Source organism: Tinamus guttatus, unplaced genomic scaffold (assembly GCF_059628265.1).
Source record: "Tinamus guttatus ecotype Peru unplaced genomic scaffold, ASM5962826v1 Tinamus_guttatus_pri_ptg000240l, whole genome shotgun sequence".
In the NCBI taxonomy this organism is placed as follows: domain Eukaryota; kingdom Metazoa; phylum Chordata; class Aves; order Tinamiformes; family Tinamidae; genus Tinamus; species Tinamus guttatus.
Genome location: NW_028288774.1, coordinates 9,425,247 through 9,568,713, shown reverse-complemented (window position 1 = coordinate 9,568,713; position 143,467 = coordinate 9,425,247). Strand labels below are relative to the sequence as shown.

At 39.7% G+C, this 143,467-nt stretch overlaps 2 protein-coding genes across 2 annotated transcripts; one reads left to right on the top strand and one right to left on the bottom strand.

Annotated features, from left to right (window-relative positions):
• Nucleotides 1-8,285: 8,285 nt before the first annotated feature.
• Nucleotides 8,286-66,868, bottom strand: MUC2 (mucin 2, oligomeric mucus/gel-forming). The gene is made up of 56 exons (XM_088525695.1): nucleotides 66,799-66,868; nucleotides 65,071-65,335; nucleotides 63,366-63,480; nucleotides 62,784-62,874; nucleotides 62,267-62,376; nucleotides 61,619-61,835; nucleotides 61,016-61,141; nucleotides 59,821-59,938; nucleotides 59,343-59,481; nucleotides 58,812-58,922; nucleotides 57,771-57,840; nucleotides 55,498-55,635; nucleotides 54,800-54,964; nucleotides 54,107-54,201; nucleotides 53,294-53,420; nucleotides 52,236-52,491; nucleotides 51,272-51,324; nucleotides 50,926-51,026; nucleotides 50,367-50,518; nucleotides 49,811-49,952; nucleotides 49,134-49,244; nucleotides 48,672-48,851; nucleotides 47,430-47,669; nucleotides 46,456-46,612; nucleotides 45,097-45,225; nucleotides 43,309-43,456; nucleotides 42,324-42,367; nucleotides 41,637-41,822; nucleotides 41,069-41,098; nucleotides 40,234-40,713; nucleotides 39,219-39,509; nucleotides 36,838-38,151; nucleotides 34,331-35,860; nucleotides 32,133-33,335; nucleotides 29,626-31,047; nucleotides 27,248-28,540; nucleotides 24,837-26,252; nucleotides 21,595-23,769; nucleotides 20,291-20,958; nucleotides 18,979-19,153; nucleotides 18,126-18,373; nucleotides 16,833-17,016; nucleotides 16,501-16,705; nucleotides 15,739-15,917; nucleotides 15,272-15,341; nucleotides 14,843-14,949; nucleotides 14,656-14,687; nucleotides 14,307-14,484; nucleotides 13,602-13,706; nucleotides 12,975-13,015; nucleotides 12,209-12,331; nucleotides 11,726-11,824; nucleotides 10,903-11,031; nucleotides 10,541-10,580; nucleotides 10,147-10,276; nucleotides 8,286-8,772 (listed from the first exon to the last, which is right to left on the bottom strand). The coding sequence occupies exons 1-56, from the start codon at nucleotides 66,866-66,868 to the stop codon at nucleotides 8,523-8,525; spliced, it is 17,973 nt and encodes a 5,990-aa protein (XP_088381821.1). The 3' UTR covers nucleotides 8,286-8,522.
• Nucleotides 66,869-97,053: 30,185 nt separating this feature from the next.
• Nucleotides 97,054-141,799, top strand: MUC6 (mucin 6, oligomeric mucus/gel-forming). The gene is made up of 28 exons (XM_088525686.1): nucleotides 97,054-97,097; nucleotides 107,724-108,001; nucleotides 113,593-113,833; nucleotides 115,014-115,140; nucleotides 116,243-116,330; nucleotides 116,894-117,003; nucleotides 117,826-118,033; nucleotides 118,694-118,816; nucleotides 119,811-119,931; nucleotides 120,466-120,604; nucleotides 120,755-120,859; nucleotides 121,218-121,290; nucleotides 121,561-121,698; nucleotides 122,563-122,724; nucleotides 123,633-123,727; nucleotides 124,220-124,352; nucleotides 125,353-125,602; nucleotides 126,114-126,166; nucleotides 126,264-126,373; nucleotides 127,110-127,261; nucleotides 127,988-128,129; nucleotides 128,787-128,897; nucleotides 129,274-129,459; nucleotides 129,929-130,168; nucleotides 131,084-131,240; nucleotides 132,057-132,200; nucleotides 132,715-132,777; nucleotides 141,213-141,799. The coding sequence occupies exons 1-28, from the start codon at nucleotides 97,054-97,056 to the stop codon at nucleotides 141,797-141,799; spliced, it is 4,380 nt and encodes a 1,459-aa protein (XP_088381812.1).
• The last annotated feature ends 1,668 nt before the right edge of the window (nucleotides 141,800-143,467 follow it).

The following is a 143,467-nucleotide window of genomic DNA, read 5'->3' as shown; positions in this document are numbered from 1 at the left end:
CAGAGGAAGGCTCTCACCCAGTCCCAGAAAAATTTTGATACCTTTGATTACTACACAGCCCTCTGGAATACACTAAAGGCAGAATAATCCCCTGTGCTAAGTGAGCACAAATATGGCTTCAAGCAAATGCAGATTTCATCCTTGCTACAGCTCAACCACAGTCAATCCACAGACTCACAGGGAAAGGCGCATGCCCTTTTATCTGGTTGGCAGACAATAAGCCAATCCTCAAGGACTCGTGCACTCGTTTTATCAAAATTTCTGGCATGGACAGAGCTAAGTATTCTAAAGCTGGTTCTCTGATTCTTTTCAGCTGTTCCCCCCTGCAACAGGTTTATGAGCTGTTTAGTAAATGGCTTTCAGAAGTGCAGGTGCAAATATCTGCCAGAAGAAGATTTGCTGCTGCCATTGCTCTTAAGAAAAATCCATACTAGTGAGTTAACGCATTGTACAGTACATGAAACATGAGTTCATGTTACCCCTTTCCCACTGTCCGTGCCCCATTAATTCCATTGTCAGTCACACTTCAGGCAGGACACTATTGGAAGGAAAAGTCTGTTCTTGAAGCCCTGCCATTTTGGCTGGCAGACAGAGCAGACAGACTTTATGGCACCAGTGACAGGAGTAGTAGATTTTTGCTACTTTTCCTTTTTATCATGGCTCATTTTTCCCACTCATCTCCATGCACACAGTTATGATGTCAAGCAGTAGAATTCCTAGTAGATAGCTCAGACTATGAGATTATGATACAGCGGGTATTAATGATATAGTGGGTATTAGGATGATAATTAAATCACATACAGCACAATAGTAACACTTTTCAGCAGATTCCTGTGGTAACATTCAGATTAAATTTTCAGTTAATATAACCTTCCCTTTCAGGCCATGGAACAGTATTAGCAGTTGACGTAGGGAAGGGCTGTGGAGCCCAGGACAGAAAACATAGAGTTCTACTGACATTGACACAGAAAGGAAGAGTTTAACTAAGGCTAAAGAAGAAACCCTGAAATTATTAATTTTCTTATATCCAGGCAAAGTCAAGTACAGAACTCTGCATGAGACAGAGCTCATCTTTCAAATTACTGTCCTGTTCTCTTCTCACTCCCACCCAGGAATTCAAGGCACTGGCATCTCTTTCATTGAGAGGTTACGAGAGGAGAAAGAAGAACAGGAATCCAGTAGCCTGATTCCCACACCTAAAACAAAATTCCCTTATTCCAAGTGGGCAGCACAAAAGCAGCAGGAACCACATATGAGCTGCCTCCCAAAGATCCCATTCAGATTGAAGCAATCCCTAGAGACAAAGACATGGTGAGTCTGATGATCGCAACTCCCCCCGCTTTGCCTTCTACACATGCAATGGCTCAGGGAAATGCAAGGGTGGCCAGGAGTGATGAGCTAAAGTATGATTTGCCCCTGCAAGCCACAATTAGTAAATACGGGCCTGGAAGGAAAATGAACAACATAAACTACAGTTAAACAAAGTAGTTAAAGCCCCACTAGTTAAAACATAAACTAGTTAAAACTGTATGTAAATAAAAGAGACAATCCACTGAACCTCGTTTTTCTGCTCCATTCAGCAAAGTAACATCAATCATCTGGGATCCTCCCCTGAGTTAAGCAAGAGCACATCTCTTTCTATTCAGAGAGAAGACAAAATCCTGTTCTCTTGGTCTGCCCTCTAATCATTTTCTTACCTCCACTTGTCTCCTCTGTCATTTTGACAATTCCTTCACCATTCCTTAGGGAGCAGAGTTCCTGTCAGTCACTAATCAGAGCTGCTGCTTCCAGCTTCATAGCAGAGAGTGCTGGCTGCACTCCTCCAATATTCCTGGATGATCTAATCCCCTGAAATCATTTTAGGACTACTAACAGGGGAGGGATATTTGCATTCAAATGAAGTTTTTTTAATATTCAAGTATGGCTACACCAGGGTTTACAGAAGGAAGACACAATAGGTTTTCAGAAATAAACTGACTGACGGGAAGCTTGAGAATATGTTGATCCCCTTATCACTGAATCATTGCTACTGTAGGCACATAAAATAACTATACCCCCTGTGCGACACACTGGGATTAAGAACTCTTCCCTTTATTGGGCCCTCCAGCCTAAGAAGCCTTCATACTCCTGCAGCTGTACTAGCAAAAAGAACAATTCCTCTTGGCTTCTTTACAACCCATTTCATGGATCATTTGCCACTAAAGGGTATGTGACTTTAGTAAATACAATAGGTAAATATTAACTCAGCTTCTTTATCATCACTGACTCACAGGAGATAAACCTGCATGAAGCTAATATAAGATACCAGTGACTCACATCCCATATCATCTGCTACAAACTCAGTAATGAGGCACTGGAAATGGGGATCTCAGAGGGATCAACACAATCCACACTCAGCTGCAGTATTGAAGTTTGGCAGTGGCACTTGTTCTGCACCCTTCACTCAACGGTACTCCCATAGGTACCATAAAGTGTTAAAGCTGCAAAGTTTCTTGTGGAACCCCATCCATAGTCAAAGTACTGATGAGATTCTGTCTGGAAAGATTCTAGTACTTCAATACATTTTGGGCAAAGGAAACAGTACTATTTCTTTCATTTTCTCATGTAAATCCCTGCCTATCTCCCTTACCCCAACAAGCTTTATTACTACTGTCAAAATACCAACTTTGTTTAGTTCATTAAAAAGTAAAGTTAGCCAGGAAAATGTCAATTTTGTGTGTGCTCTCAAGTCCCTCAAGACAGTGATTGATACAATAAAAACATTCAAAATTAACTTGGCAAATTAATGGTTACAATATGATTTTGCACATTGTTCTTGATTTCTGCTGGCCATGTACAACACACACTATATTTTAAGCCCTGACATAAGCCCATAGAATTTAGAATTTACATCACAGATGTATTTGTTCCATCAGGTTTAGATTCAAAAGACTGCTTAAAAGAGCTGGTAATATATGGTGATCTATAAGAGTCAGAAGGAGGGCCTAACTGCCTATTAAAATATATGAAGAATGTCTTCAGTACTTTAATTTTGATGAGATACAGTAGGTTAGTTATTTGCTTACATTTTGCCTTAGAACAAACATAAATCTCCATAACCTCTAATCCGCTAATCTTGCCATAGGGTTTTTTGACCTTTCCTGAACCAATCAAGGGCATCAGCTACTCCTAGTTCACAAGGAATAAATTTAGCTGTTGTTCTCTCTCTCTCTTTTTAAGATCATCCATTTACAAGGAGTAATGACACGCCTGATTGGTGTTTGTGCACACAGGTCTCACTGACCTATTGGCACTTCCTCACGCTAGAAAGACTAGCTGCACAGAAAGGCAAATGATCAGGTGTTTGGGCCTTTGACTTTTTGCTACCTCAAAGATTCTGCTTTAACAAGTCTTCCTGAGAAAACAAACTCTGACTCTTGCTATGTGCAAAGATTAGCATTTGTGTGAGTGACTGAATTAGGCTCTCAGGACTAGTCTTTCTATTTCACTCTCAAAGCAAATGAAAAGACCTGCCAAATACACTGTATGGTGTAACAAGAACAAGTTTCCAGAATGATTCTTACAGGCTTCTCTTTGTTTATATATACAGACACATATGCATCTATACGTATATATACATACTTTTATATAAATACACACAGATATATACAGCACACTAAGAAGCAACGGTTAATTTAAAAGCATTTAGGCCTTCAACCATCTTAAATATGAACCTGTTCCCCAGCATGAAACAGGCATCCTACCAAAATAATTCACATTCAAATGGAAATTCTTATCACTGCAAGATCTACAATTTCCGGGAACTGAAAAATCCCGTGGAATTTGATGGCAGTGGCAGGGGGAGCCTTTCTCTTATGGTGACATGTGGAGAGGAGGTTATCCAAAAGCAGGGAAAAGGAGTGCATAAAGCCTTTCCTACATTTAAAGTGATCTGCCACAGAAACTCATTTTGGCATGGAAGCTTTCCACTAAAGCAGTATCAAAACTCCATGCTGAATTCTCCTATATTTATTTATTTATTTTTAAAATTCAAGTCTTGGAATAAAAAAAAAAAATACAAGTAGTGTTTTTCACTGTTCCGAAGTTTATGACATCCTAAAAAAAATGGAGTTATTTTAGAAAATTGGCTTAGGCAGAAGGATGTTTACCTTGAAGAATTCGTTCTCCTTTAGAACAACCCCTAAAGCTTCTGCTGGGAGATGAAATATATTTAAATAATAGTAGCACTGATAAACAATTTCCTGCATTTCATTTTTTCTGAGACCTAAAGTTTGCAAGAATTTTCTTTCATATGGCTTTTAGAGCTTTTAGTCTATTTCTGCCTCCTCTCTTTCACAGTATATGAGTTTGCTTGTGCTACACAAGTTCAAACAGTGTGGAACAAGCACTGTAACTACATGTTTATTTACATATGGCCTTGCCTTTGCTGATGTTCTTTGATTAGGGCTTAGGTGCAGTTGGCTGTGCGCAGTTCAGTGGAGCATGATCTCATGAAGTGCATTCCAACAGTAAACAGTCAAAATTTTATCTTCCCTTTCCCCTTCTACAGCACAAAATGATAGTTTAATAATATAAAGTTATATCATTAAATAATATAATTATTAGATCACAAGAGCCTACCTTGTATTTTTTGGAGAGGTTCTTTTTTTCCTGCTTCTAAATCCCATTCACCTCACCTCAGACTGCAGCAGTGATATTCCCATGTTGTTAAGAAGCTATTTCCAGTACACTTGTCCAGCATTTCTCGATAAAATCATCTTCATTTTGTTAGAATCTTTTGACTTCCTATTTAGCTTCAGATGAAAACTCGCTGTATTCCCATAGAGTCATACGAACACCATTAAGTTTTTAATGCAGTTCTAGATAACTAGGAAGATATAGTCAGAGCTTCAAATCATGTGGGTGAAGGCTACAGTTAGGAATTAAACCCACACGCTTTCACATACAAGGTACATGCCACAATTGCCACCCTTGTAGCCTGCAGCCTACATCAAGAGAAGCTCAGGGTGCATCTCAGAACCCATAACAGGACTGCTATATCTCTTTCCTTTGCCTTCTTTTTCTTTTTTTTTTTTTTTTTTTGCAGTGCTCTTACTTTGTATGGCAATGACAACCTGTCTGAGCTGCAACCAACAGAATCTCATTTGCCTCAGCTTTTAGCAGTCATCTCCTACAGCTGGTTGAATGCTGTGAGGGGCTTCCTGTAAGACTGCAGCTGCTTGGGAAGGATTTCTGGAGCTTCAGGCCACCTTGGAGGAGCAGGCACTTGAGACTAGAACTTAAAATCACAACTTCCTGCATCCAAGGCAGTATGGATTTTAGCTCCAGCTTGTGTTTGAGATTTATCAGACTTCTAGTGCCTGCCCTTCCCTCTTTTGGGGAAGGCAGCAGTAGGGCCACAATATTTGTCTTTTGCTCACCAGAATGGTCAAGCAAGTTCAAAGACTGCACTGCTCATGGACATGGTCAAATGCTTACCTCTCACAAGACAAAGTATCAAAGTGAGGCCAAACTGAACAGCTCTTGCAGGGCAAGAGCTAGGACCCTAAGCTTTTGGTATCTTCAGATTGATGTCGGCAGAACTCCCACCTGGCTCACGAAAAGGCATCTTCCTATTGCAAGGCAGAGGTTGAACTGCTAAGTAACTGGAGATGAAAAACAAACAAACAAACAAAAACCAACCCAAAGGAAGCTCTTTGCCAAAAATGGAAGTGTCAAGCTGGAGAAAAAGTGTGAGAGGAGAGGAACACAAGAATACAGTTCTTTGGCATAGACCCGTGACAGTGTTTTAGCAGCTCTACCACACAGCTAAGCTTTGCTGGGGGTGTTGCTACTGCTCCCTTCTTGTCAGATCTAGGAGGATAGAGAAACCTATGGAGGATGGAGGAAAATCATGAAGGGAGTCAAGTTCATGCCTTTCCAGCATCCTGGTCAGTGACCCTTGCGGTAGGCCTGGCCTCAGGAGTGCAAATGGGAGAAAAGGCAACAGGTTCAGAAGATTTCACTATCTCCTTTATAGACCCTAAATGTCTGGCACTCCTTGTGAGAGATTTCTTCAGTTGCTCCCTGGGCTTTCCAGGTGAGGCTGAGCTTGTGGTCTGCAGACCCAAAAGTTCCTACTTGAATTTAGAACACCATGTGATCAGGCAGGGCAGGCTGCCATTTTCTTTCAAGAGAGAGTTACAAGGAGGAAGAAGAGTGCTCCTCATTGCCACCGTGACACTCCTTGTTGTGCTACAACTTCTTCAGTTACAACTTCTTTTGTTTCCTAGGACTCTCCAGATGAGGGATGCCTGAACTACATCTCCCTGGGCTGCCAGAAAGCACCAATGCTTACGAAAAAGACGGACTTCACAGTCTCCAAGTCTGGCATAGAGGCAATGCCTAGCACGAAGTAGCAAACCATGTTTTTCTGTAACAGCATTACTAGAAAGTTTCTCTGTAGGTGAATAATGCTTGTAAAAATGTCTAAGTGGAGATAATGGACTCCTCCTAAAGACAGAGATTCTTTTTTATGTAGAGTTATAAAACTTGCAGAGAAGGAATCTCTTTGCTGAGCAACTGTGCTGTCAGATTTGGAAGGAAGGCTCTCTTCCAACATTTGTTTCCCTTCATCTTGAGCATCTTACAGAAATTTCTCTTTGAAAGGCCCTCTGTGGAATTCTCAGCTGTGCATAAGGCTTAGTCTGTTCAATTTTGTCATCCAGTTCCAAGGAAATACAGGTGTGAACTGAACTGCAAACTTCTGAGGTGACCAAGAGCACAGAAAGGGGTGGAGATTTGACATGTACAGTTTGACCTAGAATTGCCAAGCACCTATAACTAAGAGTTCTCTGACTGCAAGCAACATCATGCTGTGCATGCAAGTAAATCCCTGTTAGAACATGCTTACTAAGAGCTTGCTGATGTGGGGAAGCATCAGCACTCATTCTTCTCAGAGGTAAAATTCTTGGCACTGTAGAATCTCGTCTCTGCTGGCAGCCTGCTTTTTGTCTCTGAATTAACTTTTCATTCGTAACCACAGCCCGCCCTACAGTGGCGAAGCCAAAAACTGCAGCTTTATTGACTTTTACAGTGCATCATTTAACTTCCTTATTTAGAGTTAGTTTGCCCTTAACTGTGCAGAAATAGCCAATACAGAAGATAAGAGAGGAACAAAGAACCAAAAAAGGGAGATTTTGTTTTTCAGTACTGCAGAAATGATGTTCTCAAAAAAATAGCCAAACACTGACAGATTTTAAGCTACATGATGTACAACTCAAGGAAAAGTAGACTGTAGTGTCAGTGCACATATTGTTCGATGACAAAGAATCCACACGAGTGTGTCTTCTAAATGCCTCAAGAGAAAGCTTCAGTCACATTTCACAGATGACCTAGAGGTATCCTTAAACACCCAGGCTGAAGCAGGCACCAGGCTTCGCTAGTTCTGGAGCTTGCTTTTTAAAGTGACAAAACTTCCTTCTGGGATCAGCTACTTCTCCTCCACAGATATTAGTTCTCTAATGATAGTATTCTAAAGATGGGACACCTCTTGTGTTTCCTTTTCTCTGCTTCATACTGATGTCTGCCTTCTAAGCTCCAACACTGGCATGGATGATAACATAAGGAAAGGAGGGAGAAAACAGCATAAAGAGCTCTTTTTTCATATAAGGGGAAAAAAAAAAGTCCTGAATCTACAGTGTCTCCTGTGCCACAAATTTTACCACTTTCTTTAGCAAAGATGCTTGTATTTATGTTGGCTGTGGCTCAAACCAGTGTAATGCAACTTTAACACACAGAACGTGTGGACCAGTCTCACTATACTTCATGTATTTTCAAGACAGATGTTCACCTCAGACCTAATCTCCTTCAGCTCTCTTTGCAGGTCAAATAAGTACTTTAGAATGCAATCCAGCTAATCTTTGGGTATCTCCTTTAACAGGAAATCAACAAATAGCGATGTAAAGTGCAGCCCTTGAGACAGTACTAAAACACACACAACCTTGTTAAAATACAATCTGGTGCTGAACCAAGCAATTTGTTTGTGAAATTTTCTTAAAAGTCACTTGTATCACATCAGGATGCGTTATCTATCTTCTGCCTGACTAGCAGAAAGCAGCAATTATCCACCCCACATGTTGGGTCATGCAGACAAGACCTTCATGTATGTTAGGTTTAAAGGAGCCATAGCAGGATACACAAGAGATTTAGCAGCATGTCAGTTGACTTCCTACAGCGTGAAGAACTTGCCTCCTCTTAAAACTGAAGGTCAACAAGACAGCACATGAATAAGCACAAAACCCAAGTTTTTGTAATGTGCTTTTAATCATTCAGAACAAATAAGTTGATTACAAACGGACTCAAAAGACTACATGTGTGGAAAAAAATTGCCCTTTTTCACACAAATAAATTAGAACATTATTAAAATATCAGAGAACACAGATACAGCAACTGGGCAAGGAAAAAGCCTGAACTAGACAAGGAAGATGAGAATGGTGCATAATCCCTTTACTTGAGTGCTGTTAGTTTTTTCTTCTTCATTTTTATGTTAAGCTGATAGCCCTCTTGATACGGTTCAGAGCACTTTCCCTGTCACTTTCTTCTGTGCTTCTGGATTCTCTGGATTCTGAGATTTCACATTCAGTGTCTAGACAACTACAGCTTTCCACGTAAACATACTGATATGTTTGTGTGTTCCCATTGGGGCATTTCAGTTTCACTTCCTTCACACTAGTCTTTTCTTCCCTGCAGCAAGAACAGCTGTGCTCCAGAGAATTGGCCTCCGCAGAATATCTGTTAGCAAGAAGAAAAGGTAACATTATTCTGTGCTAGAAATCAGTACACACTGGAGAGGAAGAAACTGGGTACAGAGGCTTTAAGGAGCATGGAACAGTATGCAGAAGAGCTGCTGCTGAGGCTAATGACTAGTGATGAGCTCATTTGCATTGGTTTAACACACCATGTTTTTAAAATTCATTGCACTGGCTGTGATATTCAGGTAATACAGTTATTATTTAAGTTCAGCTATAAAAAAACAAAACAAAATAGACAAAAAAAAAAAACAATGAGTTCTATGAACTCAGCTTTCTTAGATTCCTTTCACAACTCAAGCACAGAAGGATGTTAAATATACCAAATGTTTAAAGGAAGCAACAGCTCCTACTGATCGTATGTCACAGCAAAGAACCTTTTGCAGCTTTGTGAGCAGGTACCATTCCTAACTTGTAGAACCTTCTGACACCAGGCCGTGAACTATATCGAGCCACCTTTATCTTATATTTGTAGTATATTGTAGTGCACAGGCAACTACAATAGGACTTTGTCTGAGACCATAAAGTATTTCAAAACACTTACAAACTGTCTGGTTAATCAGTGTTCAATCTGAAATTAATGTTCAGTTTTTTCAGATATTTTCTGTGATAGGGTGCAAATGATTATTTCTTTTGGGAGTCAATAACAACCCTGATCTGTCAGTGGGTTTTAATAGCTCTATTCCAGGTACTTTAGCAGTCGCTTTCTGATAGCCACTTCCTTGAAGTCTTTTATTTCAGGGAGAAACATACGATGAAATTTCTCCACTAACACCACCCCAAAGGAAACTGTATTCTCACTTCTTTACTGTAAGAAGCTATGCATGTTTGACTCTTCACTCAAAAGATGTATGTGTATTTCATTTTATATGGTAATAAAATGGAAAGCAGCTTCTCAGCTAATGAGCATCAGGTTTGGCTGCAATTTGGTCTCTCTACCATATGTGAAATAGTCCAAGTTCTGCTATTATTTTCTGCAAATTATTTGTATCCAAGAAAGTACAACATAAAAGACAAACAAACCAGCTCTCAGTGGTAAAAACACATCATCATAGCTGCCTGAATTCCGAGAAAATCTAATACTCTTTTTTTTTGTGCTAGGATGAATCAAGTGCTCAGTCACAGATTTTATTATTTTGTGCCCATGATTTTGGGAGCTGACAGTTCTAGGTCTTCTTCCATTTTATATATATATACACACATGCACACACATATATATAATATTCCATTATATATATGTGATATATAATATATATTATACATATCTATATATTATATAGATATTTATTGTCCCTTTTACATAAACAATCACAGTGCCCACAGAACTCAAAAATCATTGTCTGATTAGTTTACTTACAGAGAGAAGGTCCCACATGTGCCTTCACATTCAGTCAAATCAACTCTTGTCTCAGAATAGCAGCCCTGATAGACGATAAAGTCTTTTCTTTCACGGACAGAGCATGGCGTGGAGCTATCCAGAGGTGTACCTGTGGGGAAAGATGATCAGAAGAAGTCACTGGAAGAATTCCAAAAGCTCCTTGCAGTTTAGCACACTCAAGGTTTCACTAGTTCACTGAAAGAACCATCTTCAGTTTAAACTTTTCCAGAAAGATCAAATACTAAGTGCTTGGAACAACATACAAGTATCTATGTAAGTGCAAGCCGGTCGGCCTCTATAAAGGAATGGGTTGATTTAAGATTAAAGTTACTTCTCTGTATTGTTGTTGATTCACGTTCACTGACATACTTACATGTTTTACAACAACCGTTAGGTAGGAATGTAACAGTTCCCTGAAAAAAAAAACAACGAAGAAACAGAAAAAGGAACATTATTATTGTTTCCCTATAATAATGAACTTTCTAGATCAGTAACTGAGGAGAGCAACTCCTTAATAGCTGGAAATTATGACAGAGTTGATCTGAATAAACTCACAGTTAGTTTATGAACACCATAGGTCTATGCATAGATGCAAAAATAAAACAAAAGAACAAAACAACAGAGAAACTTTCTAGGAAAATGACCAAAGTTTAATGTTACTTTGTTGCTAATTAGATGGTTGAACTAAACTGCAGTAATTCATGCACTGGAGGTGAGTTTTCTATATTTACTTACAGGTTTGCAGCTGTCCTCGTTGAATGCTGGGCAGGTTATTTCAGATGTGGAGGAGATAAGCTGATCATGAATAGTTACACAGCTATAAAGGGTACAGTTGTTGTAAGGATCATTTTGAAACTCTCCAGGCTACAAAGAAGATGCAAAAAAATAATAAAGAAAGCTGAAGGGTTCTCAAGCCAAAATTTCCTGTCCTCTGACATGGACTATCATCTTGTTTCCCAGCTGATTATTTTTGGATTAGCAGAAACTTTGGATACAGCATATTTCATGTATCAAAGGATGCCATATCTGGAGAGGATTTTCGGGGTTTTGCATAGTATTTCCCTTAAAAAGAAAAAACCCTTTGAAGTATGTAGAGTACACACGAGAGATATGAACGATCTCACTTGTGTCACTGGATTTTGACTAGGGAAAGCTAAAACTTCCAATGGTGATCAAGAATAATTCTAAATTTCATTCTGCAAGGCAGTAAAGCCACTCCCATAGACAGGCTTTTTAGCATTTTTTCAGCATGTAGAAATCAAGCAATATAAACAAGCAAAAACCTCTAGACACTGCAAGAAAAACCCTTACTATAGCACTTCTGACTTGTCATTTCAAGAAGAAGCTTTCCAGAAAATCTGATTTCATTAGTTCATCTTTCATGACAGGAAGCTGTAGGTAGGCTTTGCTTAAGGTGGGCCTCTGACCTTTCAGATGCAAACTTACTGAGTCTGATCTCTGCCATTAGTAATTCTTTACACCCGTTCTCTTCGCACTTTCATAAGAGAAAAGGAATGCCATGTTTTACATATCTACCAAATTTGTAAAATGTACTTACACTCAAGACCAGGATGGAACTTTCTGAGGTATGTATAACACACTTAGTCTGCACACATTTTCCACAACATTCACCAGTCACTGGCTGACGTTCATATCCCTATATAGTAAAATTAAATTAAAAATTAAGCACTATGGTATGTGCATTTTTTGAGAAATAAATAAAAACATAATAATCCATGAACTAGTTATACTTTGAAATACTCTATACTTGTGCCTTTCTGCGCTGCAGATTATCAACCCCACAGAAAACATGTAATGGAACAGGCCAAATATGCCTAGTAGTTAAATACCATTTTTTCAAGTGTTCTACAAAAATTCTCCAGGTAACCCCTCCCCATGTGAACCCCTCCCACATTATCAAGCTACACAGAATAGATTGCTCCAAGACAGGCAGTGTCCATGCAGGTGCTGGACTTTGAATTTCTAGATCTGCTTTCCATGTACATCCACTTTTTGGATTTTTTCTCTGTTTGCAACTTACTGGTTCACAGTATGTGTCGCAAGGAACATGTTCACAGGAGATGACATTCAGCTGAGTGGTGATGTTAACTTCATTCGTGCAGTAACAATTCTGACACTTATCAATAAAGACTGAGGAATTGGGCTATAAATTTTAAGACACAAGGATTCATATTTAATGAGATTATATGTATGACAGATTTCTTAATTACCCCAACACCTCTAAACCAAGCAACTGAAAAGGGATCCAACACAAATAGTTTGGGATAGCTATTTGGCTTGCTGCTTTTGCACACTTGTTTAATATTGAATTTAATTTAACATATAATTTTATTGAAGTCCTGTGCAGCAACGATGAATTCAGATTACTAGATGGACAGGTGTCAAATATTTGCAATAAAAAAATCATTGAAACCAAGATAATTTTTCAGGACTTTCAGGCTCTTAGAAATAGTCCTTTGCAAATCTTCTCACACTTGAAAGCACAGTCTTAAAATTGCAATAAAATGCATGCTGATGCCAATTGCAGATTAATTTTGTAAGATTCTAAAATCAAATCCATCTCTTGTATGGACATTTAGAAAAAACAGGTCAATCTCTTTCATATACAGCAACCTTTTTTGAACAAAAAGACAGACTCTGTGAAACTGATAAATCCCTAACATGATTTTGAAATTGTCTTAAATATAAAATATAATAGATGAAAACTTCTTCATAGCATTTGAGCTAAACGATGCTAATTAAACTCAAAAGCATTTTTGCTTCAGATGGTTTAAACAGGAACTTACCAAGAACTCAGCATTCTGATGTACACAAACGCCCTTGGAAACTGTTAAAAGAGAGAAATAAGTCGTTACACAGACAAACAAACATGAAAAAAGAAAAAAGAGAGGAAGAATACTGTTTTCACTCCACTCCAGTCACACCACTGTGTGTATGTTCAAAAGACTGGTTATTTCCCATTTCCAGTAATACATATGACATATAAAAGAAACAAGTATGATTACTGCACATGCAAAAAGGGAGGAAGGTTTGGCCTGATACACACAGTTCAGATCATAACAAAGAACATTCTGTTAATGGGTATGAGTAGCTCCCTGTGTCCATTACACAAATAACACATCTTCCCTCTGCATACTTAAAGGGATATTCTAAAGTAAACTGGGAGCACAATCCCAGTTATTCTGTAATTGTTCTTGCATATACTTAAAACTAGGAAAATTGATCTTGAACCACTGATGCCCTCTGTACCACTCTCTTGAGCTACAGTGCCAGATATGTTCACAGTAACCACCCAGAATCTGAGTGCGTTTGTTACTTCAAGGAAATACTGCATGCAGTCTTCCTAACCTTTGATGCTAAAATATATAAAATACAATGTGTAAATTGTTGTAATATATTTCCAAAGGACTTACCACACCGGTATACAGGACAGCACTGACCATTGGGAATATGAGAATAAACTTCAAATCCCAGATCACACTTGGGTGGTGTAGTTGTGCAAAAGCTTGTATTGCATTCTGAAAAGAGGAATAAGCCAGAAGACACATTATATCATGGCTACAGAAAAATAATCATCTATTAGGGTCCCATCTGAACATTTAGGTTAGTCTTTCTAGTGATAGGTAATGAGCCAGATCCTCCTACCACCCAAAAATACTGCTGATAGAGGACACATTTTTTTCCTAGTGAATCCAGGCATTAGATGGAGGATTGCACTAACTTATGAAGCTTATTCTAGTATGTAATTGCCAAGTGTTAGAAAAGTATCACAATACCTTGCAGAGAAGCAGTGGAAATTGTTACAGGACTCTGTTTTTCTGAGATGACAGGCAACTGCTGCAAAATGGGAATCCTACAGCTACATATAATTCTACAATCTATTTGCATGCTGCTTCAATAAAATGTGACCCTGAGCTCAAGAACTGTAGATTCAGTTTATGTCAAGCCATCGCAATATTGAAAGGAACTTCCCCCAACACTGGACAAACTGATTTAGAAAGCATGAGTGAAAAGACTATTTTGTGACTGTCTACTGTAGGTCTGTAGTGAGAAACTAATTCAGTTCTCTTTACTATTCATAAAGGATAGTGAAATGATATAAACAAGTATAAACTCACTGCAGCTGATAATGGGGCAGCAGAGATCTTCAGAATTGACTTCAGTGACCTGATAGAGGCCTTCTCCATCACAACTGATCTCATCTTGTTCTGCACATTTGTGAGCCTCACACACAATGCCTTTTCCACCTTCCAAGCAAACACAGTCCTTACAGTCTATTGTAAACTCTTCTCCAAACTGCCACCAAAGAAAACAAAGTGATTATATGGTTAGCAATTAAAAAGAAGCACAAACAGGACTGAAATGTGGGGAGATAATTACCGAGGACTGTTCCAGTGAAGGCTACTTATTTGATTCTCCACCCCTCAAACACACACACTTGAAATACAAAAGCAAGTAGCAACATACCTCTCTGGGCACATCATCCAATCCAACACAACCTGTGAAAATATCAAGATAAATTTTTATTACCACTAATGTAACAATAACCATCTCTATGTAGTATGATTAAGGCATACTGTCAGATCTATGCTGTATGAGAGGGCAAAAATACAGAGGAAACAAATATGCATTCAAGTACAGCATTAAAACTCACCACAAGTTGTTACACAAACATCCACACCAGCATCATACAACATAGTTCCGTTAGGGCAGAAACAGCCTTCCACTTCTTCTGTTTCAGTTTGATTTTGCTGCTCTGGACTGCATTAGACAAAATGTTCAGAGGAACACCATTACTGTCACAGGCACACAGTCTGAGATCAAGCAAAATATACTTTAACAGAAAATACAGGGGCAAATGATCTGCAAATCTGTGATTTATGGATTTTCCAGTATTCTTGCTTTGGTAAAGAGTCAAACAACATAAAAGTATAGGTACCCAGGTTTAAGATCAAGAGAGTAGTAATGGTAACTTCTGATAGTCAATTCAAAAGACAACAGGAGGTTGACTTCCCACATCCACCTATAAATTAGATATGACTGAATAGTTATATGAGATGTAATAGCAGTGATTTTTGTTTACCTTGATTTGCAGGTTATCTCTGTAATAGGACCACATGCTCTATATTCCTTGTGCGCAGGGCATGTATAAGCTGAACAGGAAAATAAAAGAAAAGGAAGAGCTCAGTAGGGATATCAACGCCTCATGCACTTATGTCAAGTTCTGAAAGGGGAATGTATCCTACCCTTCTTACTGCACCTGAAAATTAGCATGTCATTAAATACAAGAGTGATCCATTGATGTCTGCAAAATACACAATCGCCTATGTAAAAAAGAAAATGTCTATAGATAAACCATCAATGGATGTATACTTCTGAAGGCTCATTTATCACTGATATGGTAAAAAAAAAAAAAAAAACACCTCTGTAAAATTACTAGAGGGAGGCCTTTGGTGCTTACAAGGCAATATTGACAACAGTTAGGAGAGCTGCTGAAATAGTTTCATATATGATTCCCTAATAGTTCAAGATAAATGCCAAAATACTTACAGCAAACTCCATTGGTATGACTTCTCCATTCAAGGCAGACACCTTGGTCAGCACAGATGGCAGCATAGACCTGCAAACTTGAGCATTCCAGGTCTAACTGGGGAAGTGTGCAACTGTCAAAAACGCATGCTGTGTAGAACTTCTCAGGGTCAACGATTTTATGGCACTTCTCGAACACGCTAGAAATATATATCATCATTAGCTCCTGAATAATTGATGAATTCTTCATTGTGCTTAACGTGTTATAACATGGCAGAAGTGGTACTTAGGGATATCTGAACAAGAACTGAGAGGTTTTCCCAAACAGTGTTTGGCAAGAATGTTACTTTAAAATATGCTGGGAGATATTGTTCCTATCTGCAACATGATCGGGCACCTTTCCATCCAGAAGCTAGATGAATAGTACCAAGTGGAGGCATGCACTATATTGCAAAATAGAGTTCGATTTTTTTGTTCATCTGACACTTGGTTTTAAAAATGAACATCTCTGTCTTCAATGCGTCTCAGTTTTTGAGTGAGCACAGAAAAAGATAAGAGACATAGAAGAATGTGAGAACATCAAGGAAGGCTGATTTGGCAGCCATAAGAAGTTAACTAAATCAGCAAGGAGAATGACATCTTGAAACAACAAAAGAGTTGGAAGCAGCTCTCAAAGTTACAGCATATGGAAGAACAGTTAGGAACACTTTTATGGAGAGATTAACCTCAAAATTTCCAGTAAATTTGAATATCAAGGCTTACAAATAACGAAGAAATATCTACCTTCCTAACAGAAGCTGGCATATTGAAGATTCTTCGCAGGCCTGGCCTGTGGTTGTGCTAGGCCCTTTTGTTGGAAGTATTCCTGGAGAGCACTGTGGTTTAGAAGGATCAACAACTTGCCAATGATCTGCCATGGTTTCACAGTTTTCTGCAATGTTTCCATTCGGTAACATGCAGTCATCTGCTGTGTTGTTATTACAAGTACCTATAATTAATAAGGAGAGAAAAAAAATCATGGATTTGTTCTCTAATTCCACTAATCTTTGTAGCAAGGTAGTAATGCACCTGCTTGTCACTTTTTAAGACCAAAAAAAACATATAGTAAGCCTTACCACACTGTCCTTGCGTGTTGTTGCCAAAAAGACTGTAGGGCATTCTGATAGAAAAGGACAAGCCATTGAAAGTTACATTCATCTTAAGTTCAGGAATATCCACCACCTTATTTATGCCTGACTCATAGACAGACAAACCAAATTTTTTGTAAGGCAAAGCTACTTCCTGTTGGTTTACTGTCACCTAATAGTAAAAGCAAAACAAAACAGAAAATAGACATATATTTAGCTTGCTTTGGAAAATAAATCAATTGTTCATTACTTTTCATTGGTAGGCAAGTAAAGTTCTCATAGGCAAATAAAGGCAAATAATGTTTTTCTTCTGCAGAAAGTGCCTTGTGTTTTCTTTTATGTTACTGCAAACTTAAAACTTCTCAGAGCCAAAGGAAAGGTCGATGAGCCATTGATAAACAAGTTTTTTAAAATGTAAGCCAGCTAAAGCCTAACACTCTACAGATTTATTAGAATGACCATGGCATTGAAGATGCCCTGTAAAAACAAAATATAAAATTATCTTGAATTTCTAGACTTTTAACTTTCTCAGAAAAATACCTAAAGAAAGGGAGTATGTCTGTAAGAAAATTAAATGAAAAAAAAAAGCCAAAAATCTATAGTGTTTATTTAAATACAACAATGATGGATAAACCTAACTAAGAGGCTTACGTTTTGAAATCTGTTAATAATTTACTGCAACGTAGCTTGTAATAATCCTGAACTATTTATGACAAAAACAAACAAACACAAAAAACACAAAAGCCTCAAAACAATTACTTCTCAGCCATTTTAGAAGCCCTAGTGTTTGGACCATCATGTTTACCAATAAAATAAAAGAAAAAAAATCCATCTTTTAAAGAAGATTTAAAAGGAGACAACATTTATAGACAGTAAGGGTATTAAAAAAATACTTAAGGTCAATACTTGCATTGCTCTGTTGAGTTTATGTTGTGTCCTCACATTCAATATTCATTGATTTATTTTGTTATGTTAATATAATTATAAACAAATTTATTTTATACCCTTAACTGGTATCAATACTGTCAGGTTCATACATTCTGGAGAGACAAGGCAATGCAAATATTTGAGTTTAGAGAGGGACGAAATTGTAGAAATTCCTTCAGTATACAGACTGTCATAAAAAGCAGTCTTTCAAAACAGTCCTGTTTTCCAATCCAAGCTGGTATTGGAGGGAAAACATAGATTATTCTTAAAAGCTTTTCCTAATGCTGTGGATATAATTATCAGGGTCATGCTGTATTAATATTTCAACATATAAAAGAGAACATTCTCCCATACCTCTACTTGTAGGGAATTTGGTGTAACTATCGCTATGCGCACTTCCTGAGTCTCATGTCTCACAATGAGTGTTCGTGGACAGGACACTGGATCATGTACATCACAGTGGTAGTTATCAATGTACACGCCAAAGTTGTCAACTGATTTATTAATCTCTTCCACAAGGACATATGTACAATTCCCTTGATAGCTGTAGTAGTGTCCATCAAATGTCATGTAATGCGGGTCTCCCCAGCCTGTGCAGAAACCTATAAAGAGACTCTGTTAGATTAGCTTTTAAAGGCAACATACAGAATCATATCAGACTACAAACTGTGCAGGTGTGGGGTTCATCTCTTCTACTGTAAAAAAAAAACTTTAAAATTTAGATATCCGTTTGGGAGCTTATCTGTAAAAGATGTAAAATGTGTCTGGAACTCATCTATAAAAGACGGAGAAAAAGAGTCACTATCACGGCATGATAAATTCAACTTATTTCTATTACATAATTGAGAATAAGATGAACTGTCTTAGAAATACACCAACAAACAGTCAAGCAAGCACTCACATGTAGGTCTCCAGCCTATAGATATCTGTGTCTGGACATATAAATGCTACTTTGGAAGACCAATTGCTAGCAAGACAGCAGTTACATAGAAATTATGACTATCAAATTAAGTAAAAGCCCAGAGTAACTAAAAAATAATAATTAAAAAAAAAATCAATGTAGCATTCTAAATAACTCAATACTGGAAGTCTAAGGGTTACAAGCCTCATACAATCCTGAGGTCTTGCACAATCCTTGTCCCATGACAAATATTACTCTTGTTTCTAGTATTGATTCTGCAAATTATTCCACAAATTATATACTTACAGTCACACTCCCAATGCCAACAGCATCCATCCGCATCGATAACTTGCACAGGAGCAAGCCCATTGGTACAAGTGGGTTTAGGAGGTGGATTACAGATTACTGGAACCAGCACAAATTTGTCGTCTTCTATACATATCGCCTCTGTGCAATTACAAATCCACAATGATTCACCTGCCTGCATTTGAAGAGAAAGAAAGAAATAATAATAAAAAAAGGACCCTCATGAAGTTGTCAGATTGGTAACAGTTATATGTGAATACCTTTTATAGAGTTATGAAACAGAGGGTATTTACTGATGGTTTTCTTCCCAGAAGTCTGAAAATGGGAACAAAGTGCAGCACTCAGCTGAATAAGCAAAGCCTGTAAGATGAACTAGCTTCATTGATAGGTGCTTAGTGAAAGTCAATAATTGCCAGTCATGATGGTAATCAGATGGGGTAAATGTCTTTTTTAACTTCAGCTGCCTAACTGCTAGAGTTCTAATCTAATCTCATCATCTGGACTCCCTCTGTCACCTTCCCTAGATGTTCAATACAGATTAAACAGAGATGAAGCAACAGAGAATACTAATTGGGATACGAAGTCTAAGGAGTTTTTATGTGTGCATTGTGACGGTAAACAGCTTGTCAAATTTTCATCAGTTTTCAGCCACAATTTATTTTTATCTCTGAAACTCTAAGCAGCATTACAAGTACCTTAGCTGTGAAGAATATTTAGAACCGTACGTGCCATGAGTGTTTCCTAACTGGGGTCAAATCTCATGAATGTTTCGATATCATTTGCTTCATAGTCCCGACTTGGAACCAGACTTGCCTATTTGTAACAAATCCAAACTTTTTTTTTTTGTTGGGCTGGAGTCTGACATTGGAAAAAAAAAACAAACAAACCTACCCCAGTATCAGTCTATTAAAAAGGAAAAGGCAATTTAGCACTAGTTAGTCCTTAGTTCTCTCTCCACCAAAGTTCCTACACAGTAAACACTGACCTGTGATAGAACTCCTGAAGAAAGGTGATTTTAATCCTATCCTTAGAGAATTAACTAGCATATGAGCTGCAAGATGAAAAAATTACTTCAAGTCATGCCAATATCCAAGAAAATAGCATGAAATAGAATTATTTGATACTTCCTTTTCTATCCAGAATAATATCTGCACTCTGTATTACTAATGCGGTAACTATGCATAAGGTAAATGAAATATACAGAATGTGCCAATACAAGAATTAAAAACCCTGTTTTGCAATAACACTTCTACAAGTCTTCTTTTCAAAGAAAATCAGTAAGGAGAGAAAAAAAAAAAAGAAATTTACTAACCGAAATGGTATGATCAGGGAAAATAGTACAATATTTTCCAGGAGTTGTTTGTGGCACTGAACTTGAAGTAGTTGTAGCAACTGTAGATGTTCCTGAACTGCTGACTGTACTTGAGACAGTACTTGGCCCAGAGGTACTAGTTGAGACAAGTGAAGAGGTGATGGTGGTTACAGGGGTGGTGGTGGATCTAGAAGAAGTTGTTCCAAAAGTGGTGGTGAATGACTGTGTTGGAGTTGTTCCAGAAGTAGTGGGTAAAACTGGAAAAGAGGTCACTGCAGATAAGGTTGGCTCTGCAGAAGTTGTTCCAGAATGGATGGTAAAGCTGGTTGATGTTGGGAAAGAAACAGCTGATCCAGTAAACGTACCAGTTGATGTGGTTTCAGTTATTCCAGATGCCAAGGTGAACACAGTGGTAGTTTTAACAGATGTTAGGGGTGATCCCAAAGTGGTGGTTTCAGTGCTGGGTGCCGTTTCCGTTACTCTGGACGTTGTGACTGAAATGGGGGTTGCTGACCCTTCTGGACCTGGTGGTCGGGTAGTAGGAGCAGTAGTTTCAGTATATACTGTACTGGTTATTTCTGTAATCGTATTTGTTTGAAGTGATGTTGTTGAAGGAGTAGCACTGGTAGTAGTGTTTGTTGGTACTGCTGTACTAGTGGTTGGATGTACTTCAAGAGAATATAAAAATGTTATTTAGTAGCAAGTAGAAAATTACTGTTATTATTTTTTTCCTTCTACTAAATTAAATAAATTATTAAAAAGGCCTAAGGATATTGAACTAGGCAGTAATCATAGAGAAATTACTTTCTTAATGGCATTTTACAAAATGCATACCTCATAAACAAAATGTTCTCTGTATAAAAAGAGATTTAAACAGTTTACCAAATACCTGTGTTGGATATACCAGCTCTCTAATTTCTAGTAAATTTATACTACAGAGAAAAGCTCAGCAGTCTTAAATACAGTAGCAATCATAAAGAGGGCCAGCATCTTCTTCGGTTACTTCTGTATTGCTGTAATTATATACCCAAGGAATCACTATTTCCGATGCTACTTTATCAAGCATGCTCAAACCAGTGATAATCATGCTAAGGGTTACTGGGCTCCACAAAAACTACGAAGTACATGGAGCCATCTCTGTTGCTTACCCACTTACCAAAGCCTCTGAAAAACCCAGTTCATGATGAATGTTGGTATCTGAAAAATTCACTTTTCCATGTGATCCTCTTCACAGAAACAAGCCTGATTTAATTAAAAGCCTTACTAAATGCTTTTTAGTGACAATTAATAAATAGTTCACATACCTATAGGTAAAGAGATGGGAGGCGATGGGGTCCTGATGATTATTGTTGGGGTTCTGAGAGTGGTGGTGAGCACTTCGCCAGTGGATCGAGAGGCTGTACCAAAACCAGTGGTTGTTGATACATTCGGAGTGACTCCAGTGGGTGGAGCTGTCAGGGAGGTGGTGGCTGTTGCTGAGGCGGTGCTGATTATCGTGGTCGGGGTGGGTTTTGATGTGCCTGAAGTGGCACTGGTGGTGGTGGTCTGCGAGATGGTAGAAGCAGTAGTGTATGGTGTGGTGCTGCTGGGAGCCTCTGATGATGTGGGTGTGGGGACTGTTGTTGACACATGCGAAGAAGTGCCCCCGGTGTGTGGAGATGTCAGCAAGGTGGTGGGTGTTGGCGAGGCCGTGCTGATTAGGGTGGTCGGGGTGGGTTTCAATGTGCCTGAAGTGGCGCTGGTGGTGGTCTGCGAGATGGTAGAAGCAGTAGTGTATGGTGTGGTGCTGGTGGGAGCCTCTGATGCCGTGGGTGTGGGGACTGTTGTCGATACAGGCGTAGAAATGCCCCCGGTGTGTGGAGATGTCAGCAAGGTGGTGGGTGTTGGTGAGGCCGTGCTGCTTATTGTGGTCGGGGTGGGTTTCGATGTGCCTGAAGTGGTGCTGGTGGTGGTCTGTGAGATGGTAGAAGCAGTAGTGTATGGTGTGGTGCTGGTAGGGGCCTCTGATGATGTGGGTGTGGGGACTGTTGTTGATACATAGGGAGAAGTGCCCCTAGTGTATGGAGATGTCAGAGAGGTGGTGGCTGTTGGCGAGGCCGTGCTGATTATGGTGGTCGGGGTGGGTTTCGGTGTGCCTGAAGTAGTGGTGGTTGTGGTGGTGGTGGTCTGCGAGATGGTGGAAGCAGTAGTGTATGGTGTGGTGCTGGTGGGAACCTCTGATGCCGTGGGTGTGGGGACTGTTGTCGATACAGGCGTAGAAATGCCCCCGGTGTGTGGAGATGTTAGCAAGGTGGTGGGTGTTGGCGAGGCCGTGCTGATTATGGTGGTCGGGGTGGGTTTCGATGTGCCTGAAGTGGTGCTGGTGGTGGTGGTGGTGGTATGCGAGATGGTAGAAGCAGTAGTGTATGGTGTGGTGCTGGTGGGAGCCTCTGATGATGTGGGTGTGGGGACTGTTGTCGATACAGGTGTAGAAATGCCCCCGGTGTGTGGAGATGTCAGCGAGGTGGTGGGTGTTGGCGAGGCCGTGCTGCTTATCGTAGTCGGGGTGGGTTTCGGTGTGCCTGAAGTGGTGCTGGTGGTGGTGGTGGTGGTATGCGAGATGGTAGAAGCAGTAGTGTATGGTGTGGTGCTGGTGGGAGCCTCCGATGCCGTGGGCGTGGGGACTGTTGTCGATACAGGCGTAGAAATGCCCCCGGTGTGTGGAGATGTCAGCGAGGTGGTGGGTGTTGGCGAGGCCGTGCTGCTTATCGTGGTCGGGGTGGGTTTCGGTGTGCCTGAAGTGGCACTGGTAGTGCTCTGTGAGATGGTAGAAGCAGTAGTGTATGGTGTGGTGCTGGTAGGGGCCTGTGATGCTGTGGGTGTGGGGACTGTTGTCGATACATAGGGAGAAGTGACCCCGGTGTGTGGCGATGTCAGCAAGGTGGTGGGTGTTGGCGAGGCCGTGCTGATTATTGTGATCGGGGTGGGTTTCTGTGTGCCTGAAGTGGTCGCTGTCGTCGTCTGCGAGACTGTAGAGGCAGTGGTGTATGGCGTGCTGCCGGTGGGAACTTCAGACGGTGTTGGCGTGGAGGATGTTGTTGATTCATGCAGAGTGACCACCGTGGTGCTTGGGGTAGTGGTAGTAGAGATGGTGCTCGGAATACACTCTGGTCTGTTTGGGAGACAGCAGACACTGATCTCGTAATTGATGCAGACAGGCATGGGTATCACTCCCCCTACCACTTGGTCCTTATTCTTGCAAATGAGCCCTTTGTTAACATCGCACTCCAGGATTTGCCCTAAGTCTTCGATGGGCGTGTCTGGGAAATCCTTTGCTCTGCACGAAATATTCTCAGGCTTTGCACACTCCCAGGAAGGGTCCTGCTTCTGGATATTCTCATAGGATTCATCTTCACCACCATCTGCACCCCCAGTTGGGTAACTCACATCGATCCAGTCAGTCCAGATGCAGATGCAGGGTCCTACGGCAGACATCAACAAAATACAGAGTTAGGAAGACTTGGGAAGACTTGGGAAAGGCTGAAAGCAGAACTGAGGCTCGCACATGGGACGGACGCTGCACAGTAGGGTCCAACTCAGAGCACTGCCACACAGTTGCGGTAGTTGACCCAGCCTAGCCATAGTAAAGCTCACTTGTATAACCATACTGTCCCTTCCAGCCCCACAAAACACTCTTGTGTGGAACAGCCACCGAACTAGGGATGGGATGCATGTGTTCCTCCAGTGAGCCCACAGGGGCTCTGATCACGAGCTTCTCATGACCAGTACACACTGACGTCAGGATAGGATGTCGGGCAAAGTAGGATCCAGCGCTACCTCCAGCCTCTGTCTCACCCTGTGCTGACACCTAATTCTCCCTGCTAACTCAGGGAGAAACCACTGAGTGTGGGCAGGCTGTGGACTCGGCAGCCGGCAGATGCTCCCGAATCAATGCTGGCTCACTTCCCCCCTCGCAGAAGTACCACAGGGACTTCTTACACCAAGAGGACAGCCCACAGCCACTATCAAAACATGGACTCAAACATTCAACTGAACCTCCTCCCCTGAAACCTGCTCTGGAAACATTCCTTCCTCCCTCCACGTAAGGAGACAGAAGGGGACAAAAAGAGAAGAAATGCTGAACAGCATGCTGCCCGGACAAATCATGACACAGAGGATCCCTTCACCAAGCATTACTCTAACTTCACACACTGATTCCATGGAAGCGCAGTGTCTACATGAAGCCCCATGGTGAGAGAAACAGAACTGGTGGCCTGCTCAGTGCCTGCCTCAGCAACGCTGCAGAACCAGGCTGAAGGACCTCCCTCTTCTCAAGCTAACTAGGAAGATCAAAAAGTCTCTCACTAACACACCTGGCAGCTCCTGACTCAAGAACGAGCCAGCCACAGGACTCGCTATGGGATCGGGCTAGTACAGAGGACGCACACTATGAAACAATTCATGCTGCCGGCAGTACCAGGCATGCAATAGATCAACTTCAGGTGCTGGCAGAGCGCAATGGCTCCCACAGCAAGGCAACACACAAGAGCACGGCTCAGGCCATTACCAGCAGATGATGTGGGTGAAGCTGTCAGGGAGGTGGTGGCTGTTGGTGAGGCCGTGCTGATTATCGTAGTCGGGGTGGGTTTCGGTGTCCCCGACGTGGTGGTGGTGGTGGTCTGCGAGATGGTAGAAGCAGTAGTGTATGGTGTGGTGCTGGTGGGAGCCTCTGATGCCGTGGGTGTGGGGACTGTTGTCGATACAGGCGTAGAAATGCCCCCGGTGTGTGGAGATGTCAGCAAGGTGGTGGGTGTTGGCGAGGCCGTGCTGATTATGGTGGTCGGGGTGGGTTTCGGTGTGCCTGAAGTGGTGCTGGTGGTGGTGGTGGTGGTATGCGAGATGGTAGAAGCAGTAGTGTATGGTGTGGTGCTGGTGGGAGCCTCTGATGCCGTGGGCGTGGGGACTGTTGTCGATACAGGCGTAGAAATGCCCCCGGTGTGTGGAGATGTCAGCGAGGTGGTGGGTGTTGGCGAGGCCGTGCTGATTATGGTGGTCGGGGTGGGTTTCGGTGTGCCTGAAGTGGTGCTGGTGGTGGTGGTGGTGGTATGCGAGATGGTAGAAGCAGTAGTGTATGGTGTGGTGCTGGTGGGAGCCTCTGATGCCGTGGGCGTGGGGACTGTTGTCGATACAGGCGTAGAAATGCCCCCGGTGTGTGGAGATGTCAGCAAGGTGGTGGGTGTTGGCGAGGCCGTGCTGATTATTGTGATCGGGGTGGGTTTCGATGTGCCTGAAGTGGTGCTGGTGGTGGTGGTGGTGGTATGCGAGATGGTAGAAGCAGTAGTGTATGGTGTGGTGCTGGTAGGGGCCTGTGATGCTGTGGGTGTGGGGACTGTTGTCGATACATAGGGAGAAGTGACCCCGGTGTGTGGCGATGTCAGCAAGGTGGTGGGTGTTGGCGAGGCCGTGCTGATTATTGTGATCGGGGTGGGTTTCTGTGTGCCTGAAGTGGTCGCTGTCGTCGTCTGCGAGACTGTAGAGGCAGTGGTGTATGGCGTGCTGCCGGTGGGAACTTCAGACGGTGTTGGCGTGGAGGATGTTGTTGATTCATGCAGAGTGACCACCGTGGTGCTTGGGGTAGTGGTAGTAGAGATGGTGCTCGGAATACACTCTGGTCTGTTTGGGAGACAGCAGACACTGATCTCGTAATTGATGCAGACAGGCATGGGTATCACTCCCCCTACCACTTGGTCCTTATTCTTGCAAATGAGCCCTTTGTTAACATCGCACTCCAGGATTTGCCCTAAGTCTTCGATGGGCGTGTCTGGGAAATCCTTTGCTCTGCATGAAATATTCTCAGGCTTTGCACACTCCCAGGAAGGGTCCTGCTTCTGGATATTCTCATAGGATTCATCTTCACCACCATCTGCACCCCCAGTTGGGTAACTCACATCGATCCAGTCAGTCCAGATGCAGATGCAGGGTCCTACGGCAGACATCAACAAAATATAGAGTTAGGAAGACTTGGGAAGACTTGGGAAAGGCTGAAAGCAGAACTGAGGCTCACACATGGGACGGACGCTGCACAGTAGGGTCCAACTCAGAGCACTGCCACACAGTTGCGGTAGTTGACCCAGCCTAGCCACAGTAAAGCTCACTTGTATAACCGTACTGTCCCTTCCAGCCCCACAAAACACTCTTGTGTGGAACAGCCACCGAACTAGGGATGGGATGCATGTGTTCCTCCAGTGAGCCCACAGGGGCTCTGATCACGAGCTTCTCATGACCAGTACACACTGACGTCAGGATAGGATGTCGGGCAAAGTAGGATCCAGCGCTACCTCCAGCCTCTGTCTCACCCTGTGCTGACACCTACTTCTCCCTGCTAACTCAGGGAGAAACCACTGAGTGTGGGCAGGCTGTGGACTCGGCAGCCAGCAGATGCTCCCGAATCAATGCTGGCTCACTTCCCCCCTCGCAGAAGTACCACAGGGACTTCTTACACCAAGAGGACAGCCCACAGCCACTATCAAAACATGGACTCAAACATTCAACTGAACCTCCTCCCCTGAAACCTGCTCTGGAAACATTCCTTCCTCCCTCCACGTAAGGAGACAGAAGGGGACAAAAAGAGAAGAAATGCTGAACAGCATGCTGCCCGGACAAATCATGACACAGAGGATCCCTTCACCAAGCATTACTCTAACTTCACACACTGATTCCATGGAAGCGCAGTGTCTACATGAAGCCCCATGGTGAGAGAAACAGAACTGGTGGCCTGCTCAGTGCCTGCCTCAGCAACGCTGCAGAACCAGGCTGAAGGACCTCCCTCTTCTCAAGCTAACTAGGAAGATCAAAAAGTCTCTCACTAACACACCTGGCAGCTCCTGACTCAAGAACGAGCCAGCCACAGGACTCGCTATGGGATCGGGCTAGTACAGAGGACGCACACTATGAAACAATTCATGCTGCCGGCAGTACCAGGCATGCAATAGATCAACTTCAGGTACTGGCAGAGCGCAATGGCTCCCACAGCAAGGCAACACACAAGAGCACGGCTCAGGCCATTACCAGCAGATGATGTGGGTGAAGCTGTCAAGGAGGTGGTGGCTGTTGGTGAGGCCGTGCTGATTATCGTAGTCGGGGTGGGTTTCGGTGTCCCCGACGTGGTGGTGGTGGTGGTCTGCGAGATGGTAGAAGCAGTAGTGTATGATGTGGTGCTGGTGGGAGCCTCTGATGCCGTGGGCGTGGGGACTGTTGTCGATACAGGCGTAGAAATGCCCCCGGTGTGTGGAGATGTCAGCAAGGTGGTGGGTGTTGGCGAGGCCGTGCTGATTATGGTGGTCGGGGTGGGTTTCGGTGTGCCTGAAGTGGTGCTGGTGGTGGTGGTGGTGGTATGCGAGATGGTAGAAGCAGTAGTGTATGGTGTGGTGCTGGTGGGAGCCTCTGATGCCGTGGGCGTGGGGACTGTTGTCGATACAGGCGTAGAAATGCCCCCGGTGTGTGGAGATGTCAGCAAGGTGGTGGGTGTTGGCGAGGCCGTGCTGATTATGGTGGTCGGGGTGGGTTTCGATGTGCCTGAAGTGGTGCTGGTGGTGGTGGTGGTGGTATGCGAGATGGTAGAAGCAGTAGTGTATGGTGTGGTGCTGGTAGGGGCCTGTGATGCTGTGGGTGTGGGGACTGTTGTCGATACATAGGGAGAAGTGACCCCGGTGTGTGGAGATGTCAGCAAGGTGGTGGGTGTTGGCGAGGCCGTGCTGATTATTGTGATCGGGGTGGGTTTCTGTGTGCCTGAAGTGGTCGCTGTCGTCGTCTGCGAGACTGTAGAGGCAGTGGTGTATGGCGTGCTGCCGGTGGGAACTTCAGACGGTGTTGGCGTGGAGGATGTTGTTGATTCATGCAGAGTGACCACCGTGGTGCTTGGGGTAGTGGTAGTAGAGATGGTGCTCGGAATACACTCTGGTCTGTTTGGGAGACAGCAGACACTGATCTCGTAATTGATGCAGACAGGCATGGGTATCACTCCCCCTACCACTTGGTCCTTATTCTTGCAAATGAGCCCTTTGTTAACATCGCACTCCAGGATTTGCCCTAAGTCTTCGATGGGCGTGTCTGGGAAATCCTTTGCTCTGCACGAAATATTCTCAGGCTTTGCACACTCCCAGGAAGGGTCCTGCTTCTGGATATTCTCATAGGATTCATCTTCACCACCATCTGCACCCCCAGTTGGGTAACTCACATCGATCCAGTCAGTCCAGATGCAGATGCAGGGTCCTACGGCAGACATCAACAAAATATAGAGTTAGGAAGACTTGGGAAGACTTGGGAAAGGCTGAAAGCAGAACTGAGGCTCGCACATGGGACGGACGCTGCACAGTAGGGTCCAACTCAGAGCACTGCCACACAGCTGCGGTAGTTGACCCAGCCTAGCCACAGTAAAGCTCACTTGTATAACCATACTGTCCCTTCCAGCCCCACAAAACACTCTTGTGTGGAACAGCCACCGAACTAGGGATGGGATGCATGTGTTCCTCCAGTGAGCCCACAGGGGCTCTGATCACGAGCTTCTCATGACCAGTACACACTGACGTCAGGATAGGATGTCGGGCAAAGTAGGATCCAGCGCTACCTCCAGCCTCTGTCTCACCCTGTGCTGACACCTACTTCTCCCTGCTAACTCAGGGAGAAACCACTGAGTGTGGGCAGGCTGTGGACTCGGCAGCCGGCAGATGCTCCCGAATCAATGCTGGCTCACTTCCCCCCTCGCAGAAGTACCACAGGGACTTCTTACACCAAGAGGACAGCCCACAGCCACTATCAAAACATGGACTCAAACATTCAACTGAACCTCCTCCCCTGAAACCTGCTCTGGAAACATTCCTTCCTCCCTCCACGTAAGGAGACAGAAGGGGACAAAAAGAGAAGAAATGCTGAACAGCATGCTGCCCGGACAAATCATGACACAGAGGATCCCTTCACCAAGCATTACTCTAACTTCACACACTGATTCCATGGAAGCGCAGTGTCTACATGAAGCCCCATGGTGAGAGAAACAGAACTGGTGGCCTGCTCAGTGCCTGCCTCAGCAACGCTGCAGAACCAGGCTGAAGGACCTCCCTCTTCTCAAGCTAACTAGGACGATCAAAAAGTCTCTCACTAACACACCTGGCAGCTCCTGACTCAAGAACGAGCCAGCCACAGGACTCGCTATGGGATCGGGCTAGTACAGAGGACGCACACTATGAAACAATTCATGCTGCCGGCAGTACCAGGCATGCAATAGATCAACTTCAGGTGCTGGCAGAGCGCAATGGCTCCCACAGCAAGGCAACACACAAGAGCACGGCTCAGGCCATTACCAGCAGATGATGTGGGTGAAGCTGTCAGGGAGGTGGTGGCTGTTGGTGAGGCCGTGCTGATTATCGTAGTCGGGGTGGGTTTCGGTGTCCCCGACGTGGTGGTGGTGGTGGTCTGCGAGATGGTAGAAGCAGTAGTGTATGGTGTGGTGCTGGTGGGAGCCTCTGATGCCGTGGGTGTGGGGACTGTTGTCGATACAGGCGTAGAAATGCCCCCGGTGTGTGGAGATGTCAGCAAGGTGGTGGGTGTTGGCGAGGCCGTGCTGATTATGGTGGTCGGGGTGGGTTTCGGTGTGCCTGAAGTGGTGCTGGTGGTGGTGGTGGTGGTGGTGGTATGCGAGATGGTAGAAGCAGTAGTGTATGGTGTGGTGCTGGTGGGAGCCTCTGATGCCGTGGGCGTGGGGACTGTTGTCGATACAGGCGTAGAAATGCCCCCGGTGTGTGGAGATGTCAGCAAGGTGGTGGGTGTTGGCGAGGCCGTGCTGATTATGGTGGTCGGGGTGGGTTTCGGTGTGCCTGAAGTGGTGCTGGTGGTGGTGGTGGTGGTATGCGAGATGGTAGAAGCAGTAGTGTATGGTGTGGTGCTGGTGGGAGCCTCTGATGCCGTGGGCGTGGGGACTGTTGTCGATACAGGCGTAGAAATGCCCCCGGTGTGTGGAGATGTCAGCAAGGTGGTGGGTGTTGGCGAGGCCGTGCTGATTATTGTGATCGGGGTGGGTTTCGATGTGCCTGAAGTGGTGCTGGTGGTGGTGGTGGTGGTATGCGAGATGGTAGAAGCAGTAGTGTATGGTGTGGTGCTGGTAGGGGCCTGTGATGCTGTGGGTGTGGGGACTGTTGTCGATACATAGGGAGAAGTGACCCCGGTGTGTGGCGATGTCAGCAAGGTGGTGGGTGTTGGCGAGGCCGTGCTGATTATTGTGATCGGGGTGGGTTTCTGTGTGCCTGAAGTGGTCGCTGTCGTCGTCTGCGAGACTGTAGAGGCAGTGGTGTATGGCGTGCTGCCGGTGGGAACTTCAGACGGTGTTGGCGTGGAGGATGTTGTTGATTCATGCAGAGTGACCACCGTGGTGCTTGGGGTAGTGGTAGTAGAGATGGTGCTCGGAATACACTCTGGTCTGTTTGGGAGACAGCAGACACTGATCTCGTAATTGATGCAGACAGGCATGGGTATCACTCCCCCTACCACTTGGTCCTTATTCTTGCAAATGAGCCCTTTGTTAACATCGCACTCCAGGATTTGCCCTAAGTCTTCGATGGGCGTGTCTGGGAAATCCTTTGCTCTGCATGAAATATTCTCAGGCTTTGCACACTCCCAGGAAGGGTCCTGCTTCTGGATATTCTCATAGGATTCATCTTCACCACCATCTGCACCCCCAGTTGGGTAACTCACATCGATCCAGTCAGTCCAGATGCAGATGCAGGGTCCTACGGCAGACATCAACAAAATATAGAGTTAGGAAGACTTGGGAAGACTTGGGAAAGGCTGAAAGCAGAACTGAGGCTCGCACATGGGACGGACGCTGCACAGTAGGGTCCAACTCAGAGCACTGCCACACAGTTGCGGTAGTTGACCCAGCCTAGCCACAGTAAAGCTCACTTGTATAACCGTACTGTCCCTTCCAGCCCCACAAAACACTCTTGTGTGGAACAGCCACCGAACTAGGGATGGGATGCATGTGTTCCTCCAGTGAGCCCACAGGGGCTCTGATCACGAGCTTCTCATGACCAGTACACACTGACGTCAGGATAGGATGTCGGGCAAAGTAGGATCCAGCGCTACCTCCAGCCTCTGTCTCACCCTGTGCTGACACCTACTTCTCCCTGCTAACTCAGGGAGAAACCACTGAGTGTGGGCAGGCTGTGGACTCGGCAGCCAGCAGATGCTCCCGAATCAATGCTGGCTCACTTCCCCCCTCGCAGAAGTACCACAGGGACTTCTTACACCAAGAGGACAGCCCACAGCCACTATCAAAACATGGACTCAAACATTCAACTGAACCTCCTCCCCTGAAACCTGCTCTGGAAACATTCCTTCCTCCCTCCACGTAAGGAGACAGAAGGGGACAAAAAGAGAAGAAATGCTGAACAGCATGCTGCCCGGACAAATCATGACACAGAGGATCCCTTCACCAAGCATTACTCTAACTTCACACACTGATTCCATGGAAGCGCAGTGTCTACATGAAGCCCCATGGTGAGAGAAACAGAACTGGTGGCCTGCTCAGTGCCTGCCTCAGCAACGCTGCAGAACCAGGCTGAAGGACCTCCCTCTTCTCAAGCTAACTAGGAAGATCAAAAAGTCTCTCACTAACACACCTGGCAGCTCCTGACTCAAGAACGAGCCAGCCACAGGACTCGCTATGGGATCGGGCTAGTACAGAGGACGCACACTATGAAACAATTCATGCTGCCGGCAGTACCAGGCATGCAATAGATCAACTTCAGGTGCTGGCAGAGCGCAATGGCTCCCACAGCAAGGCAACACACAGGAGCACGGCTCAGGCCATTACCAGCAGATGATGTGGGTGAAGCTGTCAAGGAGGTGGTGGCTGTTGGTGAGGCCGTGCTGATTATCGTAGTCGGGGTGGGTTTCGGTGTCCCCGACGTGGTGGTGGTGGTGGTCTGCGAGATGGTAGAAGCAGTAGTGTATGATGTGGTGCTGGTGGGAGCCTCTGATGCCGTGGGCGTGGGGACTGTTGTCGATACAGGCGTAGAAATGCCCCCGGTGTGTGGAGATGTCAGCAAGGTGGTGGGTGTTGGCGAGGCCGTGCTGATTATGGTGGTCGGGGTGGGTTTCGGTGTGCCTGAAGTGGTGCTGGTGGTGGTGGTGGTGGTATGCGAGATGGTAGAAGCAGTAGTGTATGGTGTGGTGCTGGTGGGAGCCTCTGATGCCGTGGGCGTGGGGACTGTTGTCGATACAGGCGTAGAAATGCCCCCGGTGTGTGGAGATGTCAGCAAGGTGGTGGGTGTTGGCGAGGCCGTGCTGATTATGGTGGTCGGGGTGGGTTTCGATGTGCCTGAAGTGGTGCTGGTGGTGGTGGTGGTGGTATGCGAGATGGTAGAAGCAGTAGTGTATGGTGTGGTGCTGGTAGGGGCCTGTGATGCTGTGGGTGTGGGGACTGTTGTCGATACATAGGGAGAAGTGACCCCGGTGTGTGGAGATGTCAGCAAGGTGGTGGGTGTTGGCGAGGCCGTGCTGATTATTGTGATCGGGGTGGGTTTCTGTGTGCCTGAAGTGGTCGCTGTCGTCGTCTGCGAGACTGTAGAGGCAGTGGTGTATGGCGTGCTGCCGGTGGGAACTTCAGACGGTGTTGGCGTGGAGGATGTTGTTGATTCATGCAGAGTGACCACCGTGGTGCTTGGGGTAGTGGTAGTAGAGATGGTGCTCGGAATACACTCTGGTCTGTTTGGGAGACAGCAGACACTGATCTCGTAATTGATGCAGACAGGCATGGGTATCACTCCCCCTACCACTTGGTCCTTATTCTTGCAAATGAGCCCTTTGTTAACATCGCACTCCAGGATTTGCCCTAAGTCTTCGATGGGCGTGTCTGGGAAATCCTTTGCTCTGCACGAAATATTCTCAGGCTTTGCACACTCCCAGGAAGGGTCCTGCTTCTGGATATTCTCATAGGATTCATCTTCACCACCATCTGCACCCCCAGTTGGGTAACTCACATCGATCCAGTCAGTCCAGATGCAGATGCAGGGTCCTACGGCAGACATCAACAAAATATAGAGTTAGGAAGACTTGGGAAGACTTGGGAAAGGCTGAAAGCAGAACTGAGGCTCGCACATGGGATGGACGCTGCACAGTAGGGTCCAACTCAGAGCACTGCCACACAGTTGCGGTAGTTGACCCAGCCTAGCCACAGTAAAGCTCACTTGTATAACCGTACTGTCCCTTCCAGCCCCACAAAACACTCTTGTGTGGAACAGCCACCGAACTAGGGATGGGATGCATGTGTTCCTCCAGTGAGCCCACAGGGGCTCTGATCACGAGCTTCTCATGACCAGTACACACTGACGTCAGGATAGGATGTCGGGCAAAGTAGGATCCAGCGCTACCTCCAGCCTCTGTCTCACCCTGTGCTGACACCTACTTCTCCCTGCTAACTCAGGGAGAAACCACTGAGTGTGGGCAGGCTGTGGACTCGGCAGCCGGCAGATGCTCCCGAATCAATGCTGGCTCACTTCCCCCCTCGCAGAAGTACCACAGGGACTTCTTACACCAAGAGGACAGCCCACAGCCACTATCAAAACATGGACTCAAACATTCAACTGAACCTCCTCCCCTGAAACCTGCTCTGGAAACATTCCTTCCTCCCTCCACGTAAGGAGACAGAAGGGGACAAAAAGAGAAGAAATGCTGAACAGCATGCTGCCCGGACAAATCATGACACAGAGGATCCCTTCACCAAGCATTACTCTAACTTCACACACTGATTCCATGGAAGCGCAGTGTCTACATGAAGCCCCATGGTGAGAGAAACAGAACTGGTGGCCTGCTCAGTGCCTGCCTCAGCAACGCTGCAGAACCAGGCTGAAGGACCTCCCTCTTCTCAAGCTAACTAGGACGATCAAAAAGTCTCTCACTAACACACCTGGCAGCTCCTGACTCAAGAACGAGCCAGCCACAGGACTCGCTATGGGATCGGGCTAGTACAGAGGACGCACACTATGAAACAATTCATGCTGCCGGCAGTACCAGGCATGCAATAGATCAACTTCAGGTGCTGGCAGAGCGCAATGGCTCCCACAGCAAGGCAACGCACAAGAGCACGGCTCAGGCCATTACCAGCAGATGATGTGGGTGAAGCTGTCAGGGAGGTGGTGGCTGTTGGTGAGGCCGTGCTGATTATCGTAGTCGGGGTGGGTTTCGGTGTCCCCGACGTGGTGGTGGTGGTGGTCTGCGAGATGGTAGAAGCAGTAGTGTATGGTGTGGTGCTGGTGGGAGCCTCTGATGCCGTGGGTGTGGGGACTGTTGTCGATACAGGCGTAGAAATGCCCCCGGTGTGTGGAGATGTCAGCAAGGTGGTGGGTGTTGGCGAGGCCGTGCTGATTATGGTGGTCGGGGTGGGTTTCGGTGTGCCTGAAGTGGTGCTGGTGGTGGTGGTGGTGGTGGTGGTATGCGAGATGGTAGAAGCAGTAGTGTATGGTGTGGTGCTGGTGGGAGCCTCTGATGCCGTGGGCGTGGGGACTGTTGTCGATACAGGCGTAGAAATGCCCCCGGTGTGTGGAGATGTCAGCGAGGTGGTGGGTGTTGGCGAGGCCGTGCTGATTATGGTGGTCGGGGTGGGTTTCGGTGTGCCTGAAGTGGTGCTGGTGGTGGTGGTGGTGGTATGCGAGATGGTAGAAGCAGTAGTGTATGGTGTGGTGCTGGTGGGAGCCTCTGATGCCGTGGGCGTGGGGACTGTTGTCGATACAGGCGTAGAAATGCCCCCGGTGTGTGGAGATGTCAGCAAGGTGGTGGGTGTTGGCGAGGCCGTGCTGATTATTGTGATCGGGGTGGGTTTCGATGTGCCTGAAGTGGTGCTGGTGGTGGTGGTGGTGGTATGCGAGATGGTAGAAGCAGTAGTGTATGGTGTGGTGCTGGTAGGGGCCTGTGATGCTGTGGGTGTGGGGACTGTTGTCGATACATAGGGAGAAGTGACCCCGGTGTGTGGAGATGTCAGCAAGGTGGTGGGTGTTGGCGAGGCCGTGCTGATTATTGTGATCGGGGTGGGTTTCTGTGTGCCTGAAGTGGTCGCTGTCGTCGTCTGCGAGACTGTAGAGGCAGTGGTGTATGGCGTGCTGCCGGTGGGAACTTCAGACGGTGTTGGCGTGGAGGATGTTGTTGATTCATGCAGAGTGACCACCGTGGTGCTTGGGGTAGTGGTAGTAGAGATGGTGCTCGGAATACACTCTGGTCTGTTTGGGAGACAGCAGACACTGATCTCGTAATTGATGCAGACAGGCATGGGTATCACTCCCCCTACCACTTGGTCCTTATTCTTGCAAATGAGCCCTTTGTTAACATCGCACTCCAGGATTTGCCCTAAGTCTTCGATGGGCGTGTCTGGGAAATCCTTTGCTCTGCACGAAATATTCTCAGGCTTTGCACACTCCCAGGAAGGGTCCTGCTTCTGGATATTCTCATAGGATTCATCTTCACCACCATCTGCACCCCCAGTTGGGTAACTCACATCGATCCAGTCAGTCCAGATGCAGATGCAGGGTCCTACGGCAGACATCAACAAAATATAGAGTTAGGAAGACTTGGGAAGACTTGGGAAAGGCTGAAAGCAGAACTGAGGCTCGCACATGGGACGGACGCTGCACAGTAGGGTCCAACTCAGAGCACTGCCACACAGTTGCGGTAGTTGACCCAGCCTAGCCACAGTAAAGCTCACTTGTATAACCATACTGTCCCTTCCAGCCCCACAAAACACTCTTGTGTGGAACAGCCACCGAACTAGGGATGGGATGCATGTGTTCCTCCAGTGAGCCCACAGGGGCTCTGATCACGAGCTTCTCATGACCAGTACACACTGACGTCAGGATAGGATGTCGGGCAAAGTAGGATCCAGCGCTACCTCCAGCCTCTGTCTCACCCTGTGCTGACACCTACTTCTCCCTGCTAACTCAGGGAGAAACCACTGAGTGTGGGCAGGCTGTGGACTCGGCAGCCGGCAGATGCTCCCGAATCAATGCTGGCTCACTTCCCCCCTCGCAGAAGTACCACAGGGACTTCTTACACCAAGAGGACAGCCCACAGCCACTATCAAAACATGGACTCAAACATTCAACTGAACCTCCTCCCCTGAAACCTGCTCTGGAAACATTCCTTCCTCCCTCCACGTAAGGAGACAGAAGGGGACAAAAAGAGAAGAAATGCTGAACAGCATGCTGCCCGGACAAATCATGACACAGAGGATCCCTTCACCAAGCATTACTCTAACTTCACACACTGATTCCATGGAAGCGCAGTGTCTACATGAAGCCCCATGGTGAGAGAAACAGAACTGGTGGCCTGCTCAGTGCCTGCCTCAGCAACGCTGCAGAACCAGGCTGAAGGACCTCCCTCTTCTCAAGCTAACTAGGAAGATCAAAAAGTCTCTCACTAACACACCTGGCAGCTCCTGACTCAAGAACGAGCCAGCCACAGGACTCGCTATGGGATCGGGCTAGTACAGAGGACGCACACTATGAAACAATTCATGCTGCCGGCAGTACCAGGCATGCAATAGATCAACTTCAGGTGCTGGCAGAGCGCAATGGCTCCCACAGCAAGGCAACGCACAAGAGCACGGCTCAGGCCATTACCAGCAGATGATGTGGGTGAAGCTGTCAGGGAGGTGGTGGCTGTTGGTGAGGCCGTGCTGATTATCGTAGTCGGGGTGGGTTTCGGTGTCCCCGACGTGGTGGTGGTGGTGGTCTGCGAGATGGTAGAAGCAGTAGTGTATGGTGTGGTGCTGGTGGGAGCCTCTGATGCCGTGGGTGTGGGGACTGTTGTCGATACAGGCGTAGAAATGCCCCCGGTGTGTGGAGATGTCAGCAAGGTGGTGGGTGTTGGCGAGGCCGTGCTGATTATGGTGGTCGGGGTGGGTTTCGGTGTGCCTGAAGTGGTGGTGGTGGTGGTGGTGGTGGTATGCGAGATGGTAGAAGCAGTAGTGTATGGTGTGGTGCTGGTGGGAGCCTCTGATGCCGTGGGCGTGGGGACTGTTGTCGATACAGGCGTAGAAATGCCCCCGGTGTGTGGAGATGTCAGCGAGGTGGTGGGTGTTGGCGAGGCCGTGCTGATTATGGTGGTCGGGGTGGGTTTCGGTGTGCCTGAAGTGGTGCTGGTGGTGGTGGTGGTGGTGGTATGCGAGATGGTAGAAGCAGTAGTGTATGGTGTGGTGCTGGTAGGGGCCTGTGATGCTGTGGGTGTGGGGACTGTTGTCGATACATAGGGAGAAGTGACCCCGGTGTGTGGAGATGTCAGCAAGGTGGTGGGTGTTGGCGAGGCCGTGCTGATTATTGTGATCGGGGTGGGTTTCTGTGTGCCTGAAGTGGTCGCTGTCGTCGTCTGCGAGACTGTAGAGGCAGTGGTGTATGGCGTGCTGCCGGTGGGAACTTCAGACGGTGTTGGCGTGGAGGATGTTGTTGATTCATGCAGAGTGACCACCGTGGTGCTTGGGGTAGTGGTAGTAGAGATGGTGCTCGGAATACACTCTGGTCTGTTTGGGAGACAGCAGACACTGATCTCGTAATTGATGCAGACAGGCATGGGTATCACTCCCCCTACCACTTGGTCCTTATTCTTGCAAATGAGCCCTTTGTTAACATCGCACTCCAGGATTTGCCCTAAGTCTTCGATGGGCGTGTCTGGGAAATCCTTTGCTCTGCACGAAATATTCTCAGGCTTTGCACACTCCCAGGAAGGGTCCTGCTTCTGGATATTCTCATAGGATTCATCTTCACCACCATCTGCACCCCCAGTTGGGTAACTCACATCGATCCAGTCAGTCCAGATGCAGATGCAGGGTCCTACGGCAGACATCAACAAAATATAGAGTTAGGAAGACTTGGGAAGACTTGGGAAAGGCTGAAAGCAGAACTGAGGCTCACACATGGGACGGACGCTGCACAGTAGGGTCCAACTCAGAGCACTGCCACACAGCTGCGGTAGTTGACCCAGCCTAGCCACAGTAAAGCTCACTTGTATAACCATACTGTCCCTTCCAGCCCCACAAAACACTCTTGTGTGGAACAGCCACCGAACTAGGGATGGGATGCATGTGTTCCTCCAGTGAGCCCACAGGGGCTCTGATCACGAGCTTCTCATGACCAGTACACACTGACGTCAGGATAGGATGTCGGGCAAAGTAGGATCCAGCGCTACCTCCAGCCTCTGTCTCACCCTGTGCTGACACCTACTTCTCCCTGCTAACTCAGGGAGAAACCACTGAGTGTGGGCAGGCTGTGGACTCGGCAGCCAGCAGATGCTCCCGAATCAATGCTGGCTCACTTCCCCCCTCGCAGAAGTACCACAGGGACTTCTTACACCAAGAGGACAGCCCACAGCCACTATCAAAACATGGACTCAAACATTCAACTGAACCTCCTCCCCTGAAACCTGCTCTGGAAACATTCCTTCCTCCCTCCACGTAAGGAGACAGAAGGGGACAAAAAGAGAAGAAATGCTGAACAGCATGCTGCCCGGACAAATCATGACACAGAGGATCCCTTCACCAAGCATTACTCTAACTTCACACACTGATTCCATGGAAGCGCAGTGTCTACATGAAGCCCCATGGTGAGAGAAACAGAACTGGTGGCCTGCTCAGTGCCTGCCTCAGCAACGCTGCAGAACCAGGCTGAAGGACCTCCCTCTTCTCAAGCTAACTAGGAAGATCAAAAAGTCTCTCACTAACACACCTGGCAGCTCCTGACTCAAGAACGAGCCAGCCACAGGACTCGCTATGGGATCGGGCTAGTACAGAGGACGCACACTATGAAACAATTCATGCTGCCGGCAGTACCAGGCATGCAATAGATCAACTTCAGGTGCTGGCAGAGCGCAATGGCTCCCACAGCAAGGCAACACACAAGAGCACGGCTCAGGCCATTACCAGCAGATGATGTGGGTGAAGCTGTCAGGGAGGTGGTGGCTGTTGGTGAGACCGTGCTGATTATCGTAGTCGGGGTGGGTTTCGGTGTCCCCGACGTGGTGGTGGTGGTGGTCTGCGAGATGGTAGAAGCAGTAGTGTATGGTGTGGTGCTGGTGGGAGCCTCTGATGCCGTGGGTGTGGGGACTGTTGTCGATACAGGCGTAGAAATGCCCCCGGTGTGTGGAGATGTCAGCAAGGTGGTGGGTGTTGGCGAGGTCGTGCTGAGTATCCAGGTTGGGGTAACAGGAACAACTGGAAAGGGTGAAAGCAGAACTGAGGGTCGCACATGGGTTGAGCACTATATTTCTGTCCCGTGAAAGTATGCCTGTGAACAGGGGCCTCATCAGTACACTGCCATACACCTACAGCAGTCTATATATCCTGGCTGCTGCCAAGCTCTCTTGCATGATCCTCTCGAAAGAGGATCAGCGTCATATTATTGCACAGATTTAGCTGCTTCTTTCTCTTTAGGAGTGTTGGGTAATTGCTGTGATAGAGTTCTGAATAAATCTAAAATAGACACTGAGCAATAGGGCATGAAGAAGACAGTTTAGCATCACCTGCTTTGTCATGCATAACAACAGTGTTATGAAAATACTAGTGGTTCTTAACAACCTAGGATCACAGTTCACAATTTTGGACCCTTCTGTGAGCCCTAGCAAGGAAACTTTCCTTCCTAGATCCAGTACTGCAGAGAAGTGTCCACAGTGATAAGGAAGGAATGCAGGAAGAGAAAGATTCAGTTTTGCACTGCTGTACCTAAGCAATGACATTTGCACAAATTCAGGATAACTCCCATCTCACAGGTTGGTCCCTCTGAATTTCCTCTAGCAGAAGGATGAAGTTCTACATCAGTAGAAGTTACATTTCCTAGCAGCTCAATATATGCCTTAGACATGACATGCCTTCATGTGCTGAAAACACTTTATTTCTTCTGTGTTAAGGCAAGAGCAGAGAGTACAGATTCATTAAATACCTGTGGTGGTTGAAGTTATTGGGGCAGTAGGTGGTGATGTGGGCTTGCTTGGGGTGGGCTTCAGTGTGGTAGTTATCACCGTTGGCTGCCGGGTTGTGGTGATGGTCAAAACTGTTGTACTGGTGGTAGTGAAAGTTGCAGTCGGTGTTGGACTCTGTGTAGTCACACATGGAACTTCATGCCACTCACAGCAATTTACCCTGATTTCATAATTATAGCAAAGAGGCCAGATACCAGTTTGCTCCTCATTTTTACAGATTAGTCCATATGTAACATTACACTCCACCTTCTGGCCAAGTTCATCTAAGCTTACATTTGGACTATTTTTAGCCCTGCATTCAATTTTTTCAGGAGCTTCACATATTACATTTCCATATTTATGTCTTATAGCCTCATAGGTTTCATAGTCACCACCATCTTCTTCAGGTCTACTAACATCATACCACTCAGTCCAGCTACAAATCAATCCAAAGCATGGAGCTGCAAGAGAAGATGGGGAGGTTCAGCACCTGGGCTTGCAAATGATGTTTTGAGAAGGTTATATTTTTATTCTTCTTCATTAGAGACTAATGTAAGGCACTGCAGTATGTTGTTTTTGCAAGAGAAAACAATTTAAGTGGTTCAGTATTACCCGATACTTCAAATGGAAGCTTCACATCAACATCAAATAACCAAGATATAAAAGTCTTCAGAAGTCTTTCTTCTCTCATTCCTTATCACATTTTCCTATGTTAGGTTTTAAAATAGTTTTCTTTGTAGGAGACTGACTTATGCTTCCTTTAAATGTTCCTTTGACATTTTACAGTATTTTTTTTTTTTTATGTTTAAAACTTACTTGTAGTTCCTGGAGTGCTTCTAGTGGTAACTGAAATGTAAAGAAAAGTATTAGTGCAAGTTTATCATATGTCTATCATTTTACAGTATTTGTTTTTTATATTTAAAACTTACTTATAGTTCCTGGAGTGCTTCTAGTGGTAACTGAAATGGAAAGAAAAGTATTAGTGCAAGTTTGTCATATGTCTATCACTATCATCTGCAAGTTTTAGAAAAAAAAAAGACAGTTTTAAATATTCCATTTATACTTTTTTTTTGCTGAGACACTTTTAAAATTGCTATTAATGTAATAAACCACAATATTTGCTTTATGATCGCAGGAAGATACTGCAATACAAACTTATTTAGAATTATTAAGGCATCCTGTACCTTTATAGATATGATTTCATTTATGAGGAATAAATCATTACAAAGTATTTCAAATCTTCTTAGTGCAGTGTAATAAAACTTCATAAGCATCACTTCTAGGTGTTTTAATTGCAAAAAGCCAACACATTGAGCACTGTATCTTCCAGATATTTTTCTTAAAGAGGATAACTATTTGATACATATCTCTGTTAAGTGCTTACCTGTGGCAGTAGGGGTACTAAAGGAGGTTGAAGAGACTGTAGGAACAGTTGTTGGACAAGGAATAATTACAGGAACTAGAGATCCATTTTCTCCACACACATATATTGTACATATGTCACCATCCTTTATTTGCCCCACGGGATCTCCCACTTCATATCTTGTTCCATTGATCACACAAGGACAGCCTGTAAGAAAGAGCTTTATTGTGCAGTTTTTCTGCTATGTTTATGAGGTAGAACTAAAAGACAAAAATCTTATGAAATCACCTAGGATACAAATCAGTATTTAAATGTGTAATCTTTATATTTAGGGAAAGAAAGTCAAAACAAATCCAATAAAGCTCTGCACGACTGGAAGAACAGTCTTACAAATACTTTGAGAGAAGTAAAATCTGTAATTTACCATTAGACACTTTTCTATTACACTGCATATTCCAGTAGGGCAAAATCTTACAGAGAAATTTGTTAGCTTGGATATGAGACAGGAAAAAAAAGAAGGAAGAGATATGAGAGAAAGGTTGAGCAGAAAGTACTAACAACAACATTCAACAAAAGTACTACCCCGTTTTCTTTTGCCACAGCTTCCACTGGAAAAAAAATATATTCCAAATTAATACTAAGCCTTTTGTAAAGACAGCAGTTTCATGTTTTTTTTTTCTATTTGCAGAAAAAAAAGGCAATACTTACCTTGGATTGTTGTACAGTTGGTGATTCCTGAGGAAACACAGACACTAAAAAGAAAAATTTCAAAAATTAAAAGGTTGCCATCCAGCAGCAAGATATTTCTAGAACATTTTTCAGGTGTTTTATGGCACACTTAGCATAACCAAGAGTACAAAAATGTACAAACTTGTCACTTGATCTTTGTTCATATAGTAATTGTTTTTCTGGCTGTAATGTTTTCCAGTATTGATTACTGTTATTTCATTCCAACACAATCATCACTTTGCTGCTTTGAAATACATTGTCTTAAGCTATCATGAACTGCTTTGTGCTCTAAGTTGCAATAGTGCAATGATAGTTGCTTTTGTGGGAGTTAATTTTCAAGCCAGATCAGTTATTTTGCCTCAGCTCACCATGTGGATTCGTAAATATCAATGCTATCATTAGCAAGGCACAGAGTGAGCAGTTAAGACTTGACTATCTCTTTCAGAGATAGCACAGATCCTTTGAGATTAGGATGATTTTGAAATCTCACTCTTAAATGCATATGAAAGACAGATTAGTTCCCATCTTCCCAAAAAGCCAGCAGTTACTCTAGAGAAACATCCAGAATCATGTCATTGTATCATTTGTGACATTTCTGAAAGTAAATGTAATTATGTTACTAATATACTTACTAAAATGACATCATCAACTTGAAATCTGGAGTATTTCAAATTATGGATGAAAGTTTAGAATCTTTAAGTCTTGGCAGTGCTACTTCAACAAATTTTACAGAGTTTAAGTCTCATAAGGAATGAATTGACATTATTCCTCTGATTTGTACAGATAAATACTAATATATATCGTCATTTAAAAATATATATAATAAGTATTTTATATATCTTTATTTTAAAATGCTTCTGTGTTTATTAAAACATGTGCTTAAGGCCTAGTAAAGTAGATAATAGGCTCAGCATACATAAATTCTTTCATGAATGCCAGCATGTGTTTTCACACTTCTACATACCATTTTGTACAGTTCTCTATTACAGGTATTTCTTCCCCAGGTTCATAGTAAGTTCCATTGAAGTAACACCCACACTCATCTCCGGTCTCACATTTATTTGTCTCTTCATTAAAAATGGGCTTCTCTGGAGGGCATCTTGGGTAGCAGCCTGTTGAGAGCACAAGTAGTATAAAGTACATGACAAAGAAAAGCATAAACAGTTAACTCAATGAAAGGATATCTTCTGAAGGTAAATCGCCATCATTAATAATTGATTCTCACTGAATCAAGCATCATGAAAGAAATGGAAAATACCTGTTGGCTTCAAATTAATCCTTGGACAATTGAGCTTTCCAAAAGACAACATCTCCCCTGACAATACTGAGGTGAGGAAGCTTAAATAAGACTCTACTCATGAAAATCAGGAAAGCTTTCTTTCACACATGGGAACAACCCCCAATTCACACTATATTCTAGAGGCAGGTGGTAATTTTTAGACAAAAAAAAATTTAACCAACTTCCGGTATTGAAATGTGATCTCTTTCCCAATACGGAAGTGGATTTAATAATAAACTAGATTTTCATTACAACTTTTGGAATAATAGACCTTGATCATGTACTTTTAAATAGACAAGCTATCTCCACCCAACACATATATTTTATCTGCATTTTCTCAAACCCTGTGCCAGGGACTTAGACCCTACCCGCAAGGGATTAATCACCTTTGGTCCTCACTTCATTTCATAAAATTACTATATCCTGCTTCCAAATAAACAACTGTCATAAAATGTCCAGTTCGTAATTACATCAAGTCCTCTTTATACTATACTGGAATCCTAAACAGATAATCTAAACCAATCTGTTTCAAAATATGAGGCACCTTAGTTTTGTTTATCAAGTATGTTACTAGCAGTACAAGTATTAGAACAGCCAACTAAACTCAGAGCAATTCTTTCCAAACCCTAGATTGAAGATAGCGACTTGCGACCCAGACCAAAAGAAAAGACTGTGTGGCCAAACATGCCTGTTCTCTTCAACCTTATCCTGTGGTATAATAGAAGACATTTATATCCTCACTTACAGTCTTAGACTGCTACAGTTCCTGTAACTTTACTATTACAAACTACTACCAAGACAAGTTATCAAGCCTATAGTCTTTCTATATTCCTGCTTGCATCACATCTCTACATCCTTTAGGGGGCTCAATGGGATTTAAATGGTGTCTGTACCATATGTTAACCCTCTATGTGGAATGGAATGCAGAATAACCTATCTAAGCTTCACATCTTTATCTTAAAGCGTAAATAAAAACCACAAATGAGATGCACTAAAAAGCAAAGTACTAGCCCCTGCACCATATGTTGTGATTACCATTAAGAATCCAATATATAGTAACATGAGTGTGTTTGACACCAAGGATATTTTCCACTATAATGACAGTAATACATTGCATAGTAATTTAGTAAAAATCAAGACACATCTGACATAACAATGATTAGATTAGAAAACAAACAAGTAGTAACATGCTCATTTATCATGAAAAAGGTTTTCCTTCTCTTGAGATACCTTAAGATGGGATACAAAATTACAGTGGTAAAATAATTTTGCAAGCTTTAAGATATTATCCATGACTTAGTTCTATGTATACTAGCCTGTGACTGCCATCCACTGATGTTTACAAGTAACAAATTATATCCCATAAAATATTTATGTGAGCCTGAAGACATCAGTTCAACCTACAGGAACATTAAATGATACCTGAACAATGTTTTATAAAATGAAAGATAAAAACAGTCACGAATTTATTACCTTCCAGATATGGTACTGAGAAATTTGTGCTGACATCATTGATCATCTTGCAGGTTATGATGTTACTGCCACAAGGCTCATAGTGCCACTCACACTCATCACGAGGGTTGTAGTAGTCACAAAATATTGCTGATGAGAAAGAGCAGAGGCCGATCAACAATATAATTGCCAGAATTCTTATCTTCAGATAAGATTGAGCTCTTCAGAGCTCAGTTCTTATCTTCAATGGTAGACGCTAAACAAATATACAAAATAAGCTGGCACTAATACTTTTGACAGACGAGCCTTGAACCTTCTACTCTACTGAACTTTTTTGAGGAGTGAGGGAGGTTCATAACTCTGGAACACAAAATTTTGCTATTAAACACCAGAAGAGCACCTTTTGTCTTGATTCAAATCACAAAACAAACAAACAAAATCCCAGAATTGGGATCTACAGAATTGGTGTAGATTTTAATTTAAAATAAATAGAAAAATTCTGTGATTTTTTTCTTCCCTGTCTATTAGCAAACTCCTAAATACTCTTGTGGTATATTTAGTGCAGTTTTGCCTTGCTGTATCATGAGTCAACTGTCATCTCCAGCAGACTAAGAGCAAGTATATGAAATTTTATGGATAAACTTAAATAGAATCCAACCTACTTGACTATGGACAGAGAAAGGAAGTTTTATACTCTGTAGAAGTTTGTCAGCTCTGATTTAATTTCTGTTTCAGTGACTGTTTCTTAAACTTGAAAACTAGCCTTCTGAATCAGAATAGATTTTTAAAATTCAAAAATTTGATGTTTCTGGCACTTGGAATCTCTAAATTTTCTTTTGAATATTGTTTTGGGGAATATTAATTGAAATACTATCTTAATTTGTTTTATGACATACTAGTATGAGCATTAGCACCACTCATGGACGCTGCTTAAAACACTCAATACGTACAAGGGGCACCTAAGCAGAAGTACTTCAATATACAATTGCTGAAACCAAATTCTGAAAATGAGATGTTCCTGTAAAGAAAAAGCTATGAGGAATTCCCATTCACCAACTAGAAAGGAAAATGCATGGATCATTTCAAATCTAGCCTTAATATGTTAAAAGATACGAGGTTCATTTAAGCAGTAATAGATATTCACATATCCTGTTTGTGTATCTCAATTCTGAGATACACCAGTGTTTGTTACTAGTTTAACAAACTAGATTTAGTTCAATAAAATAACTGGTTCTGTTCCTTCCCCGATACGCTGAGAAAATAAATCATGTTGTACAGCCAATACAACAGTACAACCCTGCAATAACAGAACTCCTGATTTATTTGATATGCTCTTTGACAACAGCCAGCAGGATACAGTTGGGATAACTGTTAACTCACGGCATATATCAGGAGTTCTCCAGAACACACAGGCTTTAGCCTTGATACATTCTTGAGCATACGCAGCAACTGCCGAACAGAAGCATTCACAATCTCCACCACTGTCACAGGAGCAGGCATCATGAACACAGGCTTCATAGAACGGGGTTGGGTCCACCTGTTGATAAAATGATGCCGCAGTTCATCTCCAAAGTAGTTTTCTAACTGATAAACTTGCAAGCTACCAATAAGACCTCTTGAGGTATGAGGATCTGAATTGGGCAGATATTAGACTATTTCTAAGAATTAACAAATCTTGAATAAACATTATAGGCTGGATACTGCTTACTGTTTTTCAGATAATAATAGATTTGAAGTAGCACACCATCTTCATAAGCTGTTAAGATCTTTTATAAGTTGTTAAGATCAAACAACATCTTGGTAGTTCCCACATACTCTCATAGAAATTCCATTTTATTGCTCTGAAAATCTACCAGGGCTGATGCCAATGAAAGTTTATCTTCTAGCAAGCTTAGCCAGCCAAGCATTAAGCAACCTCAGAAAGGCTGCATTTTACCATTTTACAGCAAATATGAAGCAGAGTTCTGTGCTTGCCCTCCCGCTTTTTTTCCAGTTTATCCAATCACACATTTGCAAAGCTTTGCCACTTTTTTGTTTTAGGCTACACAAGGGGAAACTTGGATTTTAGTCCCTAAAGGAATCAAAAAGAAAAATATATTAAATCATTGTGAAAAGCTTTCTGATTTTTCCACTGTGACATAACCACAAATTATAGTGAGTATTACCAGTATTTCAGATCAGAGACAAGGAGAGTAGATTACACTGTGCTCTGAAAGCAGTAAGCCTGACATAGTATATACACTTCTGTGTACTGCAAACTTAGCTGAAGATCACCCTATTTAACTGTTTCTTTATTCATCTTTTTCCTGTTATAAGATACTGTGCTGTCCCATTGCATATGGATCTCTACCAACCTTGGAGTGACAGATTTCAAAGACTTCGCTCTGGATTAAATAGCATTCTTTCTCTGCCCAGGACTTGCGATGCGGTTTCACACTGCAGGGCAGGATCTCTTCTGTGACATCTGGGCAGGTGTAAGACTGCTTCCAGGAATTCCCAAACTCCAGAGCACTAGTATCCTGCAATCCACTCCTTGTTGTAAAGTCATTGTTGGACTTGCCATCAAAGTTGCCACAAAGACCACATACTTTGCCCTGGAAATGAACACATCCACAGCATTTAAATATATCAGGGAAGTGAAAAAGCACACTCTAGTAAAAGTAAGAAAACACTGACTTTTAAGAAATGGCAAATCCTCCCTGAAATTGCGTATTTTCATTTTTAGTTTCAAATCATTTTTACAGAAATTGAATGTGTTTGCCTACTTAGCAAACTACTCAATTGCCCATGTCTTCCCTCCTTGAAACCTATTGTATATCTCATGCACTTCCATGTCCCTGAGGTCTTTCATCCAACAACTAACACTCAAGAGCCGCTAAACTTCTTTCAGCTGAGAAAAATAGATTTATATTTCCCATTTGCAACAATTATGCTAATTTAGACAAATACTGTTAATATAGACTTGAGAATTTGAATCTGCTCAAAACCATTTATCTTAAATGACATTGTTTACTTATCTACAGAGAAAAAAAAAAAAACTCTTTTTGTTTTTGTTAAAAGAACTTTGTTACCAACCCTCTGGAGCGGATTTTCAGTAGTGCTAATTAAGGTACATAAGCCCCCTCAAGGAATGGTGTTTCCTTGTTTGTACAACCCAGCATCTCCACACTCAGTCCAAAGAATTTAGCAGCCTATAATTCAGCATGCTGTTTTTCAGAAACCTGAAATCTCCATATATTGCAGAGATAATTTTGGTTTAACTCAGGGCTGAGGTTCTATGCAGATTTCCAAGTGTGTAAACACTCAGTTTGCATTCCATAAATTTGGTTGCCTAGCTCTTAGTATTCACGAACTTAGAGCACCTTAGATGTTTTGCTTTATCGCAATTATGTACTATGCATCACCTGCAATGCTTTGAAATGGAGCGCAGGAAACTACAACAGCACCCACTACAAGCTAATACAAATAATGCAAGCTACATGTGAATCATCAATGCACAGAGGTTATAACAGCAAAAGGAGAGAGACAGAATAGGAAATCATTTTGGTTTTCTTATCTCATCCTGCTACTTTAGAAGAAGACAGACAGCTCCTTGCCTGGTAATCAGCAGTCAGTTTGATGAAAATAGTAGTCTTCTTATCCCAGATTAACATCACACCATTGCTAGCCTCAATAACAAGGTAGAGACCAACTGTCCTTTTTCTGTACTGCACCTCATCACCAATATCTCGCTGAATTTCTTTATAATCCTTGTTTTCCAACTTCAGTTCAGTGTTCTGAAATGTAAAGAGATGAAAAATATTACCACACTAACTCTTATAAAGAGATAACATACTATAGCTCCTTAATGGTACAACCAATTCAGAGACTAAGAAGTCAAAGTCTATGGACTAACTTTACAAGATGACAGAGCTAAAACAGGACTCAGTACCTGAGAACTGACCTGTTTACACACCGATAAACTTTACACGTGATACATGGCTTTAAAGAGATGGCTTAGTACTTCAACACATAACCCTTTTCCACTAGCTACAAATCATTTAAGTATCATTACTCACCCCTAGGAACATTTTAATAGCCTTTGAGCAGGTCACTCCTGTAGTTCCACATGGGACATTCTCTGTGATGACACTGAATGAGCTGCTAGAGTTTTTGTCACCACAAAAATCCTATTAAAAAAGGAACGAAAGAGAATAAGAAAATTAAGTATAACATTTTATTTTTATTTCAATCTAAAAATTACTTAAGTGTAATTATTTAAATATACACAATGTATAAATTGTTATAATTTTCCTATATAAAATATTAAACATATGTGCACTAACACACATACACGTATATATATGCACACACCCCTATGAACACACATAATTACAGTAATTAACTGTTAGTGACAAAACCTGGGAAACTATCAGGATGATAAAGCAAAACAAGGAATATGCCTTAAAAGAAAAACATTCTTATTTCATAATCTCAGAATTTTTATTAAATTCAAATACCTGGAGATATAGTTTATATCACTATAAACTAGTCATCTCAGACATAAGCTGTGACCACTTCATCACACAACTTGTCTGGGCTGAAAATACAGAATTTATTAATGCAGAAGCTGCCAATGCCTCTGGAGCAGCAAAACCAAACAACAATGAATGACAAAACTACACAGGAAAGCAGACTTTCAAGGCAATTTGAAAGCAATTTAGGATGGTAATTCAGCATTCCTGATGAATATTACCTGAGTAGCTACATATTCACAACTCCCATCAAAGTCATAGAATTTTCCATCAAAGGTGATATAATGGCCGCTTCCGTATATGGTACAGGTCCCATAGCAGACACCGACTTTGGTACAGCTCCAACTTCCACTCTGGCAGGTACTATAAGAGAGCAAAAGAGTTGATTTCAGATTTCACCAAGAGTGTGAAAAGCTGCAGAACATACCACACAGCTATATGACACAACATGATGACGTGTGTAAGACACTTATGTCTTACGCCTCAACTTTAAGGGCTTAGTCTGTTTTAATATAATCAACTCTGGACGATTTCATTTCTTAGATTAGTCAATGATCATATTCAACAATGAGCACACTTTCCCAATAAAATATGCTTGCTGAAAATAGAGGTAGTTGGCTCACATTACAGTTTTATATTTCCTCAGATATCATGAAGTATGCTCAATAGAAGCTTTATATCTAGAATGATCTCAACTGCTCTAGTATTTAAGTCTAGAAATGACTAGCCCTGCATGAAATATATTCTCCAAGAAGAAAGTAGAAAATTTTAACTAACCAGGTTTTACAGTCCACTGTTACTTCATCTCCATGAGAATACCACTGTTTGTTATGAACACATGGGCAATCCTTCTCCTGAACACAGCCCCCTCTCCCATCATCAAAGAGACCTTGAGGACACACACATCCTGAGACACACTCTGCTTGGAACTAAGGAACACAAGGAGAAAAGGAATTATTTAATAAAAAAAAAATCACTACATTTGCTTTCCATTTCTTCAAAAATATTCCTGAAATCAACTACATTTATAAACAAAGAGCTTCATATCACTTCGCTTTTTAAAATTTCTTTCTATTACCGTGAATGCCTGAGAACCTGAATCATATTTCATTTGGGAGCTAGGCCTCTACTGCAAATCCAATGCAAAAAAATCACAAGGGGGAAAACAAGAGGGATATGTACTTGAAATTGGTAAAAGTAAAATCACTGGAGGAAAGAAAAGAATGGGGAAATGACAGAATTTGTTATTTACAACTGTATTTCCTGGAATATTCTGTTGCACTATGTCATTTAGTGAAGAAAGAAAAGATGACATGGAGAAAAATTGAATACGTACATGATCAGCTCGAGGAGTATGACAGCTAAGTTGTATAGGCGTTTGTGTAGTCCAGTTTTGGAATGTGTTGCAGTCAAAATATGTCTTGTGAGAAGGACATTCTGTTGAATAAAAGCATATTGTTCGTTCAGGTGAATCAAAGAAAGGCAAAAGAAAAGTAAGGAGTAATAGTTACTAGGGAAACATCAACCCTTATGACAAACGGGTCAGCGAAGACATTAGAACAAAGTCAAAATTTCTAACTTTCAGAGAAAGAAAAAAAAGGCACAACAAAGAGAGACTTCAAAGAAGAAGTGAAGTTTTGGGTTTGTTTTTTCTTTTATTTACTTTAGTGAATGTCACTTACCAGTCGTTCCTACAGTCACTGAAGTGCACTGGAGCTTTGCATTTCGACAAACACTATCAAAGAAATGCGATAAGATACAAATTCAAAACACGTAAACTCAATGTCTTCAATACAAATCTAAAAATTTGTTTATAAAAATTTGACAGTACTTATCAAAAATAACTTGCATATTTCTTATTGCCATTTCAAGGTGAACTCATTGAACTGCACTTGTAAATATTCACTTGGGGATAAAGCTTGGGAGATTTTACGCAAAATGCTTAGAAGGGTTATGATTTTAGGCATGACTGCTGTTTGTTTCATCTTTAATACTATGCTTTTTAATGACTCAGAAAACATACAAAAACGTTGATTTAAATCAAAACTACCATTTGGATACACAGTAGAGTTTTATGGCTGCTCAAGTCACATGCTGCAAACTTTGGCCTGTATGCTTAATCTCCCACTTCACCCCTCCTTTGGAGAGAAGGAAGTATTTCACTGTTCGTACTGATGATTCATGCTGCATTGATTCTGCAAATAGAGTTCATGATAAACCACCAGGATCATGAAAGTTGCTTTCAAAAGCCTATGTTACAGTAAATACATATCAAGGGGACTTTCCTGCAATGGAAAATGTTAGAGAAAAAATCTGTATCTGACAGAAAAGCAAACAACAGCATAACATTATAGATGGGCATCTAGCTTCCTTTTCCCTTTGCTCAACAAACTGCTATTTAGAGTACAGATTCAGAATCCCATTTATCTGTGAAGGCCATTACTCCCATCACAAAAAAAGGCTGTACATCTTATTTATTAATGAACTACATTACAAGAGGAAAGTGCTTTGCTCAGCATGAAAATGGCATGGAATATATTGCAAATGTTCATTAAAGCACCATTAACAGCCAGACAGCTTACTCTTAATAAGCAAATTTTAAAATGATTTTTATCCCCATAAACAAGAAGCCACAATAAAACATACCAACGCTCTTCATCTTTTGTGACATAATCCCCTGGTTCCAGGTATGACCCCTTGTAGTAACATGGGCATTTGGAGACAGGCACACATGTACCCTCATCATCTAAGTAAGTATTATCAGGGCATCCACAGCCATCCACAGGAACAAAGTCTTGCAAGCAGTACTTTTCACCATCAGCAACTGAGCGACAGGTTTGCTGGCACATGGTAAGATTGTAAAGAAAGATTTGGTTTTCTGAGCAGGAAGATAGTTCATCAGCTGGAGGGGGAAAAAGCAGCAAACTCGTAAGTGATGTAGAAAAGACGTTTTAACCATGACATTTTTTTCTTTTTGGTGCCTTGGCTTTTTATATGTAGTGGTAAAATAGTCCCTTATATTCTATTAAAGCATAAATGTATCATAACTCACAAGTAATACTAGTTTAACCTTTTTTACCACTTAAGGCTGCCAACTGAACAGTAATGAGCATCATATCCTCAAGGTAATATTCTTCCTTAAACGAGGATGCATGACTCCTATCTCCAAAGAAGAAATACATTACCATTTTAAGAGACTGTTATTTGGCATTTTTCATTAACTGATTTTGTTAAGTCCTACTGACTGATAATGTTTTTGTAACTGTGTTTTTCCCATTGTTTTACATACTTATAGCCATCAAGACAGCGCTCACAACATAACAAATCCTATTCTCAATGATACCACACTATTGATGATAATCAAATAAAGTGATAAAATAAAACTTATATTGAAGATAGCGTAAAATACATGATGGCTTAGATTCCATTAACTGAAAAGAGAAAAAGCATTATTAGTGAAACTATGGAAAGAAGCTGAAAGTTAAAAATTAGTTTTCTAACTTTTAAATATATTTCATGAATAAATGACAGCTGAAGACCGTCAACCAGTTTACATCAACCAGGAAACACTCCAAGCATTCTCTCTCTTAGTTGCACTGGTCGTTTCCAAGATATTCTGAATCCTTTGCAATGAGTGCAACAAGACTTGAGCAATAATCATTCCTAGCGGCTAATTCCAGTGGAATTCCAGTTCCACTACTCACCACAGACAGTTTGTCTCCAGCCTCCCAGTATGATCCCTTTGGAAGCACAGGCCCTTGAGTAAGAGGACAGGGCAGCACACAAGCATTCTTCACTGTCCTTGCAGAGGCAGGTGTCGTATTTACATTTCTGAAAAAGAATCAAAGGGTTAATAAACCCACAGGACAGTCATTGGTAATTCTACCTCCTCTTTCCTGAAATGTCTTGCATCCTTTTTCTGATATAGCTTTTATGCTTTACTAGGTTTAGAGAGCAATAGAAGGAATTAATAAGTTCAAGTTCAAAGACTGAAAGTTTCATTTCATCCAGATTGAAAAAGTTTGGATGCTTCTTCTAACCTGAGACAAGCCTAAAAGTAACTGGCCTCCTAACACCACCTATTTCAGATAACAGTGATGAGCACAGGTAAGAAAAGAGCATGGTACGACAATGATTTGGTATATTTCAACTAATATGGGAAACTTAATAAATATTTTACTATTCTGTCCTAAATAAACAGCATCTGTAAAAATAGACTTAAGCTGTCTCTGCATAATTGCCTCTCTTGAATAATTCTTTCAGGTTGGAAAATCCAATAAAAATGTACATTAAATACAAAACTTACAATCCAAAAGAACAATAATGACCTTCTAAGGTAGCACTTTGTGAGAAACCCATTATAGCAAATACTTTGGATACACGCTATGTCGCTTCAATTAATAACATAAAACCTTCATCAACACTTACTGCCAAGCTGTACAGTAATGTCTCAAATGCTTGACCAATGGCCTGCTTGAAATGAACCAGTCCTAAGGAAGAATGCAAGATTACAATACCTTATAATATTCTGAAGGATCAATGACTGAGTGACATGTTGCAAAAGGACCCTCTGTGTTTTTCAGCAAAGAACACCAATGCTCAGCATAATTTGCTACAAGAAAAGAGAAAAATGAAATTGTAGGACCACATTCATCACATTCACTTATTTTTCTTGTGCCGTGCCCTGCTAGGTTTGCATATATTAACAAATGCAATGCAACAATACAAATGAGACAACTGTATGGATTTGGGGAATGGAGAAATTACATACCATCACTGTACAAATCTATCTACTCTCTGATTCAATTATCTATCAGTAGTTACATAAACATAAAATCATAAATCATATCTTACTGCTGTAAGGTGTCTAGATGGAATTGTCACAGACATTTCCAGTTTGGGAATGTAAAGCTAAGTTAAACATAAAAAGAAGTAATACCACAGAACACAAGACACCTTTTATGTAAAATATTGCTGTCTTTCATGAAGCTCGAGATTCCTCTGCAAACATCCCCTGAACTTTCACCCAATTTTGACAGGAAACCAGTGTTAGTAGGCACACATACTTGCAGAAATGCATTATTAATTTGCCAGTCCTCTAAAAAAGTATTAGTGCCACAGTACAACTCTTAAAAGCCTGCTGCAGTAGTACACATCAGAGGCTGCTTCTTCTGGCAGAAGCCACCCATCTAACTTATAAGCATTCTTACCGCTTTCAATGCTGAGACTGCAGGGATCTTCCAGCCTTTCATCCATATCTGCACAGGTAGATTGAGCTTTCCACGTGTTAGCAAAAGCAGATCCTGTAGCTTCTACCAGTCCACTGGCCGTTTGAAAGTCATCACCTTCTATTCCATTAAAATTCCCACAAAGACCTATCGAAAGAGTGGATGTTTTTTATAATCATTGGCTAGTTTTATTCTAAAAGGGGAAGGACAACTGATCCCAAACATCACAGACAGAAGCTCACATATCTGATTGTTCCATGTCATTATCAATGCATGACAGAAGATTTAGGAGCCCTACTTTAAATCTGTAATCCCTGAGAAGAACAGTCTCCATGAAGAGATGTCTGCCTCAGCCTCTCCTCTGTATTTGCTATGCTCTTTGATGAAATAAAAACAACAAATGCTTCATATGCTTGGTTTTATGGATGTTTTTAAAGCTAGATTAAATAAAGAAAGAAGGAATATTCTAAGAAACAGAGGCACATGAGTGATAGGTCAGCTTAATATGAAATCCATTTCTAGTTTGCTTGAATCAAATCTCTTCCAAAGTTATGGCTTCTGCCTTAATTTTCTCTTTGTTGAATCAACAAATACTACAGATTACCACCCATGTAAAGAATACACGACTTTCCAGCTGTGCAACAGCATAGCTTTTGCTTCCCATTTGAGTGGACACTTGCCTTCCAGATTTTCTTTGCCTGATGAATCCACAGTTGCAAACAGCTGCATGACTGGGAGCAACTGGATTTGCAGCTGAAGTCCGATAGATGTTTGTACAATGAGGTAGTAGGAAGACGGCTGGAAAACTGAGAAGCTGGCTGAAAAACAAAACATGAACTGTGCAGCAAACACACACACAGGTCACTGAAAGTAGTATTTTTATTAGCTTCTGAGGTAGTGCTTTTCATGAAAATTTTGAGATCAGGATCAATCATTTTTTCCTCTAAAAGCTACTGGACAGAGAAGACATGGCAGTTGTCCCTACCCATATTACAAGCTAATTACCCACAACGATTCAGCCCCAGGATCAGAATCTAACTCAGATTTTCTGCAACACAGCTTCAATGCTAACCTGTTAGTGTGAAAAGTCTGAAGAGGTTTCTTAGGAAAGTGTTATCCCCAACACTGTACACATTAGTCATTACACATTTCAATTAGTAATAAATAGATGTTTCTCTACAAGCCAATACATAACTATATATTATTACTAATATAATCTTAGATCCTCTACTCCAAATAAAACGCATGAGAGGAACAGACCTTCTGGTCAATGTACAGCCATCGCTGTAAACATCTGGGAAATGCATTAAAGCCCCATAATAAACTTCCACATGTGGAAGTGGACTTAATTTTTTAGTTAGTGATCAACTTAACCTCTGATCCAGTGGGCAAAGACTGCTTTAATACTTGGTAATAATCCATTTTAAAAATAACATGTCCCATACTGTATGAAAATCAAATTACTCATCTCTAAATGCTACTTTTCAAATGATTGGTTTATTTTGGCTGTAAGATCTTTCAGTGACCTATATTCGCGGAATGTGGTCTCTCAAACTAGATCAAAAAAATAATAATTATTGGATTGAAACCAGGTTGCTGTTTTCATGTTGCTAAACTACGGAATGCCTTCATATGGAAAAAGGATCACCATGTGGAAAACTGCTGCCTCACAACAGAAAACAGATGAAAACGCGCCTCAGAACAAGTTGGTCTGACAAAACATGACTCAGAATAATCTTCTTTAAGAACTGAACTGAGCAGATGTTAAATCAACCACTGGTATGTCTCATCTTATTGTACTTCGAAAAAATGAAGGCAGTGAATTTGCCTGTATTTCAAACAGACAAGATAAAATAATCTAGCAATTTTGGGAAAAAAAAAGCAGAATTAATGTACAAAATAAACACAGTGGAGGAAGCAGCCTTCCTAGTCCCTGATCATCACTTATTAAGGCTAATCTATTTACTATATGATCTATTTGCTACTTCATTTATGGTCTATTATAGCACATTGCTCATTGTCTAGAGCACTTAGTTACTCTAAACTTTTAACTACACACTATAATTGTTTTTATGCAAGCATTCACAAGCTTTTTATCTCAAGAATGCTTGATCTTCCAAATAAAAAAAAATATTTCCTGGAAAATAAATTGTTATCAGGAGAGGGATCAGTAACTCAGAAGCAAAATACACTGTGTTGGTATACTGTTTGAATCTATCTAAAAAAGTGATAATGCAAACTTTTTAACTTGTTTGCAAAGTTACTCTAGGATCTAGCAGCTGCTGTCTGATAGTGACATCCTGCCAGTACATTCCTGAATTAGGTGACTCCGTATTTACTTCAAGAGTTTACTTATATCTGTCGATTACTTTGAAAGACGCTGATGTCTCAAGAGAGTTGGGAGGATGAGGAGGTGCTATATAGCATACCATTCTTTACCTGGTTGTCCAGGTCAAGGTCTTGGCCAGAAAATACTGCAGCTACTGTCTGGCCTCTGCTGCCATATTTCCTTCCCACAGAACAAAATGGGGAAGAGGAGGAGTGGGGTGGACAAGCTCAAGCCCCACCATGACCAAAGGCCAGGATATTCCCAGTGCATGTACCCACATTCAGAAACTGCTAAAACTCCATTTTGTAAGTGGACTAAGTTATTTGTTTACATTTAGATCATGACAACTCCTCTTCACCAAGCTACATGTCAAATGAATTCTCAAGATGTGTCAAAAAAGGGTCATCTTTTTCAATCAAGCAGCCCGGCCGTTAAATTCCCAGTTAAGACTGGGATGTTTGGATTACATTCTAATTAATTCTTATTCCAATTTCTGAAAAAAAATCCAGGCTTCTCATATGTCTTTCATTTTAGGCTCTGAAAAGGTAAATGCTTTATCAAATGATCAAAACTACATTAGAAGCTGGCTCTGTGATTCATGACATGTAAGGCTGTGTCCTTTACCTGATACATGAGGCACGTTCACTGTCATTTCATTCAGTAACACACTGCCATCTGATCTGAAAACCACCACCTGAGTAAGAGCAATTGGAAAAAATTAGGCTCCAGGCATTGAAAAGAACTGGAAAAAAAGAAAATAACAACCTTATAAGAGGGGAGTCAGAACCAGTACCATTTTGCAGTTAGACTGTGACCTAATTTAAACTGAATGACTTGTGGAATACAAGTAACTTTTGGTCTTCTTATTCAGTATTTCATTTACTCTTGCCTAAAACGATTTATAACAGTAAAACAATGCAGAACAATTCTACTTTGGCAAGTAGAAGAAAACATTTAGCCTTCATGATCAATAGTAAGTTCTTAATCTCTACAGAAGTATGTACCATGGCTTCAGCATGATGGCTTCTTATGATTCTGACATGGTAAGTAAACAATTTGTTAAACTTCCTCACTTTTTTTTTCCTTCTAATTATGCTGGCAGACCAGGAAATAAGGATAAAAATTATGTATACATTATGTATATCTACGGACAACTCTGTATAAATGCAGTTTAGGTATGCCTGTATCAACTGGGATACTGAAATAAAACAGAAAGACTTGTCAGAAGTATGAATCAGACATGCATGAAAAATGATGAGGATTTCCCAATGTTTTAATTTTGATTAACTAGTTAGGAAGGTTGGGTTGCATCAATGTTCAGAAGCTTGGATATCTTGCAAAACGCACTTGATTAGATCTGCAAAATTTTATTTGAATAATATAGAAGACTGTGAGGGGGGGAAGAATGGTACTCTTATTTCCAAACAACCTGGAATACAGTGAGAATTCATCAAATGCTGAGAAGAGAAGGGGAAAAACATTAAATGATATTAGTCTCAGCAATTGTTCACCTTAGGCCTATTTAGTCAGGAGTCAGGAGCTTCAGCGGTTTTATAGTCATTCTGAACTGTTGTACCTATCAACAATAAGAACTCCAAAAATTCTTACTCCTTCCCAGTAATTTGCTACTCTTCAACACACCAGCAGAACTCATATGATACCTACATTTTTTTTCTGGTCTGTTAGCAGCACAACGCTCTTCAAACATGTCTGCCAGTCTATGTAGCCACAGGGAGCCAGTTCTGCCAGCAGGACATAAGAGTCATTGGCATTATCCTGCAATAACAGGAAAATAAATATCCATTAATCAAACATCTCATGTACAAGACAAGAGCACAAAGAGAAAATTGAAATAATCAGTTACAATAACAAGTAGTGCAGAACTTTAACCTCCATTTCAGCACTGTCCCCAGAAGCTGAAGTCTCTTTCAAATAAATTTAATGGTTTAGTTTCTAGATCAAGATCATTGTCTTTTCTGTAAGAATAGGCAGGAGCTATTTTAGAAAGAGATGGCTGAAATAGCTGCTTAGCTCTTTTTCCTAGGTGAATTTGCTACTGACATACAGCACTGTCTTTTAACATTTCTACCTTCCTCTTCTCAAAATTGGAATGAAACAGCAATTCACAGCTACTAGACACCAGTGCACAGATTACCTGCATTTACTCTAGAACAGAAGGCTCTACAGCACACATACCTTGGCCAACACATAGTAACAATCTCCGTGGAAGGTGTATTTCTTCCCATCAAAGGTGGTAATATGAGAGCCTCCTTCCACTGAACATGTGCCTGGACAGGGTAAATCCTTGCATGTCCATCTACCTGAATCACAGGTGCTGTAAACAGACAAATAACCCCCAAATACATGTAAATACATATATAGGAGCTAAGTATATATATAGGAACTAAGAGCATTAAAAGCATGCATACGCTGAGCAAAGAGCAAGATATCCATGGATATTTTGAATCTTTGAACGTTTATTTAAGATCTACTTTTTCTCTGTATGCTGTTGATACAAGAAAAGCTTTCAGAAAACAGATCGCATAGCCATGCAACAGAAATTTAAGTTCAGAATTTTTTTCAAGAAGTCTTCTATAGCTAGGTAGAAGATCAAAAAGGGCTGCCCCAGGCACAGTCATTCAAAGGAAGATATATAAATAACCATAATCCCTACCATTCTTCACATTCACTGGTGATGTTTTCTCCAGGTGAATACCCCTTTCCATGGAGTTTGCAGTGACACTGGCTAACAGGTATGCAGCCTTTCTCAGTGATATCATCATACACAGTTCCTACAAAGCACAACAGTTAGGTATAATAGCTCATTCTGAAACAAGGGCAGTTGCCAGAGTGGAAACGTTATCAAAACTGTGAAGACAATGTGATAAATTTCTATGATTCTAATATAAGACATGGAAAACTTCTATTCAGCTTTGAAAATCTGAATCTATCCATTCACCTAACTATATTCAAATGAAAAGCTCCATAGAAATATCCAATAACAATCGCAGCATTTTATATGGTTAGATAGCCCTGGAGTATCCTGTAGACAATAATTGTCATGTTACTTATCCTAAGGTTAACAGCAAACCTGAGTATTTCAGTCTCTGGGTAAATGATATTCACTGCATCAAAGTTATTCAGAACTAAAAGCACAATTTTCTATTTAACAGCAAAGATCCTTTATGACCAAATCAGATGATCTCTTCTGTGTGTCAGTAAGATTTAACTGCAAAATTACAAATAAATTCACCAATAATCTTCTCTTTTTCCAGGCTGCTTAGCTGTTTAGCCTGAAGAAGAGAAGATTGAGAGGGGATCTTATCAATATATATAAATACCTAAGGAGAAAATGCAAAAAGGATGGGACCAAACTCTTCTCCATGGTGGCCAGTGATAAGTTAATGGGTATAAATTAAAACACAGGAAGTTCCATCTCAATATCAGAAAGAACTTCTTTACTGGGAGGGTGACAGAGCACTGGAACCAGCTGCCCAGAGAGGTTGTGGAGTCTCCTTCTCTGGAGATCTTCAAACTCCACCTGGATGCGACCCTGTGCTTTAGGTGTCCCTGCTTGACACAGGGGGTTGGACGAGATGATCTCTAGAGGTCCCTCCCGGCCTCAACTATTTGGTGATTACATTTTTGTTTTTTTGTTTTCTGGGTGTTTTTTTAACATGCAAGAATTATAATCTCCTGGGAGCAAATTAATGCATAGTCATATTAATTTCTAAGATATAATTTGACAATGTTTAGTGTTTTGATTATGAACCTCTCTGCCACAACTATTGGCTTTTGTTTTGCTTTCTGGTTTAACTGCAATTACATTGGCATTTATTTCCAATTATGGTAGCAAGATGCACATTTACCTTCAGGGCAGAAACAACCATCCATGTAGTGCTCTTCACAAAGGCTGCTGATCTCCAAGTGTGAACAAGTATCCATGCAGGGCGAGCTGCTTTCTTTATAGATCATGTTACCAGGACACGTTTTGGCTAAAAGAAAAAGAAAGGTATTATCAGTTATCTGAATATAAAGTCCATCATTCCTCAGAAATTAAAGAACTCCCACTAGTCTCAAGTCAACAGTGTCTCAAGCCAGACTCATCTTCCACTCCCTTTAAATCAATGGCATTCCAAGTCACTCCATTTAGCCAAGAACGTATGTCTGTTGCTAAACTGTTCTCCCCGTTTCTTTACATTTTTCTTCTTTTAGTCTCAAATAGACTAAATGACTCAGTCATTTGCAGCATCAAGCCTTGTAGCTTTTGAACTGGAAAATAACTTCTATTTGCTGAGAAACATTTCTTCATGACAAAGACAACAGAGAAGAAACAAGAACAACACACGATGTAGTTTTCTGCACTAGTGGTGCATCTTTACAGCTTTACAAAGAAGGAATAATTTAAGATGTTTCATAGTCCTTCATCCATGAAATACTTGTTGATTTGCAAAACTTATAATGCTGCTTACGGCAAAAGTTCTCCGTCCTCCATTCACCCGGCCGACCACCTGCATGTGAACACTGTCGAGAATACTCAGAGATGGTGCTGCAGAGGCAGAAGGAGTCCTCACTTCCATTACAGGCACACTTGTCCTGCATGCAGGCTTGGACATACATTTCCACATTGAGGTGTGAATGACAATCAGTAAATGCAGAGGAATTTAGCAACTTTTCACACTCATCACGCTAAGAAAGAAAAGAAGATTACATTTACATTTGAGAGATGCATACACGTAAACTTCTAGACAGATCCTTTCCTATCATAAGAACTGTTGGCCCCTGAAGAGCAACAATTACTGAATTGAGAAAAATTAGTAGGTTCTCTCTGGAAAAATGCAAATTGGAAATGATTCAATTACAATCTTAGAGTTTCCCCTGTCCTTCACCTTTTTTAAAACCTCAGAGCAGTATTTATTGGTTTTAGGGATTCACATGGATTCACTGCCTTTTCAAGTATGAGGCTTTCTTTTTTCTAAAATCAAGTATTAGCCATTGATATCAGCTAGAGACATTTTAGCCATGGACAGGAACAAAGTGCTCCTCACACACTAACTCCCTACAGCACAAGAATGTCTCCACACACCCATGAAAGTGAAGCTCACCACTGGACTACTCACATGTTCATTACAGCTTGGAAGTGCCTGAGTTTCATCGGGGTCCTCACAATTGTCATTGGGTTTGTTGATCTTCTGTAAATTCCCGTATGTAATTGAATTGTAGCTTGTGACTGTGAGAAAAAAATTAAAAAAGAGACCTTGTTTAGCCTAAAAAAATTGATGACAAGGAACATCTGATTCCTGACACTCTACTGATTGAAGGAAACGTTTGCTATGATATCAGTTGTATCTGCCAGACATGGATCCCTCTGCCAATTATGTCTATTTTGAGCATGCCTAAAGATGTAAACTGATAGTTGCACTAAGAAAAGAAAGCTCTGCCTGTAAAGGATATACAAAATGATTCACCTGGAATAAATAATGGGAATGCAGAAGTGGAAGATAAGGCTAATTTGGGGGCAAATACAGAAATGCTTGTAGAGAGAGAGAGAGAGATTTGCTCTCCTGTGATGCTCCTAAGCACAATGCTTATGAACCTATCCGATGTGCTAACTATCAGTGTGGTAGTATGACTCACCTCCATTAATAAATTCATTGTAGATTGGAATGCCATTGTAATCTCCACAAAGACCACATGTATAGTTATTGAATTTGCTGTCCAGCTCCACCTGGTTAATTGAAAAAGGAAAAATGGAAAGGAATTACTTGGGAGCATGAAGACCATTCTGAAGCAAATATGTTTACTTGAAAGGAAAGTTGCTAGATGACAGAAGTGATGATCAACCCAAAACTCTTTCAGAAATACCTCTTGTATTGTAAATTAGGTTGTAGCATAGCTGATAAACACATAAGGCAGGTGCAAAAAAACTCTCAGAAAACGAAAAGGAGCTGAAGTTCCTCTAACCAGATAATCATTGTAATCACCATGCTGACAAAGAAGAAAAGTAAAGCATTCTTAAAATTATAGGACTCTGCTTTTTTCTGTAAGATCCTCTGCATGCCATACCACTACTTTACCACACCACAGAGAAAGGAATACTTTTTGGATAAGGTACCATGAGTGCCAACTGGATAAGTTAATCTAGCAGTTTGGCTCTGTTCAGTCTATAACACTCTGTTAAACCCAGGAAATACCAATGAAGAATTGGATTATACATACCATCAGCGCATCCTCCTGATTCCATATCAGAACTAGGCCTAATTTGGCATAAACTTTGGTGTAAATGTCATTGCTCTCAATTAACAAACCAGAGCTGTAGTATGGTGTCTTGACACTAGAAGAAAAATAATAGGCTTTATATTAGTACAGAAATGTAAGGGGTGACATTAATGTCTTAGCTGGGAAAATTTTATCTCCTAATTTTCTGCCACTGGGATTTTTCCAACTGTTTTCATCCAGCATTTTTAATATGTCTCAATGACTTATGCATTAAAACACTTGGAACTCAGAAGCCATTATTTCTACTTTTGGCTGTATTGTTCACCCTGTAGTAAAAGAAACCTTAATGTTTTTGGTGATGTTTTAATGGTAATGGTGATGTTTTTAGAGAGGGATTATAAAACACCAGGCAGTTTTTCGCCTTTCAACTATCACTGCATAAAATACAAGGCTATACAGTTAAACACCAAATCTGCCAGGACATTTAATTAGTCAGTGGACTGGGTACCAAAAGGCAAATTCATGCATTTATCTGCTCTGCAGGTTTCATTTCAGTGGTGTGAAATGATATTTTATATGACAATGGATCATGTACCAGTTAAAGAGCAGTATGGGAAATTAAATTCCACAAAAACTAAATCCCCAGCAAAAACCGGTTCTACAAGAAGAATTCTATTGTTTTATGAATAATACCTAGGAGAAAAACAGGTTTGCCTCTTAAAAAAAAAAAAAAAGTGTAAAGGCTCCCTAAATGTGTTATTTTTTACGGTGTTCTTTTTAGTTGCAGGAAAAGAATACATATTTTTCTCAACTTCATGCCATTTTGTTATATATTCTGGTATGATCCTTGAAAAATCAAATATAATTTTCTATCTTTGAATAGATTTCTTTTGAAGTGGATTCCCCATTTAAGATCAAAAGTTGACTTCTGGACAAAATCCAGCCCAGCAAAGAAAATAAAGAGGGTGTCTTTTAATAATGCTAAGATGTACTAATATGTCGCCATCTTTCTTATATCTTGATCCTACCGAACTGTGTTTTAAGACGTGTTCCTTCACTTGTTTCAGTGTTTATATTTCTAGGATTAACAGGAGTAATTGGGGAATACTCAGTGCTTTATATCATCGTATTACAGGAGGAGAAAAAGATTACAGTTCTCTGTAAACAAACATATACCACCATAGACTAATTAACACTTCATCCCTTTTGATCTGCACTGCATCTGTTATAATCTCACAAAGAACAGCCACTATACTTTATAGAATTATCTATGAACAATGGAAAGGAACAGGAAAATACAGAAAAAGATTCCAGAGAAATGAATCTGACCTGCTAGGTCAGACCTTCTGCTAAGGTAAACGCAAGACAGTACTGTGAAGCAAATGAGGCTATGCTATTTCACCTCAGTGAAAGATCTGGCTCATGAGTTACATTTTATTTACTGTGCAGCCAGAAGAAAAGGATTCCCATAAATCTTTTCCCTGACTTGCTTTTAAATCATCCCTTATGCCAGTGTACAAATCAAGATTAATACCAAAGTCTTTCCTCAAAGCAGTTTTCATGTTGGACTTTGAAATGTTCTTTTAGTTTACCGAAATGCCTGCAGTAGTTATCAATGATATACAGGTAGCAGTGTAAGGAATCAATCCTGCTTTTATCCTCACAACACATTTCTCTGAAGCACTATGGTATTATAAGAACTTACATTTGCCCATCTACCACAGCCAGTTTTGGCGTGAGGTACACTGTGAAGTCCTTGACTGTGATCAGAATGTACTGGATCACTGGATGGTTGTTGCTGTTCAGAGTACGCTGAACTTGGACAGAGAACTCTTTGTAAGACTCTTGGCAGTCTGAAGCAAAATTATATTCACAAACGCCAGGAAACTGATAGATGTCTCCATCAAAAGTTTTGAAATGGTTGTTCCCCCAAGTGCTGCAGACATAGTGGCCATGGCTTCGTGTCCTACCTGTTAAGTGATTAAAACAGACAGGCATGAAAAACATGAAATGAACAAGTTAGAGTCCACTGAGGCTAGGCAGTATTTCCCAACAAGACAGCGGAGGAAGAATGCTTGCATAACGTTCAGCCACACAGCACAAGTGAGTTTACAGGAAAAGAATGCTAAGCTATACATTAGAAACCATTTTTAACTATTAGCACAGTGCACAGATTCCATAAATCTCCAGCCTACCCAAATGCCTGCCTATGAAAGAGAGATGTTTTCTCTGTAAATGGAAAAGAGAACATTCATAAACATTGCCGGGGCCTAGGTATTTCTTGTAGCATTCACTGAGGTGAAAGAACTTGCCTGTATAAGGTGGGAAAAACTTAACCCTCTGAGCTGCTAACAATAGCAGTTACTTTGCCAAATCCATGCATTTATGCTGAATTACGACAAAAGATTATTTTTCCTGAGAGCTATTCCCTTCCATGATCCAACATCTGCTAAAAAGAAACAGAATTAGGAAGCACAACAGGAGCTTTTCAAAACTTCCTTCTTTTTGTCACAGAAACAACCTTCATTACAACAGACTTCTGCAGGAAAATCGGATAGGCCAGAAGATAATGACATTGGGAGCAAAAAATAGAGCTGGTGATATCAAGTTCATTCCTTTCCCAACCACTACACCAGATATTAACACTAATTAAAATAGTATCCAGTTAAGCCTCAAGATGTTATAGATTAGGGGTGAGCATAAAAACTGAACATACTAGGGAAGCCTGCCAAGGTACAAAGAGCACCCACACTACTTATCTTCTCATGATTATCTAGCAATGTTTGAGAAATCAGAATTCTCTGATGTTATCAACCACACTAAGTGCATCCAACCAAAGCCCATATTACTAGATACTTCCCTGCTTGAAAGAAAGACTACAGAGATTCTCCCAGAGCTCATGACTGGGATCCCAAACACAAGACATTGCTTTCCTCCCATTGTTAAATTCAAGACATGGGAGATCAAGACTACTGTCTCAAACCTGATCACTGCAGAAAATGCATCACCGGCTGCTTTAAAAATACAGCCTTGAATATGAGAGGTTTTATGTTTTTCCAGTAACAAAACATGCAGACATCCTTTTTCTCCATGGCTACAACAAAAAATTGCCAAATTGACACAGCTTTCTTTCTGTTAAGTAGTTGTTCTACCTAGGACAGTCTAAACATATGGAAAGAAATGTAATACTGAAAATAACAGCTTCCAAGCATATCAAACTAGAGATTAACACAATACATTTAGGCATTAAACTCTCCAAAGACACCAGTATCTACCTACTGCGGCCCTGCCACGTAGCCTCAAAGTGTTAAATAATTAAAGACATCTTAAAACTCCAGTGGCTTAAATATGTCATTTCCTTCTAGCTTTATTGTATTTTATTCTCTCCCCTTTTCCAGGAGGCAATTGCCACTATCTCATTTCTAGAGCTTACCTTTTTTTATCTCGCTCGCATTGGAGAGTGCCAGCCAGAGTATGAAAAGGCTGGCAACTCTTAGCCCCATGGCGGCTAAGGTGGGTGAGCTGGGAACACCTCGGAGAACTTTTCTTTATATAATACCCACTGGTGCAATTGATTCCATCACAGGGGAGGAGATACCAAGGGAGGAGGAAAGAGGACAGGTAAGAAAAATAGGTGTGATATTTACAAAAGATAAGAAGTAAACAGATAGGTATTTTTCAGAGTAAATGAAAGAATTTGGCGTACAGGAAATGGTATAATATTGATTCAGTAATCATGCACTTTTTTATTGCTCTTTTGTATTTCTTTGTCCTACAGGATACTTCTTTAAATCTTTCAAATAGTTCAACCTTCAGTAACTCCTACAAACAGTGAATTTTGGAGTGGCTGAATAAGAAAATGCCTTGAATTAAGTTTAGAATGGGATATTCCCAGGCGATGACTTTAAAGTCAAAAGCTTTTTTCATTTTTAACCATCATTTAGAACTACTTCGGTAAAGACCGAATGATGCTCATGAAATTCCTGCTAGATAAAAATAACCCTCATAAATAATTATATGCCTTGGATGGAAAAAAATATTTTACAGGCGATTGTTGGATTCCACTGATTCATGAAGCTCTAGGACATCTAAAACATGATACCAACTGTACAGCATATCATTTCCTAAAACTTATTGGGATGAGGTGGCATTATAACTTCAAGAAATTTATATCACAAGATATGATCTGTCAAACATTGTCACTGTGCAACAGAAAGCCCATCGAAAAATTCCTAGGGGCTCTCACATTTTAATTTTAAGAAAGCAGAATAAAAAGGAAGAAGTGGAAAACACTACTACCCACACAGAGTAATACCTCAGATTTGTTTTCTGACAGCATCCCCCTGAATAGCTCATTTTTGCTTACCTTTTGCATGAATGGTAATGTCAGTCTCCTGCCTGACATTAGATCCTACAGAAAGCTAAGTGCTCAACTTTGCCCCATGTAGAATAAGATGAAGATAGTCCTTGGGAAAATCCACAGAAACAGAAACCATCTCCAAATGCTGCTTCAGAAAGAACGAGATTTCCACCTGCATTGTATTTTGCTTTGCAGAATTCCTCAGAATTGTTTTTGTGACCCTCTTCAGAAGATAAACCAGTGTTTTCTGTCTTTCAGAGAAAATGCATTTATTTCAGGAGATCTTCTAACACAATTACTTCATAGCACTGAGTTTACTTGTTACACACACTAGACAAGGTTATTTTCTCAAAAGTTTCTCATTGCAGCATCTAGAAATCTCTAATCCTCTTAATTCTTCCAAGTTTTCCTTATTCCTGTTGCTCAAATTACAAGTTAAGCAGAGCATGAATATTTTGTAAAAGATCAAGGAAATTCTTCACTTAGTCCCTTTAGCTGTTCTAGTCAACCAGAAGTACTCCTTTGTGGTAAAAACACAAATTCTTTTGCTTGCATTTTCTATTTTTGTTTGTTCTATAGTCACAAGTACAATCCTCATTTCTAACATATTTATGTTTTCCCCAAATGCATCTCATATGGCGTTAGGCTTTCTGTCTTTTCTATTTAAGGATGCAGATTTGTAGTTCTTCCACCCATACACAGGATAGCATTCACTCACCTACCCTGACCGAATTTAAGCCCTTCTCTCTTTTTGTAGTATTTCACTAGAAAATACACAATATTAATTGGGGTTTATTAAGTTGGTTTTTTTTCTAGGGAAAAAACAAACAAACCCTGTGTAATTGGAACACAGAGGTGAAAAAAAATGTCAACTGTCTGCAGAGACCCTTTCTCTGATGGTTATTTTAGTAGGTCTAATTCTCACGACACTTCAAAGACACCTCATCTTAGATTTTTCCTTCTTTTATGCTACCCAAACTCTTATTTTAGGCATGTTTTCTAAAATACTTCCAACTTTTCTGAAGGCCTTTATTCTGCGTTTTTCTGTTTTCAGATTGACTCCCCCTGTCTGGAACCACTGTGGTCCCCTAGAAAGTATCTCCATGACTTAACTTAAACCTTAGCCAGGATTCAGTTAATAATATTTGGGAATTTTAACAACTGCTAGTACACAGCAGACCTGATCTTTTTTATTAAATTGAATGCTCATATCTATGAAGTGGAAACTTGCCTATTTGGTCCGCAGTGCTTGCCACAGAACTTCCAGATGGAGAGAGCCACTTCCCAGCCTCATTCGCCGGGAATGTGAAAGGTGAAGTTGAATCACCTAGAGATGTGCTCTCAGTCCAATATGCAAGTGTCTTCTTCCTAGGCACAGTGAGAAATAAACACTTCTTTGAATGACATGGATAGAACTAAGAGGTGCTGTAAACCAAGCTCTGCAAGGTTTTAGGGAGTGATTTTCTCTGCCCCAGCTGCCTGTACAGGAAGCATAATCTCATCTCAGAATACATCCAGGTCACACCTATATTCCTTCTGTTACAAGTCTGTTTTTCCTCACAGTGAATTGTATCTTCTCATTGCCTCTCCTTCTAAAACAGAGGGCTGTGGGTTACTCTGACAGCCAATCTAAAGAACAAGGGAAGACAACGTCTTGACAATTTCACTCCCACTGAATTGGTACTCAAACCAATATCAGTGCAATAATCAAAAGAGAAATGAGGGAAGCTTCTTATCTTCACAATTCTTAAGCATATTTGTACCTTTACTAGCATTAGAAAGTATCCTAACTTTTCTATCCCTGTTTCCTTATTGGCAAGAAGGCAGTCTACCAGCTGCTTTATTTGTCTTTCAGAAATTAGCAGTATATGAGATATGCAATTATAATCTACTTTTTTCATCCTCAGCTGCCTTAAAGCTTGTTGGCCTATACATTTTAATCTAGAGATATGTGACTTTTAGTACACAATAAACTCTGCATTCACATGTACACATGATTCTATTTACTCTAAGCTGACAGCTTAATCCGTTTTGGAAAAAAAAATACATAATTCTGCTTTAGTACAGTGCAAGTGCTGTCACCAGAGACAAGAGAAGGGCATTTTCACATTTAGTTCCCTGTCTTAACAGAGATTATTTCCACCTACTCCGCCGTGTTCCTGAAGTCCATGAATAGAATTACAAGCTGCCATAACCTTCTACTACATACCTGAACTAGGATCCTCTAAAGAGGCAATGCTAGAGATAGGGTTAAAAAAATCAACTGCACAAGTGCATTTGCTATACCAACAGATGCAGAAGGAGAGACTAAAGAGAAAAAAAAAACCACCACCACACACACACAAGAGTATTTTGAGTCATAGCTGAATCAATGTATTGAGAATTCCACCGCCAAAACTTTTATGAGACTGTTTCTAATCACTCCATTAGCATACCACAGCTAACGTAGGTTCAAATTAATTACAAATTGAGTTTATTTTGTGTTAAAAAAGAGAACCAAACTGGAAGATTACACCTCATTTTGACTCACGTTACATGTTTTCCTATATGGAAGATTTATAGTGCTTTAAGGCAAAAATTAAGCTGAGAATTGTCTGGGGTTATGGTTCTAGGAAGAGCATGTAACTTTTCAAGAATTTTGAGCCTCTCTGTATGTGTGAACACACCAAGAAGAAATCTCACTGTGGAGTGTTTTCACAGCAAGCACAGGAAGGGACACTATACAAATCCCCCAGAAAGGACAATTCCATGTGGTCATTCACACTTGTTCCACTTTTCCTTTCACATTCCTATCTTGCAGTTTATCACAGCAGCGCTCCATCAGTGAGGATGCTCTGCAGATGAAGCTGCGGGATTTCATTCTGCCACTCTTCCATCTGTTGGTGTTCTCCACAGCGTACAGATCCTTCCAAGTGCCAACCCAACTGCATGATATACTCGTTTCTCCTTTTTGGTTGTTTTTGGGTTTTTTTTTGTTTTTGTTTTTCAAAGACTGGTCTCACTGCCAAGCACAGCAACGTGCTATCCACACTTCCTGCCAGCCTTTCTAAAACTGCTCTGGCAAAATGCAGCCTGGTTATGAATTAAGAGATCTCTGACAAGCAATCATGGTGCCCTTAAAGCAAGTCTTTTGGTTTCCTGGCATTCTTTATTCAGACAAATACCGTCTGAGCCATACAATCGTTCAAGGTAGCTGTAAATGCTAGCTGGAGCATTTTCACATGCTCGCCTTAAGTGGTTTTACATAGAAATTTAAAGATTAGCATCCATTCTCCAGGCATAATACTTCCTTTTCTTTATCAGGAGCACTTACTGCATTTGAGACCTTGGTTGCAAAACTTCTGTTTCTTTGCCAGTTAGGTATAAATGCTGAAAAATGTGCAACAACACAATTACTGGGGATTGGGAACTGATTTACTAATTAACCTCAATTAGTAAATTGCTGTACTTCCCTTTTAGAAAAAGGTATGTCTGTGAAAAGCCTCACCATGATGGCTTCTGTATCAATACAGGCAGAACAAACATCTGAGGATCAGTGAGGACTGAAACAGTTCTCATTTCTTCAAGCATCTGTGAGATTTAATCCAGGCAACTTGATATAGCCAAGAAGGGATGACACAAAAGGGTCATAAAGGGAACTACACTAAACATTCCTTCCTTTCTCTGGCCAATTTTGTCTCAGTAAAGTGAGATTTTCTGAATCTTCCAGTCACTTTTTAGGGGACACTTTCAGATGTCAGAGAATTTGGACTCACCTTACTGCCACTACCAAAAAACAGAGAGCAAACCCTTTGTTATTCCCTCCCTTTTTTGAGTGGTGTGTGGTTATGGCCTCAAAGTCAGCATTTTCTAGGGACTTTTTTTTAGCTTTCAAGACAATTTTTTTTTTAATGATTATCCAAAATCAACACTGACTCCTTGATAAAACAAGAAAATGAACTGTAGTTATCGACTCTTACCATTTGCTAAATTCTTGATAAAGGCTTACCTAATAGCACATAGTTCACAGTTCTATTGGCCTGACAGAACTTCAGAAGTTTAAGATTTAATACTGAATGGCTGATGTAAGCACATAACTCATTTCTGAGCCACGGTATAGCTATGGTGATGGTTACACAAGATACCATGGAAGATACCATGACCCACATGAACATTTTGGCTAAAAACATTTCATCCTCCACCTCTCACCAAAAATCACTCTCCAGCTGGCACAACATACTACACTTGCCATAGTTACAATACAGAGTTATTTGCTTTATGTAAATATTCAGTTACATAATTTATAGAGCCTACCATTTGGTTTTAAGAGGAAAAACTACGTCAAAAGCAAGAATACATCCGATTAATATCAAAGTCTTCCAGCTGTCACGTACATTTTACAACACCGTTACTTCGTAATTAACCTTTGAATCATCAGAAAGGCAACACAGAATACACAGTACTGTGTCAAGGAAACCCTGTGAATATACAGTGCTTACCGAATAAGGGACGCTTCAAGAGCTGCTGCATCCCACACAAGGGAGAGGGAAGGATTAACTAGACACACTTCAAGGTGTTTTTGCATTGTTCATATTTAATCTTCATGCATTTACAAATTTTGAACTGAATCTCTCCAATGGACCTTTGGAGAGAGAAAGAAAACAGAGAATCACAAGAAAAAACAAATTTATGAGACTTCCTTAATGCTTCTCCCTTTCAGTTACTTTTATTAAATGGAATTCTTAGAGGCTGTCTGTACTACAAATAGTGAGCAGTGGCACTAAGAATTCATACCATCCTACAATATACTTCATACAGAAATCGTAAGAGCTTCAAGAGAAGGACTACCTAGACTCAAAAGCTGAAAGCACTGAATATAAACAATTTGGAAAAAAAATGATTATAATTTTAAATTATAGGTAAGAAACTGACACCCAAAACCCTCTGTTTCTCAAAGGATCAGGACATCTCACATTTTTCATATATTTGTCTCCACAAAATTCCCGTCCTAGTATTTACAACTGCAGAATGAAACACAAAACCAGAGACACCGAGCCACAAAAGTATTTACTCTCTATATAGCAAGGGCCCAAAATGAGAGGCGCATATCCAACAACCAAGCCACCTGGATCAAGCAAAAGAAAAATCTTGAATGTCTGAATTCTAGCTCCTCTCTGTGGACAATTAGACATCACGAACACAAGTAGTTCACACCTTCCAAAAAAGCACCTTTTCTTCAGAACTATGCCAGAGGAGGATCCTTCTTTTCATCCATTGCTGAGTTCTCATTCAGAGATGGATGAAATATCTGAATCTGTCTTGAGACTAAGATTTCCATCTCCTATAAGAATGCTTGAATTACTGGCGTCTAAGGCTCCCTCCTGTTTTTGAAACTGTTCAGCTTAGCAGAGAAGACTTAAGAGTGTCATTGTTTCAAAGAAAAGGAAAGCAAGAAGAAGCATGACTTTACCACGCAGAAACTAGAGGGACTCATCTGTGAGGAGACAGAGGAAGATTTTGGTCTAACTTAACCAAAATATTGAATATAAAATATAGCTAAAGTCCTGAGAAGAGGCACTTCGGTGCAGGTATAAGCCAAAATTGTTACAGGTCACTTACAAAGATATTACTGAGCTTAAAAAACAATGTTAAAGTCTTATTTTCATCTAGGCAAAAAGATTTAATTGAATATAGCATAGCGGATTGTTATTGATGTATTGTGAGATGTGTAAGAAAGCAAGCAGAATGTTGATAAAAACGTAGAATCATCTTTCTCTGCAGAGACAGAAAAACAAATTTTCTTCTTGCTATGTTTCTGCATGTTAGAAAAATTACAGATAAAAAAAAATTAATAACAACTCTGCAGTAATGTTTGCAGTACTGCAATGTGCGCAGTAAGCAAATAAAAGTAATAAAAATTCTAAACACAAACCAGGTCTGGGACATAAGTGATAATATCTTTTCTGTGTACTTTCCCAAGACTTAGGGCCCAAGTGAACCTTCCAGTACAGGACAGTAGTTCATCAGTGTTGTTTAAATGTTGCCCCACTCAGGCAAACACACAATTGAATAAAAAGCCTTTTTATTTTTGCTGCATATAAACTCTTACAGAAACCACCTCCTTAGCAGCTCAGAGAATGCATATTTCGAAAGGGATCTTTTCTTTAAAATCAAAGAATAGGGAGCATTTGTCTGATAACAGAAGAGTCTTCTTCTGTACTTCACCATTCAAAAAGGGTCTTTAAAACAACAAAAATTCACCTTTTACCATCAGCTCTAAAAGACCATTTCTACAGCAAAACAACATGCAAATTAGACTTGTAGCAATCACCTATTAGTTGTTGAAGTTAAATTCAGCTTTAAGTAAATTTTCTCTCCTCTTTGCAAGATGTAAGAATCTGGATATGTCACAGACCTGCCTGTTCAACTCTTACAGCACTTCTCCCAAATCCTTTCCTTCCATCTTTACGGGAACCTTTTCAGATTGGCCAGTCAAAGGCTCATTCGAATTAGTGAAAAATAATCCCTCAATTCATTGAGGATGTATGAAATTTTAGTTTGTTAATAACTGCATAAGAGACAATACTGTTTATATACAAAACAACGATTATTTAAGCTTTAATGGGAGATACCTTGTAGCTCTCGTAGGAAAAAAAAACCCTATTCTAATGATACTGTCATTTTCAAGTCATGACTCTGTATTTGCCTGATCTGTCATATGCAAGATACTTGTATTCACCAAAAAAAAAGAAGTGGAACATAGCCAAAATGAACTACAAACAGTGTAAAAAAAAATCGTTTTCAATTGGGGGAATTAATTTGCCCTTGTTTCTACATGTCTGACATCTAAACCTTAACCAGTCAACTTGGTCTCCCTATATAATCAACAGTGAAGTTGCACGAGTGGCTCGTCTCATCCCAACCTATAATGCATAAATGAAATGCGCATAAATCGTGTGTGCAATTATACATTTGGTTTTACAGAGCTAAATAGTATTTACATAACTCTGTACATTACCTTTACTCCTGTTACATAAATTAAATTAAAATAAGGCAGTAAAGCAAATTGCACCTGAATGAACTTAGTAGTGACTGACGTTTAACTTGCTGCATTTATTTTTATAACGTGCTTTCTAATTGATTACAAGGTGTATCCTCTTCGTGTGAATCCTGAGAAACTCCCATATGATCTGGTGACGCCCATTGCACAAAGTAAATTTAGAAACTTTGAAAGGAATCTGATATGAACTGAAGATTAGCTTATATTACTGAGTCATTGAGCATAAGAATGTTAGATATACACGCATTACATACAAGTTGGAGGAAAAAAGCTTTCCTATTTGACTAGCTGAAAGACAACAGAACAAAACAGAGGTCAGGATACAGAGAAAAAAAAAAGGAAAAAAAACCCTCTAAATTCCTATACAATCCATAAATATTTACATTTAATCCAAAACAGATTCTAGAAAAATGATTGCCTAAATATTGTCAAAAGGGCAGAAAAAATGCAGTGAATTGAAGTTTTTAATCCACCTTTCATTGTTACCACTCATATTTTAATTTTCTATAACCTCCCATAATAAACAAATACATTTCGTGAGAGCTACTTCTTATCTGGAACTGCTTGATATATGAACAAGTATGGGCAAAAAGTAGAAAAAAAGAGCAGTAACATGTGCAAGTAGTATTAAAATAACCCAAACAAACATAAAAGTGCCCAGCAACCAGTACTGTACTCTCAAGCATACGGCACTGAACTGTGCCTCCCAGAAGCCTTTCTCTGTGCTCCAGAAACAACCTAGTGAAAATATTTCGAGTGATTTTGAATATTGCTAGTCACATTTTCAGGAGACAAGCATGACCTTTCTATACTTCACCAGCTCTGGCACTGTTTAGTTTGCATAACTTCTCTTGTTCTCATATTGACACCATATGAAATGCAATATATCTAGAGCATCTACAGGTCTAGTCACATCCCAGTGTAACACTCTACACACCTGCTTCAGGAAGTTTACGCAGAAGCCTTATCCTATTGCAGCTTTATGGCTCTTCCCCATGGGATTTAGTTTTTTCAACTACATAAAAAAATAATCGTTTTCAGTCAAGTAGTCATTCTTACCTAAATCACGAACACATCTTTTCAAAGACACAGTAACTCTGATCATGAATCTTCTTTGCTCTTCTATTCTACCTAAGCCACATTGATTTAAATTACAATTACGATACAGATGACCAGACCCTCATTTTAGAGGGTCCTTATCAAACAGTAGTAGGAGTGAGAGAATAAGGAACAGAACAATATCCTTATCTTGGTGAATTCAAGAAAATTCCACAGTAGCTGCAAAAGGACTGGCTAAATTATTGACGAAGAACAATGAATTGTGATCTTACATATCATGTAAAGATCCATAATTATTCAACATAACCAAAACTAAACTGTCAGAGAAGTGCGCAATTAGCAAGCAATACTGACAAGGAATAAAACGACAGCTGCAATTCCATGAGTGTCAATATAAAGCAACACATACAAAACCAAAGAATTCCTGTAACACCCATTCTATCTGTCTCACACAAGGCAATGGGCATGATGTTAATTAGCACCTCTCAGGAAAGCGATCTTGAAGTCAATTTGACAAGTATCAGAAAAACGCCAAGTAAGTAATTTGAATTTTGACTGATGCACATATAATGTTAACGAAGGCACGGAGACCAAAACGTAAAGCAACACTGGAACATCGTATGCATTAATTGTGGGGCCACACCTTAAAAAACTACCTCCCATTCTGGTTAATCCAACTCAAGAAGTGTGTTTTAAGATTAGAAAAAGTACAAAGAAAAATACCAGGAGTCAGAAGGAGACACATTACCAAAGGTGTCCAATCCCTGTAAGGTGATTATCCATTAACCATTTGTAAGGTCCTTGGATGGATTCTGATGAATGTCCTAGACTGAATAGATATGGCTATGTTCTTCTACGCCATTTTTTTTTCCATTGATAGATGTGTATACTATATTGTTAGGTCCCCGTTGAGAGTGGACCACACAATCAAAAGGAAATTTACAACAAGGAAATCAAAAGGAAAATTGATTTTGAGAACTAAATAATGGAGAGGCCCACTAATAGTCAATCCTAAAACCATGCTATCTGTCTTTAAAGATTTTGTTTCCTTAAAAAATGTAGGATGGAATAAATTCCCATTAGTGTTGGATTACAAAGTTAATTCTTTTGGCTGAGTTAGGAATACCATTTTTATATTTGAAACATCTGGGTTCCACATTTGATGTGAAAAGAGAACAGCTATGCACATCCTTCATATATCCTTTATTTACTTCTTAGAGCTAAATTACAACTCTACATTCAGCTTCAATTTTCTAACACTTTAGCACTGTTTTTTTAATGGATGGAGCATGGTCTCCTTGATTTGCATCCACTGGCTTGCAGAATACAGTAAGAGACTAGACAAAACAGTGAAGACAACATGAGTGTAGTTCCCTTTGCGCCCAATATGAACACCAGAAAAATCAATGCTATCTTTGAATTCTCCTTAGGAGGCCATGCCTAATGCAGCAATTCACTTTACTTTCTAGCAACTGTGACTTACAGGAGAAACAAGAATATTACTACTGTCTGACTAGCAAGGGTAGGTGAGAATCCAGTAGTTTTCTGCCTGCCAAATTTAGCTGTGCTTATGCTGTTCCAATCCACTACGAGCACAACTAACAACATAACCATGATAAAAATTCTTTTTCTTTTATTAGTAAAGTTTTATACATGCCTGTGGTCATCATGAACGCCCTGCCTCATGCTCTGACCGTGGTGCTGAAAACATAAACTGGCTCAGATCGATGGTTTTTTACTAGTCTCTTCAGTCCAAGAAGCAAACACAACCTCCTCGGCTATGAACACAGGTGGCCAAAATCTCAGCTTAAGTAAAATGGTAAAATCACTTGCAACTAGCCTACTCCACAACATGCAGGATCCAAAGGCACTCAGAACAGAAGTCAAGCACATAGTACTAGGCTCCAGACTGGCTTCATTCTACAGGAAGCCCTGAGAACGGGCACTATCAGAAAAATGCTTTATGTAAGAAGAGCTTGACCAAGGGACACCAGTATTTAGCACCTTCTGTCAAGACTGAACTTCTGAAATCAGAGGCACTACTTGCCCCAGAATTAACAGATTTATGAGACCACTAACTAATCTTCTCAATTTGAGGGCTTAACGACTTGTTGCTGTCTTTTCCTATCTGATTCACAGTGAAACTCTACATAATTAACGGATACTTAGCTGACTTTTCACAGGTTCATTTGTTTGACAAATTACCTTCTCACCTCTCTTTACCTCCTTCTTTAAATGTATCCATCTTAAGAACTTAGCTGCTTATATACACAGCAGTTTTATAAACAGCAGTGCTAATTCCTTCTTGCATTGCTAGTGTTATTCCAAGCTGTTGCAAAAAGCAAATAAAAGTCACATTAAAACGAGTCAATAAAATTGTATTTGATCAATAATGGACACATTGCTTTTACTTGTCAAGAATACAGACAAATATTCTTAAAAGATATTGTCCAATTTATATGAATGCAGACAGAGGCATCTTTTTATTGCCTCTGTTATTTGCAGACATGCTTGCTTCCTGGAGTGTACTTTCCTTTTGTTGAGTCTAGCTATAAATGACTCAAGGCATGGCATTTCCATTAGCTTCCACTGTATCATTTCCTCCTCTTATTTCTGAACTTCAGAAATAACTTACACCCCACTTCTTGGCATCTTCAGGTTTTGAGAAAGTATGATCAGTTGTTAGATTCCTTTACAATCTACCTACATTTATATAAATGCACTTCTTTTAATTTTTCCTTATTCATGATTTAATCATGCTGATATTCAATTGTTGTATTCTTAAATGCACAGCCGTCCTGAGTGTAAAATAAATCTACCAATTTTGCCCCTAGCAAAACTAACATATATCAATAACACCTACATTGCCATGTATGGAAAAAATCGAATATTCTCCAGCAGAAAGAAAAGGAAATTTAACACTGAAGACTGAGCTGACACAGGGTGGCAATTCTTTTTTAAAAAAACTTGCAGTCATTATATGTGCACTTATTTGTGCATATGAGATATAGAAGGACTAGACCCTTCAAATTTGATACTATGTCTCCCATCCCCACAGCATACTACACTGATCATATTTTTAAAGCAACAACTTTCGAGTGTTGCTTACTTAGCAGTAAGGAGAGTTTGAAGGGAAGTAAAGACAGAATGTCAGTACAGCCTAGGCTTTTCTTTTTATGTAAGACACAGAAAAAGAACATTAACACACTGAAGTTTAAATTTTACCTATGCCCAGCTTAACTTGAAATCTAGCAATTATGGTAGCTTTTCTAGTGATTAAACATAAAAAGTAAGCATGACAGGAATACAAGTTGAAAGACGAGTTCCTAGGATGACTGCACATAAGCATAAAGCATGAAACAAGTAATGCAGTTTTCAGTTATTGAGCATGTAAACTGCTAGTACTAACTGTTAGTGGGATTTAAGAGTCTTTTTATAACTATGTCAAAAATTCAAATCATACTTGGATAATGACTCTGAGAGTAGGTCATTACTGAATGCTTATAGTTCAGAAGCTGTATATGACTCGTATCATAATCAAATGCAGCAGTAACTTTATTCTTACATTTCAATGGGTACGGAGACTTAAATGTATTTTTCAGTACTGCCTGTGGTTACTCTGCCATCAGAGGAGTTACAGTAAGACAGGGTGGAGAAGTATAGAGAGGTATAAAGCCCCCATTACACCAATTTATTTTATCCCTTAGCACTGAAGTATTTTTTATTTAAAAATACTTTACCTACTGTTTCAGTGCAGGAAATAAAATCAGAAAAACTATAAAGTATATGCAGGAAGAGTGTTCTCCACTCCCAGGAATACAGCTTGCTACTACACAGCTATCTTATTAAACAATGTAACTCGCCGTATAATTTCTGCCTTCTGGAATTGCACTTTAAGCTGTACTAGAATACATCCAAAAACATGAAGAGTATTTATCAAACACACACAAACACTTTCAATTTAACGGACAACACACACTAATTTTTCATTAGCTGAGCCCTCAGTCAAAAGATAAAGTTCATGGTATAGGCTAATCAACAGTAGTTGGTCTTTCTAAGGAGGAAAAAATATATATTCTGACACTGGATCATTTTCATACAGAGAAAACAAACTGGCTGAAAAGTGCCAAATGCTTATGAAGAAGTAGGTTTAAATTCTCGAAATGCTACAGTAATACTCAAATACTGAAAATGAAGCCTCTTTTTGCAATAGGGTGAAGAACAATGCTCCCATTAAGGTAGTTGTCTAGCCCAAGTTAAACAGTCAGTGAGGAAAGTCATTATTTAGTCTCTGCCTAGTTTCTTAAGGAAACAAACAGTAAATGTTCTGGGAGGAGTGAAGGAATTAACAACAGCTGCTTGCCACAAAAACTGATAAAAATAATGATTATGAGATTGCCTGCATGTGGAGTTTGCATCCATCTTCACATTTGTGATTGGTTTATAGCAAGTTCCTGGTGCAAGGAAAGGGAGTTCCTGTTTGCAAACCATGTCATTTTTACAACTATATGAATGTAGGGTTCTATTCACTCCCTTCCCTAAGGAAACTAATCTCTTGCTATAACATAAAATAGACAGTTTTCATACATGGAAACACAGTGGTATCGTGTCCCATCTCTATGCAAAACACAGCAGGCCACTGAATTTTTTTGATTATAACCCTAGTTTAAAATGCCTGTAGCGCAGTATATTTTGTTACAATCATCATACTGACGTGAATACTGACTGAGCTGAAAAATGTGGAAAACCAATATAATTTATGTTCCTATTTTGAGGCACAATAATACATATATCATGCATTTAAATATACTTAATATACTTCAGTGCTTAAATATTTTTTATTCTCTAAGATGTTAATCTATTTGCTTTCTTGCTATTAGCTTAATCTCATTAATCCGAAGTTTACAGCAGGTTTGCCATTATTTTTTAATGAGCACTTTCTCACTACCTCTTCAGGGGCAGCCAAATCAAGATAAAACACTTTCAAACATATAGCCCTTCTAATTTTTAGCAGTGGAATAAGCCTGGCCACCCTATCATAGACTTATTTTCCTAAGCACCAAAATAAATTCTCATTAAATTACATTCTTCATCTCAGACCTCTTAATTCAATATTTAAGTGAAGGGCACTCACATAGTTGATAAAAAATGAGAATTCACTAATCTTAATTATCATCAACTGGTAAAAAAGGGATTTTGTTACATTCCAAATAGTCCTGCAATAATCTTACCCTTTTAGAAAAAAAAATGTTGCTCAAGCAGTTACAAAGGCTGTCTTTTGGTTATTTGTATCTAAGGCAATTATGTCCTTTTCCCATTAGTTTGCTCTGTAATGACAAAGATGCTTCCTTCATTAACTGTTATGATACAATGAATTTGCCATTAGATCTCCAGTTTAGTTGCTCTGACTAAAAGCTGAGAAACTCCAAATACAACTCACTATGAAAAAAGAGAGAGAGAGAGAGAGGAAAGAAATGGAATTTTAATGCTATGTAAGAAACCACAGAAGAAAATCTCCCAGTTGAAAACAGCATATTCTGGAACTTCTCATATCTAATATCAAAAAGTGTATCTTTCATTTGCAGGAGTTAAAATTTTGTCACATCGAAGTTCTCCACACAAGCCATATACTAATTCTACTACTGCATTTTACTGCTTCAGATTTTTAGCTGTTAAACCCCAAGAAATCAGAATCTTCTCTCTAGATATATGTTCTAGACTCATCATCATGTAAGAAAACCCTATCATACAAATACAGTTATCTCCTTCTTATGAAAAACGAGAGCTTTATCTGGTCTTCAGCATTCAATAGCCAAAAACAAACAAACAAAGAAACCCACAATTCTTAAAATGAGATATAGCATTTCTTCATCCAGAGTAGAAATATGTAACTGTTCACCTCCAACCAAAGCAATGCTTTTCATCTAGCAGTCGAAATTGAACAACAGCATCAGAAATAATAATATTTTTCAGAGACAATTGTCTAAGGTTGTGCACTCTTAAGTGCCCCTCTGTGGTTACTTAGGGAAAAGCACTTCAACTGCCTTCAAAGGCCTGGGCTTGAGATCACAGCTGTTCTGCGACCTACACGGAACCTATAAAACTCAGCAAAATGAAACAGGAAACATATTCTCCATCTGTCTCCCCAGAATCAGCAGTTTTCTGGGAAAAGGAAGTAAAATATCATTTACGTTGCATTCAAAAGACCCAAAGCACAGAAGCTAAATGAGTTCCAAAAATAGAAGTGTTTTATATCAGAAAAAGCAGCTTAGGAAGCCAAATCTAGATTTGTCTTCTTTTTAATTTAGTTCTTAAACACTTTTTCCTTTCAATGTTTTCCAATTTCAGCTTGTCATCCACAACTTATCACTATTATCAGAATTTCAGATGTCCTCAGGTGATCCAGTGCTGTAGTGCACAGATGTTCACTTTTTTTCCTGCAGTCCTAGGGGTTTTATTGAGACAATAGTTAATAATTGAATAAACAAGAAAAATAGGATTATAAAATGGATCCAAGTGTAAGATGAATAACTAAGTCAAACCCAGAGCCATTTTGCAATGATTCAATGACGTAAGAAACAGGATTTATAATCTATCAATCACTGTGAATCACTGTGTTAAGAGAAAATTCCCTGAAACTGGGAAAGGGATATGAACTGCTCTTTCATGCTAAAGTAAGAAAAGAAAAACTAAAGTTGTTTTGCTTTGTTTTGTGTCTTTCAAGACAATGCCACTGTTCAAGCTATCTAAATAGCACGCATCTCAAAACCAAGAAAGAATATGATATATGCCATTGCACTGGTATCTCATTCTACCCTCCCTTTCCTTGCGAATCAGCAGCATACGTGTACCCTTCTGGAGAGTATGTCAAACATTCATTAATAAACTAAGCAGTAAGCAGAAGAGCAGCAGGGTCTGATGGAACTGCTGTCTTTGGCTGCAACAATAGCTCCACTGCCAGTGGAAACTACTGTGGGAAACGTCTGTTTACTATTCAAGTAGGGATGAAAAAGACTTCCCAGCTGAAGCACAGGAGTGATGGCGAAGTAAATTTATTCTACTAGTGCACTTCCAGTAGAAAAAATTGTACTAATACTGGCTTCCTCGATTAATCAAATCATAATTGGAGACATACCTATTACTAACATCTTGTTAAACACTTTTATTTTAACAGGCCAGAGGCTATTTGGCAGAAAAAGAGGCTGTGAACATGCTTTACTGATACAATTCCTCATGCACACAGAAATAATTGCCGTAGTGTGGCATTTATGACCCAGACCAATGAATTAAACATGAAGGAAAAAAAAAAAAAAAAAAGTAACATGACAGACAAGCTTCTATTAGGAAAGTACCTAATTTCAGAAAAGGTTTTCTCCTCTGCCGGTAGATGGCATCGTCAATTCTCTTTAGGAAACGTCAGTCAAGAAACCAACAACAAAACACATGATTGGGAAGAGCTGTTGCCATTACGTACAATTTTTTGTCCATTCTTTGCATAAAATAGCGTCTGAGACAAAGGATCCAATGGACAAGGACAGCAAAAGGATGATTATACTGATGAATGTGACCAGGAGACTGGGATAAAATAATGGAAAATACTGAATGACAGTGCAATAGTAGATCAGAAATGTTATCTTATAACTGCGAATGGTAATAAAATGAATAGAGGGAATTTACATAGAATTATCAGATTATCAGTTACGAAATTATTATCAGTAAAAGATTATTAGTAGGTTATTGGTATGAAATCTTCACATATAAAAGCCATCCTTTTTATCTTTGTCAATCCCATGTGTTTGATGGAGGCACTGAAACACAGTATTTTAAAACAACTTTTCTACTTCTAAAAAACGGGTTAATCTACACAATAATTTCTGAATAATCCTATTAAGCAGCTACAGCTAAAGAGAGTGGTAACAATCTGGTCTTATATGTTAATTTTATTAGGAATTGCTAGGCTCTCTGCAAAACCATATTTTATAAAGTCATACACACTATTTTTGGAAACAGGAATGACAATTCAATAGTTCATGCATATGTACCAGGGAAATAAAAACAGGGCCTTAAAAATCATCTGGGTAAAAATGCTCACAATGCATACCACAGTTTAGTGTCTCATTGATTGGGATTTTTTTTCATTTCAAAAACTGTTCTCTGTTACTTTAAAGAAGACATAGTATCGTATTTACTACTTACTGACACTCAAGATTTTATTTATAAAGGCTAGATCATCTTCTTTAAAATGTTCTAGGCCTTGCCATCTGCATTACAATATAATGATATACTGCTTTTAGGTTAACGTACGGGATGGAAAAGCATATTTTCTGCAATATTGAAGAGAGCTTTGTCTGATATTTCTCGCATTTTTTCCAAAACACGAATAAAAGAAGTATAGTTTGACTGTAGTAACTTCTATATTCACTCCATGATAAAATGGAAAAAACAGAAGAAACTTATTTAATTTGGGATGGGTGGCATCTATCACCTAAAATATGCTTGCAACCAACAAATAGAGACAAACTATCTGCAAGACAGCACCTCATAAAGAAAGGAGGACTCATTTTTTTGCTCACACACTCAGGAATTTTGCATCCTGACTTTATAATCCAATATCTCAATCACCATGTTTAATATCAGCAGCTATCGCTTTCACAGACTGTAAGCTGCCTTTCCTGAAGTACTCAGAATTCAGATGGTTTATTCTCTGCCTCAGTAATGATGACAGAGCATGACCAATCTGAACATTGGAAATACCTGATGTGTTTTGCCAGAGATGTAGTCTCATAGCATTCCTGCAATATTCAGGAGCAGATGCATAGTACTGCATAAATGCCCAGTGTACTTTGCTGCTTTTGAGTACCCTTCACCCTCAAGAACAGACTCCAGGGAAGACCTTCTCAGCATACCTTCCACTTTCTTATACTTAATGAAGTTGGATGGATGGATCAAAGAAATTGCTGAAATCGAGCTCATGAAAATAGTCAAAGCCATCATAAAAAGAGTGTTTAACAATTACTGTACTATTTCAACACTGAAATGACTTCCTAGCTGTACAAAACAGAAACAATCTGCATACATGTAGCTGAAGAAACATACTTCCAAAGCTTTTTGCACACAGCTGAAATTACTCTTTTCCTTATTGTGCATCAAGAGTGGGTGAATCAATGAATTATGCCAATACAAAAGAAAGTCAGTTTTTGCTTAGTTCCTAAGCTTAAAAATATCAACATAACTTTCCTCAAGAAAAAAAAAAAGAGAATTTCATTTATATTTACATATATAAATATATATATATGTGTATATACAAAAACACATCTCATGCTAGGAATATTTTTTTGTATTTTAAAATGACTAGATTCCTACCACTGAAATATAGTTAGTTGTGGTAGGAAATGGACAAGCTATTCAATTTTAAGGAGTAAACAGTTCAGATAAAAACATAAAAATATATATTTTTCAGAATTAGTCTGACAGAATAATATAATGAATCAAAAGATAGGGCTGTATCTGGCCTATTTTTCACCACACTGAGACACCAATTCCCTACTCATTTCTGGAGAAAACACGTTTTCTTAAATCCAGCCTAATGATCATCCCAGGCTGAAGGTGCTTGAGCAATCAGTTCCATCTGCCTCCAGAAACCAGAATGGGAGTTTCTGCAGCTCCTCCCCAGACTCCCCGGCTCCAGAGTCAAGCCACTTAAAGGAACTGTTCTCACATACACACAATCCACTGACTCACCAACTTGTCTCTCCTTGCAAAACACCCTGGCTTCTCTCTGCAAATTCCCTGCACCCACTGGGCAGGTGGAAGCCAAAGCTTGGGCTTTCAGTTCTGCTGAACTGAAACAAGCAGCCCCTCAACCATTGCAGCTAAGTGAAAGTAACCTTGTCTAGTCTGTAAACACAGTGGTTCACTGTGATTAGCTGCACTCAGTGATTCACTTCTGTGCTTGCTGCAGCAGCTGCCTCCATCTTCTCACTGTGACAGTGTTTACTTAACAGGCGGCTTTACTGGCATCACTTCTCCACCCTGCTCTTCCATTTTTCCCCCAACCTGACACCAGCAAACAAAGAACAAACCCTAGAAGACAGGATAAATTGCAGTAGTGGACACACAGGAACTGGTTGATAGAAAGGCCCAGTAAAATGCAGTAATTTATTTTTCACCTTGCACTACCACAGATTAGGAGCATGACTGCCAACGATGGGCTGACAAGGGGAAATGCTGAAAGCCTCTAGTAATAAGTCCTTTCGTCTAGGGCCTAGAATTAAAAAGTATTTTATTCCCAGTCTGGGACCCAACCTCCCAGAACTCAATTCATGCACCTCTCTCACACGAGACACTACTAGCCTCATGCCTAGCAGCTATCTGCTCTGTGGTGCGAGTGTCTCATTTTAATAGATATAAAACAGGTGAGCACATGGGGTAAATGAAATGGATACAAATGATGACTCTGGAAGACAACAAACACCAAAAGCATACATGGAGACAGGACCCTAAGCTCAGCAAATGGTCAGCCTGTGTTAGCCATTTGGGGATGGAATTAGTGGGGGAAGGAGGGTTTGGAAAGGTAAATTCCAAGTGACTCTGCTCAGAAAAATACTGCTTTCAGACAGAAAAGGTTATCTACTTTAACACAGGTACCATTTTCCAAGGCAGTTTTGTGCAAAGAGCTCTCCCTGTAGCTATATGCCAACATGCTTTGTGGATAAGTAACTTCCCCATTTCATCAGCTATACATTGAAAATAACAATGCTTGCCCCCATAACCCTGTGGGAAAGTATAAGCAGCAGGCAGCCTTTATGCAGTGCCCCAAAGATGAATGTTTGAATAAACATTAAACAGCAGCATGCTCTCAAAATTCGTGCCAACATGTCATGGGGCTGCATGGGAAATGGAAAACACTATGAAAGACCTTCCCCGATAGGAATTCATTGACCAAGGAAAGGAGGATTGGACAGGAAGTCTGTGAACAGTAGTATCAGTCTCTCATCATCATATTTGCTCCCTGTGTTTTTGGACAAGCTAGAAGAATACAAACCCAAGCTTGTTCTCTTAGGACAGTGACAGTTGCCAGCTACATGCCCTATGTGACCTCTTACTGGCTTCTCTGTCAGCCAATTAAGCAGCCCAAATTCCAGAATCTTGAAAAGAAAGAAAAAATAAAAGGAATAAAACAGTCTGTGACCTCTGAAAGTTTGCTATTTACTTTTCAGCAATAAGGTACATGAGCTGCTGGTTTCCCATTGGCCTTTCACTGCATATATCCCAACACATTTCAAAGTGGGCACTCAAAATAAAACACTGAGAACCACTGCACTGTAAAGCATGCACCATGATCCAGGTCACTCACAATAAACTAACCTGAGGGCACTGTAACTCATTAATGAACTTTCTCTCCTGGCATTGTTCACAGCTCTGCAGCCAGAGAACTGCTGGGAGCCTGTCGCAATCACTGGCCTGACTTGGAAAGTTACTCCGGGATACTACCAGGCAAAGCTGCTTTAGGGAACATATATTTTTCTTTTAAGTAAATCCAGAATTAGACTTTGCAGGCCCTTACCCACAAAATTACTTACTTAGTTTTTTTATTGCTCTGAATCTGGAAGGTAATGTTCACTGAGAGTTAGTTATCTAATTTGGAGTAATTCTTGAGAAATACAGTATTTAAATTATTCCAGTGCATTTCTGCCCAAGATGCTTGGAAGAATAATGACAAGACTATGGTTTTAAATTTCCTCTTCTGACATTATTAGGCACAAATATAATTGTTTCCCAGCAGAAAAGAGCATGCATCAGGGGGAAAAGATTATATTGTAAAATCAAGTAATGTTGGCTTCTGAAAATTCACTGCAATGCAACTGTTTTTGTTAAAGTAGCAACCGTCCTAATTTAAAATATGCAAGAACTGCTACTCACAGAAGGAAGCAAGCATGACTTACTTTCTGGAATCATAACATGCCTGGAAGAGCAACACAATGGCAATTCTGAAACAGCAGGAGCTCTACTGCCACCTAATGAAATTATAATTAAAAAACAAAAGTAATTTGAGATCACAGAACTAATTGAGGGAGTAGGCTGCAGAAGGCAGCATTACAGCTGAATTTTAACAAAGACCGAAAAAAAGGACATGACATGAAGAAGATTTCCCAGCACACTTTTGCATTTGCTGCTTGTCCTGGCATGCTACAGATAAACAACTGGGACTATTTTAGTAAAACAGAACAAAGTAACAGTAGTAAAAATAATACAGGAAATTATCAGGAGTAGATTTTCTTTTGTCGGCCAGGAAAATGTGACACAACAGAAGAACCATCTGATGAGTGTACTTGTTTAATTACACAAATCATTTCTCATAATCCCCAGAAAAACCAAACTCCAATTTTCTGATGTCAGGATTAGTAGCAAACTAACATGCACATGGAGGCATGTTGCCTCCATTCAGAATCAGTCACCAGAATGCTTCCTGTGAGTTGTAAGGATTCAGGGTAGTAACTTAACACTCCTGCTTATCTGGCAGCAGAATTAAGATGTGATGCTTAAGTATTGCTACACCTTCAAGACAGTACAAGCTCATCATTGAAGATTCCGGGTTAATATTTAAAGGACTGAGATCTGTTTCGTACTTCTTGTTCACAAATTTCTGCATGGGACTGCAAAGAATAGATGGAAGGTAGCCATGCCCATGAAGACACCGATATAGTTCATACTTCAGTCTGGGCAACATCATATAACTTTACTTTCAGCTTCTATCACTAACCTCTAGAAGTTTCTCAGATTTACTTCCAGCCACAAATCAGGTAGCAAGCAAAAATGCACAATGATATTAGACTTTATCTAATATCAATGGAGATATGGCAACTGCAAATGCCAAAGGTTACCCATTATTAAAAATAACAAAAGAGTTATTCCAATGGCAAAACAGGTTGCCTGGCATTGCTTGACATTATGAGCAGTAATTCACTGCTCTACTGGGGGTAATTATGGGAATCAGATAAAATGATCCTTTCTACACTTTCCTGCCTTCTTTTACTATTTCCAAATTGCTATCATGCAGAAAATAAAACACTGATGTGAATTACTGATCCTGTAAGACAATAAAACACTAAAAATAGCAGAATATTGTTATTTTTGTTATTTTAAAATATTACTTACTATTAAAATCCTGTTCAGAATGTAGTATCACAACAGTTTCAGGATATCAGATAATGGCACAGTTGTTACTAGCTGACAGGAATCGATATTCTACATTTTTCAGGCACTGTACACTGTCTTTTGCTTGTTTTTGTCTTTTTTAATTTCAAGCAAAAATGCTGAACATTCTTCTTGATTCAAATAAAGCTTACCCGATTTAGTAAATGCATGAGATAAACGTTGAAAATAGAGTTAATGCACATTTGCAATCTGTTACTGCCATTTGCAGTCTAGGTGCACCAGCAGCTGGACTGCTCACTTGCCAATGTTTTGAAAGTTTCTCATTATAGACTCCTTCCCCTGCATTTCCAACTCTGATAAATTAGCAGGATATTTGTTAATCTGCTATACAGTGCGACAGCGAACAGGCTACTCTGAGTTTCCAAAGAAGACTCCTACATGGAGAATGCTTACTCAGTCTCTACACACACCACAAGTTTATCCACAGAACCTTAGACACTATGAAAAATTATACTTTTGCATGTATTTCTTGTTTTTCCTCTATTTTAAGCTATTGTTGCAGGCTGGACAGCTATGCCATTCAGCAAGAAAATGAAGAAACTTACCACACTGGACTCAGAAGATTACAGGTTTTGTTTGTTTGTTTGTTTGTTTGTTTTTAAATCTGTAAAAGCAATGGAAATAAACACATGGTTTAATGGTTAAAACTGTCTTGAGCATTAGCTTCATATACCTAGTCATTTTTAGCTCCTGAAATGACAAGAAAAAATGACTCACACAAGAGACTACTGCCATATTCTTTTTAAAACCGAAATCACAATTGCCAGCTGATATTCTTAATGCATATTGTCTTGCAACAAAATCTTACTTTTGCAAGCAACTACAAAACCGCAAAAACCCAGATATTAAAAACTAGAGAAGTTTCCTGCATGCTTATGGGCGTACTATCAAGTTACAGACCAACAAGACCTTATTACTCAGTCCTACATATTTCTCTGAGACATACTTCATTCTACATAAATAAAATTACACCACTTTTTATCTTTGAGTTTTAGCCAAGAATCTAAAGCTATGATGGCTTTACAGCCAATCTGGGGAGGAAGTTGAGAAGATAAATTCATCTGGGTGTTCTTTTCAATGTGCAAATTGGCTTTGATGAATACTACAGTGGCTTAAAACTAGATATTAGTTGAGTTCTTATAAAAACTGCCTTGCTGTTCTGTAACAGGAGCTTTCCATGCCCTGACAAAAAAAAAAAAAAAAAAAAGGCACAGAACTTAGATCATGAATATAACTGGCTCAAGTAACATCATTCTGTCTGCACTTCAAAAGTTATTTCTTCTATCTGACTAATGAAGATGGTATATTAGAAGTAAGCATTACCTTCTTAACTATGAAGGCACTCTCTGACCCCGTATTAAATGAAATGACATCAGAAATCTAGAATTAATCAGAAACATCCTTCCCACAAAATGATGCTTCCTCAGAAACAGAAATTGCATAAGAATTTCCAGAATACAGCTGCCATTGTACTTTAATGACTGTGATTTCCTATCCCATTCAGAATGAGATTAATAGTCATTTCCCAAAAAGCATGCCATTCTGACTCACTAGTGGATAGAAAATAATTGAAAAGTTGCCTTCCTTTCCTTTGGGCTCACAGATCCATTCTAGATATTAGCAGTGAAATAAGCACCCCTTTACCATTTTTGTTTTTAACATTTCTAGATATCAAAGTACAGAATTCTATCTTCACAGTTTGTAGGCCTTCCTGTTTTTTTATATGCTTTCTAGTTCCAGTATTTAGTCCCAGCTTTTAGTTGGGAAGGATAGAAGAACAAGAGTTACTTAATAAAAGTGCAGCAAGTGTTCAGTTATTCAGAATTGTGTTATTCAGAATTTAGAACTGTTCTAGGTGCCACTTTTATTCGCCCTCAGTGCTAGACCTGAAGGTTTTCTAATACATGTTGGTCCTTGAAAATTTGGGAACAAAGATGTGGACAGAGAAAGACAATAAAACGGTGTTTATACGGCCTGGTAATGAAAAAAGAAAAAAAGAAAAAAAAAGAAAAGAGAGGGGAGAGGGAAAATGCAGCAGCCCTGCCTGAGACAAACAAAAAGTTATAAAGGTTATAAAAGGTTCAAAGGTTATAAAATGCCATCTGTCCATATCAGCTGCGAAGTGCTCATAATTGTCCGCACACATTATTATTTTGTTTTTTTGCAAGGTGGGAAGACTTTTCATGATTATTTAAGCTACAAATTATTTTACTATTCTTCAGTGAAGTTCTTTAAAGCATATCATTAAACATTCTAAAAATAAAAGTAGTTGCATGGAAGTAGAAAAAAAAAGGTTAAGCAAGATCATTTACTCTAATGAAACTTTTGACAAATGCCTACATTCGTCACCTTCTTCACCACCAGCACTTGCCTCATCTTTCACTATAAACTTAGTTCCTTGATTTCAGCAATAGGTCCTCACCCTAGACAATACTTTAAATTGTTGAGTTTATGACAGCAAATTATGTGTGTAAAGAGCTAGATTTTGCCTTCAGTTTACCAAAAAAACCAAAAACAGAAAAAAAAATCTGTAAAGCAAAACCAGACTGCTTTGAAAGCAATTTTCTGCTGGAAAGGAGTGAATGGTCTAGATTTCATTCATTTTTTGTGGAAAGGCTTTATGGTGCTGTTTTTGTTTTCAAGGAAAAACTTACATTTTTCTTTCAAGGATGTGTATCAGCATTCCAATGAAAATCTGTAGGAAGTGGAGATTAAAGCCTGAACTTAGATGAAAGAAGGTCTTGTTTAAGGGGCTTAACTTCGCTTTTAAAAATATAAAGTAAAGAAACAGGGAAATATTAAGACAGCATTTATCACAGTTATAACACTAGATCACACTGGAGATCTAAAAAACACAAGTTAACTTCCACTAAAATTGCACTTTTCTTTAAAATTACTAAAGCCAAATGGAAAAAAATATTTCTTTTTCCAACTATGTTTCCTTTTATGACCTAATTAAGAATGGGTAATTTAAAAGTAAATAAGGTAAACTGATTGCAGACAAATTCAATGACTTAATTATAAGATTTCTACAAATAGCTTCCTTGCTCATGTAGAAGCAGGAGTTGAATCCTTCTAGACTATCACTGGGCATACTGGTTCATCAACTGCCAATAACACACACTAACCTACTGGTCACAGTTGAATCAAGAACGTATCATTCATGTTTGTGCAGTTGTTACATGAGCAAATACAACATATCCATTGAATAAATATGTATTTTCAAGTAGATACATGCAGCTGTACTACACCTGCGCAAATTCAGGGAATGACTTCTATGAAGTAATAGAGCTTGTCTAATACATGTCAACATTATAGTTAAGGTTCTATTTTTGCTTGTAATTTGCAGAGCCTAAAGTGAAAACTTGCTTTTTTATTATTAATTAATCTGTGGATAGATTGAAGTTTTTGTTTTTTTTTTTTCCTTTCAAACACAGAAATGGCCAATCACTTTGCACAATCACATATAAAATATGGGTAGTGCTGTAACTGTGCTGTCAAAGGTGATAGCCATTCTGTACTCAGCAATATTTCAAACACCATCGAAATGCAACCATACAAATGTCACTTCTGCCTACAGAACTGTATAAATGAAGCAATATTAATCAATTAAGGGACAGTGGAGTGCATGCAGAAGCAGCCAAGTCTCCCTAAGGATTACAATAGGGAGTTCTGGGTGGGCAATCAAGTTTGAACTGTAGACCTGCCAAGGCACACGGATTCTCTGTACAATAAAACGGATTTCCGGTCCCACACAGAGGGAAACTGGGAAACTTTTGCCTATAGTGAGACAAGAGAAATTTTACTATTATGCTGGCTGCAAAAAACCATTTATGACATCGTTTTGACCTCTGATGACAGGAATACATGATTAGGTAAGGGGTAGGTCACCTACATATTTCCATTCCAAATTTCTTAAGATCGCATTTTCACTTGCATTACCATAACACAGAATGACATAACCTCCCTGAGCTGCATGCTAAGGTAACATCCTGTCCAAAACTTTCAAGCTGAAATGAAGACCCCCAAAACAGATAAGTTAATCACTACTACGTGAATCTGAGGAGGATCACTATATGCCATTGTAATTACCTATTTATATTGTATACATTAGACCAGAAGAGTGAAAATGTGTCCTGCCACTGTAAACTGCATGTACTGGTACTGCTCCAAGAATCCCCTGCTCCCCACCCCAAAATTACCTCCATATCAGGGGTTTACTTTCACAGAGGGGAAGTAGTCTTACATACCCTTCAGAGGTAAAGCTGTAACAGAGCCAGTACATACCAAATTAGTTTCTTTCCATTGTAACCTTCACATATTGAACAGATTCATAAATTGTATGAATTGTACAGACTCATAAATTGTATGAATTACTGTACTCCAGTAATTTCAAACTTTTGTTTTATAACGATCCATGAGAATCACTATAAAAGGTTACCATTTCATAAGTATCATTCAAAATTACTGCCCTTTTATCTTTAAAGAGGCTAAATCTCTAGAAGTTCAACCTTTTGAAAAAGTTCAACTGCAAAGCCATTTCAACATGCGAAGGTGCGACATCTGTTTTCTCACAGCACAAAGCAGCTCAGTGGTTCAAAGTGCTTTGAACACACCATTCAAATCCAGGGATTGTCAGGAGCAGCAGAGACAATGCAAAAACTACACAGAGTATGTGACAGCATGGAAGAGGGGCACTGGAAGACGGCTGCCAGAGTCAGCATTTACTCTTGGCATTGGTAAGGCAGTCAGCCATCCAGGGTAACAGATTTCCAAGGGCAATAAAACAACCACAGGCCCATTTTATACTGCTGCAGAGGAAATAGTCAGTTTGGGGGGTGTACAAGGGGGTTTAGCAGTTGCTGTGGTACCCTCTCAGAAGCAGGTCTTGTTATAAACAACTGTCAGCACAACGAGCAGGAAAAAACACATTCAGTTCCAGTGCTACCATCTCCTCTACTAGTACTCTCATCTTTGGAGCAGCAGAGTTGTTTTTCCTGCCTGGCTGTATACTGTTACTCAGGCTGTTTTGGAAGTGTAGGAAAATAGGGCAGGTGGTAGTTGGAGTTAATAATGAAGATAGAAAATAGACATGATTGAACTCCTTCCTTTTACACTGAAGTAAAAGCTATTTTCCTTGCTGTGCACCCTGGGGGAAGGGAGAGAAAGCAAGTCTGGCAAAATCCTCTAAAGTCACAACATTTTAGCTCTTGCAGCACTGTTTTCCCAACCACCAGCCTCCCAAAGACTGCATTTTTTTCTGGCTGGCATTTGGGCAGAACACTCAGGCTGTAGGAGGTAGCAGAGTGTCTAATTTGTTTGTAAGGTTCAGGAGCAAGAGATGCCTGGCATAGAAAAGGCATGAGAGCCAAGAAAGTATTGTCAGGATCTTGGCCAGAAATCACATCTTGAGACAGTAGAAAGGAAAGATTGTTATAATAAACAGCAATTAGTTTCAACTATTTTAACAACTAGCTAGTTACTACAAATGATACTCTTCAAGGAATCGTGTTTGTTATAGTTACCAAAATACAGAGACAATTGACTGGAGATAAGCAAACAGATGAGAATTATTTAAAATAAGTACTGAAATGTTTTGAATGTTGGAGATGCTCTTATTTTAAACAATATTCAAGAAATCAAGTTCTAATTACTTCAGTAAGCCATGCAAAGCTTTTTTTTCTTTTCTTTTTTTTTTTTGTTGGGGGGAGGCAGGAGGGTAGGAGAAGGAGGGAAGAAGAAGTCTTCTTCAGAGCACTTGCTTCAGCTCACTGATGTCAGTCCAATAATAACTCAATTATATAAAGAAAATCTTACTGATGTGCTACAGAAGAAAACAAAGTTTCCATATTCATAAACCTCACATTAGTTGCTTATAACAAATAAGTAATAATAAAGAAATTTTGTAGCTGCCTAATTAACAACTGGTGATTACTACTATTGGAGATAATATACTTTTAAAGGAACTAGAGAAATTGCTTGGATCCTAAGACACCAAATGAACTGACAAGTCCTATATACAAGTGATAAAAATCAAACTTATTTTCATCAGTTTTAATCTCAGATAGGCATCAGTTTAATTTGAAAGCTCTAAATTCAGCAACTGCCTCAAAGGAATACTGCCCTAAGACATCCATTTTCTCCAATCTGTTCTGCTCCAAAAGATATAATTTCCTCTAACAACATCTACAGAAACATCCATAAAATTATTTTTTAGAGACTATGGATACAAAATGAGATTAACTCAGCTGTAAGATTAACAGTATTAAAAAACCTGTATCAGAATAGTAACACAGCTCTCACAATCCAGTTTTAACATCATCGCTGACTGTAAACACTAAATAGTGACTCACTGAGGGCCAGCTATATGTAAACATACAGTATCTATTGATTAAGAAAGTCCTGGAAAATCAGCTAAGAGTAAACATTTTAAATTATATTCGATTTTTTGATACAAAGGTGATGCTGAAGATTGTTCATATACTCAGAAGCCTGGATTTCAGAGACAGCACAAACAACTGTTAACATCCTACTATTTTAAACAATATTTACAGGCAGCAAAAATGAAAAAAATAATTGACTGGATGTTCTACACAATGAAATAAGTTTTACATTATATGTTAGCTTTTCTAGCTTTTGTATTATTCAGCTTTCTACCCCAAAAAGCTCAACTGAACATAACTTCTTAGTATGCTTGATTTTATTTATATCAGAAATATGTTTCTCTTTGGCATCTTACTAGTAGGTGAATTCAAAGAAAAGCACCAAAGAATTTAAGAAAAAATGGAATAATCAAATCAGACTAGATTAATCCTGTAACTGAATTACAGGTTAAACAAGTTAAATTCAGGTTCTATGAAAATGACCTCTGTATGCAAGGGTTTTTTTGGGGGGAGGGGGGGACACCTCCATATTCCCATTACTCATGACAGATTTTAAAATCCCACGGCAATATTAGATGTTAAAAAATAATGAGGTGCTACCTTCGAAGCTAGAAGAAACAGCAGCATGGCAGGAAGCAGCAACACAGTCAACATGGCACGAGAGCAGAGACCAGACATCACACAAGCTTCATCCTGCTGCCACAACAGACAAAATCACCACTCTCTGCTTTTATGCTCCAGGCAATCTCACCAGTGTGCCAGCCAGGGCACTCGCAACTCCTGCTGAAGACAACTGGGACTGCTCAGAGCGAGTGTCCCCTGAGGGAGCTCGGGTCAACAGCATTAGCTACCATTGGGTTGCTCCTGGAGGCACCCGGAGGGGCATCTGAGACTGCTGGACAGAAGCAGCCGTGGAGACACCTCAGGGTACATTGTCCTCCACTGGCTGATGGGGCAGAACCCGACCTGCCCTCCAGTAGTCAGGACCTTCCCGTAGCTACTACTGAACAAGACTCATGTTGAGGCAGCTCCCTAGCTTCTGAGAAATGTAAAACCTCTTGCTATACAGGACGGAGAACAGCTTTTAAAAATATCTTAGGACGTTTCCTCATGAAATGCACCATCCTGGCTCTATTTGCACAAGAGCTGACATACCAGAGAACACAGTCTAATGAACCCCATCAACCTGTGCCCCCACAAACATATATATATACACACTTTTTTTTTTTTTTTTTTTCTCACCAACTACACAAGACAACACATTTTACCTGCTTTTTCACAAATTATCACATGTTTTATAGTAGATCACCTAAAAGAGGGACATCCTGGTCAGAAAACAACAAACAAGACCTCTCCACTACAGCAGCCATCCGCTCTGCTAAGTGGATCCTGTGACAAGTGCAGGGCTTTTCCTTGAGAGCAACTAAGCATGTGCAGAGCCTGGGGAAGGTTCCAGAAGAGGCCGGGGGGAGGAGTAATGATGTGAGGGAGGCAGGTGTTAGACAGCCTGTGGCATGGCTCACAGGGCAGGGGCAGTGGCTGGGGTGGGAGCAGACATCATATGTAGCCGTAGTCCTCAGAGGTAACAGTGCTGGGAAGCTACAGGGCGAAGGGAAAGGCGCAGAGGCCATGGCAGAGGCCATGGCAGGAGGGTACAGGAAAAGAAGCATGCGGTGAGGGAAAAGGCCATACTGTGGTGAGGCAGCAGGTGGAGAGGTGTGTTTTCCATCCTTCACCCCATTATCTTCCTTCTTTTATTTATCTTTTATCAGACTCATTCTGATAAATGATAAACTCATTTCTGTTTAAATTGCTAGTTGTTATAGTCTTTCAGGAAAACTCAGTTTTAATGGGGAGGGCTCTATCAGACACTACTGTGGTCCAACCTTGCTCAGTGCGGTGCAGTGTTGACAGCTCAAACACAGCTACTTTTGATTAAATCCTCGTACTCAAGAGGTGATAGCATACCTGTTAGCAGATACACCAAATATGAATTGCAAACTGTGGCTGAAGGATGGAGAATGTTACAGCAGATACTTGTGAAAATGTTAAAATATCCCTTAAGTCATGTCAAGTGAGACTGCAGTACAATCAGGGTGGGGTTGGAGAGAGTGTTTTTTTTCCCCTAAAAAAGAAAAAAATGCCTAAAAGGAGCCTATGAATAGTCTCAAATCAACAGAGATCTTAATCATGGAGTTTGGATCATTTTTCAGAGAACTATTAAGAATCCTGTGCCTCATATATGTATAATACTGTAAATAATACTGTAATGTATCACTTTCTGTGTTTCCAGTAGTTCTGAATTGCCAGATATCCCTTTTGGTAAACACTATTAATTTGCCATAATTTTGATGTGCTGCTCGTGACATAGCTAAGGTGGTTGGCTAAGCTCTTCCAGGACAGACTGCAGTAAAGGGACATTTTTGTTTGGTTAAAGGTTAAAATGGATTGACTTCCCTGGACAGTTTGAATCCCCTCACATCTGCACAAGACTGTTTCAGTGGAGTAATTCTCAAGATAAGTCCATCTGAATATGCAACAGCAGCCAGCAGAGCACTTTCTAGAGTTGTAAGTAAGTATGTAATTGGTGTTTAGTATGGGGACACACCTGGAAGTATTCACTAGTCTTGGGAGGGGGAAGCTCTTCAACTTCCTCAGGCATAGAGTATTTGTTTATTACACTAGTAAATGCTTTTCTGTCAGCTACTTATTTTTGTTCATTTAGCATAGTGTTCTTAAGTAGCATGCATTCCGTAGGCAAGTCTGAGAAAAACTCCAATATCGGATGTCAAAATCACTCAGATCATCACTAAAGGCCTTGGTTTGCAGAAGTGGACATAGAGTACAAAAGAGGTTACATAAAGTAACATAGAGTAACGTCTTGCTACTTTAAAAGCTTTTGCCTGTTTTTCACATTGACATCTGCAGAACTGCATCATCAAAAAGGCAGTGGAAAAGTTGAGCAATTTCTGTGATATGTGGTAAGCATATCTGAGCAATTGTTAAAACAGTTCAAGCTTTGGGTTTTGACACCAGGGCATTTTGACATCAGGCAATTGAGTTTATATGATATAATCCTGGTGAATGAAGTTGCACTTTTTTTAAAAAAAAATTGTCTTTACATTCAGTACTTTTCAGGTTTGCAGTCCCTTTGAAGTACATGAGAGTTTTAATTTTGTGTAGTTAAAAATATATAAACACAAGAGCAGTTCACCTTGCCAGATAACTTGAAATTGCCTCTAGGATATCATATGTCTCAGATTCTGAACAAGCAAGCACTTTGTTGGTACTTTATTGAGAAAGTAAGATAAATATATGCAGTTCAGCAGCCACAGGCTCTGGAACAACTGTGACGTTAACTCAGATAGAATTATAGATGTCATACCAGTATTACATCAGTGAAACAAAGCCTCTCCCTGAATTTTTATCATTTGCCTTGGACTACTTCACCACTTTGGTCATAGCTTTTCTGTTCTATATAGCGTTGTCAATACATCTGATAGCAGTACAGTTCTGGAACAGTACAGTACTGGATGGAAAAGGCCAAAAGAACAGTATGTGATGTGTGTATGTACATATATATAGATACATACAGTAGGTTTTCAGAGGTGGAAAATAAGTCTTGTTCTAAGTTTAATCTAGTTTATTTGAAAAAAAAAATCTTAGGCAGATAAAACATTAGATGTGTTTACCACCAAATGACCTGATTTCTTGAAAGGTACCAGTATATGACACCTCCGATCAATAGTTGGCAAGCATTTTATTTGTAGTGGATTGTAGATATGTTACACAGGAATGTTTCTGTTACTGTACCCTCTTTACTCATTTTTATACTGATACAATGAGAAATTAGACATTTCAGGTGAGTAAAATTCAAGTAGTAGAAAATGGACCTGAAAGGAAAATCTAGAATAAAAAAAAGTGTTGAATGACTCATTCAGAGTACCTACTACTCTTGAAGTAATTACTTTAGCATGGCATAGGAGAGTAGTCCTACTCACAAATGTAATTATGTCCGAAGATTCAATTAAGTTCTGTGAAATATGTTTCTTTGTAACTGCCCATTACCTTTGCATATGAAACACCCATAATCTGACCCAAGGGGAATAAATCCAATTTTGAGGAATTAAAAATGCAACTACATGGCACAAAACAGCAATTCAGTACTATATGAACTCAGACTGTACAGTACTGTACTGTACAGTACTATATTGTGTTCATTTAAAAATAAATAAAAATAGGAAAAAAATAGGAAAATCAAGCCAAATTGATATTTAGTTTTAGCTTTCCAACTGATTTCCCATATTTTGTCTTGTCTTCTTTAGAAAGCTCAGAATATTAAAAGTGCACATGCATTTGATTATGCAAAACTTTCATTATGCTAGACTATATCCTTATTTTCCCATAGGAAAAAAAAAAAGAACATTCTTACAATAATTGTAGCTATGTGGCTGAAAACTGCATATAGGTAGACTATATTTCATTACACACAGAAGCAAAGAGCTTTCAAAGAGCATCGTTAAAGGTGAAAAATGAGAAAAAAAAAACATTTTTGTGAGAAAAACAGTGTTAACATCATTATGATATTCAGTATGAAAATAAACACAAAATATCTGCCAGTCTCTCTGTGCAGTGAGGTCCTAGCACATCTAAAAGATCAGTTCCCAGAAAGACACGTGATAAAGACTTAGCCTGCTATCTGTACAAAGGGGTAGAGCAACTGTAAAAAATAAGGATGCAAGTTGCGGGTATTCTGTAATTGCAGCATGTATTTATACTAGTCGGAGCTGGAAATATGTAAAAGTGTTTCAAGTCATTCATTCTTGTGGCAAGAGCTCACAATTTTACATACCCAGTACTTGCTCAGCCAAGGAATACTTTGCATACTTTGTTCTCTAAACTGTGTTCATGGAAACTACTATCGTTAAACCCTTCACAGTTTTTACAGTACTTTATTATTATTATTATTAGATTTGGAAAGAAGTTTCCAAACTTCAGCACAAGAAATAACACCTATTTTTCAAATCTGTTCTACAACCATTCAGAAGTCAAAGTGCTTTGACAAAGTGCATATCTCTTTTCTTCTTCCAAGTCAACCTCAAAGCATGAAAAAGAATCAACATGTAGCAACTAAAGGGTAAATGACAGTGAACGTTTGAAAGTATTTTTGTAGAATGTATGCTGTATTAGCATCAATAGGAGACTATCTGTTATAAAATGCACACTCATTAAAGGGCAATGTAAACATGTAATTGCCACTGACTTCCTGGAGCCAGCTCTTAATATTTGTGTAAATACAGGTTTTATTTTCCTTCCTTACCAATAGAGGTCAAAGCTTGTAATTAATGGCCTCCTGGTTCAAACACTGTATTTGCTTTTCATTCCTTATCTTATAAGAAAATATAATTATCAAATTAATAGAATCATGATGCAACAGGTGGCAAATATTTTTTTTTCATTTTTTTTCTAAGCCCAGCTTGAACATTAATTAAAAACTGGAGTTTTATCTCACTGCATGGCAACTATGAGGCTGGCAATTATAAGAACTCAGACTGCCTGTTTTTCTGTGACTTAACTGATTTCTAATTAAGCTAGAAACATTCCAGCCACATCTGCTTTCACATATGTTTGTTTCAGATACATTGTTCATATATCTGTTCCATGTATGTCCCCCTCACCAATGGGACCTTGATATTTTTCTTTCCATTTTTTTGCTCTATTTGCTGTATAAAGTCAAAATGTATTTTGTTCAATAGAACTGCTGATTCAAGGTAATTGATGAGTTTCTCATAAAATGGAACACAAATTACTTGTTAAAGCTTAAAAGCTGAAAAAAATCATCCACTTCACTTTCCAAATTTTGCTCTCAAGTATATGTTCCCAACACTAATAGAGCTTAGAGGGAAAAAATGGCCTATCAGGAATTACAAAAATAATTAAAATAAATATTTATGTGGTGAAAGGAGCACACCTGGTTTCAGTTCTGTTCAGCATGAAGACTCATCTGTCTTTAGATTTTGATGTAAGATGAATAGTCAAGAAACAGCAAAAAGGGAATAGCTTTATTTGCAGTACTGGAGGCAAATTAAAATTAAATTATAGAACCAGTTTGTTCTCCAATGATTAGCTGATCATTAGAAGATAAATTTGGCTTTAAGAGATACTGCACAGGTACTGCTCATGATGATAGTGTTTGAGAGATGAAAAATAAATCATACACAAGTGGTAAGAGACAAAAGAAAAGTATGAAACCAGGAAAACTTCCCTCCATGGTTTCTCTTTTCACAGCTTTATCAGTCAGTCTGTGCTCTCTGTCAGCACTATAACTAAATTGACCAGAATTCAGTGTTACAGAATAAAATGCAATCCAAACTCAGAGATCAAAATCCAAAGCAAATGAGTCCAGAATCAATGCCACAGAACTCAAAAGATGAACACACTGTGAGAAGGAGAAAAGAGCGAGTTTGTCTTCTCCTTTTTTCTGTTTAGAGAAAGGAGAGCATGTCATTAAAGAGCTTAAGACCTATCTGTCATAATGCAGGCCTTTTTTTTTTTTTTAACTTCACACATTTTGCTACAAAAAGATTCTAAATGTTTTGTCTAAGCTCCTGTCTTCAGGCCAGCAGATATGCTTGACAGCACTGTGGGAGTGGCAGGCTCTTGTGCTGGCAGGATACAAAGAGTGCAAGACAGCAACCAAGGTCCCCACAGCCATAGTATCTGAGATATTCATCATGGTGAGTGCCAAAGGCACAAAGCCAACACCCGGAGGTCTCAGGCCATTGTCTCAAGAAATTACAAATTGATGAAGTCGTTACCACTTACAGGCATGTATATTTTGAAATGATTTTCTATTTCTTTTCTTAAGTATACAAGACTTAACTTCATAGTTATTTAAGCCATGGAAGTACTGCTGGCAACAGTGAAAGCGAGCTGTGTGTTAATTTTATACAACTGTATACTTCCTATTTTATATTCAAATTTAGTCTATACACACTGTAATACAAGAAATCTTTCACAAACTGGTAACCACTGTTAAATACACTGCAAAAGAAGTATCATTTATATTGATACTGAAGAGATGTGAGAAGAAAAGCACACAGGAATGAGGGAACATAATGAGACTGGAACATAAAGCAGGTATTAGGGGGTTCTTGAAGGCAGGACATAGGCTGAGGAAAAAGGATAGTAGCACAGTTGGTTACATTTATCTGTGATTTTTTTTCTCAGTCCAAAATTTCATCTTTATCAAAACTGGAATATTCTACAAGTATATATCTATTTTAATGTCATTCTCTTTGGAAAGCGTGTTGGCAGTCAGGACAACCAGATGGCTATCCTGTCTGCTTGCCTGGTTGGCTGCCAGCCACTCTGACAACTAAGCAGGAGCCTCCAATGTGTGCAATAAGCTTAGCCTATAGCAATAACAGTATATGTGATCCTTTACTCCCTAACTAAATTACATGGAAGAAAATAATAAGAAACAACCAGACAAAATGAGAACTCTTTTTCTTGTGTTTAGCATAGTGTTGCCAGATATGTTGAACTTTTAGGTTATTTTGAGGTAATAGAATGCCAATGAAATAACCATGTGTAAGGCAAAACATGTAATATCCCATTGAATTCAGACTTGGCTGACTCAGCTATTCATTGCGTTTGTCTTTTCCTTCCTCTCATATTTTTACTGTACTGGATAGTCTGGTCTTTTCTCAAAGAATTTTATCTGAAGTACTTAATACTTACCTTTTTTTTTTTCTTCATTTCTTCCCTTAAACTGTTTCTGTGAGGACAGAAGAACAGAAAAGAATAACTTATGGACATGAAATGCACAGTATGCATTACAGACTAGGAATATTTCCTTTTAACTCTTTTCCATTGTAGCAGAAAAGATGAAAATATTCCCCTTTTCTACAATAACACACAGAAATAGATTATCTTTTTTCGGTTGTGCCTATACAGAACAAAATGCTTTTTCATTACTTCTTTAAAGCTTTTTTTTAGTCTGGAGTTAAAATCTGTTTATGTTAATAATGCACAAATGTGTGCATGGGAGATGCAGTCAGCATGTGTTTGGTTGACTCTAGGAATTTTGTGTTTCTGCCTTAAAAAGCAGAGGTAGTAGCGAACAGTTAATATTTTGAGTGCAGTGGACATGTTTCTGTTCTTGTCATACGCGAAGTTATTTAAAGGAAGTTATATATTTCTGAGGAGTTTCCCCATTTGTGACAATTGCACAGAGTTTAATTTGCCATAGCACGAACTTTTTAAGATATAAGAATAGGTTAGGTATGGGAGGACAGATTTTATTACACATACCTGTTGTAAAATTCTAACATTCTAACTTCGGGAGCTATTTTGAATGGAATTTTGGATGTGAGGGAATCTGAAATACATTTCATGTGGCAATCCTATCTTCCAGTTTCGTTTTCCAGAGATTTCAAACTTCCTCTCAAATCTCTGTCCACACCAGATATAGTCAAATATTCATAAAATTTAATGTATACTAACAGAAAAGAAATAGTATTACCTTGAAACAGTCTCTACAGAGAAACAAACAAATAACAACAACAAAAAAATCAATTAAATCTACAAGGGCATAGGAATGTTAGGACTGTTATTCTCCACAGCATAATAGTTGCTACAAATCACTGCTAAATAATGATATTTTGACAAACCTTCCTACTGAAATTTCACAGCCCATTTGACTGCAAAGAAGATGGAATTGTCCTTCATGGCAGATACATTAACCATAAAGAATAATGATAATTCCAGTGGTATTCAAGAGCCTATCACATCAAAATTTCATTTTACCTTATTTTGATGTAACATTCCTGAGATGAAGCATTATTTTTATGAGCATAAATATTGTTATCATCAATATTATAAAACTTTTGCTTGAAGACCAGTAATCTAAAATGATCTAGAAGTTAAAATATATATTGTCGTATGTTAATATATTTTATCATGATTCAAAATTTGGATAATGTGGGAAAGCAAATAGTGCTCAAAAAAATGTCTGAAGAAACGCACAAGCTACAGAAGCTGGAAATAGCTGAAACATCTACAAGGCCTACAATTAATGTGCTATATATTGGTTTGACTCTGTAGAGAGATATGTAGCTGTATATTCAAACATATTTAGATCTACTAAATAATACACAAAGAAAAAAACTATTACTGAAAATAATTGATTTGTTAGGGAATTTTTTAAAGGCATCGGTATAGTCTTAAAGTAGATACACTTGGAATCTCCTGTGTAAATTGTACTGTGTAAAGTGTCTTGTTACTTAGTTAAACTCTTATAACTCTCTCAGTGTGCATAATTTCCAGTTTTACATAAATTACTTTGCCATTTCAAAATCTTCAAGGAGTATTCATAATGCTGGAATGTGAAGTATAGCTAAATACTGAACTATTTTTACTTAACACTATATGCAGCCTTTATATTGTTATATAATAATCTTCAGTAGCTTGTACAACACTTATTTCTGACAGTTACAATATCAGCACGTTTTATATAATAGTGACATGGAAAAGATGTCATTCTCCTACAAAACCAGGCAAAACTGAATAAATGCCCACAGAATGGTGTTTTTTTATATCTACAGCTAGACATAATTTTCCATAAATCTCTTTTACATAAGGTATTTATCCTTTTACTAAGAGCCTATTCACTTCTCACCATCTTCCAAAAGATGCTTTATTTTTGATCCATAAACCTAACTTGTCTGATTAAATGTAGTTCCAGATGCTCCTTATGGTTCATTTATTTACATAATCATTGAATATCCTCATAAAATACTAACTTGCTTACTGAATCATAAGCATTTAGACTGACTCAAGTGAAACTGCTTCCTGGATGGCTGAGGGGAAAACTTTATCCTGATGTCTCTAATAAAATGAGTGGCAGCTAAGAACATTGCTGCAAATGCTGGGAATGGAAAATAAGAATACTGTGTAAGAAATATTTGTAGCAACTTTTACCAATATCTGGACTTGATGAGTTCTTCCCAGGGCTCATGTAAAAAAAGACATAAAAGATTTTGGTAAATATAAAGACTACAGAGAAAAGTTTAAGGATGTGGTAATGGAAGAATGAAATAACCTGTTAGGTAGTACATAATGGTTTGGATGCCTTCTCGCTCATTTTCAGTGATCTTAGGTCCATATGGTGTCAATCTGGTAAATTCGACAGCACAAAGTTTGCTCTTAAATGCCTGGCTCTAGACATGAGCAGCTCATTGATATCATTTCTTCTTATATAGTATTGTTTAACAGAAAGATTATATAATAATTTAAATACCTATTTGACAGAAACAATGAAACCTGATTTGGATAGTGAGAGTTTCTGATCTCTATAGAGCTGTTATTTCCTAAAAGGGAAGAAATGGAATTCTTCTCTCAGTTCCATTAATAAGAACATATAGCTGATTTGCCAGAAATTAGTGTAATATCTACAGCAGTGAAATATGATTAGGTATAGATTTATTATAGTATTGATCTAACTACTCACTCTTTTAAGATCAAGCTCTTCTGAAGTCTCTTTATTTTTGCTGTTTCATCAAGGTTTTCAGAAGTGACTAGTGATAACTGGTATTTATGATGACACCTTTAGGGAAAGGCGCTCAAAGTGCCGAGTAGTCATCATGTCCTTTTTTAAGTATAGAAGCACCAGCATTGCAGATAGAGTTATTACTTGAAATTCAAATGTAAGATTTGAATATTGGAATCAAATGGAAATCCTCTCATTGCTATGTTTGCATTTTAAAAGTTAATTATTTTTACTGTAGTGAGGTGCAATCTCTGGAAAGGATCTGTAAATAAAAAGTGCAACAGATGCTCCAGGTGACCCTGTGTGTTCAGGGGGTTGGACTAGATGATTTCTAGAGGTCCCTTCCAACTTTAAGCGTTCTATGATTCTATGAAACAAAGGTGATGACAGGTGGATGATCTGACCTTCTGGAGAGCAGCTCTGCAGAGAGGGACCTGGGTGTCATGGTGGACAAGTTGACCATGAGGCAGCGGTGTGCCCTTGTGGCCAAGAAGGCCAATGGGATCCTGGGGTGAGTTAAGAAGAGTGTCTCCAGCAGGTCGAGGGAGGTGATCCTGCCCCTCTGCTCAGCCCTGGTGAGGCCACATCTGCAGTATTGTGTCCAGTTCTGGGCTCCACAGTACAAGAGGGATGTGGAGCTGCTGGAGAGAGTCCAGCGCAGGGCCACAAGGATGATCAGGGGCCTGGAACATCTGCCCTATGAGGAAAGGCTGAGGGAGCTGGGCCTGTTCAGCCTGGAGAAGAGAAGGCTGAGAGGGGACCTGATCAGTGTCTATAAATACCTCAAGGGAGGCAGTGAGGAGGATGGGGCTGGCCTCTTTTCAGTGGTGGCCGCTGACAGAACTAGAGGTAACAGCCACAAACTGAAGCACCGAAAGTTATACAGGAACTTAAGAAAAAATATTGAACAGTGAGGGTGACAGGGCCCTGGAACAGGCTGCCCAGAGAGGTTGTGGAGTCTCCTTCTCTGGAGATCTTCCAAACCCACTTGGACGCAGTCCTGTGCCACGTGCTCTAGGTGACCCTGCGTGTGCAGGGGGGGTTGGACTAGATGATCTCTAGAGGTCCCTTCCAACCTTAAGCATTCTATGATTCTATGATTATAATATTAAATGTTCACAATCCAATTGAAACTATAGAGATGATGGAAGATAGAGATTAATAGATATAATATAGTATCCTTCCCAGGTCTGTACCGCAGACCGTGCTCTGCACTTGGCAATGCTAAGAGGTTGAGCAAGGGCTTTCTTATTTCCTCTGCTAACTGAGGAAAGAATCTGTATGCTTCCTGTGCTTGTACCCCAGACTGTCCTTTTTCCTGAAGGAAAGTTAATCATTTTACTTGGAAAAAAAAAATCAAATGATGGGGGGCTTAACACAATTGTTAAGGAGAGTAAATAAAAATTAACAAAATAACAGTTAATACAAAAATCTGAGAGCTGGATCTCTGTTCATTCATGCTTTGCCATCTTTTAATCAACACATTCTTTTCAGCAATTCTGAAATTTTTGCACTGCATTCTTCCACTTTGTGTACTGGTCCAGTACTATTCTTCTCCTTGTCAGATAGTGATCTGAATGTCCATATTATTGATATGTGTTGCTTTTGGATATAGTACCCAAATTTGTTCAGTAAACTAAGTTAAATGTGTTTGAGCTGTGACAAAGAGTAGCCACTAAAGAAAAAAATGTAAAATGATAATGAACTGGAGGAGCTCTATGTTTTGTTTTTTCTTTTATTTTTAAAGGGCGTTTAGGAGTGTTGAATTTGATAAAGAGGAGATCCTGTTTGGCGGGAACTCTGCTGTTGCAATTTCTGAAAGACATGGGAATGAGGGAGGGCATTGCACTTCTATATATAAAGTTTCCAAGCTTGAAAAATTAAGCCTGGAAGGTGGCAGCAGCAGCACTGCCCATTTGGAGGAGATAGTGGAAGAGAGACTGGAGAAGAAAAATCCAGTTAGGGCATGCATCATGTTCCTGACTGTATTGCTGCCTGTCTTCTGCACTTTTCTGCAATGTACAGGTAAGCTTAGATAATTTTATCCCTCTCTGTGTACCATTTGGAGGAGAATATGCATGTATTGAAACTCAGATACTCCATTGTAATACTACCACTCATTTGATTCAGGTCTTGATTTTTTTTCCCCCCAAAACCACCACCAGCAGCAATATATGTACATGTTTTTTGCTCCCTCACTAGATATGAAAATCCAACTATATATTTAATAAACATGTGACTGAAGTAGAACTGTTTTTTGTTATTTTTTTCCTTCTTAACTTTTCTGTTATGTTTACTAATACCATGGGTTGATCATTCCCTAAAAATGATACAAAATACACATATTCCAGTTCATTCCCTAAGGGTTTGGCTTTTTATTTTTAAATAGACTTACGTTATGGTGGCAAACTGTGGAGTGCCTTCATCTTACAGATGTTCCTCATTCAGTGTTGTAGGATGTTACTGGGAATCTGAGCATCTCTCCTGTACAGAATTATATTCAAAACATTTTTACTCTTTTAAACAAATTGTACAAAGTATTATATTTCAGCTATGAGATAGCATTAATTTCTTTTAAAGAATGTTCAGGTAGAAAGAATTGTCAGATTTTCCTTGACTCCCCAAATAACCCCCCATGCAATTCTTTAGTCTTTCTAGAAGTTCTGTCCTGTGTTTTGATCCAGCTCACCTAAATATCAGATGATTGTGATTTTTTTTTTTAAGACTTGGTAAGTACATTGATGTTGTAGCTACTCTGCTTTCTTATTAATTCCTCTTCCGATGGTGTTTTAAATAGTTTAGCGTTATGTAAGCACATAGTTTCTTTTTATCTATTCTATATGTTCTCCATAATCATTGATTGTTACATTTCTGATTTCAAGAACATGCTCCTGAATGGCATACTTCATTTAATTTAGTTTGAACACAGCTAAATTTCTTTCTTTTACATTGTTTACTAAATTTAATGAACCATATAGTTGCAGTTGCACAATGTCACATATTATGCTTAAATTACTTAAACTGTAGTGTTTAAAAAATATATAAACTCAACTCTTTTGTAAATTCTCAGGACCATGAACACTTGAACCCTGGGTCCTAAAGGCCAAAATGCAGATGCCCACAAGTTACTGTACTATACTTACTATACCGTACTATAATTATTTTAGTAGTTTGATCTGACAGGATACAGAGTAATTGGCAGTAGTCAGCAAGGCTCTGTATTTGTTATACTAGCAAATTCTTTCAGCAAAATTTTAAAGTGGATTTAATATCTTTAGTTACTTTTAATGTAACTCTTAATATAATATACTATGCTGCTCTCATAAGGGTACTCACCATGATGTGTGAGCACATTAAGAATTTGCAAGGACAGAAGTAGTAGTATTCTGGAGATGCCTGCTGAGTTTGGTCAATTTGGTCCTGAAGTCTGAGGTCTGCTTATTAGAAAGAAAGAAAGAAGGAAGTTTGAGGGTAAAAATATTTTAAACACAGAGATGAAACCTAGTCTCATATGCAGACCAGACTAGAACAGTTCTCATATAGTGGCTTTGACAGCTCTTTTCTTGTCAACATCTTCCATAGACTCTTTTTGCTTTGGGCAGAAAGCAAGCTGCTACTATGAAGAATTTGGGGCATGTATGATGAAACACTGCAGCTTTATACATGCACTAGTCTGGGTGTGTGGGATCATACTGCACTGCACATTTGCTGAACTGTCCTTGCCTTCGCATAAGCAAAACAGAGTGTGTGGAGAAGAGCAGGTAACAGCTTTTCAGTAGCTTTTTTACTGCTACTGCCTAAATATTATAAATAAATTGCTGCAGTAAAAGCAGCAACCAGGCCTGTGGATTTCCCACTCTTCAGCCACAGATCCTATGATTCTTGTGAAGAAAAGGTGGAAAACTACCTCTATTTTGATTGTTCCCTCCATTACTTCTGCCCAGATGGTGGAATAATAATTTAAAAACATGGGAAAAGAAATATGTTGTATGTTTTTAACAGGGAACACAGGAATTGAGATAGAAATACTGGAAATGCCATACTGCATTGGGTTTCTAGCAGTCTTTGATAACACCAGTTGCAGAAGAATATTTCATTACAAACTGAAATATGTGGTTCCTATTATATCTTGTGTGAGAGGACACAGTTAAAAGATGCTGACACTGCTTGTACCACGTTTTTAAAGAAATAAGTGCACCAATATTCACCTTCCTTGTGCTCAGAGAATAATTTAGCAGCGTTGTCCTTTTGCTTTTACAGCTTTTGAAGGAGCTTATTTGGCCCAATACATTTTCCAAAGACAGAAAGAATCTCTGCAAAGAAGTAAGTGCTGGATCTGTTATTTAATGTTCATGTCGCAGCTATGACTAACACCTGCAGTCAGCATCACTTCTCTATTGTGTTAGACCCTCACATGCTCAACGTAAGTCTTTGGTTTAAGGAGCTTATAATGAAAAGCCTTAGATTTAGAAATTCTGATTGAAGGGCGTGTTAGAACTTGTTCGCTGGCTATGGTAAGTTTTACAGCGATTTGAAAATAATATGGTCTGCCATGCTGAGATTTTATTGCTTAAGTATAGAAGCTATGAGCAGTTTATAGTAGCTTTTAGCTGATGGAATCCATATTCGGAAATTTGGATGCTGAAGTTGTTCTTGGAATCTGTTCAGTTTTCTTTCCTGTAGATCATTGCCTAGTATTATCTAAGAATTTAGAAAATTGATTCTTCTGATCCTGCAAAATCCAGGAAATGAAGGAAACCTGAATCTGTATGTAGGCTGAGTTACATTAAATTTTGCAAGTCAAACAAGTTCTACGCTCAAGTGAGGGGTCAACATAGTGTACTAGTCTACTTAAAAATACTGGGGCTGGAAATACCAAAGTGAATGCCAACTTACTCTAAAGCATATATTATCCATACTAGACAAAGACAATTAGAGGCCTACCTTTTAAAAAGGCATTCAACATGGTATACTGCCATTTTGAGGCCCAAAGGACTACAATAACATGGTCTCTGTCCATGCCTGGAGCTATGCTTGCAGGCTATAGATGAACTTTCCCAAGTAGCTTCTGGCAGAACAGGGAATACTTCTTCCTTACCTTTATAGCCAGCAAGGAGTCAGACTGTGGGCAGATCTCCCCTTTAACATCAGCTGTGCCAGGTGAAGCTGTTATTGCCACAGTTCCTGGTAATTTCCTTGTAATGCCCTCCTCTGATAAGAATGGCTTGTGTGCATGCGCCCTAATATCCTGTAAGCAGAATTAACTCCAGCCACCTACTTACTGCAAATTTGTGCTAGTCTTCCTGAATCTAAGACATACAAAAGATGATAGGAAATGATCTTACTCATATCAAAATATGTGCTGTGTGATCATAGAAAATAATTAGCATAGTACAGCTTTAAAACACCATAAATGTTAGTTATCAGAAGTATAGTAAGAATAGTGGATACAATTAAAATGTTAATTTATAATTAAAATGGCAACTTTTGATAGTGGTAACTGTACTATTTTCTGTTCCAAATAAAGTTAATAATAGTTGTGAAGCAACCCTTCTGAAAATACAGGACCATTGAAAAAGATCATTAGATCTTCTCTAAAATAAATATGGATATTAGTCGTAGTATTCAGAACAAATTATCTGCCATATTTTGTTTACTGACATTCTTCCTACTAACCTATTATCTTTTTGTCTTCCTGTAAAATACTGTGCCTTGCTCCTGCATACTGTGCTAAAGTTCCTGCATTTTAATGACTGACAATTAAATTCTTTAATCTAGTTTGTGGGAAATGTAGAGATGGAGAACAAAAAATAATCATATAAAATTCAATTTTATTATAAAGAGAGGCATTTCTTCAGGCAGAAGAAGCAAAAAGAGGTGTGAATAAGGTAAATTCTCATTCACAATAAGCATGGAAAACAACAACATGAGGTTTATCATGAAGGTGAGCGCTTTATATCAGTCAGAAAAAGTTCTGCCACTTATGTCTGTCTTCTGTCTGCTCTTGCAGCTTGAGGAGTAGAGCTCGAATATATACAGACTGAACATCAGTAGACATCATTTGCTAAAAACTGAACTTAAAAGACATATAAATATCAAAAGAAATATAATCTGTATTTAAGCTTTCTTGAGTTATTGACATTCCCATTTGTTATTTTTTCTGCAGTAAGATTAATAAATAAAAGCCTTAATTTAAAACACTTCATTTGAAAGCAGTTCTCTATAGAAAAGGGCACCTATTGTACACTGACCATTGTATAATCCCATGCAATTATTCTTTGGCATGCTCTGAACAAGCTGGGGTTTGCTGGTCAGTATGAGTTAAACACAGTAATAAACTATTGGGCATGAAGGATAAGGCCTCGACGATAACAATTAGCCAACTCCTATTTTCCAGTCAGACGTTCTGGACAGCTCAGAAGTATGGAAGAGGAGTACTTTCAGCCAACAGGTAATTAGCTTATTGGAAAACAACTTTTTTCTACGTCACCTGGATAAAAGCATAGTCATTTCATTACTCTTTTTGAGAGCTGAAGTGTTTTAGCTTTAAAACACTGTACATAAATTGGAGGTAGACTTCGCAAAACTGTCATGATAGGTAGTGCTTCTAAGATATATTCTGGAATACTGGAGTTTCAGAAAATTCAAAATTAAGCAAAACTTAAGCATTTAATAATGAAAAGTAATTATCTAAGTTTGCAGCTACTTACCAAAGTATATGGTTCTACTTACTTCAGTAGTCCTATCAACTTCAGGGAGACTGTTCAAGTGCTTTAAGTAGGTATAGAAACATCTGTAGCATGAAGCGCTGGAGTTGTATCTCTTCTTATGATTCATTTCAGCTTCCTAAAATCTGTCCCTTCAGACTAAAAGTGGTTATTTGTAACAGTGAAAAGTGATGAAAACACTCAATACATTTACAAAGTTGTCTTGAATTTTTACGTGTGCACACAGAGCCCAAAAAGTGTGGATTTACAAGCTCAGCTTTTAAGATTATCCTTGGAAATCTAATATTTGGAATGTGCAATGAGTTATTCTATAGTCATCCTAAACATCTCACCATAAATGTTATGTTTGAGATGTTAAGTGGTCTATTCATAGCAAGCTGTGAACCTTGCAAAAAGAGTGGGCAGACTGAAATAAGGAATTATCCTTTATATCATCAATGAAGGAGATAGAATGTTTCTCAAGACAAAGAAATCTAGTGAGGTCTCCTCTGCTTACAGTAAATGTAAAACTATTGCTGACATTTCAGCTGTTGTTTCATTTCCTGTGTTGAGATAGTACTTGAAATTAGAAAAAAAAATGCTAAAATATTGCTCACACCATATTAACTCTTATGAGAACTTGGGATCTGTGGGACTGTAGGAATAAATTAGTCTATTCAATGAAAATACCTTCTAATGACAAAAAAAAAAAAAAAAAAAAAAGAAAGAAAAAAGACAAGGTCTTGGACAACTTGTCAATAGAGTAAGTCCTTCCTTGAGGGAATTAAAGAAAAAAAAAAGAGTAGAAACTGAGTGGCTGCTCCAGCTATTTATGTTTGAAATGGGAATCAGAATGAGAAGATATGCTGTGAAGAGAGCTAAATCTATTTTTCTTTTTTACTTCTATAGTTTTGGGAAAGGATTCCTGCTCTACCTGGGGTGGAGGGCATTTCTCAACCTTTGATAAATACCAGTATGACTTCACGGGCACCTGCAACTATATCTTTGCTACCGTATGCGACGAAACCAGCCCAGACTTCAACATTCAGTTCCGCCGCGGGCTGAACAAAAAAATTGCAAGGATCATTATTGAGCTGGGACCTTCTGTCATCACGGTTGAGAAAGGCAGCATTTCAGTCAGAAGCGTTGGGTAAGATTCTGGGATGAATGGGGAAAGAAAAAATGTTTTGGAAAAGACAAGCAGGTGTATAGCACTTACACCAAAGAATGATACTTTGTACCAAGAAAAGAATTAATACATTACAGGAGACAAGTAAATAGACTCTGCTCTCATTTATTCCTACCACTCTGTCTCTCTGGATAAGTATTCCACTGGCAGTCATTTGGATAAAGTTTACAGTATATTTATATAAGCAAAGAGATAAACTGACCTTCACAGGCCAAAATAGTTCTCCAATTGAAACTATAGTCTCCTAAATGCTATCAGTCTGTCTGATCCCTGTTTCAAGCACATTTGTAACACTTTATTCTCTTTAGTAAATAATAATTGAAATTCCTGAATTTTACTTACAGATTGTTTAATTTGAGACTAACACTGAGCTCTCTGTGCTAAAGGTAACATGTCTTTAGGTTGCAAGGCAAACTTTGAACTATCCAACTAACAGAGAAATACTGGAAGGACCTACAAATAAATTCTTGTGTACAAGGCCACAGACTGTTAATAATTTCCAGGGATTACTATCACCAGAAAACAGCAGCATTACTAGGAATTACATTGATAGAAAATGTTGTGTTCTACCTCTTTCATTCTTCTAGACAAATTGTTCCCACACAGGAAAATCCCTCAGAAAGGTTTTGGCATTTTTTATCAGATAGACACTACTGAATCTTTGCCTGGAGGTAAATGCAGTTTCAGGAAACAGATTGCTATGGATTGTCTGTATTTTGTTACACTTACATGGGTTTGTGCACTGAACATCATCACAAAAGGATGTGTTGCAGCTGTAGCTTAATTCAGCAAACTGTACTGTACAACGTTTTCCTCTTCTAGATTATTTTCAGGGACAGCTATACAAATATATGGGCCTAACTGAATAATCTGCATTTTAAATTCTCTCTCTTATTTTGTATGCTCAATGTGTGTATGGTCAACCATAACCTGGTGATCCTTCTTTGAACCAGCTGATATTGACTTGGAGTTGGAAGGAATCTTGTGTGTATCTTGAAACATTACAGATATGGAGATAATTTCTATATTGTATTGCTACAGGCACTCAGATTATTATGTGTATTATTTCAAAAAATGATTACCAATACCTCATAACACATTGAGATAAGAGGGTTAATTTTATTTTCTTTCATCCTTACAGTATCATTAAGTTGCCTTATACGAGCAATGGAATTCAAATAGCACCTTTTGGACGCAACATCCGTTTGGTGGCCAAGATGATGGAGATGGAGCTAGTTGTCATGTGGAACAATGATGATTATCTTATGGTTAGTAAACTGTTATCATAAATCAAAACAGAAAATTCTCATCAACTTGTTGGAATGATAGGATCTCTTTAGATTTAATGGGTGTTTTTTGCAAGTGTTCACTATTTGGATATTTATTCTTTTCCTGCTTGATCTGTTTCCCTAGAAATAAACAAATGTGCTTTTTATACTTGCATTTACTTTCACTTCCAGTATTACTAGGTAACTAAAGCCACCAATATTGTGATTTATTCATTGTCCCTGGATTTTAACCTTTCCTCAGGCTATTCCAGCAGCTTGGATGTTTTGCCAAAGGGATGTTGAAGTTGTCTACAGTTAAGCAGCATTTAGTAGTGTAGTCCATAGTTCTGTCATTTCTGGTGAGCTTCATCAGGACATCTTTTGATTTCTAACAGATAGTGCTCCTCAGAGCTCTTTTTCCTATAGCTTTTCATATTTTTCCATAAAATATGCCGATTCAGTTTAGAGAAGAGAAAACCTTTTCTCGAGCTGATCTCTGATATTAATGCTGCATAGGACACTGAATTCTGAATTAGTAAATCTGCTAAAACAAAGTTTGTAATCTGATAAACTGAGAGATTTACTACTGCTTACTGTCACCTATGTAATAGGAAACATGTCAATGATGGGTACATGCTATGTTCTATAAATGTCAGACTCTTTTCCTTGATCCAAGGTTTTTGTGATAATGCATTGATTGTAGCCAGTTGCAATTTTATCACTTTACCATATAGAACAATAGATATTGTAACTGCAACTGAATAACATCCCGCTGAAAACAGACTTTCTTCCTATAATCTTAAGAGCACAAACCTGAAATTTGTGCACTTTTAAAAAGCAATATGAACCACAAAACATCATTCCTTTTCATTTTTTTTTCCAATTCCTTAGAATATTTCCCTGGAAATGTCTTCAGATCTTATATTTTATTTAATCAAAGAAACATAATAGTTACTGCTGCTTTTAAGTCTCCTACCCGAGTCAAATTATTGAAGTTAATCAGAAGAGTCACCTCTAATTGGATTCTTGAACTGAATTTGTACAAGAAAGGTAATATTGTGTAGATGTTTTAAATTACAGCAAATATTTTGTTGTATTTTAGGTTTTGACTGAGAAAAAATACATGGGGAAAACCTGTGGAATGTGTGGAAATTATGATGGCCAAGGACTGAATGACTTTATGAATGAAGGTAAGACCTAAAGGACAGACCAGATGGAAGAACTAGTTGAAGTGAGTCTAAGTAAAAATGTAATGCTGTACTTGCTTTTCTCTGACTGTTGAGACAATTTTAAATCTCGGTATAACACTGCTGCACAGTAACCTACAATCTCCAATCAACACTGCAGTTTTCTTTTTTTCACCACCGAGAAGAGTTTTAAAAGGAATACGATTTATTTTTTAGATCAAGATGAGTTTAATGCAACATACAGGGGAAAACAAGAATGTGGGGTAGGGAGAGGAGGCATGAATTGGCAGATAGAAAGATAACACCACTGATAGAAAACATTAGCAACTGATGTCTTCTAAAGGTGTAGATGTGATAGACTAGGAAATGATCAAACTGTCAAAAGTACACTTTGCTAAACAGACTACAGGTAGAGGACAAAGGAGGTAGTTATCACCACAGGAAATTAGACTTAATAGGACCTTTCACAGTGAGAGAACAGAATCTGTTTTTTGCTACATCTCAGCAACAATTAAGGAAATCTACATGATTTTTTTCCTGACAAATTATAACCCTTCAATTTACAGGTAAATTGCTGGATACATACAAATTTGCTGCATTACAAAAAATGGATGATCCATCAGAGATCTGCCTATCTGAGGAGATATCTATTTCTGCCATTCGTCACAAAAAATACGTAAGAAAGATCTTGGCTTTTCTGCAGCATGATTATAACAGAGAAGTAAAACAGAGTTGAAACCACCAGCGCAGAGGCAATTATTTCATAAGTCTAAAAGGAAATAAATAAAATCAAAAGATGTGTATAACATGATATCATAAAGAAAGGGACTTCTTTTCCCCAAAATGTATTTTGAAAGGGGCCCAGAGGTATTATTGAGGTTGAATGTGCATGGCTTATGAGCAGGATAAAAGAACAGAGGATCTGAAGGTGCTGTAAGGAAGATGTTTTTCTGAAGAATAGTTGAAAATATTACTTGTATTCATATTGAGAAAAAATTTTTGATCCTCTGGAGAACTTGCTTTGCCTCAGAAGTTGAACTTTTTCTATATTGTATCTCTTTGAGATATGATCCTTCGGTAGGCACCGTTATGGGAAATACCAACACATTGAAGACATCCTCTAAAAAAGAATGCATGTTGTTATATTCACATGGCGTTTGCTGTGGAACACTCTCTTTTTTCCAACTGAGTTGTCATAAGACAACACATTCCCTGTCTGTAATATTCTCGCCAATTCTTATGGAGAGGGATGATACAGGAATGACAACTCATTTTCCGCTAAATGAGAAGTAAAACTATTTAGACATATCCAGATCTTTTCCTTATTCAGTGGATTTGTATTCGCTTCCATTTGCAGAATTTCTCATGCTTTTTAAATCAGCTAAAAATACTAAACTATAGAATAAAGGACAAACCAACAAGAAAATCATAATTAGCAGTGATGTTCCATTGTGTTTTTGACATGAACACTACGAGGTTCAATTTTTCCTTTTTTTAGGTCATGATCTGCTCCCAGCTACTCAACCTTGTGTCACCAACCTGCAGTGTGCCAAAGGAGGGGTTTATTGTTCGTTGCCAGCTTGATATGCAGGACTGCAGCGAGCCAGGACAAAACAACTGCACTTGTTCTACGCTATCAGAGTATTCAAGGCAATGCGCTATGTCCCACCAAATGGTGTTCAACTGGAGGAATGAAAACTTCTGCTGTAAGTTTCAATGTTTTATAGGCACAAGATTTCACATGTTTGCTCTACATTTTATAGAAAGAGAATGATTCTTTACAGGAACTAATAAAATTGATTAAAGAAATCTTTACTGTCATGAATTAAGCAGAAATGATTTGCTTAATGAAATAACAGTGATCTTGGATTATGCTTTTAGAGGGAAGGCATGGAAGCCTCTCAAAGGAAGAGGAAACATCAAAAGTAGCTTCTAGATCTAGATCAGAGGCTGTCCTAATTGAATTATATTCCTGATATGATTACTGGACTTGCCATAGTATTTTATGTCATCATTGTTACTTTCTAGGCCTTGCATCATTTTGATGTATCTTTGTTTCTCATGTCATAATCTTCTGTTCTCCTCTTGATCATCACTTTCCTCATTATCTTAGGTAAATTGGTAATCCTTTTTTTTTTTTTTTTTTTTTGCTTGCTCTGAACTGGTTTTAGTCCTTCAAAATTGTAACTCCCTAGGACATTTTATAGACGTGTATATGCAGCAAGAGTGATGATGATGATGAATACTCAGATGATGAACAGGTATCAAGACAGGGCAAGAGAAGGTTATCGCCATCAGAGTTGACAAAGTCTTTTTTTAAAGTTCTATTAAAGTATTTTAACTCTTTGCATGGTTGTTTGTTACAGCTGTGGGAAAATGTTCTGGTAACCAGATCTATGAGGAATGTGGTTCTCCATGTATTAAAACCTGTTCCAACCCAGAGTACAGCTGTTCCAGTCACTGCACCTATGGTTGCTTTTGTCCAGAAGGTAACAATTTTGTATTCATCTTATCCTGTATGACCCATTCAATTTTTTTTTTTTTGGGCATATATCCAGTCAGCTGAAATAACCTTATTAAACAAAGATTCAGCAGTGCATTTCATGCCATCATGCTGCTAGAATTGCAGATTCTCAGGTAACATGAGGTAACGGGAGTCTTGAAGAGGCTCAGTCTGGAAAGATCCTCGGTTACTATTCACAAGAAGAGGCCATGAAAGCATCTTCCTCTCAGGGTTATAATATGTGATGGGATAAATATATGCTACCTGCTTGAAATTCTGTTTTATTGTATAAATTGTGTTATATGTAGTTTATTTTTTTTCCCCAAACGTGTGTCTGTCCTTTCAGGGCATCAGCAAAAGGTAGTGTATTTCAGAGAAATTCTGAAATATACAGATATCTTGTAAATTCCTTTAAAAATAATTCCAGATAAAATTGCCTACAAGAACTTAATTATGACTATTTTTTTGATCTTTTCTTGAATTTCAGAATGGAAAATTAGCTCAGTTTACTGTGATGTAGCTACCTATATCGCCACCATTTTATAGCAGTCAAAAATAAAATGTTGTGAGCTACACATTCAAAATAACTTAGGACTGTAGACACTAGAATGCATCCATCTTTCAAGCTTCCCAGCCTAATTAGAGTGTCATATAAAGGCATTCTGAAAAAAATAACATTCAAGCTTACCGTTATTTCAGATCAAGTTCAATTTTGAAATGAAGACAGTTATTTACTTATTTACACTTTCTTGTAACAAAGTAGCCATACCCTGTTACCAGTTGTAGAAAGTCAGTTTTATTTTAATTAACAGAAAATGTCCTGCACATATTTCTAATATTTCTGTAAGAAGTGACTGTGCAAAAATACTTTTCTCAGGCTAATTTTTGAAGGTGTGCTACACAGAATGGAATTTATAATAGCTTTTGTGCTCAGTAAAGATATGGAAAAGTGTATTTACTTTGTTAATACCCCTTGGCAGGGACTGTTCTTGATGACATCTCAAAGAATCGAACATGTGTTCACATTAAGCAGTGCCCATGCTCACTCAATGGGAAAGTATATGCTCCTGGTGAAACAATGAAAGCAGCATGTAGAACCTGGTAAGTAGAAACAGATTCTGTCAAGAGAGGGTAGAAAATATCCTCACCAAACAGTTAGGAAATTTAGCCTAACTTTTCGGATGGCAACTACAACCTTATCATCATCTCTGAGCTCACCTTGTTTGAAAGCCACAATCCATATAGTGGTAATTGAAGATTGAACTCCATTTCTCTTATTTCTTGATTCATCTGTGCAAATACAAACCATACAAAGCAGTATCATTTTTAGCTCCTGTATGAAAGGACAGGTAAAATGAGCTCAGCACTTATGATTTCTTTCTGTCAGTCTCAGAAACTTTAGTCACCAAATGAATCCTGGAAACTAGTTGCCCTTTTTGCAACATAAAATAATTAAGTCACTATTGTTTACATTTTGGGAAAATCATAAAGTTGCAGAGTAGACTTTATTTTACTTTCTTTGCTGTCATCATTTGCTAATGCAAAACCTCCAGACAGAAAGATCAAGTCATCTTTGCTGATAATTAGTGACTTAATATGGGAATAATCTTACACAGAATTTCTTGTTTTCCTCAGCCAATGTACAATGGGTCAGTGGAACTGCATAGAATTGCCTTGCCCTGGAAGGTGTTCCCTCGAAGGAGGCTCCTTTGTTACCACTTTTGATTCTAGGTCCTACAGGTTCCATGGAGTTTGCACTTATATTCTTATGAAGGTAATTTCCTTGAAATCTAGAAACACACCAATATTCATGCTTTTAGTCAGTCTTTGATTTCCTTTTGTTATACAAACAGAGGTTTTCGTGATGTGCATTTATCCTACAAATGCTTTTACACAAACACACCCTTTTGTTATTTTCTTCTAGAGTTCCAGCCTGCCACACAGGGGAACCCTAATGGCTGTATATGGGAAGTCTGGTTACTCTCATTCTGAGACGTCACTTACTGCTATAATTTATTTGTCTACAAAGGTGAGCAATTACTCCACCATCTAGTCAGCATTTCACTAAGCAGACTAGCAAAGTAATATTAAAGGCATTGCTAGTAGCCTGAACAAAAAAAAATGGGAGATTGTTATATGTTCCAGTGCATGCAATATGCAGCAAAGATCTGTGACGCCCCGTTAGTTCAGGAGGGTAGGGTTCTGTGCAGAAAACTACAGGATTTGCAAAGTTAAAACTGAAAAGATGATGGAATAAGATGTGAGAAAAAACTTGCATCCATCTTTTCTTATTATGTAGGTCACTGGCAATAGAGTGCTTCAATTAAAGAAAACATAAATACCAGCATAGATATTTACTTCTCAATTGCATATCCTCATTCATACAGGACAAAATCGTGATTTCTCAAAATGAACTCCTTACTGACGATGATGAACTTAAGCGGCTACCTTACAGATCAGGTAAAGAAAAAGGGAATATTTGTTAAATACATATTACATTAATCTCTCTCTCATATCTTTTTTTTTTTTCTAGCAATTGCCAGTAGCAGAGGTTTTAAAGAAAGGTCACAAATCTTTCCTAGTACATCTATTCCATTATGGAGTATTGTATGTGGAAAGAGAAGGCATGTGTACACAGAATGCTAGAATAATTATTTATGCACAAATATCATTTCTTGAAAATATTCTTATACACCAAAATCATTGTTGTAAAACATTCCTGTCTTTTAGGCGACATCACTATTTTCAAACAGTCCTCAGTCTACATACAAATGCACACAACCTTTGGGCTCGAGCTTGTGGTTCAAACATCGCCTGTGTTCCAGGCCTATGTGAAAGTTGGACCACAATTCAAAGGCAGGACTCTAGGTAAGGAAACTAATTCCAATGTGAAAGAGAGAACAGAAAGTGTGTAATTGTGAAAGCTTCTGAGCATCTTTTAAGAATAAGCTCTCTTCTTTGGATTTTGAAAATCCCAATAAAAATACCTGCATTGGAAAATTGATATGCATTATGAAGAGTTACTTTCCAAGTGACTTTAAAATAACCTGTGGAATTTAATGAGTAGCATTTTTGATGTGTAATAAAATACTGATTTTTATATTTATTATGCCTTTTTCCACTATGTCTTCTCAACAACAGGGGAGCAATGAGTTAGCCTGGGTAGTCTCTACATTTTAGAGCACGCCGAGTCGACTGTCATTGTGAATACAATGAATCATTAAAGAATTCAGAGACAACTCAGCTGACAAGAACCAGATGGAGATACCTGTTTACTGAGAAACAATATTAGCCACAAAGGCACATCCTAAATTCTAATTATCTATGTGGATTTACAGAGAGGCTTTAGATGTTAAAAAGGTTAAATGTATATGCCATTGTAGATTTTACATACTTCCCAAAACACATATGCAACTGTAGAAGTATTTCATGGCCCTTCACTTTTACATAATTGAAGAGTGCTAAAAGGGTCTCTTTTTTTTTCCCAAAATACAAGGTAAACAAATTTCTATATGAATTTATATCAGTGAATAAAGCTGGATAATTTTAACCAGAGAACTGAGAGGGTCAAAATGACTGAATGCAGAAAATAGATACTCTCAGTGACTACTTTACCCATAGTATTCATTAACATTACATCACATTTTTTCTCACTTTGTACAGGAGTGAAACAGACCATTGTGTATGCATTCTTTGATTTTTGGTCATCTCTTGCGTTTCTCATGTTATTAGGTTTGTGTGGCAATTACAATGGCGACACTACAGATGACTTCATGACCAGCATGAATATCAATGAAGGGACAGCTTCCCTGTTTGTAGATTCCTGGAGGGCAGGAAATTGCCAGCCTGCTTTAGAGAGAGATACTGACCCCTGTGCTATGAGCCAACTGAACAGTAAGTAGCTGATCCTGTTCTAACTGTTCTCTCTAGCTAGCTTTGTCAGCCCCTCCATAATCCCAAAAGCAAGGGAATGAAAGGGCTTGAGAAACTTAGAGGTTCAAATGTCATAGATTCCTTCATCAAAAACAAGTATCTGAGAACATACCTTTAATTGAAGAACTTACTAGATTCCATTCTGGAGATCTGAGATTAAGCTGAATCAGAGGTTTGTGCTAATATTTGTCAGTGGAATTGTGATATCCATGGAAGCTTATAACTGTTGCTTGCCAGCATTGTGACCCAAATTCAGGCTTTACATTCTCAGGGCTCTATTGCTCTTTTACACAAAGGAGAAAAGAAGTGCCATACTGAGAGATATTTGATCAAGCATATAGACTGCAAGACAGCTGGAGTGCAGTCTTTAGTGTTGCTGCTAGAAAATTAAAAAAAAAAAAACAGTTTGAGAAAGCATTGGCCATCTGGAGGGTATCTAGAGAAGATAAGGGAGGCTATACAGTGGTTTAAAACACACAGTCTAAGATGAGAGATTAAACAAAGGGAGAGAATATGACAGAGAAAATTGAGCAGGAATGTAATAGTTTTCTTCAAATCCACTGGTAGGAAGGATAAGAAATAATCTGCAAGATAGTTTTTCTAGTACACTAGTAATTTGATGATGAGCAAAATGAAGCATTTGAAAAGAGTGCCTGACATGTTGTGAACTCTATATTACTGGAGGTCTTTAACAGTACATTAGTCAAATTTTAGTAGTAACACGAGCATTTGGGGTCTTTTCTTGGCCAAGATAGGCTAGATGAGCTTTTAAAACTCCAAGCCTCTTTTTTAAGCCTCTTCTTGATTCCTTTTTCCTAACTTTCTCTAATGTTTAAAGTCCACAACTCTTCTTTTTTTTTTTCACTTAGAAATATCTGCTGAGACTCATTGCTCCATTCTTACGAAGAAGGGTACAGTGTTTGAAAAATGCCATGCTGTGGTGAACCCTATTCCTTTCTATAAGGTAGGAACTTAATTAGGTCCAAATATGGACCAGGTGTGCTCAGGTACAGTATACCATTTAGGTTAATCAGCAATGTGCAATTGGTCAGAATCAAAGTTTTTGAAAATTGTTTCCACTGCACTAAAAGCCTGGCTTAACCATAGGTTGCAAATCTGAACCCTAGGAATATTTTTGCTCGCATTGCAGTTCACCTTCTCAACAACTTAACTATGCAAAGCATTTCCAGAGGCGTAACTGAGCTCATTAAGTTTGCCCATCTCTGTGAAATATTCTGATTCTTTTTTTTTAAAGCAGTGAATAAACAAAGACATTGTTTTAGGAACTTAGCATGTTTTAGTCCTGTCAGCCAGGCAATTAATCTGATCACTTTGATCGGTGTTCTAGTTATGCAAAAAAGGCATTTTGCATGGCTTACCTCTCTGTTCAGTATTTTTAACGCTTTCAGATGTCTGCTCCCCAGTAACAAAGTATTCTCCATGTGTTGGGTTTCAGAGATGTGTCTACCAAGCCTGTAATTATGAAGAAACCTTTCCCTATATTTGTTCCGCTCTTGGATCATATGCACGAACATGTAGTTCCATGGGTTTAATCCTTGAAAACTGGAGAAACAGTATGGACAACTGCAGTAAGTAGTAGAACCAAGTCCTGAAAATATGCCATCACATGCATGCATGCATATAGGTCTGTCTATTTCCATTTAAAGAATTCTTATGTTTGATACACCTAGGACAAAGTTGAAAGAGAATTCGTATTCTAAAACCACATATTAGTCATTAGAAGATAATTACTCATTGTTCCAGTCAGCCTAGCAGGTACTAGCAGGTACATAAGTCGTATTTCCTAGAAGCTGCTGGCCTTACAGATGTGTGAAAACTCAACAAAGCACTTCAAAAAGTAAAGCAGTATCCTAAACTGTACTTGAGAATAATAAAAAATATAATAAACATAAACAGGAGGAAAATAGAAATGGAATAGCACATATGCAACTCATAAACACTCTGTCAGAGATCAAGACTGCAATGCCTGAAACTGAAGGAAAAAAAAAAAAAAACTATATTGATGCTATATTTTGGCTGCTGAAAAAGGTATTGTCATTTAAGATTATATCAAAAAGATTGATCGTAGGCTTTAAGATGAATATGTGGATGCTTCCAGGACTTGATATTTAAATAATGAAACTAACAGGTAAGTGTGCCACAGGATAAGAAAGGACAAGGAAGGGCTCTGGTTGCAAATGTGATTTTGCTATTAGGCAATTTAGACAGTAGCACTGTTTAAAGTTATATGAAAACACATTGGCATTTGTGTGAAGCTCCTTTCTGCATGATTGCATTCCAAGATACAGGAAGAAGCCATAAGATGATTTAACCTTTATAAAATAAGATGATTTAACCCTTATAAAACTCACAAGTAGCTACAGGGTGGTTGTTAAGCGCTTTTCTACAATATTCTCACTACAGCTCCACATCCTCAAGGAGAGCAGCAAGAGCATTGAAGCTCTGGATAGAATAAGCACTGAAACTATTGATAGAATGTGTGCAGTACATCACTCTGAATCTAGTGTCTTTCACAGAGAAGAGGAGAAGGAAATGAAGTTTAACAGACACTCTTTTCCTGTTTTGCAGCTATTACTTGTACTGGCAATCAGACATTCAGCTACAACGCCCAGGCATGTGACAGGACATGCTTATCTCTCTCCAACCGAGCCCTGGAATGTCATCCAACTGACATCCCCATTGAAGGCTGCCATTGTCCTAAAGGAACGTACTTGAACCACAAAAATGAATGTGTTCGTAAATCTCATTGTCCCTGCTATTTAGAAGATAGAAAATACATTTTACCTGACCAGTCAACAATAACTGGTGGGATTACCTGGTAAGTTTGTCGAGTTCAGCAATTAAAAAACTGAAATGGAGAATAAGTGTCTTCATGTGCCTGCTTTGCTTTTAATAAAAAAGAATTATTTTTTGACATGTTTTCTCCTCCTTCCTAAAATACAAACATTATTAAAGGAATGTTTTCGTTGGGGGGGGGGGAGGGAAGGGAAAAGGAGTTGCTTTAAGCTTGGAAATGCTAAGGAAAAAGATTGAGACTATTAGGTAAAATCTGATTGTTTCCGATAGATCACAGTAAAGATTTTGCCAACAGCATATGTACGGCTACCTACAAACCAGTTGATGGCCCTTTCAAAAATGATGTTACTGCATATTGTAAAAAAATACAGAGATGCATATGACGTGTCATTTGAGAGGATGCAGACGAGCTAGTAATGTAGATGAAACTCTTCCAGTGGTAAAAAACATGAAGTCATCATGCAAAAACTTAAAAACTTCTTTCTTAGGAGAGAATTGCACTGAAACAATTTCTTGTTTTTTTCCCCCTCCAGCTACTGTGTTAATGGGAGGCTAAGTTGCACTGGCAAACCTCAAAATCCTGCAGGTATGAGTCTCTCTGCTTTTAAGCCATATTCTTTTCCTTTATATTATAAAACTGCAACTTCACAATCACCTGTTTCTTTTTCTCCCTTTTTTTCTAGAAAGCTGCAAAGCTCCTAAGAAATATGTATCATGTTCTGACAGTTTAGAAAACAAGTATGGAGCTACATGTGCCCCTACCTGTCAAATGTTAGCCACTGGAATTGAATGTGTGAGTTTCACAGCTCTGTGATATAAACCCTCTGAGAGGGGAAGAATATTCTGGTTGTTGCCTTGAACTCAAGAAGTCTAGGATTCAGCTCCTCCTAGGAAAATGAAAGGAGTTATTTTTCCTAACATGACATCGTTAGACTACCAGATTTTTTTCCACAGACTATAGAGATTAAAAATATATATAAACCTTCAGAAAGTGATTAAGTGAATTTATAGAATACAAATCCATGACTTTCACCTCTGATTGAGGTACTCCATAAGCTACGTGTCACTGGAAACTGATAGAACATTAACCATGCGCTTCTTTTTCTGTTCTTTCCCAAATACTTGCAAATTACAGTTACAAGAAATGTGAGATATAGGCTAGAGGAACTTTTGGTCTATCCGTTTATGGCTTTTCTTATGCTTTTAAGGAAATTGATTGAAAGAATTACATTGTAATAGGCTTCCTTCATGTAAGGAAAGTTGCACTCTATTTGTCCAAGAAATTGATAACATTGAAAGATAGATTTTCAAAAGAGATTTCAAGTATGTTTACTACCTCACACAACAGGTATATTTTGCAACTTTAGTGAAACCAATACAATTAAGTAGTATATTAGCACTAGTAAAATCATAAAACTTAAGTCAAAATTTAGCACGTATTGACTCTTGACACTAGTCACATACAACATAAAATGATAAAATGATCTCCTTCATTTCTTTTCACTTTGCAATTTGTTGATCTTTATCAGGTACCTACTAGGTGTGAATCAGGCTGTGTCTGTACTAATGGGCTGTATGAGAATCTTGATGGCGGGTGTGTACCAGCTGACGAGTGTCCCTGTGAATATGGTGGTCTTGCTTACGGAAAAGATGAGCAGATCCAAACCGAATGTGAGATCTGGTAAGAGCCCATTGCTGATCCTCTTACACTAAACTACACAAATGGACAACAAAAGCATTTAATTGGCAGAACAGGAACAGCAACAGCTAAACTACAGCAACAAAGCACAGAAGTATTAAAAACAGGCATGATACTTGAATGTATATGCATAGATGAAAAGGTCATGGTCTTCTAGTTAGCAATACTGACTTCAGGGATATTCTTTGCCATCTGCATATCCAGGAATAAGGTGACATTGAGGAAAGCCTTTAACTGTAAACTATATTACATCAACTATTGACAACTACATCGAAGTAAGGATGAGGACACAACCTTCTGTGATTCTTTCCCTTCTCTAGATAAAAAATACCTCCCCAAAATACTGTTTCCATTTTTAGAAATATTAACAACTCTTCACTTTGCAGCTCCTAATCTTGTACTAAAAAACTACCACCACCCAAACTACATAGGACAGTGATATCTAATCATAAGAGCTAATAAAAAGCTAGAAATAAGCTTCCCATTTTTAATGGGGGAAAAAAAGGCAAAAAGTGACTTAATATTTCTTCTTTATCATGTGTTAATTTTCTCAGTACTCCCTAGCTTTTTTGGTATGGTTCCTTTATTATTAATAACTTGGCCAGAGTGTACACAAGTCAGTTAAATTCTTCTTACCTATAAAATGCATCCATATAAGTAAAGTGGCATGCCTTTGAAATCTGAGCAAGGTTTTCTTCTCATTGCCAGCACTTGCACAAGAGGCAAATGGAAATGTGTTCAAAAATCCAGGTGTTCCTCAACATGTAATCTTTATGGAGAAGGTCACATTACTACCTTTGATGGGCAGCGCTTCGTGTTTGACGGCAACTGTGAATACATACTAGCTATGGTAAGGTCCATCTTACTGCTTCTTTTGACATTACCTCAGCAATCAAGAGATAGTTGTATTTAAATGATTGATGAAAATACTCTAGGAAGTCTCTATATTCAATAAAGCACTTGGAGTCTTTATGTATGCTTACTTATTTTAATAATTTTTGTTTATTTCAGAACTTAAGCTCAAAAGCTTTTACTTTTCAAGATGTATGTTTTTCATGAGATTGTAAGCATTTTAGATTTACTAACATGTTTGAATAGTTATTGGTAAGTATGCATTATGTACCTGCCAAGTATGTCTTTAGCAAAGTGGTGTCAGTTTGAATACCAAATCATAAGTCATCAGTTATCTTCAAAAAAATTGATGCCACTAAAACATAATACTCCACTGACTCTTTCATTTCTCTATACAAAGATGCAGGTTCTGAAATGAATAAAATTCTTCAGCTGACAATGCCATAAGATATCCTACAACTTCTGCATTAAAAAACAGCATTGAATTTTGAGACAGTCACAGATAGGTCAACTTTCACAAGAGAATGAGGATATAGAATAGATTACATGCAATGCTGAAAGGCAGAAACACAATTGTGGCATGCTTAAGCTTTGTTTTCTTGTTTTAACTTGCAAAGCTTAAGGCAAAGTCTGTTAATTTTTTTTCCTTTTTTAGGATGGCTGCAGTGTTAATAAACCTGTTTCCTCCTTTAAAATTGTTACTGAGAATGTCATCTGTGGGAAATCAGGGGTTACCTGCTCCAGATCAATCAGCATTTTCCTTGGGGTAAGAGCCTCATACTACTGTTATTCAGCTGAATAGCCATTTAAGCTAGGTAAGTTTACTCGACTTCCAGAAATTTTAGCTTGTCTTGTAATCAGTGCCTTGTAAGTGAAGTTAATGTGCTTAACCTAGAGTTAGTAGGAATTACTAAAAATAACCAATTATTTTGAGATAGGATGTCAACCGGAAGAAACTCAATTGTCCTGTAAGAAATATGTCACCACTGACAATACCTTACACTGCACCATCTGGCTACCATAAGATCAGAGGGTCTGACAAGACAATCTGTAGTGATACACATCTTTAATAATCTTACAGGAACAGTATGAAAAACACTAGAACTTGATAAGCTGCAATATCTGGAATTTTTTTCTTACAGAACTTGACATTCATACTGCGAGATAAAACCTTCTCTGTTTCTGGGGAAAATCCTCTTGTGCAATATAAAGTGAAAAAAAATGTCCTTCACCTGATGTTCGATATTGTTATCCCAGGAAAATACAACATGACCCTTATCTGGAACAAGCACATGAACTTTTTCATCAAGATCTCCAGAGAAACACAGGTACTGAAGAATAACTTCCTCAGTAAATTTCTCAATTGAGATTGAAGTGCACATTTGGTTACACTTGTCTCAGCTGTCTATAATTGTAAAGTTTTTCAGAGAAGCCCCTTGTAATTAATTTTTTGCTCACCATTATCTCCAAAACAGCTGAGGTTTTCTATGGAGACTGGTTACTGAGTGATTCCCCTACTACAAAAGAGGAATCTTTGGGCTAAGAACTTGTTCTGTATATAACAGCAGCATTTTGGTTGTATTTTGTCTCTAAATTATGACAGATTATACTTGAGAGGAAAAACACATTCATCCACTTACTGATAAACAGGACTTCATGCATAGACTTTACCAACACATGAGAATATTTATAGGTTACATTTACTACTAAAATACAAGAAACAATAACAAAAAAAGGGAAGACAAGGCAAGTGGTTGTAACTCACTCAACTGTCATTAATGCCTTCATTCCATTTAGGAAACTATCTGTGGTTTGTGTGGGAACTACAATGGCAATATGAAAGATGATTTTGAAACCCGAAGCAAGTATGTAGCATCAAATGAATTGGAGTTTGTCAATTCTTGGAAAGAAAATCCACTCTGTGGGGATGTATACTTTGTGGTGGACCCCTGTAGCAAGAACCCTTACCGTAAAGCCTGGGCAGAAAGGACATGTTCCATCATTAACAGCCAAGTTTTTTCTGCCTGCCACAATAAGGTAAGAAATGCTTTGGCTTTCTGCATAATCTACAGTCTGACAAACAGTATTTGCTCACAATTCAGTGTTTTGATTTTCTCTTCCCCAAAATATTTTAGTAATACTTAAGCAAAATGCATTCTGGCTCTCATTAATTGTAATACTTCCTTATTGGTACTTCACTCACACATTGTTAACTCAAAAGCTAAGTTTAGCATTAACTGAATAATTAAAATATTAGAGAGACATGAAAAAAGGAAGACTTCAGTATGAAAAATCAGAGTCCATTGATGATGCCTAACTGATTAATGCACTGTTTATTCTTTCCAAAAACATTTAGGCTTTGTTGGAGGAAAAAAAAAAAAAAGGTCTCAGTAGTAAATGAACAGCATTATTTAAAAGATGCAGGAAAGCAGTCCAAGAATATGATATCATGAGTCCTTAATTTTTTCAAGTTACTCTCTTGATGAAAATACCACAAGGTTCATGAGAACCAGGTTTTCTGAAGGAAATTCTCATCTTTCCAGAAGTGAACACAAGAGAGAAATATGAGTAAATCTGCAGTGGTTATGCATATCTGTGGAGGATGTACTGCTGATGAACTTGCACGTTTATGCCAGAATGAATGTGGGTTTCTTTAGCTGATTATACACAACGTGTTCAAGATCAGTATGGAGTTAGAAATTTATATCTATCAAAATCCCAGCAGCTTCTACTGTTAGTTTTCAGGGACCTATGTTCCTACTAAAATAGTTGTCTAAATTAGGACTGTTTTAGTGTTTAGAGGAAATACTGTCTGCACTCACTTAATGCAACAAGTGCACTTCTCTTTCCCCTGAATTAAGAGGTTTTGTTTAACTTGGGAAGAACACTTTCTTAACAAATAGACAGAATCTAAACAATACTAGAATTTTCACTACTAAATTTTCCACACAGGTAAACCGTATACCCTATTATGAGGCCTGTGTCCGAGACTCTTGTGGTTGTGACATTGGAGGAGATTGTGAGTGCATGTGTGATGCCATTGCGGTGTATGCCATGGCATGCTTAGATAAAGGCCTCTGCATTGACTGGAGGACACCGGAGTTCTGCCGTAAGTTTCTCCAAGCTGTTTTTAAACATTAAAGTTTAACGTGATCTATATTCATAGCTTTTTGCTTTTAGTGTGATTTTTGCTAGGTTAAAACACAAGAAACAGTTACTATTAAAATGAGTATATTAATACAGCAATATAGGGAATTACTCACAAAAGTACCTCCAAAGTTGCATTTTCTGTATGAATAAATAGGTGACTTTTGTCAACAGGGTTTTGAATTTTCACTTTTCAATAGCAATAAATTAATCAAAGTATGATTTTCTTTTTCGTGGAGCAATAAGGAAAAAAGCAGTCATGGAAGGCAATGTACTTCTGCTTTTGCTGTAGAGTGAACAAGTCACTGTCATCAGGAGGAACAGGAAGCTGTGGAAAATGTGTGTGTATTTGTTTTAGTTATAATGAAATCACTTTCTCTAAGGATTTCAAGGAAATAGAGACAGCTGTGTTGTCCAGAATTTTAAAACAGGAAAAAATAACAGTGTGTTCCAGAACATATGGGGAATAGAAAGGATTAGAATGTTGTAAGTCAATATTGGGAGTTTTTACCTTTGATGATTTCAATATGTCACTGTATTATGCATTAGGAAAAAAAAGTATAAAAAATATAGAAATATCTGCACAGTACACTTGCAAAAGGTTTAGATTCAGATCACTAGAACATAAATTTCAATTTGCATCATAAGTGATTGTTTCAGTGATAAAATTTTTGGTTCAAACACTATTAATTTTGTCGTCGCTGTTCTTAAACCTTTGAAAAAGCATTCCAGTAATTGAAAAATGTAAAGTTCTCTTCTGTTTTGCTGTCTATTTCAGCTGTCTATTGTGACTACTACAATTCACATACAAAATCAGGAAGTGTGGATTCTTATTCTTATGACTACAGCAGTGACAACTGCACCTGGCACTACAGGCCATGTAACTGTCCAAATCAAAACTACAAATACGTCAACATTGAAGGTAATAATTTATACTGTTGTAAACCAGGAAATAGTAAGATAATTATTTTTACTGCTTTTGTTTTACTCAGCCATAGATTGATCAGCCATAGGTTAGATAATAGTGTTCTAGTTAATGTCATCTTTAAGACAGTTTTTACTAATTTTTCCTATTGCAGTGCTAAAATGCAATTGATACAGTACCTGTATTGCATCTAGCTTTGCATTAAACTCAGCTTAACTGGAAGAAGAATCCCCTATTAGTACCATTCAAGGTATATGCTGTACTAGGTAAGAAAATATGTGGAAGGAGAGATAATGGTTTATTAGACAGTGAATATAACTGAAGAAAACAAAAAAGTTAATATGTATGCTGACTCTTCTTCAGAGGATGAAACTGGAAGTGCTCACCTAAATATATGATGTTAAAATCAATACAATTTTTAATAACAGAAGTAAAAGTAGTTAAATGATAAATGATACATTGGAAATGCTGTTCTCTGAAAAATGTAAAAGAAAATGATCCTCCTATTTAGGCTGTTACAACTGCTCTCATGATGAATACTTTGACCACGAGAAGGGACAGTGCATGCCATGTGGTAAGTAGAGACCGATATACTCACTCCCTTTCTCTACAGTAACTAGAAAATACTACTAAAACTTTTTTATTATTATTAAGAAGGATAATTTCCCTAATATATTTGGATTAATCCAGGAATAATTCTCCTTTGAAATAAACTTGTTGCTGTACTTCTACTGTGTAAACTTCAGTTAATAAACAATGGTATGAAAATAACTGATTTTTTTAAAAAGGCTAGACTAGACTAGAGAGTTCTAAAACACAGGAGTTGGACCATCCTGAATAATTTAGCAAGATAAAAAATTGTTTTCAATGTAAATGTCTGTACTTCTCAAAGCTTGGGTGTTCCTGAAAGTATACTGATGTTCTGATCTGCATGACAAGCCATCCCAGCAGAGATGTATATCTCAGATACATTCAGCATCTTGCTTAAACAAAAAGAACATCTGGAAAAGGATCTAGCTATTGAACTCTATGTAGCAATTATCTTTTAAAGATATATATTTTTATTATTTTATCATATGATTTATTATCATACAATGTACTGCTATGAAAACCTGGCTGATTAAGGTCTTTTTTTTTTTTTTCTTATGTTACACAATTCTAACCTATGTCCCAGGACAGTTAGTGACCTCATTTATATACAGGAAATACGTTTCCACTATCCCTGAAAAGTGAAGCTGCCTTTAAACATGAAAATCATAACAAAAGCAGCAAAAACGCGTTCTTGATTATTACAAGGTGCATTGATTTATCACTGCTTAATTCTTTTGATGTAAAGTTTAACACTAATATAACAGCAAGCATTTTCAGGAATATTTAGATAATTAACACAATACTTTGAATGCAGTTTATATATCTTCTGGTATGAAATTTGCTATATATGGGATGTTCTTAGTATGTTTTAATTCATACATTTAATCTCTTCTACCTCTAAACAACAGGAGAGGAAACGACTACTACTGCTGCACCTGAAACATCTTCACCTTCAACAGGTTAGTATAAGTCAGTAACTAAATCAGCGCTTAAGCACTGATAGTTGTCCTAATACAAGCTTCTGAGGTAAGCATATCCTCTTTCTGGCTTGATATAACAACTTCACCAGTTTCATATTCATAATGTGCAATAATAAAAAATAACACAGCATCATAATTATCACATTTTTTTTTCCCAGAAATATAATAGTTATCTTAAATTGTGAAAGAAAACTCTGGAGAAAACAATATATTTTTTACTATATTTAGGCACTTCCATATGTCAGTAAGCAAATATCTCTAATAGTGGATAAGGACTTCTGTCTCTTCTTGGCATACGAAATCCCGCCAAAATAAGCACAGTTCATAGTGGTGTCTAGCAACATAACACTTTTGACATTTTAAGAAGGTGTTCATGGAAACTTATGAAGCATATCAAGCCTCAGTAGCCCGAATTCCAGGAAAAGAAACTATATACATACATACATATACATACATATATATGATCTTAGATTTATTAAGAATTCTATTAATTTCACTGAGAAATGGTATTTTTATAATGGACTGGGGAAAAAAAAATAGTAAGCTGCCTGAATTATAAAATGCTAAGTACACAAATCCATCTCTCTTAATATGCACAAATGCACATTAAAAATTTACTTTCAAGGGATGAAAATATTTTTAAAAGCTTCTGTTAGAGTCCATGTTCAATGTATTGCCTGAAAATCATAGCAGAAGGGATATGTAAATAAATTCTCCAATTTTTTCTTTTAAAATGAAGATAGTTATTACAAATTATTATTAATAAAGATAGTGCTAATACCTCCAAAAATATTTTTAAATTTACATAGCATATTTTAGTGGATTTTTAAGAATTATTTCCTAGCCTTGGATTTTGATTTTTCTCTTCCCTTAGTGAAAACAGTGCAGCCTGAAGTAACAACAGGCTCTACTTCAGTCCCAACATCAATGACTACCTTGCCAACAGCACCAACTACTTCTGCAGCTATTATATCAACAGAAACCACTATTCCAACAATAACTTCAAAAATCACTATTACAAGAACTTCATCAGCATTACCGCTTGTTACAACAAAGTCAACAACAGGTAGGTTGTTCGTTTTATTGACTAAAATAAATATTAAACCCATTCTATGCACAGTTAAGAAATTAGTCTACCAGGAGAACAATTCAAGCTAGTTTAACATCCAAGAGCAAGACGGTGGATCATGAAATGAGCAAAGCATGCTTCCACAGACAGGTTTGTAGGAGGCTGGGAAGGGAGGGGGTAAACCAGGAACATTTTTGAAGTGGAGGTGAAAGGTATGTGAAAAGACAATAGGTTAAAAATACAACCAAAATTTATCTGTGTGATTCTTACCTCTGTGGAAATATATTATGAGCTCTATAAACAAGAAGCCAGTTCAGCCCCATTTGGTTTTATGAGCTCAGCCTCAGCCCCATACATGTGCTACATCCATGACCAGCTCACTAGCACAGTCATTTTCAAATGACACTCAAGCTATTAACACGGGATGACTTAAGCAGGCTTTAAGGCCTGGCATAGATGTCCGTGTCAGGAATCTAGGCTTCAGAAACACTGGACTGGATCTTTGTGTGAAGTCGGTGTTGCTCTCAGCAACGGATTGGACAAATGATTTCTGCCTTATAATTTTGATGGCTTGTGTAGACTCACATATGGGACTTCACACTGACATACACTTCAACTAATAAGCCATCCTGGGGCCAGGCCATCAGGGAAAGTGGTGCTAAAAAAAATGGTTCTACAGCAGTCAGAACATAGCTTCAAAGGCTGTCATTGGACCAGATGATTGGCATGGTCTCATTTGGCCTTAAAATAGCAAATTAAAAGAAGAAACTGTAGCCAATTCAGAACATAAGAATAGGCGGTGAAGTTGCTCCCTGGGAGTAGACTATAAAGACTTCAGTGAATGAGTGATAACGAAACTAGCTTCTTGTAAAAGTTTTATATAATCTAGCACAAGATAAAGAATGTAAGAAGTAAGATAAGAGGATCCATAAGATATGAGGAAATAAATATGAGTATAAAAAAGACTTGATAGGATTATGAGAATATACAAATAATTACACATGTTAAAATATTAAGGATGAAAATTGAGTCCTTGGAGTACATATAGCTTCTATATAATTTTAATTGTTTTTAATTAGTAAATAAATTGATTACTCACATTATATTCCCTATCCCAAAAGAACAGACAACATCAGTTTTTGTCACACCAGCTGTGACCACAGAAATTGCTACGCCTTCTGTAACTCCCTCAACAGAGAGAGCCATGACCACGAAACTGCAGCCTACATCTACTGCCTCATCAACCATTCCATCAACAGAGACAGAAAAAGCAAAGTTTACCACACTGCCCATCACGACCACTATCAGAAGAGAAACAACCACATCAGTACCCACTCATGCTACCTCTCATGTCACAACTTTCACCAAACCGAAGTTAACAACACTAGGTAAATATCACCTTTTTATATCTACTGAGTAGGTATATCAGGAGGAACATACATGGATTCAATGGATTTCTGTTAAGAAAAAAAGTTATTCTTACTAGTTGTCTTAAAATTGCAAATATATTGGAAAAGATATGGATGACTAAACGAGTAATATAAAAATGGAAATTTCCTTGTCTTGCCAATGGAGTCAGCATCTAATGCCCAAATACAATCTTAATATTTCTCTTATATACCATACCCACAAATACCACTCCTTTGCATATGGAGAAGATCTGTTTATTCCACCAAGTGGCATAGCATCTTGAAAAATCAAATACAACAGAGTAAGTGTTCCCCCTAGCCATTGCAACCACTTCAGCCAAAAATATAAACCCCGTTTGCAAAGAAAGGAAATTAAGCCTTAGAGTCTCAAGCTCTCCATATACCAAGGACAGCCTCCATGGAAGGAATATCACAACCTGTTTTGCTTGGGCTCATAACTGAGGGCAGCACCTGGTACACAGTGCTGGGAAGTTGACTATGGGAAGGGAGGGCAGGAGTGGGCCTTCCCCCAGTCCACATCTCTCCTACCTGGTACTGCTGGGGTGCCTGCATACAAGTATTCTTGTGCCAACCCGAGTTTCCTCTGAGAGAGGATAACTTTCTACTATGCCTACAAGTCGCCACATGGTTGAGATTTGAGAAGCTGCTTACCTTCTCAAATATCATATCAACCATTATTACCCCTCCTTGGCCTCTTTGCAAGAAGCCCAAACCAGGCTTAACAACAAGGAGTCCCAAATAGGTAAGTGCTACAGATGGGAGGGTGGTAAGACTCGTGCATGCTATATGCCAGTGCCTACCTTGTTGATGTCATGGGGTTTCCTCACCCTCCCTGGGGTGGGCAGACTGTACTCTCCACATGCTACTTGGAGGAAGTCACATACATCCCTTGCTCAGATGCTTCAGGAAGAGGTAAAAGGAGCTCACTTGGTGGACATCCTCCAGGTCCAGTCACTGCCCTGCATTTCAGGAAAAGGGGAGGAAGATGAGGAAGGACAGGAAGTGATATGGCTCCAAACATTGCCCTTTTTTTCCCTTCTGTGCCTCCCAAGACTCAGAAGGCCCCATTTCCACCTTTCTTGTCATGGCCCCTCAGTGAGGGCTTAGTGCAGGGTCAACTGCTTGCCTTACGTGCACATCTTTCCCAGCAGCTGTCACCTATGAAAAGGCAAGTGTGCCACACACAGTCACCTGGAAAACCACCCCAGCCACATCCACCTCCAGGACCTCCAAGATCTCTGTGTCCACAGCAACGAGCCCCGAAGTGCTGCTGACAACAACAACTCTGGTCCCCAGCACCCCACGCAGCACCTCGGCCTCCAGCACACCGCTCAGCACCCACGCGCCATTTGCCGCCCCCTCCACAGTCTCCACCAAGGCTCCCACAACAACTAGGCCAAAGCCCACACCTACCACGCTAGCGTCCACAGCCTCTCCCTCCACAACCAGTGTTTCTACAGAGACGCTGCCAGCTGTGTCCTCTGCAACCACCACAATCAAAACGAGCCCCCTGTCAACGTCTGCTTCTTCTCCATCCTCTACTCTGTCCTCAACATCACTAAGCCCATCACATCCCGGTGAGTCTGTCTCCTTTCCTCCTGCTGTGTTCCCTGCTTTTTCCAGCTCATGTCCTGCTCTTCCCTGCAGCACATGCCGCAGGGGCTTTTTGTTATTGTAGTTGTTCTCTTTTTCCCCTGTGCCTTTGGTATTGGGACTCCTTGGACCTGGAAGGGTTCGGACCCAACCAGCACATTGTCCCTAACTGTGTCCTCTGCTCTTGACCCTTCAGAGGTTTGTCCGGAGACATAAACCTTTTTTGGGATAAAGACCCCTGCCAGCTCCTGCCCTCACACTTAGAGGTTAGCTAACACCCAACTCCCCATCCCCACCCCTTGTAAATATCCTTAGAATAAGGACATTTCCCCAGGGTAGGGAAGAGAAGGCCATGAGAGAGAAAAGTCACCTATTTCCAGCTCAGCACCATTCTGGGAAGTTGAGAGCTGTTTTGGAAAATAAAAAGCAAGAGATATAGACTCAGACATGGGCTTGACCAAAGGATGCCCCAGTCTTGATACACCCTTAAAAAGCACTATCTAAAAAAAAAAAAAAAAGAAAAAAAAAAGAGAAAAGCCAACTCTCTGTCCCCTAGCTAAGGGTACCATATGCTGACCAAGGCTATGGAATAATCAGTAGTGGAGGGTGGGCAGGCAGATGAACATTCACACTCCAGCTACACTGTTCACACTCAGACCAGTTGGGCTCCCCATGGTCTTCTTGATGCCGACAAGAGCACCCTCCTTTGAGGAGGTACCAGAACATGCTTTCCTTAGGCTTTTTCCCAGGACTCAACCATTCTTTTCTCTCATCCCTTTCTTTGTAGCAAGGGAGCCAACCAGAGCTAAGACTCCAACTAGTAAAGTAGTAACAGGTGAGTGCTCTGGTTCAGAGACAGTTAAGAGTCCTCCATGCCCTATGCCTCTCTGTCCTATAGTCTCAGCTCTCCAAAGGACCCTTCCCAGCAGGGTCTGGAACAAGCTGATAAAATACTATCTGCTATCCCTTTGGCAAAAACAATATTGGAGATTCCAGTGTTGCACTTGGGGCCCACAGAAAGAAAAAGAATATGGGGGTGTACCTATTCAGCTAAAATGGATTTCTCACTTCTCTGGGGAGGAAAAAAAAAAAAAAAAAGGGATGGGAGATACTGAGGGCCTCAAGCCTACATTTTTTTCTCTAAAGATTCAAAGGGGCCCAATTCTGCCTTTCTTGCCACTACCCCCACAGGGAGATTGCTGTTAGGTGAACCAAATGCCTCACTTGCCCTAGTGAGGGCAAAAGTTAGGGCACATCTGCCCTAACATTGTCAGTCATGCTGCATTTTCCTCCCAGCAGCCACAACCCACAAAGAAACAGCTGTGCCACCTGTGACCACGTGGAAAACCACTCCAGCCACATCCACCACCTCCAAGACCTCTGTGTCCACAGCAACAAGCCCCAAAGTGCTGCTGACAACAACAACTCCGGTCCCCAGCACCCCACGCAGCACCTCGGCCTCCAGCACACCGCTCAGCACCCACGCGCCATTTGCCGCCCCCTCCACAGTCTCCACCAAGTTTCCTACAACAACTAGGCCAAAGTCCACACCTACCACGCTAACGTCCACAGCCTCTCCCTCCACAACCAGAGTTTCTACAGAGACGCTGCCAGCTGTGTCCTCTGCAACCACCACAGCCAAAACAAGCCCCCTGCCATCGTCATCTTCTCCATCCTCAACTCTGTCCTCAACATCACCGAGCCCATCACATCCCAGTAAGTCTGACTCCTGTCCTCCTGCTGTTCTGCCTGCTCTTTCCACCTCACCCCTTCCTCTTCCCAGCAGCGCATCCAGGACAGGCTTCTCCGTAGAGGGGCAGTGCTCCAGACTCCAGACCTTTGATGTAGGTACTATTTGGACCTGGAAGGAACCTGAACCCAGCTCTTGCTGTTGGCTGCGGCAACTGCCCTCCACATGTCAGGGTCTTTTTCTGGGTGCCAGGCCTGTGACAGAGAGCCTTCAATGTTCAGCGTGGAACCAGGGACAGTACCTTCCCCATGCCACTTAGAGGAATTCACACACTTCCCTAGAGGCTCTTCTTCCTTGCTCAGGCACTCTAGAAAGAGCAAGCTCACTTGTTGGTGGGCATCTTCCCAGTCTAGTCTCAGTGCCTGAGTATTTCAGGAGAGGAGGAGGACGGGTAGGCACAGAGTCCCTGGCATTTCACCATGGATCCTTTTATGCCTCCTCAAACTTGGAGGGACCCAATCCTGCCTTTCTTGTCACTGCTCTTGAGCAGGGATTGCTGTCAAGTCAACCGATCACTTCACTTTTCTTCTGCCTCTCACCCTATCACTGTCAGTCATGGTGCATTTTCCTCCCAACAGCTGTCACCCACAAAAAGACAACGGTGCCACCTGTGACCACAGAGAGAACCACAACAGCCACATCCACCGCCAGCACCTCCAAGACCTCTGCGTCCACAGCAACAAGCCCCGAAGTGCCGCTGACAACAACTCTGGTCCCCAGCACCCCACGCAGCACCTCGGCCTCCAGCACACCGCTCAGCACCCACGCGCCATTGGCCCCCCGCTCCACAGTCTCCACCAAGTTTCCCACGACAACTAGGCCAAAACCCACACCTACCACGCTATCATCCACAGCCTCTCCCTCCACGACCAGTGTTTCTACAGAGACGCTGCCAACTGTGTCCTCTGCACCCTCCACAGCCAGAACAACTCCCCTGCCATCATCTGCTTCTTCCCCCTCCTCTACTTTGTCTTCAACACCACTAAGCCCATCACAGCCGGGTAAGTCTGGCTCCTGTCCCCCTGCTGCTCTGCCTGCTCTTTCCACCTTGCCCTCCCCTCTCCCCAGCAGCACATGCCACAGGGGCTTCTTTGTAGTGCGTCTGTACTGCATTCCCCTGTGTCTTTTGTAGAGGAGTTCTTGGACCTGGAATGGTCCTGAACCCGGTTGTTATATAGCCATAGAGTAAGTCTTCTCCTCTCAAGACTTCAGAGTCTTCTCTTGGTGCCAGGCTTCTGCCAGATAGCTTTCAACACACAGTGTGGCACCAGTGATTGTACCCTCCTCATGCTACATAGAGAGAATCACACACTTCCCTAAAGGCTCTTCCTCCATGCTCGTTAGTACCAAGAACATGCAGAAGCTCCCTTGTTCGTGAGCATTCTTCAAGCCCTGTCCCTGCCCTTCATTTCAGGAAAAGAGGAGGAGGGATAAGCACAGTGTCCCTGGCGTAGTCCCATGGCTCCCTCTGTTACTTCCTATCTTCTATATTATCAGCCTTCAAGGAGAGCTTAGGGCAGGGTCAGGTGTTCACTTTGCGTTGCTTACCCTTCGTAGCCCACTGCTGTCAGTCACGGTGCATTTTTCTCCCAGCAGCTGTCACCCACAAAAAGACAACGGTGCCAACTGTGACCACAGAGAGAACCACAACAGCCACATCCACGGCCAGCACCTCCAAGACCTCCGTGTCCACAGCAACGAGCCCCGAAGTGCCGCTGACAACGACAACTCAGGTCCCCAGCACCCCACGCAGCACCTCGGCCTCCAGCACACCGCTCAGCACCCACGTGCCATTGGCCACCCGCTCCACAGTCTCCACCAAGGCTCCCACAACAACTAGGCCAAAGCCCACACCTACCACACTAACGTCCACGGCCTCTCCCTCCACAACCAGTGTTTCTACAGAGACGCTGCCAACTGTGTCCTCTGCACCCTCCACAGCCAGAACGACTCCCCTGCTGTCATCTGCTTCTTCCCCCTCCTCTACTCTGTCTTCAACACCACTAAGCTCATCACATCCCGGTGAGTCTGGCTCCTGTCCCCCTGCTGCTTTGCCTACTCTTTCTACCTCATGGCTTCCTCTCTGCAGCTGCACAAGATACAGGGGCTTCCTGTTATTGTGGTTGTGCCCTATTCCCATGTGCCTTTGGTATTGGGATTCCTTGGACCTGGAATGGTCCTGAACCCAGCCCTCATATGGCCGTAGTCTGTATGTCCTTTGCCCTTAGGCCTTCAGAGTCTTTCTCTAGGCCTCAGGCCTTGGCCAGAGAGTCCTCCTGACTCATCCTGGAGCAGGTGGTGGGAAACCTCTCCATGATGCATGGATGGAGTCTCACATGCCCAGGGAGGCTCTTCTCCCTTGCTCAAACACTGCAGAATGAGTCAAAGAGCAGCTCACTGTCAGCATCTTCCAGGTGCACTCGCAGCCCTGCATTTTAGGGAAGGAGAAGCACCAGTAGGCACAAGATCGAAGGCATTGCCCCATGGTTTCCTCCGGGCTTTCCAAAGTTTGGAGGGGCCCCAATTTCATGTTCATATCCTCCAAATGTAGCTCGCTGCTCTATCAATAGATCCTGCATTCCAACACTTGAGCTAACACGGTCTGCTTCCCTGCAATTTCCTTCCAGCAGCCATCACCCACAAAAAGACAACGGTGCCACCTGTGACAACAGAGAGAACCACCACAGCCACATCCACCACCTCCAAGACGACTGTGTCCACAGCAACAACCCCCGAAGTGCTGCTGACAACAACAACTCCGGTCCCCAGCACCCCACGCAGCACCTCGGCCTCCAGCACACCGCTCAGCACCCACGCGCCATTTGCCGCCCCCTCCACAGTCTCCACCAAGTCTCCCACAACAACCAGGCCAAAGCCCACACCTACCACGCTAACGTCCACGGCCTCTCCCTCCACGACCAGAGTTTCTACAGAGACGCTGCCAGCTGTGTCCTCTGTAACCACCACAATCAAAACGAGCCCCCTGCCATCATCGTCATCTTCTCCATCCTCAACTCTCTCCTCAACAGCACTAAGCCCATCACAGCCAGGTAAGCAGGCTCTTGGCCTCTTGTGGCTTTGTCTGCTCTTTCCAGCTCATGGCTTCCTCTTCCCAGACATGCATCCCACAGGAACTTCTTGTTCTTGTGGTTGTGCTTCATTCTCCTGTGCCTTTGGTTATTGGAGGAATCTGTAAGAATCTTGAACCCAGCTCTCATCTTACCACAGACTGCATCCTCTGGCTGTGATGCATGAGGGCCTTTCTCTGGGCCCCACGCCTCTGCCAGAGAGACTTCAATGCGCAGCATGGAATCAGTGACAGTGTCCTCCCCATGGCACTTGGAGTAAGTCACACATACTCCTGGAAGATGCTGGGTTTTGCTCTGGAGCCATAGGAAGAGGCAGGAGAAGTACAACTGCTGCTGGGAGTCCTTCAGGCCCAGTGCCTGCCCCGTAACTTGGGAAGTAGAAGGAGGAGTGGTGGGCACAGAGTCCCAGTCATTGCCCATAGCCTGCTGTCTATGTGCCTCCCTGTCTTTCTTGTCACTGCCCGAGGTAGGGCTTGCTGCAGGGTTAACTGATCCCATCACTTGCATCCCAGCTCTTGCCCTAACACTATCTGTTAACTCTCCACTTTACTCCCAGCAGCTGTCAGCCACAAAAAGCCAATTGTGCCACCTGTGACCACAGAGAGAACCACCTCGGCCACATCCACCATCTCCAGCACCTCCAAGACCTCTGTGTCCACAGCAACAACCCCTGAAGCGCTGCTGACAACAACAACTCAGGTCCCCAGCACCCCACGCAGCACCTCGGCCTCCAGCACACCGCTCAGCACCCACGCGCCATTT

Excerpts from the sequence above, each read along its gene's own strand:
- MUC2 (XM_088525695.1), bottom strand. The coding sequence starts at position 66,868 with ATGGGGCTAAGAGTTGCCAGCCTTTTCATACTCTGGCTGGCACTCTCC. Across the intron at positions 43,457-45,096 it reads CTCAGTACCATATCTGGAAG|GCTGCTACCCAAGATGCCCT; the intron begins GTAATAAATTCG and ends TGCTCTCAACAG. Across the intron at positions 17,017-18,125 it reads CAAATTCCCTACAAGTAGAG|GTGACAGTAAACCAACAGGA; the intron begins GTATGGGAGAAT and ends TTTTACTATTAG.
- MUC6 (XM_088525686.1), top strand. The coding sequence starts at position 97,054 with ATGGCAGAGGCCATGGCAGGAGGGTACAGGAAAAGAAGCATGCG. Across the intron at positions 130,169-131,083 it reads TTTCTGCCTGCCACAATAAG|GTAAACCGTATACCCTATTA; the intron begins GTAAGAAATGCT and ends TTTTCCACACAG. Across the intron at positions 132,778-141,212 it reads GGGACAGTGCATGCCATGTG|CTGTCACCCACAAAAAGACA; the intron begins GTAAGTAGAGAC and ends TTCTCCCAGCAG.